The 110950-nt window shown below is 39.3% G+C and overlaps 1 protein-coding gene and 1 long non-coding RNA gene across 3 annotated transcripts; both read right to left on the reverse strand.

Annotated features, from left to right (window-relative positions):
- Positions 1 to 400: 400 nt before the first annotated feature.
- On the reverse strand, positions 401 to 63564 carry LOC144057510 (uncharacterized). 2 transcript variants are annotated; one of them, XR_013295275.1, is made up of 4 exons: positions 63550 to 63564; positions 63224 to 63423; positions 60363 to 60552; positions 401 to 865 (listed from the first exon to the last, which is right to left on the reverse strand). It is a non-coding gene; the product is annotated as an uncharacterized LOC144057510 (long non-coding RNA). The 2 variants fall into 2 exon arrangements; XR_013295274.1 differs by lacking the exon at positions 63550 to 63564 and having other exon boundaries at positions 63224 to 63439.
- Positions 63565 to 74436: 10872 nt separating this feature from the next.
- On the reverse strand, positions 74437 to 103587 carry plcl2 (phospholipase C like 2). The gene is made up of 6 exons (XM_077576535.1): positions 102698 to 103587; positions 89383 to 91866; positions 88359 to 88562; positions 83682 to 83757; positions 76142 to 76251; positions 74437 to 74713 (listed from the first exon to the last, which is right to left on the reverse strand). Exons 1-6 carry the CDS (start codon positions 102917 to 102919, stop codon positions 74501 to 74503), a joined length of 3309 nt encoding a protein of 1102 aa, XP_077432661.1. The 5' UTR covers positions 102920 to 103587; the 3' UTR covers positions 74437 to 74500.
- Positions 103588 to 110950: the final 7363 nt, after the last annotated feature.

A 110950-nucleotide genomic window follows, 5' to 3' on the forward strand; every position in this document is an offset into this window, starting at 1 on the left:
TTGGACGTTTTTTCTCGGAATATTACCCCACCCCACCCCTGAAAAAAAATATATGCGTGGCCCTAATACGCCGTTTTACCTTTACTCTAAGTGTAACAACATAATTTTTAGACAGCTGCTAAAGCTTTTTATTTGATTTTTTTTTGACGATAGAACAATCACAATAGGTACCTCGTTAACAACCCTATCATGAGGCTATTCAAGGCTGAATTTACAGACGAAATTCTGAAAAATTTAATTAAATAAAAGACTAAATGTGAGAGGTACATTTTTAAACAGATTAAAATGTAGTATTCATTGCTGAAAATTTAAAATAGTCATACAACAAATCGGTATACTATTTTCGCATAGAATTTTAGGATACACCGGCACACCTCAAAATTATTTAAATTACCACAAATTATCAATGTTAATCATTTAATTAATCTCTAGACAAATAATTCCTGCCTTGAAGTGACATGACCACTGATCATGTGATCAAATACATAAATGACATTCATCCATCTGATACAATTAAAACTATGGCACACTTCCTGTTAGCCTGCATATGGTCTTATCCACGCGTGTGTGTGAGGTCCATATTTGTGTGTGTGTGCGCATGTCCAGTGTGTTGGCAAGTACACACACAAACACACACTTGAGCAAAGCCAACCACGCTCTCTGATGGCTTGGGGCCCACTGCCGTCTCCCACGGGGGTCATCGAGCGGCGCCAGGATTCCTCCACGTGTGTGTGCATATGTGTGTGTTAAACAAAAGAGATGCTCTTGCCAGTCGTTGCGTCAAATGCAGCAACAGCAGCAGCCCAAATCCACCTGGAAGCAACGTCGGACAGGCAGTTGGTCGACGAGACGGACCCTTGGGGGCCTGTAAAGTGGATGAAGGGAGGGAAGTTTGAAAAGGGGACACACATCGTGGAAAAGTGGCTTTTTATGGCTTCTATACAAAAACTCACTATTTGAGAGCAACACAGCCCAAAAAAAATTACATGAGAATTAAAAAAAAATTTAATCGGTATAATGTGAACATTAGTTGGCAAGGAAATGTAAAATTGAGGCCACAAAAAAAAAAAAAATCATATAAAAAAAATATATATATTGAATTGTGGCCATTAAAGACCTGTATCATGCACACCAAATACTATTTTGTACATGAAATGCTAATTTGCAGCCAGTATATATATATAAAATAGGTAAAACATGCACACAAAATAATCATTTAAACACAAATTTGTATTTTTAACCTTGGTACATATTGAGTGTCAGCCAACTTTAATGAAGACACCTGCATGATGGTTTTAGAGCGCATAATTTGATTATGCCAACTTTAGGGAAGGAGCTGGAAGAGGTAGTGACCCGGGTGAGGAGGGTCTGGCGGAATGTTGCCTGCCTGTCTTGTTTTTTGCTAGTTATTCTAGTTATATCTAGACTTTACATATATATAGTCTAGTTATTTTGTCGACATTTGCTGGCAAAAGTTGTCAACACTGAGACGCCCTAATCGCGTCATGGTTGTCATGGCAACAAAAGTGATTCGCATGGAACAGGCAGCCCTCCCCAAAACAGAGTGATTTCAAGCAATGTTGCTATAAAGTGTATTTCTTCATCTTTTGTACATTTTGAATGTCAGAAAACGAAGACACCTGGGATTTAAACTGTAAAAAAAAAAAGAAAAAAAAGATAACATTCCCCAAAATAAACATTAGTAAACACTTGCACACAAGACGGCCGTTTAGATTCCTGTGAATACCTGATTCCCCCCCCCTCCCCTTTCCACCCTTTTTGTCCCCCCTCCCTCCCTCATCTCCCTTTAAAAATCAGCAAATCCATTTTGCTCAACAGCTGCACCTCTGTAGTGCGCAGATAACAAGGCGGGCCAGGCCCGACGCGGCAGCAGATAGGCTCAAATCTGGCCCCCTTTTTCGCTGAAATGCTAATGACGACGGGAAAGGAAACACTTGGCGGGCCAAAACAAAAAAAACAAAAAAAAGATGGACGGGAAAAAGAGAGACAGAGAGAGAGAGAGAGAGGGGGCTCTTGTAGATCTGTCACTTCCTCTGTTGACAGATATGTGCTTGTAAGTGCGCTCAACACTTGTTCCTGGTGTCTTATCTGGCGCCGCGCAGAATGCTGACCTACATTGCATCAAGCACAATGACGCCGCGCACAAACATGCTCTTCTTCTTCCTCTACCTCTTCTTCTTCTTCTCCTCTCTTGTTTGTCCCCACCCCCCACACCCCCACACACACTCCACAGCCGCCTCCCGCCATCACCTTAAAAAAACAGATGGATTGAGAAGGAAATGCCGGCAAATCCCGCCAACAGAAGGTATTCTTCCTCAAATAAAAGCTCCAGGCTTAAAAAAAAAAAAAAAAAACATTTCGGAGTCCCTTCCTGATGTTTTATTGCGGTGGCAGGCGGGTGAGTAAATATGGGGAATATGGCCTTAGCTAAGCGGGGGGAAAATGTAGCGGCAAATTGACATGATTGAAAAAAGTGGCCTTTTTCAGCTGAGATGAGGCTAGTGTGTACGGGATCCCAGGACAGAGGGAGGCTGGTAGCATTTTCACACTTTTTTTTTTTTGCTTTGGGGCGTAACAACAAATGATTTGAATTGAAGAATCCGTTTTGATTTAAAAGATGGAAGTGTACTGAATCAAATCGTTCCTCTTATATGGAGATATGCACCAAACCGTCTTTTACTGGAGAGTTATATCTACAGTGGCGAGAATGACAAGAACCTCATTGAATCGTACCCGCTCAAACTGAGCCATATCAGACTGAATCGAATCCCACTGAATTGAACCCAATCGCTCCACTTCAAACTCGAACCGTCCTTGAATCGTATCACACCCCGTGTATCGAGATACTGTACGTATTAAATAATATTTTATTGGTGAAACTGATAGATCATTATTTACGTCATTATTTATGAGTTAAGTGATCGTTTTTTTTTAATAATGTCCCAAATAAATTGGTTTTCACCCAAGTCCGAGTCACTTCATTATGAGTATGTCGATACCGAGTACATCCGATAAATCGTCAGTAACAAACAAAAAGTGCATCCAAATTGTCTCTTTTTTTTTTATTTTTTTTTTTTAAATAAACGTAATCATGATACTTTTTGTGTGATGCGGTGGAGATTCAAACAAAGTAAAGAAACAAAATATTTTTTATAGCATATCAGTGGTGCAAATTAACCATGAAAACAAATTACATTTAAATATTCTGATCTGAAATAAATATATCGGTAATTCCACTTAGTGCAGTCGCAAGATAAAGATCTTAAATGGTCAATGAATCAATTTCACACAACATTTTAGAAGAACTAGAGCACTTAACTACACGTCTCATTCATCACACATAAAATCCCTTCGCAGGGTGCTGCAAAATGATCGTTCCATGTCAAATTTGGATTTTAATTCATCTTGGTCAGATGGTACAACACTTAAGCTCAAATTTTAGGTCAATCGGACCAAGGGTTTAGGAGCTACGGGCCTCTGAATTTGGACATTTTGGGCAAAAAGGGGCGTGGCCACCTTCCTTTGAACACTTAGATCTCAGGACCTACTGGGTCATTTGGGTATTACTGAACTCAGTAAGGATTCCAAATCTGCAATCATTAAGAAGTTCGGTGCATATTCTAGACCTTTTGAACTGTAATTTGACCTTAAAATTGACCTTGTGGCTCATGTGACCGTGACAAAAATTTTCATGAAATATCTCCCACATACCCATATTAAAGTTTCTGATTTATTTTTGTTTTAATGGCAGTAAGTATCCAGATGATCTACAGTATCACTGATGTTGATTATGGTTAACTTCCACATTTCTTGAGCGATTCCAGTCGTTTACATTTTAAACTGTTCAGCTCATTTACAAAGTCAAATGTGTGTGCGTGAAAGTGCCTTTTTCTTAAAGGGACAGTGAGATATTTTTAGTTTCAGTTGATTATGGTTAACTTCCACATTTCTTGAGCGATTCCAGTCGTTTAAATTTTAAACTGTTCAGCTCATTTACATGAGTCAGCAGTCCCATTCAAAATTTCCGCGGGAATTTTTCTAGTTGATTATCTAATACTTTGACTGAAGTCAACAGTAGCCACAGGAGTAGTATGCAAAGGACAAGCATCATCCTGGGACCTCGGGGAGGGAGGACTGCATGTAAAATGTAATTAATTTGACCTGTAGAGTTTCTAGTTCATGCTGAGATTTTGAAAATATTCTTTGCCATGTTTTTTATGTATTTAATTCAGCCAGAATCCACCAAAGTAAACAAGTGCAAAGCGAACGTGACAATTTGCTATTTATAAGTTTATTGCTCACCAGATGAAAACAAGCAGGTTATTATCCGTAAGCGACCATTATTTCCCATCACATGACGCTCCAACCCGCGATAATTACAGGCTCGCTCCTCCACATGTTAATTGCAGGTCGACTTAATTGTGTTTTAATATATGGGAGAACATATAGCCGCTGCCGCTGAGATTGTTTTTGTTAGTCGGATGCTTCGCCATGGACGCCCTTTGGGACGCGACCCCACTTGGCGCTGACTGGCAGCTGTCTGTGTTTCCAGGCAACTTCGTCTACTAACTCTGCTCTTCTAATAACAGTGAAGAAGACACTTCTAGAAAACCAAATGGATGCTTTGATTATCTTTGTTTGTTTAAGATAACAATTAACCAAGACATACACGGAACCACTGACCTGAGATTTGTTAGAAGAAATTTCTCACATATCAGGGGAAAAAATGCAGTACCACAGTTATAGTAGTTTAGGATTTTTCATTATACTTTTATTTTGTTGTGACTTTTGTTTTTTAAATTTTGTTCCTTTATGGGACTCAAAATGGGGTTGAAGAGTTGATGCTGGTGTTCATTTCGTCAACTCATAATTTAACATGAATCCAACGGCTATAACGTTCCAACAATAATGTTAATCTGATCGCTAACTAATGCTGGCTAATTTACTAGCTTGTAGCATGCAGCCATAGCCACTTGTTGACATGCTGTAATTGTGTGTCAAGTTGTTTTTGATCAAAAAGGTGAGAACATTTGATGTGAAATAACTTTAGATCCGGAATGTTCAACATCTGCTGGCAAAAAAATATACAGGGGGACATGATTGTCCTGACTTAAAACTAAAGATTCAAATGTTGACCGTTTTTGTTGGCTAAAACTAGACAAATAAAATTATGTTTTCTTGGACTAAAATAAAGATTAAAATGCTCAAATTACAGTTGACTAGGGGTGTACCGTGCAAAACAATCGATTTTTGATGGAAATATTCAACAAAACATCTTACTTGAGGTTAGCTTTTAAACCAAGAGTGCCATCTACAGGAGTAAAAAAAAATATCACAGGTGCTTCATAAAGCTTCATTTGTCTGTCTGTCTGGTTAGCTGTTTAGCTAGCTAGCTAGCTGGCCCATTTAAACCAAGAGTGCCATCTAGAGGAGTCAAACAACATCACAAGTGTTTCATGAAGCTTCATTTGTCTATCACTACTGATTAGTATTTCCAAATTTTGAATAAAAAAAATTGACTTATAGATATCGTGATTAATTGGTATCTAATCAAATCGTGACCTATGAATCGTGATACGGATCGAATCGCCAGGTACGAGGCAATTCACACCCCTACAGTTGACTAAAAATGGACTAAATAAAAACGGGATGAGGTTGACAAACTATGATAAAAACTAACAAGCGTGATTGAAATTGGACTAAAACTGAGACTAAATTTAAAAATGGCCGATAAAATAACACTAGCTGGCGCGCCCATCTTTGTTGGGATATTGGAAGCAGTATGCAGCTTAAAAAGTTTGGAAAAGTATCACAAAGTGAAGGAACTGCGTGGTCGAGATGCTGAAGAGGTAAACTTGGTTTAAAAAGTTTGAGAAGATCTCAAAAGCTTGCACAGATGACTCACAGTGTCTATAACGAGGAATGGCTTCCCGCACAAAGAGCCTTAATGCGGCACGGGAGGGTCCGGAGAAAGCGGGCGAACGAGACGGCGTAAACAATTTGTCTGCGCCATCGGCTTGGCGCCGCCTCATTAATCGCTGATTGGCATCGACGAGGAGTTAAACGCAATGGCGGAGGAGCAAAAAAAACAAAAAAAAACACGTACTCCCTGGCACAGGTGCTCGCTTGACGAATAACTGCTTTAATTAGCCTTATTCAATCATTCTCCTTCTTTGCACCAGCAGCGCTCTGGTATGATATTATCCTCTTGTTGTCGCCAGCGATTCACAAACGCCCATCAGAGGTGTTTAGGAGGCGTTCTACCTGCTCGTTACTCTCCTGTCGTTTCACCTCGCAGGTTCGTCAAAGGGAAGAAAAGACGCCACTTGAATGGCTGCCGTCTTGGTCGACACACTCGAGGTGGAGGAGGTGGAGGAGGTGCGCCGCCGCCTTTCAAGGGGAACATCTGTGAGGTGATCGGAGGGGAACGTGGGCGTCTTTGCACCTGCTTTCAGGCTCCACAATGTCTTATTATTAAGGCCCGAGAAGGAAGACAGAGGAAGTCGGCAGATTTTCAAGTGCAGATTTTAGAGTCATGTTGGCCATTTGAAGGGGTTAGGGGCTCCCTAATTTGTTGGAATTTAGATGTTTCGGGGGTTGGCGAAAGATTCTGGTTGGTAAACCGGTGGGTAGTAGGTGATGTCTGGTCGGGGCTGGATTTCACTTTCCTTTCTTTGATCCTTCCTCGGGTCTCCTGACAACCTTACGACTCTAGCTGCATTCTGAAGTATTCGGTTTAGGTGAACGGTATGGGATTTTTTAGGTGAATTAATGCACGCACACATGCACACCCCCACCACATACTCACGCACATTAAAAAAAAAAGGAGAGAGAGCAATGATGATGACATGTCGAATCGGTAAGATTACCGAATAAACAATACTGAGCTCTCTCCGAAAAAAAAAATGAAGGGGTTAGGGTCCTCTAAAGACAAACTGGCGCTGAGAGATTTTGCCAGATTTCAACCAAGGACATCTTGAAATAAGACTTTGTTGGCTGCTTGACACAAGAGTAGACCCACAAGTTTTCATCATTGATTATTTACCATTTATTGTTATTATACACACACATTTGTCCATATTATTATCTGCTTCAATTTCAGACAAATTGTGATGGACTTAGGGGAAAGTTCATGATCTACTTGTTTGTTTTTCAGCCAACTCGACTTCCTTTGGGGGTTGGGGGGGGGGGGTGGTCCCTTTTCAGATTCGCTGTCATCTGATTTTGATTTTGAACTTGCATAATCACATCGTTGATTGGAATTATAATTTTTAAAAATGAAATTTAGTCATGTGGGGGGATATAATTTGTAGCCGGCAAGGATGGAACAGCTGCCCCAAAAAATGTGATTATGCCGACATAAGTATTGGGACACGGCTTTTAATGACTGACTCACTCATTTGGAAGTTGGATGAGGGACTTCATCCATCTGTCCATCCGTCCATGCCACTTATTCTCATCTGTCACATAACTCATGGCTCATATAGACAATTAACTAATCACATTCACAGTCTTATTCAGATAACTTTTTATTTGAAACATTTAACCATTTAATTTGATGTCCAAACATTTTCCACTGAGGGCCACATACAAAAAAATGGACAGGAGAGAGAAGCCGACTTCACCATTATGAAGCATGCTAAAAAAAACATTTCAGTACCCGAGCCACTCAGTCAATTTGTTGACAGACGAAACAGCAACCAGAAGTTCCACAAACCAAAACTTCAAAATCCCTTTTTTCAGGACAACTTAGGGACGGTTGAAAATTAGCTCTAGCTATAACCTCTATATACATCACATCAGCTGCAAGTTTGTAACTGTTTGACTGCATTGCCAACTGTCAAATAAAGATTTGAATTTGAAAGATAATTGCTGCAAAAAACTGATAACTATTTAGAGTATGCAATTGTGGAGATATACTGTTTTCCCACCATTTCAAGTTTTCTCGATTTTTTTCAGTGTGGCCAAAACACATAGTCCCTTTATTCACTTATCACTTTAGTGAGGTGTCCCAATACTTTTGCCCAAATACAGTATTTTTCAAAAGTAGATGCCTCTCTTGGCTTAAAGCGGAAATCAAGCTTGTCGTTTCCCCCCGGGGATCTCGCGGCACAGCAACGCGGCAGGATTTGAGTGGATTGACACAAAACAAACGAGGTGATTTCCTTTGGATGGGGGGAGAGGCGGGATATGGGGGTGCGCTCGCCGACAAGTGGGGCTCCCCCGGGAGCACAAATAGAGATGTGAGCACTCCAAAGTCAGAAGCAGGCAGTGTCACTGCTTTTATGTTAGCGAGAGACAAAAAGATTCTTCTTCTTCGTGTCATCTGTCATGACGATACAAAAATTCTGTCACGTTTAGTTTTTCTATTGGAAGAATGAAAGCGCCTTTACAAGCATCTAGAGTAGCAGACATCCTCATTTATGGGGGGAATTTAGCAAACTATGGAGGCCGCTAAAATTCCATTTCATATTCCATTAATCAGTGGTTAACTTTTTTTACCCCCAAAATTAACATCAGTTCTTAGCTTTATTTTAAGTCCATTAGCACGAGTCTGTAGCTTTAGTAGACAAATCAACTAATTGGTGGCGTCCTGCGAGGCCAAAAATAATCAGTAGTGTATTTGAGGTTAACAAAAAGAGAGACGTGCTATCAAATCAGGGATGCTTCACTTTGTGCTCCAGCCTGATAACACAACACACACATTTGCTCTATCAACACATCTGATGCTGTCTGGACTCCGGATCCACTCGGACCCCAGACCTTCGCCCCTGAACCTCCCAGGGGCTCCCTAACATGAGTCGGCGTCCATTTTGTAAGAACATGGTGGTCTCACCTCTTCACTTCAATTGTAGCGAACAACAACCGAAGCAGGCAGATCGTCATGTTGGCATTCGGTTATGTTTAAATATCATTTCGACTCTATTGTTTATGGCCCATTGTGCAAATGGAAAAAGAGAACCAAAGAAACAATTTGTTTTCCTGCTAAGCACATGATGAACTATGATGTGAGCAAAAGCAAAACAAAACATTTAAATTGTGGCAACAGTGTGATGCCTGACTGCTCCTGTTGATGGACAAAACCAACAAAAAATGTATTTGGAAACACAGCTGAGAAGCTTTTCCACTTCCACACAATCTTTAGTACCAACAGCATTTAAACTAGTGTTGTTCCGATACCGTTTTTTTTTGGGCCCCCCGATACTGATTCTGATACGCAGCTTTGCATCGGCCGATGCCGATACCAAGTTGTTTTTTTTTTTCTCAACATGAAAAAGCTGTCCTGCCTTTGGTTCAGAGCATTCAAGGGCCAATAGGATATCTTCAAACATGTCAGACATCAGCGAATGTCATGCATGGGTAAGACACAAAATGCTGCATCCAAAGTATTAGCATCAGAATGAATGGTATCGGAATGTTACTTGTTAGTACTCACCGATACCACTGTTTTAATGCAGTATCGAGGCCTCTGCCGATACCAGTATCGGTATCGGAACAACACTAATTGAAACTAAGGTTAGTTATTACATAGGGCATATCGCAACTCAACTTTATAAGAAAAAGTAATATAACTAAAATAAAATATAAAAGTAAGTAAAGTATAAAGTATATGTCGTTATTTACACTATATTTAGCAAAGTGTTTCATATCTACATGTAGCTTAATCAACTGACAAACTCTTTATTTTTTTCCTTTGAAAGAGGCTTCAGTAGCGTGATGGCTTGAATAAAAAAAAAGGAGGAAGAGGAAGAGGAAGAGGGTGGTATTGAGTCGATAAAATCCAAAAGCGCATCTGATTAGCTGCAGGAGATCATCTGTAGATCCTCAATGAGTCTTTGCCCTCCTGACATATTTGTTGCATTTGTTTACGTAATCAAGCTGATTCGGCATCTTTAACCTCAAATGGCCGCCTCCGACATATTACAGGCGGTGCAGTGTTCATGCATAGTAACAAAATTCTGGGTGCTTTCAAATTTGGGGTTTATAGATGGAGTTTTAAAGTTTTCAATTTAGGGTTTGTATTTCAAGCTTGAGTTATGATTTGAAATGAGGATTTCGAGCTCAAGTTATGATTTGAAATTAGGGTTTCCATTTTGAGTGAGCTTTTAAATTGAGGTTAACAGCTTGGGTTAGGCTTTCAAATTATGGTTTCAAAATTAGGTTAGGCTTTTAAAATGATGCTTTGAAACTTGAATTGGGCTTTCAAACCAGAGTTTGTTAGTTGTCACTGGGCTACTATCAGGCAGGCGACAAAGTGTAAAAAAAAAGAAAGAATTTTTTTTAAATAAACTAAAAAGCTTGTGTCCTCTTCCCCTGATGGCGCAGTGGTGAGACACGGCACATGCGTAGGTCTATTAGTTTAGTAATTGCTGGCCGATTAGCAGACGCGGCGCTTGGCAGGGCCCGGAGGCCCGCACGCTCCCTGGAAGGAGAAGCACCTCCTGGAGGATCCTGATACAATACAGCCGCCTGGCCACAATATATCCTGCCCGTCCTCCCCTCGTGGGTCGCCGCCTCCATCAATCCTCCGCCGCCTGTCTGGACGCCGACCAGCTGGCTTCATTACGGCCTCCTCCTCCTCCTCCTCGTCTTCCTCCTCTGCCTTCCGCCACATTTTCCCACTGCTTTATCTCTGGTGCTCGTCCAGACTTCGGACCTTCATGCAGGCTTTCTTGCCGCGTAGCTGCCGGCGAATGAAAGAAGCTAAGTGGCCATTGTGCTGATTTGTTCTCTTATGCTTCTTTTAAACAGGAAGTTAAAAAAAATCTTCACAATATGCTGTGTGCTCCCCCACTAGTTTAATAAACACAGTATTCTAATTAATATAAAATTTGTGGAATATAAATGCACCAGTTTTTAACCATCTCAGGGAGCGGCCATTTTGCCACTTGCTGTTGACTGAAAATGACATCACAGTGCCAGGTGAGCTCAGCTTGCGAACGTCACATGACCAAACCTCAAAAACAGGTGAGCTGTGACGGTCGTTTATTAAGCAGGGGTTAGGGGTTAAACAAAGGTGTTGTGGGTTTAAAATAGGATTTTGAATTTGGGTTTCAAACAATGGTTAAAGTTGAAATTAATGTTTCATGTTAGGATTTAAATTAGCTACACAACCTTGGGTTAGGTTGTTTTTTTTCAATCAGGGGTTCAGCCAGGTTAGAGTTTCAGATGATAAAATGTTGTTTTAAAACGAGGGCAGAATTTAAAAATAGGTTGGTTAGAGTTTCAAACAAGGTTTTCACTCTTGGGTTAAGGTTTCAAACAGATTTAGGTTTCAAATGAGGGTTTCAAATTATTGTTTCCAACAAGACTGAGGTTTTAAACCAGAGGGTCAAGCTTGGGAAGGAGCTTCAAATCTAGTTTTAAAACTAGAAGTTGAAACCCTAATTTCAAACGTTAAACATTAAACAATGATTGAAAGACCCAACCTTGGCATGATCACCTTATTTCAAACGCTAACCCTTGTTTGAAACCCTTACCTAGGCTTGAAACCCTAATTTGAAAGGCTTAACCTAATTCGAAACCCTAAAATTGTCTCAAACCCCTGCTTTGAAACTCTAACTCTAGGTTAAAAAACCGTAATCCAGGGTCAAAATCTTGCTTTGAAACATCAGCTGTAGTTTGAAATCCTAAACCAGGTTTGTTACCTGAATTTGAAATCCTAGCTCTAGATTGAATATTTAAATCTAACTTGAAATCCTAACCTTAGTTTGAATCTGTAACCTCAACCTAATGTTGAATTAACCCTGGGTTGAAACCCTAACCTTGGCTCAATCTTGACTTTGAAACTCTTAACTCTAGTTTGAAATCATAACTCTGGCTTGGATTAGCATTTGGCGATTTGCATCTTTCATTTCCATTCATTTTTGCATCCCTGCTGGCTCGCATACACCAAACACAAAGTTTTGAACTTGTACAAGCCTCTTGATCACAGAGTTAAATTCTGACGCTAATCAGCAGGCATCCTGATCCACTCACTTTGCCTAATCTGTGTAAATCCAGATTAAAGCTGCCATTATGACACCAGTCAAACAGTCTTTTCTTTCCGCCACTGTGTCTGTGTTTGACGGAGATCTGCAGTTGGACGACGGGCGAGTCACAGCTGACTTAGTCACCCTGCCTTTTCCCGTTTGTCATTATTTGCTTTGGAAGGATGACGGGAACTGGAGAGCAGACCGCAGATGGTCCTGTTGATTGTTTCTTGATAGGACGCCGCTGATAGGCAGATGGCACGGAAGGGTTGCAAGTGGAAGTCTTCTACCAAGTCCTTTCACAATCTTGATGAAGACTGATATGGAAACATTAATTTCAAAGCCTTGATATCCATCTCAAGGTCCTTGCATTAGCAGACCTTTGCTCTTCGCCCTCAATCGTAACTCAATTCATTTTCCTATGATGGGTCATATATGATAGCAAATAGCAATTGATGAATTCTTCTTTGAAAGACCCCTGGACCCTAAAATGGCCTACTTGTATTTTGAACCCTCAAACCCAACTTGCCAATGTGTGTATATATATATACATATTATTTTTTTTATCTCCCATAGTTTAAACCCCAAGACGGGCTTGAAACCCAAATTTACTCGAACCAAAGTTGATCAGCTATGAGCATCACTTTTTTGGTTGGGGTGCTTTCATTTACTGTGTGTGTGCGAGAATATGTTGACATCACGCTCCGGTGCGCACACATGCATAAATAATAAGTAAAACTTTGCTGCACCTCTAGTCCGGGTTTCTGGCCCCAGTGTGAGTCACCTTCAAGTTTACAGCTATGCTACAATTACTTCACATCTGTGTTGCACGGATTGCTGGTCGCAATTTCTGTTTATTCAGTTTTGTTCACTGTTGTTTTTAAAAACCCACTGCTTTCCTTGTGAACATGCTAGCATGCGCGTGTGTAGTGTGTCAGTGTGCATTACAGCATTATGTTGTTTTGTTTTTCTGCTTCTTTAGCTTCGACAACACAAAGACGGCGAAGGGGGGGGGGGGGGAAGACGTGCCCGAGACATAGATTTAATATCCTCGTCTGCAACAAGGCAGCGTCTTGATGCAATAATCTCAAATTAAATCATGAATAATGGAGGGAGGAAAGTCATGAAGAGGGATTAATAATTCAATAGATAAATAATTTACAAAATAATCAAATACATAAATAATGAAGGCGGCCATAAATAAAGAATCTGATTAAATCTTTCCAGGCAGGCAGCTTGGTACATGAAGCTACACGAGCAAAAATCTAAACAAATACAGTATATTCCTTTCAATATATATGTACATGTATTGAGTGAGAAATAGCTTTGTGCTGAAGTCGTATGTGTTATTTGGCAAGTGGAAATTAATGTTAGATGGATGACTGCATGCACACACATACATAAAAAATAATTTGCACATGTTGTCATGTGACACGTCATGCAGCTATGAAATGGCTCATTCAGGGTTACATCTACTCCATATATAATGTATGCCTAAATGTACAGTATGCACTGCACTGTATGCAGCCGCTTGATTATAAACGCATGCTAACAACAATACAATACATAAAAAAATCCAGTGAGTGTATGAAGACTTCTATATGGTTCACTATTGATTAACACTATTTACTGAATCATTGAGGTTTGCTGTAGTAGGGTACAACTTTACTGCATTAGTCCAACAAATACCTAGTCCTAATTTTTTATCCCTAGCTCTATGTAGTTTGAACCTTTGCTGCTTCATCCAACATTCCTAGTTCTATCCACTATCCTTAGTGTTACATTTCTTGTTCTTACCTACACTCTAAAAACAGTTGGGTTAAATGTAACCCAATTATGGATCAAAAATGGACCGATCCACTTTGTGGTTCAATTTGACCTAACTTTCTGGGTTGTTTTATACAAAAAACATTGGGTCATATTAACCCAAGTAGAGGATCTGACCCAACTTTATGGGTCATTATACACAATATGACTTAATTTTTATTTTACCCAAAGTTGGGTCAAAAATGATGCCAGTAGAAGATGTGACCCAACTTTCTAGGTTGTTTTATAAAAATTAACCCTTTTTTTTTTTACCCAAAGTTGGGTCAAATTGACCCAAGTAGAGGATTATGTGACCCAACTTTTTGGGTTGTTTTATACAAAAATGACCTTTTTGTGTGCAAAACAATCCAGAAAGTTGAGTCAAATTGACCCAAGTAAAGGATCCAAACCCAACTTTTTGAGTTTTTATAGAAAATTACCCAATTATGACTCAAAGGTGGGTCAAATTGACCCAAATTGACTGTCCAACCCAACTTTCTGGGTAGCTTTATACATTATGACCCAATTTTTGACCCAAAGTTCGGTCTAATAGACCCAAGTAGAGGATCTGTCCATTTTTGACCCATAATAGGGTTATTTTTGACCCAACTGTTTTTAGAGTTTATCATCCCATCTATGAATCAACATTTGCAGTTCTGACCTCCTATCTTTAGGCCTTCATTTCAAGTCCTAACCTTGTATCCCCTGTCTAACATTCCCAGTACAGTATCTCTTGTCCTCCATTCCTTGTCTGAACCTTCTAATATTTGTTTTTTTGGGATTGTTAGTCCAAACTTCTTATCCCTCGTCCTAAATTCCTAGTTCGGACTTTCTATGTTTTGTCCAACATTCCTAGTTCTAACCACTATTCTTGATCCTAAATTCCAAGTCCTAACCTCCCTGGTTATACACTTAAGTTATATACTTGTCTAGTTTTATGGTCCATACTTGAATCTTAAACCTCAATCTCCTGTCCAACGGTCCTTGTCCTTACTTTCTATTCTAACTTTGGTCTTACATTCTTAGGCATAACCTCCTATCTTTAGTCCTAACCTTCAATCGCTCGTCCTACTACATTTCTATTCCAAACCTTTTATCCTTTATCTTTTCTCTAGTAAAGCATTCCGAGCCCGACCCACTATACTTCATCTTAACCTATAACTTTATTTCCTTTAATCTCTGTCTACTTTCTTTGACTCCTCCATCTCCCAGGGTCCATTTGTCCTGAGTCAAGTATAATGAACTAAATGATTGGTGTTGTCCAGTCCTTGTGATGGGAACAGGAACTGGAGGTGAGATCCAGAATGCAATGCAACACCTTAAAGCTCGTCCCGGGAGCGGGAATGGCTTTGTGGGGACTAAACAGTCATTATCTTTGTCACAGCTGCCTTGGGAGTGTTATCTATCCACATACATCTTCCAATCTTCTCAATGTGAGATGACAGTTTAGTTCCCCTAACTTGCTGTTTGGACATTCTGAAGTGCTTAGGAGATGTCGGCCGATATGAATTTAAGTGTCAGTAAACCCACGCAGGGCTTTTTAAAAATGGTAACCATCCACCCTTGTTTGATAAAGATTTTGTACACAGTTTGCTATAACAAACATGGTATATGTGGAAAATCGGTCACACAGAGACCATATAAAAACTTTTTGTGGTAGTTTTACCCCTCTGACACACTTAAAATACATTTGAACATATTAAAACACACTTTCTTCAAGTATTTGTTATTTATTGCCCGTTCTCTCAAGTGCGCGCTGTCAAGAAATGTGAGATTATCATATAACATGACTAAATTCTGGTTTGCCTGAGAGAACGAAAAAAAACATCAAAATCTGTGATATATAGTGGAGGCGTGAACGATGAAGCGCAATATAGCGGGTAACACTGTATTTCCATTTGTATAAGCGGCAGGCAAATTGATTTCCTGCCCGAGTGGCACACCCGGCTGTTATTTACATGTTAAAGGCACTTTCTTTCAAGTGCACATTGTGCACGTAGCAAACAGACAAGAGCAACAGTGTGACAAGTTTGCCACGCTCGCCGCAAAAACATCAAAATGGTGTCACCACAGATTCGAAATAAAAGCAGCTGAAGAAAACAGCAGTAAGGGTATAATCAAGTAAGACGTCACTAAGCTGATTTCTGCTTTCAGTAGCGTGCGTGTTTACCTTGAGTTAGGACGGATATAATTGATGGTTAAGAAATGTGCAACTGTGTGAAATTGATTAAATTGTTGCTTCAAGCAGTTGAGGCAAAATGTATCACCTGAGTCTATAAAAAATCCATACAAAATGGTTAAACAGGATTTATTATTCTTTTCAAATAGCTGTTAGATTAGGCCACTTAATGATTAGATAGGTGACTTGAACTAGGCCGTTATGTCGCTGTGACCTGTCCTGGCTTGACATCTTTATATCTATCTGCACTCTAGCACACTTATCTAGTTAAAACTAGTTAAGACCATCAGGTCCCTATCGGTCCACACATAGTCACATGGGCCAGACTGAGCCGCCCCTGTGTGTGTGCCAAGACAGCATAAGAGTAGAAACCATTTGGACCAGATTAGGCCTTCTTCCACATCCAGTAGAAAAGACTCCACGGCTGTGTACTCGATCTTTCTGGCATCCAGTAAATAGTTCAACCGAGAATATGCAGTCTCCTGGTTGTTATTATTAGTATAGATTAGCATTAAATATAAAAGAACCGGTGAAGGTTCTCACCAGAACTTTACATAACAGTATGATGGTCCGGGATAAAAAAATAAAAATAAAAATCTCGAAATGGGAGACAGACTTGTCTATAGCACCGGAACCTGAGTTTTGGATTCAAGTTTGTGAAAACGCATTTAAAATGACAAAACACACAAATTTACAACTTATCCAATATAAAATTAGTCACAGAACATACATTACTCAATATATGATGAAGAAAATGGGACTCTCAGACTCCGACATTTGTCTCCAATGCTTACAAAACACTACAGACACTTATGTTCATGCTTTATGGTTATGTACTTCGGTTATGTATTTCTGGACTAAAGTCTTAGAAAAACTTTCCGCTATTTTGGACTGTAGGATACCTTTGTCTCCAAACTTGTGTTTGCTAGGTGACCTAACAACAACTGACTTACCACATAAACAATTTCAATCTACACTTGTAGCCCTTACTATCGCTAAAAAAACAATTCTTGTTAACTGGAAAAATAAACAAACTCTGAATATCGACCAATGGTCTAACCTCCTCATAAATCACATTTTAATGGAAAAAATATCTGCCTCAAATAAAAACCAAATATCAAAATTTATAGAAACATGGTCTACGTATATAGAATTTTTTAACCTAATTCTGGTTACTTAATTCTGTCTGTTAGCGAGAGCCCCCACATCGTGATAACTTACATTGATGTTTCTGCATTTGGCAATTTATTATTATATTATATTATTAGTATGGGATTTTTTTTAATGGGCTTTAGGTGAACTGATGAATACACACACGCTCGCACGCACGCACGCACGCACGCACGCACGCACATACACATATTCACCCACATACAAAAAAATATATATATATATATATATATATGTGTGTATATGTATATATATGTATATATATTTAAAAAAAAAACATTTATTAAAAAAAATTTAATTTGTTTTTTTTAAAAAAAAAAGGAGAGCAATGATGATGTCAAATCGAATGAACAATACTGAGCTCTCCTGAAGAAAAAAAAAAAAGGGGGGGGGGGGGTAAAAGGTTATGACTTGGTATCTCGTAAGAATAGGACTAGGACCAATGATAGAAATTGTATTTACAAAGTAAATTCTGTCAAGTAGATTTGACTCCATTTAGAGTGTGACCAAAAAGACTCAGTTGTAGAGTAATATTTACGCTTGGAAGAGAGTAAAATAAATAAAAGCCATTCAAGGGTTGAGGAACGAATTCACGACTAGAAAACGGGTCAGAACATGAATACAGGACTTGTGATAGAATGTTTAAACTGGGAAGTACAATAAGTATACAAAGTTAGAACTAGGAGTGTAGATCAAGCATAGGAGGATAGGAATGCTTGGAATGTCGGACTAGGAATAGGAATTTAGGTGGAGGAATGTTGTCAATGCAGTTTTATTCCTCTTTAAGTGACATACACATTGACAGAGAGGATGTGGTCTTTTTGTCAAGCTGTCAAAGTCATCAGTCGCTGGTTCCCGTGGAGACAAAAATGAATCATCATTAATTGATGCGCAGTAGCTATCAGTCTAAATATTTAGTCACCTCTCACAGACGACTTCTTCATTTTAAATGGCTTAAAAATACTTTATGTGTCCACTTGGGGCTGTTTTTAAATATTTGATCAGCATCATGAATAATGAATTAATGACTCATGCACAATGTGTTTTTCATTTATGTGTCCACAACCTGACTTTATGGGTCGACATGATGACATTTACTTAGGAGTTTCTTTGTCCACAAGACCTGAAACAAAAGTTTGTCAAATATTTATATTTATTTAAATTTAAGGTTTGAGCATGTTGTTTGTTATTTTTAGGCCAAATAATATAACATTTTCAGGGCTGGAACAATCAATGACTCACAAAATTTTACTGCTGTGTTCATTTGTGTGAAATTTACATTTGGCTCAGTAGCGCCCCCTGGAATGTTTCAAAAATTCCTGATTGCCTATCCAGAGCCCTTCCGCGTTATCCTTCCATCCTTACCTAACCTCCAATGCCTAGTCCTACATTCCTAGTCCCAACCATCAATCCCAAGTACTGTATTACTAGTCCTAACTCCTTTTACCAACTAGTACTGATCTTCTATCCTGAGTTCTACATTTATATCCCCACAAGAATTTATCTCTAGTTCCATATTTCTAGTACTCACTTTCTTGTCTTAGACTCCTGGTCCTAACTTCGATTTCTAATCCTACATTCATTGGCCTAACCCTCAACATTTGTAGTCCCAACATTTTATCCTAGTCTCAACCTTTAATATTTTTACTTCTACATTCCTAGTCTTACAGCTCTGGTCAAAACTTTCATGCCATGTTAAAACTTTGTAGCACTAGTCCTGAATTCCTTGTTGTAACCCACTCACTCTAACCCCTAGTCAGACCCTGTAACATTCTATTGATTTGATCTATATTCTAATTGATGTTCTATTCAATTTGATATAAGCAGGTAGCATTAATGGTGACAGAATATAATATGGAACTACACCAAACCACTGCCAAGGCCAAAGGTTAAGAAGAGCTGCAGTGTTGTCGGATAAAGAGATAAGTGCTAAAGAAAATTATGATATAAAAATATGCTGCTACATATTACGTGCGACTTTTTTTTTTTTTTTTAAACAAACATTTTAATAGTGTGAATTGGCATGGATGCCTACATGAGCACACACGGATGCATTAAGAAGACATTAGGACTGCCTTTTAAAGTCATTAAAAATGAAAAACAAGCCTACAAAAATAATTTGTAGAAAATGCTGGAAAGCAGCAGGAAATAACGTTTTCATCGATGATAAAGAAGGGCTGCTCAAACTTGACGTATTTCTGAAAACATGACGCCAAAACAGCACTAAATGAACATTTACTTAATTGCAAGTCTAATGGATTGTTATCCATCACGTTATGTGAAGACGATCCTAATTTTTTAAAATTATTTTCTTGATATGCAGTTGACGTTTTGGTGCACTACTGTGTATCTCTATTGTACTGTATTCATATTGTATTTCATGTACCTCTAATATACCGTATTTACTTCAATAGTCTTTACACCTATAATGCAGCATATTTATGCCATATTTACTTCCCATAAGCATTTAATGTCACATATTAAATATTCTGTGCCACATTCACATCATTTGTAATGTATGTTTCTCAGTGTACCTGATTTGCATCCTACAATGTTCTATACACATTTAGCGTACCATATTTACATCATATTTAATTTACATGCCTCTAAAATGTACCATATTTACTTTTTTAATATGTCCACCTCTAATGTAGCCTATTATATTTATACATCCAATGTACTATAGCTATATCATATTTAATGTAATAAAATAACAAATATAAAGTGAACATGCAGTTTGAACGCCTATAAAAAAAAATTGTGAACGCTTTTTACCCCGGCTTAAGTCCAGCAGTCGGACTTTGGCTTCAGTTGTCACTTCCAGGAGAAAGAACGGCGATGGCGGCAGCTGGCAGGTGCGGCAGTTTATCACAACGCCAGAAATAATCCAAAGTGACAACTGGCAGCGGCACAAATGATTTATTAGTCTTTTTACTCGGCTCCTAACCATCCTCGGGGCGGGAATCAATTATTCACCGACGACGTGTCTTCAAATTATTAATTCTGCCATGAGCGGGAGACGAGTCGAGCGGGCCTTGGACGAGGTTTACCGGGTGAGTTGTGCGACACTGGGTCACGCCGGCCATGCCGGAGTGCAACAAGATGTGAGGAACATTTTTTTGGTCCATTTATACCAATTAAGCTTGTCACAACATTAGGATTCAACGGAACAGCAGCTTTGTGGCGCCCACGTGAGTTTGACGGTCTAATACCAGCTCCCGTCAGAAAGGAAAAACAGCCCTTTTTACTCTTACTAGTTCTAGTTAAACTTTCTGAAAGATATATTTAATAGTATTCCTTAGCGCTTATGCTCACTTTTCGCTGTGAAGTAATGAGAACATTAACATTACTCTGCAGAAAGGAAAAGAAGACTCTCGCTCACAGATCTTCAAAATAAGAGGCCAAGTGTGTTTGCTTCCTACTGATTTGTCACTCCTGGTTAAAGTTTACAGGAAAACTGACACAAAACAAAACTGTGTATATTTAAACACCAAAATGCACCACCAAAACAATTCATTTAACATAAATTGGCTAGCTTACTGCTAACATTCCATAAGGTGAAACGCTAATGGAAATTAGTATAGATGTTAAGTACTAACCTTCAATCTCTTTCAGTGCTGCTGGGCATGTTGCGGCACAATCTTACGCTACACTTTTAATTTTGCTAAATTAGCTAACCCTAATAAGCGGCACTCGTTTCATCAATAACAATTGCTACATTTGTAGCCACAGCATTCTTAAGGAATAGATATGTACTATGTGAAAAATCGGATTTTTACACAAAAATATTACTCACAAGCTATGACATAATGTGATGATATTAACTTGCAATGATAACGTGAGATGTTACTCTACGATGTTCCACTACGATAACAGGCTACAATGTTAATTCCGCAAGCCCACGTTTCACTACTAGCATTTTCTCCATTTGTAGCAATTAGGCATGTCACAATATTAGGAACAGCACACTGACAGTGGAGATGAGTGAGATTGACGACATGAAAGGTGGCGCGCAGTAGACTCATTCTTCTTGCTTTGCCTGGGAAAGGCTTCAAGTTTTATGTATAATTAATTTGGTTGTGTTTTGGAAAGTTGTGTTTTATCTGCCATAATTCCAGCCCTCTCATCTTTATGAATACAAAGCATATATAATGCGCCGCCCGCCTGTTATTAATTATGGAAATAACACAACAAAAGCACATCCTAAATCCATTACGCTGGTAAGCAAGACTTGTCTCAATAAATCAGCATCTACAATCAAAATTGAAATCATTTTTTATGCATAATGTATGTGCTTGTTGCCTGCAACATCTGTTCATTATGCAGAGTAATGCATTCTTGTAGTTTTTTAAAAACTTGCGTCCTATAAAATAATCATAATGACTGCTTCATTACGGCTCGCGGGAAGACACCAGTACATTTTACAATACGCCGCCTGATTTACGCCTTCATTTAGTTCTTTTATGGTTCACGCCGTCGCAGGTTTGAAGGGAGAAACGTGTTTGTTCATTGTTTTTTTCCCTTTTTTAATACATGCAAAGTAAATGAAGCACACGTGTGAAATGGCTGTGAAAGCTATGCAGACCGCGCGTTCGCCACTCTGCCATTCATCATAGATAAGACAGATAAAGCAGGGATAGATAGATAGATAGATAGATAGATAGATAGATAGATAGATAGATAGATAGATAGATAGATAGATAGATAGATAGATAGATAGATAGATAGATAGATAGATAGATAGATAGATAGATAGATAGATAGATAGATAGCTGTACGAGTAGCTAGGTGGGTAGTTAGCTAGGTAGCTACTGTTGCTCAATAGCTAATGAAAGAGGAATAAAATTATTTGTCCTCTTTGCGTGTTCCAAAACTTGAAGACAGATTTAATGTAAGAAAAAACACCTTTGCAAAAATGAATTTAATCTAACAGAGATCTCTGGACATCGTGACAGTCTCCATTTCATCACTTAACAGGTGGAATTCAGAGCGCCGAATGTGTCTCTTCCGCGTGTAAAATGGCTTCTTATAGTTAAAACCGACCGCCTCTCTTTCATTTGTAGACAAAACATACTCTCTGGGTACTTTTCCATGAGCGATGGCGAAAACATAGTCAGGGGTGGGTGTGTGTTCGAGACAAATTCTGTTCAAGGACTAAATGTGTTTTCGCACAAAACGCTGAGAAGGAATTTTTTTAGACTAAATAATATGTCCCCTTTTAAGGTCAAATTATACCGAGATCAACACCACCTGCTATCCACGTCCACAAAACATTTCGACAAGGTTAATATAAAGAATTAAAATGTTAACAATGTATAACAATGGTTAATATATGAAATGAAGTATTAAAAATGTTAATAATATCTAACACTAAATAGGGTGGTTAGCTAGCTAGCTAGCTGGGTCAGTACCTATGCAGGTACTAGTACCGACAACAATTGCACTACTAATTTTGTGACAATTTAGACGTAGGAATAATCATATTTCATGGTTGTAACAATTGTACTTGGTTAATCAAAACAAAACATTTGTTAGTTAGAACAATTCTAAGTTTCCTTTGAAAAAAAGCAGCACAAAGCCCCATGGAGACCCCCAGGAAGTCGATATCGTGGCGAGAGTTGTCGTTTGCCTCTACATAAGTTTTTTTACGCTTCATTGGTCCTGCCGCGCAAGCAGGAAGTCAGGCCAATTAAGATGCCAGGGGCTGCGAGGTGGATACAGATATGATAATAACAACCAGGGAGAAGTCAAGGTTTTATATGTTGATATTTCCTGCATTGAGAGATGTGGTGAAATATTGACGAGGTGGCCTCCTTTCGTCTGCTGACCACAGCCTGTGTCCTCGGGTCAGGCCTCAATTATTGATCACCTCCTCCCAAGCGAAAAAGCTAAGAAATTCTTCTTTTCACCTTATTAAACACCGTCTCCTGATGCCTTTTGATTGCTCATTTAAGCCATCAAACGTCTAACACAGGGGTGCCCAATGTACGGCCCACAGGCTATAAAGCTCGTTATATTTTTAGCTTTAATAAACCAATTTGGGGGTTAATTGTTTGTATGTTTTAGAATCACAAAAAAAGTCTTTATTTTTAATGCTTGTAAGAAGAGTAAAAAGTTGGGCAAGCACAAATTGGCACAGTGTGATCCGGTCCAATGCTGGCAGCCAACCATGTGGCTGGAAAGGGATGATGGGTTTGCAGTAAGCAGCAGCTGAGCCGGGTGGGGAGGAAGAGCGGCAGGAGGAGGAGGAGGAAGAGGAGGAGGGGGGACGATCGGGGAGGGATGCGGGGCATGTTGTCGGGGCGGTCGGGGATCAGCGAGGAACAACAGCGCTGCTCCTGTGCGTCTGCTCCCTGACACTTCCCCTAATCTGATAACGAACGAGGACAGGTTGACTGGGTTGCTACCTGGCAGCCCACCTGCGCGACCACCGCCACCGGATCGGGGCGGATAAGGCCCCCGGCCTGGGTTTGGCAAGTGCTCGGCCCGCAGCCTCGTGAGGACGCTTAAAGGGTGATTAATCATTGTTTAGGCGGCAGGAAGGGGGGACGGGAGGGGAATCTGCGTCGCACACCTCTGAAGCAATTAATCCCCGTGATCTCCACCAGGTTTGTCTTGTAGATAAGTCGGCCTACCAAATTGTTCCCAATTCATCAAGCCAGCTCTAAAAACACACCATTTATTCCCCGTCATTTTTTTCAACCCCCCCCAAAAAAGCAACGACTTGTGTGGGTTATATTAGCTCCATTTAAGAAATGCACTCCAGAATATGACGGGAATCTGCTTAGTCTTATAAATTGACACCTCTCTACTAATAAAGTGCGTGGATAGAAGAACCTGAACCAAATATTTAAGATTAAAATGGATTTATTTATTAGGCAATTGATGAGATGAACACAGATGAGAATAACGAATATTTAGTAATATATACAAGGTGAAATCTTTTCATTTTTAAGAAAGTGCAACATTAATAGTTTTTCTTTTATCTTTGCTAAAAGTTAACTCGCTTCGCCTCTGATTAACTGCATTGACAGACTAAAATGGCACGTGTGTGACATGATTTGCCTTATTTTATCTTTGCTCAAAGTTGACTTGTCTTACCTACAATAAATTGCATTGGCAGAAGAACTTGATACTTATACAATCTAATACTATAAGTTTAGTTTTCAATTCAGGATTTTGCAACATAAAATGTGTGCTCTTCTATCTTATCTAAAAGTTGATTCCATTGAACGTAGTGACGCTGATACAACCTAATATTTAGAAAAGTGGATCAGCTAAAATAGCATTTTTAGGAAAGTGGTGCAAAATCAATAGTGGTTAATGAATGGTGATTTGTTTTCTTTCTTTCTTTTTTTGCAAGGTGAATTACTGGGACGGTAAGATCCCCTTGATCGCCACCAGGCTTGTGCTGTGGATAAATTGGTCTCCCAAATTGTTCCAAATTCATCAAGCACATTCTCTCACACTCCGCCCCGCATAAAACACACAATTTATTCCCCATCATTTACGGTGGAGTTTTTTTGTTTTGTTTTTTTTTATTAAAAAAAAAAAAAGGCAGCGATTTTGCCACATTGGAGCATGCGTTATATTAGCTCCCTATAAGATAAGTACCCCAGATTACGACGGGAATCTGCTTTTATTGCTCGCATCTGGCCCAGTCACAATTCATTTTCGCGTTTGCAGAGGCAAATTTTGAGCGATGGTGGCATAAATCACGCCGCTAATCAGAAACATAAGTGACAAGAAGCCGTCGCACCCCCAATCCACCAAACACCACCCCCCTGCGCAACAAAGGAGCAACATATGGCTGGGAAAAGAAAGCTTTTATTTGCAAGGTATATAACCTGAGCGTGAAAAGAGATATTACCCGCCCTCATTTGCATTTTTCCGTCATCGCGGCTCTGGCGTGCGGCACCGACGACTTCAATAATGGACAAGAAAAACATTTGTGCATCGTTATAGATTTGATTCTCAACCCGAGTGCAGTTAGGAAAACGAGGTGGATGGATGCTTTTTGTTGCAAGGTGAATTACGGCGCGAGGGTCTTTGCTTAAAGTTCACTCCGCACCTCTAATAAACTGTCTTGACAAATGAACAAGATGCTGATATTACCAAACACATAATCATTTATGACAGCTTAGATCTATTCTTTTTAGGAAATTTAAATAAAAGTTTTATATTTTGTCTTATTTGTTCTGTTTTTAGCTTTGCTAAAAGTTGACTCATCTTGCCTCAAATAAACTAAATTGATAGATGAAAATGACACATGTATAGCCTAATATTAAATAATATTCAAAAACGTTTTCTATTTAGGAAATTGTCTTCTTTTAGATTTGCGAAAGGTGGCCTCATTTCGCCTCCAAAAAAGTGCATTCACAGACATAAATGACATTTAAATAGCCCGATTTAGGAGAAAGGTTGTTTTTTTTGGTTGTTGCGACGAATGTGTCAATAACATAAAATCTTAATACTAAGATTAAAATCTTATTGCATATTTTAAATGGTTTCTTTTAAGAATGTGAAACAAAAGTTTGTCTTCTTTTTAGGAAACAAATATAAAATGATGACAAATGAGTACAATATGAATAAATTCACTAAAAGACAAATAAGACGCTGATTTAACCTGACTTAATAGTTAACAGTTTAAAGCTTTTCTTTTTAGGGAAGTGACACAAAAGTTTGTCTTCTTTTATGGAAATAAACTATGAAATGACATTGATAGTGAGTAAACTGCCTTGAAAGACAAATACAATACTGCTATAATCAAACACCCGATAACATTTTTAACAGCTGAAATATTTTCTTTTTAGGAAAGTCCAACATGGTATTAACGAGAAAGTGATCCCCAGACCCCCTTTTTTTGTTGCAAGATGAATTACGGGGGGGGCGGGGGGGGGTGAATATCTCTGCTCAAAGTTCACACCTCGCCTCTAATAAACTGCACTGGCAGGCGAACCTGACGCTGATGCGACAAGACGAATCCCGGTTATTACGAGTTCTCTGCGGAAAACTCCCGCCTCTCGCTTCCAAATCATATTTGGAGAGGAGGAGGAGGATGGAGGACGAGGTGGGCCGAGGGGGGCGCACATTCTTGCCAATAATAGTAAAATGGCTGCGGTTTTAATTGCGTCATTACATAGCCAATATCAGCCGCCTGCCTGCCAATATCAATATTGCCGTAACGCGGGCGGAATACAGATGACCCCGGGTGTATGTGGGGTGCACCCCCCACCCCCACCCCCTGCCACTGCCCAACCCCCCTGCACCCAGGGAAGTGAGGGTGGGGGCCGGTTGGCGGCTCGTCTTTCTAATGTCCCGCCCCTGAGTCCCACCCTTGTTTGGAGTTTCATAGCGGGATGGTGCCACACACAGCAATTGATGGGCCTTGAGGGAAACATCTGTGTCCATATGTGTGTGCGTCTACGTCCACGTGTGTCTGTGAAAGCGTAATGTATTCATAGTGTTGTGGTCACTCATCATACGGCATGAATGTCATATTCAGTTTGAGCTTTCAATATCGACTTCGTTTGAGCAAGCACTCCAAGTTTGATATCTGAACAGGAATTTAAGTGATTTTTTGTTTCTTTTTATGGACCACATCTGCAATCTGACATACGATATACCGGAATATGAAAAATATAGCAATCAGTTGTCCATTTAAACACCAAAGTCTTCAACCAAACCATGTAAATTTAGAAAATTAAAATTTTGTTAGCTAAATGCTAACATTTTACTCCCATTGATTTTTTTTTAATACCCATGGATTTTATGATAATTATAAACCTTTAAACAACTGCTACTTTAACACACAGAGCAACAGATACAAACAGAACACACAACAAAATATAATTCAACACTGTATATTTAAAGCAACATTTGCAACCATACCATAGTGATTATGGCATAGTCTAACAAAAAAAAAAAGCTAGCTTAATACTAACAGCCCGCCATGGAGACATTTCAAGACATTTTCATAGATGCAGCTATACAACCATACAACCACCTGAATTTTAGAGTCTTAAATCAACCTAACATAAATGTTTTTGAAATGTGGGAGAAAACCGGAGTACTCGGACAAAATCCACGCAGGAACCACCAACCTCAGAACTGTGAAGCGGATGTGCTAGCCACCCCTTCACCGTGTCGGTGTAGCATAGATGCTACAGTAGCTATAAACCTTCAAACAACTGCTAACCAGTGCAGCAACACATAAAAAACGGTAGCCTGGAAATCCAGACTCACTGGCGGCTTTGCCGGCCTGTTTTTGGAATTGATGACTATGGATGACCAAATTTATTTTTCAAGAAAGTGGGTGTGGCTTGCCAGGCTAAAAAAAAACTGAGCATACATCAAAAGAGAAATGTTCAATCAAACCATATCATTCCATCTATCTTAATGCTAACATACAGTAATATATTGTCAAACGTCGTAGCATAATGTTACGATATTTATAAACCTTTAAAAAACTGCTACTTACTTGCAGCGGCACATAGAAATCTTTTAATTTATTTAAGTGCCACATCAATGATTTGTCTTCTTTTTAGTAGACAGAGTAAAACAATGTCAGGCGGAGATGCGTTAAATGACGAGCTATGCTACTCTACTCTCCACAACAAAATTGAGTCTTTTCGTATTTTTTCACCGCTTGATAAAGGCAGAATTGCCTTTCGTAGTTCCCACAATGCACACGGCGTATGCATGTATCCACATGAATACATTCAGGACCGTAGGGATGATTTTGCCCTTTCAATATTTCACGCGTGCATCAAATGTCCCTTTGCATCAGATTGTTGTTTAACTGTTAATGTCACTAGAGTATATAAGGTCGGTGTGTGAGGGTGACTGTCGGAACAGGACAAGGAGGACAGATGATTTATTTACTGTCGACATGTCAGTCAGATCTGCTGTGGGCTTACCAGTTGAGTCTCAGGTTAGCAAGTTAGCAGGTTAGCATGAACCATATGAAACTGGCCTGTACGTAGCAAAACAACAACAATCTTGTTCTGAGGCAACAGTGATTTTGTTGTTGTCCCGTTCACATGTATGACAAATTAATATTGCTGTCATCTAAAGAAAATAATCAAAGACTACTGACGATTTAGACCAACTTCATACACGGTTGCTCTTTTGACTACTTTTATTGTGAAGTGGAGTCGTGATTGTTTTTCTGCACATGGTATTTGTTTTGCCACCGCCCCCCCCCCCCGCTCCAACTTACCTACCTACCCCCCTACCCCCTCCCTCGAATGATGAGACCCCTGATTGATGGACAGAGTCCAGGACATCTCTGCGATCGACAGCTGTTGATAGCTCTGAAATGGAGAGCAGCAGTCGGAGCGTAACAATGAGCTCATTGCGCTCTTGGCTTGGGCCGCCGGTACTGGGGAGGGCGGGTGGGGGGGCGCATTGGGGTACCTCGTATATTTCACGGGGGACCACAAATGAGTGCACATGGAAATTGGGCTGGGGAGGGAGAGCATAACTAGTAATACAACACTGATAATTACAATAAGCACAGCAAACAGGAAACAACTCAAACTTTTTTTGTTGACTTGAATGGCTCAACATTGTGGTCAAAGAGAAAATTATTTTTAGTATTATATGTATGCCAAGGCCGAAGGTTCTGGGTTTGCTTTTGTGTGCTTTGTATTTATTTTTTTATTTATTTTGGGAGGGGGGAGTTGTCGTGCACAGATTTCAATGACATTTGTGTTGTAGCTTCAGTTTGACCCAACAACAAATTGATTAATTTTTTATTCAGAACGTGCATTCTGGTGCCAAAATAGTTTTTTCCCCAGGCCTTGGGGGAGGTCTGCACTCAACTAAAGAGTGGCATTTCAATTTATTTTCCAATGATATAGAACAAGGCCGGTATACATCAAATTCAATGGCCTATTAAGGATGGGACAAAATATCAATATGACAGCATATCGAGTCATCAAAAGTCAGCCCGAAGCCTACAATACAACAGGGGAGAATGTTGTACCTCAAATGGCAAAAATTGACTCTCATTATTAGAGTCTAATAGTCATCCATTTGCATATAGTACAACAGGGTAGAGAAACGCAAATATTAAGACTCCCACAGTTGGAGTCTAACAGACTCTTGGGGATCCAATAGTCAGCCCCAAGTGTCCAGGGTAGATTGTTGTATCTTGGTGGACACAAATTGAATCCCATTCTTGGAACCCAAATGTAAATTACAAAAGAGTGGATTGTTGCACCTCTTGGGCCACAAACCGTCTCACTGTTGGGAGTCCACTAGTCAGCCCTGAGCGTACACAGGACATCAGGGTAGATTTTTGTACTTTGTTGGACACAAACTGAATCCACTTTTGGAGCCACAAGGGTACAGTACAACAGGTAGATTGTTGTGTATCTAGGGACAAAGACAGACACACTTGAGTCCAATAGTCAGCCCTAAACACACATCACGCCAGGGTAGATTGTTGTACCTCGAGGGATACAAATACAGCGAGTCCTCAAGTTACTAAGGAGTTCCGTTCCGGAGACGGAGTAAAAATCCAACATGGCTACTAGCCAAAGAGAGACAGTAGTGAATGACTTATGTGGTTGTTGAATGTCGTTGCGGGAACAATTTGAAGACTGACGTTGCTCACGAAGACGACGTCACACAAATAGACAAATTTGATTGGCCCGGCCAGTTTACGGCCGGTGCCGAATCGCTGTCTGTGGACGCCTGTCACCCACTTTCTTCAAAAAGAAAGTGGGTGTGGCTTGCCAGGCTAGGTATATTGTACCTTGATGGACAATCGAATCCCATTTTTGGTATTTATAACACAACAGGTAGATTGTTGTATCTCGACGGACACAAACAGGAGTCCCATAGTTAGTGTACAGGACATCAGGGTAGATTGTTGCACTTTTGAGGTCCACAAAAATATGTTTTTTTTTTTGTTTGTCTGCTTTTTAACAGGTGCACATGATCCAAGCTGTGTTGAAATGTACGAGGAGGCCAACCGTAGCTTTGTGTAGCGCATATGTTGATATGCGTCCTCTGAGGTTACCAAAACAACACATTTCAGTGTGAAATTAGCATTGTGGGAGGTCAGCAGTCCCTGAGCTTAATTAAGGTAATTTCAACATGGCGTGAATGTGTCTTTTTTTTATTCCTTTCCCTTCATTTTTAAAAGCGCTTATTTGGCAGGGGCTTATTTCTTATATTAAAAAAGACAACATTAGGCTGAAAATGATTTGGCAATGATTTTTGCGAGTTTGAGACCCCTATTGAGGGAAATCTCGGGGTTTCGCGCGGTGATGAAATGCTTAATAAGAAAATGCGCGGCGGCTGCCAGCGTCGCCATTGTGCGCGCTAACGGCTCGCTGGAGTGTGCGAGGACTTGTAAACTTTCCAAGCCTCGCAAAGTTCACCTCCCGAGTTTTTGCCTCATCGCGGCATCTGCGATTAGACGGGAAGGAGAACATCTTTAATTGCTTTAAAATCTGAATGCATGATAAGATGGGATTAATTTGATTCCCCCCCCCCCTCCTTCGTACAAGTAGCAGATGGTTTATGTCTTCGCAAAGGCTCCTGTTGTAAGATGAGATTCCCCCAGCACGCCTGTGATTGGTCACTGCTAATGAAGCATGCTGGGCTGATTATTGATTTAGAAAATGAGGACAACACGAGTATTGTGCTTGTGTGTGTGTGTGTAATAAATTAAAGACAAGCTTTGTTTAGGAGTTGACAGAAATCCGCTTTAAACGACATCAAATATTACATTTTCCGTTCAGGTGCTCTCCGGCCTGTCACACTCGTTTTATTGTTTATTTCCTAACAGCCACTTTTATATTTACCGCTAACAAGCAGATGGTCGACTTGACTTATTTGTGTTTCTCAATGACCGATCAGATGCATGATGGGAAAAGCAATGAGCTGCTTGTCAGGGAAAAAAAGCTCATTCACGCACGCATTCCCTTCATTGACTGCTGTTTTTTTGTCATTTTTTTGCGCTTATTATTGGCTGCCGCAGATGTTTTCCAGCCTTCTTGCCGACAAATTAACATCCTCACGCCGACAGGCTCGGGAAATTAACGACGTCAGAGTTGTTTACGGTAGAGGCTGAGCTGGTACCGTCAAAAGGTTCCTGACACTCGACTTTTTATGGCGTACGGTACGTGCAGGGTGCAGATATGATGCCAAATCAAACTGAATGTACTGTATGTTTTGGGGATAAGTTAACATCCTCATGCTAATAGGGTCAAGAAATTAACAACATCAGAGTTGTTTACGGCAGATGTATGTGTGGTACCCTCAAAATGTTCCTGACATTCAAACTTTGCGGTTTTGCGTAGTACGGTACATTGCAGGATGCAGTTACAAAACCAAATATTATCGAGGCTGATTTCCAGTGTAAAGTTGATGTCAAATTTCCTAAAATTTGACTTTCAATGTATTAGACTCTTGACTTTTACAGTTTCACGGTATACGGTACCGTGCAGGATGCAGTTAGAGTACCGGGTAAAACAGTACTGTTCAAAATTTGTAAAAAATCTACATAAAAATTACAGTTGGAAGTTGGAATTAACATCTTTGGCGAGGTTACTAAAACTCAACTTTTACAGTTTCACAGCACGGTCTGGTGCAGGATGCAGTCGCCGTGCAAGTAAAGTCAAACGCTTGGAAAAAGACCGACACGGTTGTTGTCTATGGTGAGGCTGGCTGGTAGAATCAAAGTTCCTGACACTCAACTTTTGGAGTTTCACAGGATACGGTACAATGCAGGATGCAGGTACAAAATCCGCGCCAAAACCACCAACCTCAGAACTGTTGCATTCTTTGGATATTTCTATCAGTGATTCTCTTGTGTACTAGACTGTCAGGGCCTCTACTGGAATCTTGAAAGAGCGCATAGGCGCAAATACGTGAGCAAATTTTCTTGCGACAACCCTCAAGACCCTCCGGGAGTGGCGGCGCCATCGACTTCATGGATTTTTTTTTTCCTTGCGTACTTAACAATTGATGCATTGCCACTTCCTGTTATTTACACTGGACTGATGGTGACGCAGGGCATCCGACGGGAGCTGGCGGCATGTGCGAAGTCTTTAATATTGTAACACAGACGCCACCTGCAGCCGGAGGCGGGAGAGCAGTCCCCCACGAATTACCCCCTCCCACCCGCATGACTGGGGACTTATAGAAGAATATATAATGAATAAAGTCCACCGTGCCATCCCACAGGACAGCCACGGTGTTCACTTGACCTGCTTTAGCTTTCACTGCGCACCGCAATACACGCATCATTACCTCCCCCAAGGCAGCCTCAGTGGAGGGGATGGCGCACCATCAAGCGCCCATCTTGCACCCTTCATATAAAGCGTATGTCGATATATATATATATATATATATATATATATATATATATATAATTTTAAAAAAAATCCTGCACCCCAAAAATACTCCATGTAAAAAACTAAAACTATTTTTTTTTAAATTGTGGGGAAAAAAATTGGGAAAAAAAAAGTGAACCATAGTTAGGCAGTCATTCCTAAGTGTACCACAAGAGGGAACCCAAGTACCCCCAGTGGTACCTGTAGCACACTTTGAGAATCAGTGCCTAATTAGAGATCATATTTATTGTTAAGCATAATCATGAAAGTAAAAACGACTCCACTACACTCAGTCCACGACACAACGAACAAACTTCACCTTTTGTCATTTTTGTGTCGCGTGCGATCAAAACGAGCGCGCCTGTCGCATTAATTGAAGATGACGGCGCGTTACAGGAGTTCAGCACATATTAGCGAGGCGGCGCGGACCCGAGGCGAGCGGCTCATCTAAATGCAGACGCTGCGTTAAATCCATTAAAAATAACAAGACGGGGGAATAGACAAACAAGATTGACGTGCAGATAAAGAGCGGTAGCAAGAATAATGAAAAATCCTTTTATCGACGACACATCGAGGAGCCTCTTTAGGTGACGCTCGCTTTAATCCTGTTGACGATTCTGCGCCACTATATTTGTCTCCCCAAAAATGCGCGCCTTGACAAATTGCTATAGAGCCGCAATCCTATTAAGGCTTGCTGTACTGTCATTAATGCAGCGCAAGAGCGTTGATGTATTTTTAGAGCTTTGTTGAGACGCCTTTGTGAAGTCAATCAGCCACAAAATGGCAGGAAAGTGAATCGTTTTGAGTCGTTTCAGACACTTGACAGCAGCGGCAACGATTGCTCATGTCTGAATTGGTGTGGATCGTTTGACACACGGGTGGCGAAACTTGTGCGCTCAAGTTTGAGTTTTTGACTGAAACCAACAATTGGCCTGGTCAGGCGTGGATTAGATAAATATTCTATAAGTGATTCCATTTAATTCAAGTAAACTAAGCAGTCATTTAAGACACTAAGTCTTGACATCCTGATTTGAAACCCTTATCTTAGTTTAATGCTACTTTGAAACCATAACCCTTCTTTAAAATATTAATCTAAGATTAACACCCTAATCCTAGTTTGAAACTCTAACCCTAGTCTGAATCTAATTTGTCTAATCTAATCTAATTTTCCTCAACCCTAGTTAGAATTCTTCATTTGAAACCTTTTTCCTAGTTTGAAACCGAAACACTAACCTTTATTTGAAACTTTATGCATATTTGAAAACTCTATATTGAAACCTCAAACCTAATTCGAAACCGTAGCCCAATTTTAAAACCCTGGTTTGAAACACTAACCCTTGTTTGACACCCAAATTTGAAACCCCAACCCCCTTTTGTAACCCTACTTTGAAACCCTAACCCTAGTTTGAAACTCCACTTCTAGTTTAAAATCTTATATGAAACCTTAGCCAACCCTAATTCAAAACCCTAATTTCAGTACTCGTACTAGTAATATTTGCTTTTAATCAAAAAAAACTTTAATAAAATTTAAAATAAATGAATAAAGTCAACAAAAATAAGATTATAAATTAATTGAAAACAATTAAGGTAATCAAAAGCAAATACAAAGAAAAATTATTTTAAAATAATCTTTTTTTATTTAAATTTTTTTTGAATTAATAAATAAATGGATTGTTCTCCCCTAAAAAAGTAAAGTACAAAAAAAAAGAAATAGTTACAATTTAATGTTCACATAAAATTTTAATAATTTGATAAATTAGAAAACAATAAAAACAAAACAAATACAATTAAACTCAGATTCTTAGGATATTTTTTTTTTAATAAAGTTACAGTAAAGACCAATTTAATCAAATATATTAATAAAAACTATATAGCTATACATGTAATTCAAGTCATTTTTTATGTACTGGTAGTGGCTTCAATATGCATGGGCCTCGTCCTCATTCCATCAGATAGCTCCCCTTTTATTTACACACACATACTTATTAGTTGTAATAGTGATTTAACAAAAGCAGAGACTTGTACAGAAGATTACAAGTGAGCTACAATTACTCCACACAATTGTGTACATCACCCCGTCCACGACAAACGCAACCACGGCGACTGATCTCAGTTCAGATTCATCCCCGAACGCTCCGCCCAGCCGCAGGATTAGCGCGTGGGTAATAAAAGCGTGAATCCGCCGTCTATTGTGGGCCACAATGCGGCGCGGCGCGGCGAGCGTGCCAGGATGCTGCGGCCCTTTGACTGACTGCGGCACTTATTAGTATTAACCATCAGCCAGCCAGCAGATTGGCGTGCGAGCGCTGCACTGCAAAAATGAGAAATGAAGCAATTAGAGCGCTTCACATACATTATTTAGCTCTCATTAGCTTCCCGTGACGCCACCGCTGCTAAAAACGCCTTGGCCGGGCACAGGCAATTAGTAAAAATTAGCGGCGGAGGATTTGGCCTGGGTTCAGGCCACATGGCGGTCGAGATACCAGAGCGGGTGTCACGCGTGTCATTTGCACGTTTGGCCGACGAATAAAATACAATAATACCTCCCATGTTCGTGCTTCACTATTCACTATTCACGCATTCATCTATTCATGGTTTTTTTTTCTGTAGATACTAATCCCAGCTATTTGCATTTTTTTTTTAAAACATCCTAAAATACCTGAAGCTGGCACCAAACCCCTGTGTAACAGGAAAAGAGTACATTGGAAGGATGTTAAAGCGAGCAAGAATTAACAAGTAAAACTAGTACTGAAACTAAAAAAAAAATGGTAGAAGATAAAGAATAATATGCCTGTGTCTAAATGTGTTGTTCTACTGTTTGCGTTCAAATAGAGATTCCTTCTAAAACCACAAATATCAATGCTAACGTTAGCATGTCAACAGTGCTTTGTTTGTGAGCATTAAGGTAACAGGCAAAGTACTGTATTTTGTCGTAGTTTTAAAAACACGCCGGGTCATGCTTATTTACATATTTCATTTGACAGTAAACTTGAACTGGGAGTAGTATTAAACAGCTTAAAGCCTATTTTTCATAATTTGTCTTGAGCATCACTGACTTTGTTTTTTTTTGTTTTTTTTGTTAACTGTTTCTGCAGTGTGTATCTATTGTCACATGCAAAACAAAACAAAGCATTTAGTGTCACTAAAAGAGAAAATAACACCGAAAAAGAAACCAAACAGGTGCTGCATGCGTTAAGCTAACGCTAACGTGCAGCGGAGTAGCGCCGGCTAATTATACAGCTGCGTATTACGGCATGCATGCTAATGAGCAGGTATGCCCGTTGATTTCCTCTTATAATGCTGGCGTGTGTCATTAATGATTCATTTTGGCATTTTTTTTCCCGCACCTGTGCTGCTGACGCAAGCGGCGAGCCGCGCTTGCTCGCGTGGATTGACAACCACTTATTTACATTTCACATGATACATATCTCGTCTTTTAGCAACAAAATAAGCATTTTAGTAGATTCACCTGCACCATCTAATGACGTTAAGTACAATAATTCCGCCTACAGTGTGTTACAATGTATTTGTAACACTAACCAAACATCAACCACAATGTTAGCCCTAACCACAACCATTATCGCAAATTCGCAATCCTAACCCTTAACCAGAGTTGGTAGTAATTAGAAACCAGCCAACCTTTTTTTTTTGGGCCAATGCCAATTCCGATATTTGGCAGAATAAAATTACGATATATGAGTAATTGGACGATTAATTAAAAAAAAAAAAAAAACACGTGGGTGGGATCATATTCCAAAGCACAGCCCCTCAGCGAAAAAGTAAATTTGGAACCATGCAATGTGGAATTTTGGAATCCATTTTTTTCCCGGACATGCTGATTCTGGTGCGGGCACATTTTAGGGTTTTTTTTCCTACGGGAATATCCTAGTCCTAACTTTACCCCTACCCGTTCTGACCTTAACCCTTCCCCAAACATGGTCACTTTTTTGACACATTTACGTATGCTTAGAAATACAACTTAACCGTAAAAGCTTTCATTATAACTGATAAATTACTGACTAGCAGACGATCGCGTCACTCATCCGACTTCCTGGCTTCGTTCGCCAGAGTTTGACAATGTCGCCCCCTGCGGCATTTCTGGCTGTCAAACAAGCGCAAACAACAAAAGTTTGTCCTTGAAATTCCACACCTGCGCCGGCTGGAGGCATGTTGTTTGTCCATCCTCCCTTTTCTCCTCCTACTCCATTTTCCTCTTCTTTTTCTTCTTCTTCTTCCAGCATTGTTTGTCCTCATATTTTGTGCCACACCAAAACTCTCAAATAGCTTCTTTTTTTTTTTTTTTTACGTGTCGCCTCCCCGGAGGTGCGAGCTCGGCGGCAGGTGTGGAAAAGATAAAGATAAAAAAAAAAAAAGAAGGTAACGAAAGCAAAACGGAGCAAGATCTCCCACTCATCCATGTGAATTTATGCTGGAGTGCTGCTTAGCTTCTTAGCGATGTAAATGCATGCCGATGACAATATGGCGCACAAACTTTTTCCACAGTTAATTGTTTGGCAAACGATGATAAAAACGTGATAAAGTGCTGTGAGCGCCATCCAGGATTGCTGCTTCAAACGTTCTACTTCCCTGTCAGGTGCAAAAAAAAAGAACATGATTGTACTTTTAGGGGTTTATAATGTCTAGTCCCTAAGGGGGTGCGCCCTCAAAAACTTTGAAATACACTACCTCTACTTTTTTAGGCTGAAAAAACAAGGCAAATATTTACATTAAATTCCCAATCAATTGTTTCTTATGATTTATACGTTATTTCATTTATACATTTATTTGTTTGATTTAATAATAATTTGTTTTTGATAGAGGTATGTCATGTTTTACTACAAATTAGTTATTTTGATGACTAGTTGTCATTATTTTACATGCTGGTAAAATAACTTTTATCCACATCCACTTTAACGTATTAGTGTTGTAACACTCAAGAGTCTCAAGACCACAATACGGGCCTCAATCTCGTCTCGGGCTGGCGGGAGCCACGATTTTCCGTAAAGACCAGTCAAGAACAGAACTGATCTGCTATTCTTCAATCTAGTCAGTTTGTTTTTCTTTTTTACAGATTTTTATGATCTTGGTCTTGTCACAGTCTCGGCTTGTCACGGTTTTGGTGTCCACTCCCAAAAGTCTTGGTCTTGGGTAGTGTGGTCATGAGCACAACACAATACTAATCTAAGTGTGTACTAGTGTTAATTTTGTCACCGAAAACTAAAAAAAAATTATAATTTCGTAAACTCACATTTTTCACTGGACTAAATCTAGACTAGACTAGACTAAAACCCTCATTAATACACAATAGCTGGTACTGAATCAGGATACATTTTCATGCACTAATGAAGACGAGACAAAAATGTATGTCTAAAATCTATGGACATTTTAGTTCATGAACAAAAACGAGATTATAATTATATTTTGTAAAATCTTGTCTGCTAATCTGTCACTGTGACACTGTCTTTTGACACACAGTGACAACCCCCCCATTCAAATCTGCAGCTAGCGAGTGCAACATGCAAAAACACAAGGGACAGACAGGTGGATTCACAGGGAACGGCAAAAAAAATTATAAAAAATTATGTTTATAATGTAACGGCTATAACGTTCCAACACAAATGTTAATCCGACCGCTAATTAAGGCTGGCTAATTTACTAGCTCATAGCACGGCGCCATAGTAGCCAGTTCTTGACATACTGTAATTGTGTGTCAAGTTGTTTTTCATCAAAAAGATGAGAGAACATTTTTATGTGTAATAGTTTTACATCTGAAATGTTCAACATAATCTACTGACAAAAAAATATACAGGGGTGAAATGATTGTCCTGACTAAAACGTTGACAGTTTTTGTTGACTAAACTAGATGAATAAAATTATGTTTTCTTGGACTATAATAAAGACCTAAAATTTGATTTATAGTCGACTAAAAAGGACTAAATAAAAACCGGATGAGGTTGACTATGTTAAAAACTAACAAGCGTGATTGAAACTGGACTAAAAGTGAGACTAAATTAAAAAATGGCTGATAATTGAGTACACCCCTCAAGTTTCTTCGATGTTTAATAATATCTTGTCCTGGGACAAGACTGAGGAAATGACACTTTGACACAATGAAAAGTAGTCAATCTGCACCTTAAATAACAGTGTAAATGTATTGTTCCCTCCAAATAACTCAAATACAGCCATTATTAGCTAAACCCCTGGCAACAAAAGTGAGTACACCCTTAAAGTGAAAATGCTGAAATTGAGCAATTTTTTTTCCTCCCCAGTGTCATGTGACTTGTTAGTGTTACAAGGTCTCAGGTGTGGATAGGTCGCAGATGTGTTGAATTTGGTATTATTTGATGCTGGGTGTAATGAAATTTAATCATGCTTAATCATATGCAGAATACAGTTTGCATTGTTTATTTTTTTTTGGAGCTCTCATTTTGGGGAAAGAGTGGTTTAATAACAAATATGAAGTTGGATAATTATGTCTGAAAACTATATATAAATTATATATATATATATATATATATATATATATATATATATATATATATATATATATATATATATATATATATATATATATCTCCATCCGTTTACATTCTTCAGCTTATCCAGAGTAGGGCCAGTAAAATTAAATTAAAAAAAAAGAAAGCAGAAAATACTACACCAGGCTCTCTGAAGTGGTCGCAGGCCCCAAAAACCTTAGGCCTTGGGCCAGCTCTGTTCATACTATATGGACCTCGGCTAGCACGCGTGCTCAAGCCTGATTCACATGGCGAGTACAGTACGCCCTCATTCTCGCGAGTGGCGTCTTCAAGTGGAGATCCCGCAAATAGAAACAAGGAGTGACGAAAACGCACACGGGGAGGGACGTCAACAATTAGCGGGCGTGAAGCCGACACCGGAATTAGCATGCGGGGCTGATAAATATGCATGTAAAGACGCTCCCCCAGGGGGGAGGAACATCTTTGATTGATAGCTGTGCAATTGAAGGATGTGTAAATGCGCTGGCTGGCTGGCATGCAGCACTTGTTAAAAGTTTGAGCAACTTTATAATCCCTCACGCCACATCTGCTCGCCGCCTGTGAAACGTCATTAAATTATTACCGGCAGCTGGCCGCCAAGCCAAGCTAACGCCGCTGCTTCTTATCCGAATGCTCCCAGATTTACGCCACATTGCTAGCAGAATAAATGATTATTTTATACATGCGTTAAATAAACGCCTTACCCTGCATAATTCATGAGGTTTATGCGCTTTATACATTATTATACTTTTTTTTTTTTTTACATATAAGGCTGGATTGTTGATTGTGGTTAGCAGGTAGCTTTGTAGTCCTGAGGTTCTCGGCTTGAATCTGAACTCTGGCCTACCTGAGTTGGCAGGTTCTCTCCGTGCTTGTGTGAGGTTTCCTCTGCTTTTATGTTCGGAAAGTTGGGCAGCACGCTTTCCTAGTGGTTAGCTCATCTGCCACAGAGTTCTAAACAGGGTTATAATAGTTTTGGATTGTTCATGATAGTTAGCTTTTATTTGGGTTTGACTTTTGTTTTTTAAATTCAGTTAGTTTTAATTACTTATTAAAGCAGGTTTGTTATTTTGTATTAGTTTTTAATTATTTAATCTGAAAAGTTTCATTTTTGTTTGCTTTTTATTTAGTTTTAGTATTAGTTTTAGATTTATTTATTTTTTTAATATATGGAGTCGAAGGAAAGTAAAACAAATGTCATTAATAATTGTGTTAAAAGGTAAACTACAATTCTCAAATAACTATTTGACATTTCTTCTTCTGTATGGATGTGCAGCAAAACAAAAATAATTACATTTAAAATGAACCCTGAATGATCATGTTGACGAAAATTAAAACGAAGGACATTTTTGCTATAATTTTAGTTTTATAAATGTAAAATGGAGTCTCAGTTGTCATGTTTTTAAATTATTTTTTTGTTTTTATTTTATTTTGTTAAAAATGCTTTGTTATTTTTGGTTTAGTGTTAAAAAAAAATCCGTTTCAATAACCTTCGTTCTGAGTTTCAGGGTTCAAATCTGGCCCCTGGCATTCTTGTATGACATTTTCTCCTGGTACTGGTACTATGCCTTCCTCCCACACTATAAAAACATGCATTTTAGCTTCCGTGATTACTCTGAACTGTCCATAGTCGTGAATATGAGTGTAAATAAAAAAAATTGTCTGTACATGATGTGCAATTAGCTGGTAACCAGTCCAGGGTGTGCACCATTTCACGTGCTAAAAGTAAACTGGGATAAAACAAGCGCTATTGAAAAGTGAAGGGATGGATGTACTGTATAATTGACATATTATAAAGTTTGCCCAACTGCCAATAATGTGACATGTTGACGGCAGGCAGGCTCACTGGGAAGACTTGCAGCGCCACCTAATGTCAACATGAGGAAAAAATATACACTACACTAGTGCACTGGCAATAAAGTGTTGTGTTGTTATGTGACAGGGCCGCATTCTCAGTGCTGCATCCTCCCGCGGGTCTCACTGCACACTGAGGGGGCGACCATATTAAACACCAAATAAAAAAGGAGTGTGTGAGTGAATGCCTGTGCGAGCGTGCATGCAGGCAGCATGCGTGTGTGTGTGGCAAACTCCCAGGGGGGATTCTTTTCATTTAGCCGCTGCCATCGCTTTATCTGCCTTCAATTTATTTGACACACTAATTTGATAGTCACACTTGAGTTTCACTATAATAAAATAATAATTCAAATTTATATTGTGCTTGCAATAATTATATTAAAAATCATAAATGCTTTTAATACTTTAACTTTAAAGAGTATTATGAGAGGCCTTTTTTAAAAATTAATTTAACAATTACTATTAATTATAATTGTATTAATAATAGTAATATAAGTTAACATAAGTTACATTTTTGCACATATACCAATAACATGAAAGCATAATTATAATCAACAGCGGATTAAAAAAAAAAAAAGACTTATTACCGGTACATACAATACTATACTACAAATACATTAATTAATAAAATACACATACTAAGAATAACTAGAGCTGCGCACACCTTTGAATGGGGCTTTGCACCCCTGTCCTGGAGTTCCCAAGGGCTCTAGAAGTTGTGGAGCTGTCTTGGTGGAACACCCTATGGACATCAGGTGCAGTGCCTCTGGATTGGCAGACCTCAGAGGTAGGCCCAATTTAAAAAAAAAAAAAAAAAAAAAGGGTGTGTTCCAACTGCAGGGGGATCACACTGATCTTTGGTACGGTCTTTTCGGGGGTAATGGCGAGAAGGGTTTGTTGGGAAGTTGAATCTCCAATTCAGGAGTAGCAGGTTTTGGTTCTGGCTGAGGAATAGTGGACTAACTCAGGGGTGGGCACATTCAGTCTTGAGGGCTGGAGTCCTGCAGGTTTTGGATGTTTTCCTTTTCCAACACAGCTGATATATGATCAGCTCATCAGCAAGCTCTGCATAAGCCTGATAATGATCCTGTTGATTGGAGAGTGCATGTCAGTTTATCCAACCAGTCTACCTCATGTGTTTTGTAAACATGTAGAAGCCATTCAACATGCCCCTCTGGGAGTTCTGTATGGAGTGCTTCGGAAGTATGGGGTACCAGACCCCCTCATACATGCTGTTCAGTTACCGTACGACCAGTGTCCGAGTTTGGTTCGCACTGCCAGAAGTAAGTCAGAGTCATTTCCAGTGAGCGTTGGACTCTTCCTTCCAATTCTGTTCATAAGCCTTATGGAGGGAATTTGCAACCGCAGCAGAGACATTAAGGGTGTAACATTAGGTGACCTCAGTATCACGTCTTTGCTTTTCACAAACGATGAGGCTTCTTCAAGCCGCGATCTTCAACTCTCACTGTAGCGGTTCGCAGCCGAGTGTGGAGCATTCCAAATATGAGCCCATGGCACTCCTGCAAGTACAGTTTAAGTATCTTCGGGTCTTGTTCACGAGTGAAGGGAGAATGGAGCGGGAATTCACCAGGCGTAACAGGTGTTGCGTCTACAATGATCCGGTCTTTGTATAGATCTGTCATGGTGAAGAAGGAGCTAAGCCGAAAGGCAAAGCTCTCAATTTACTGGTTGATCTACTGCACGTTCAAACCCTCACCTATGGTCAGAAGTTGCGGATCATGACTGAAAGAACAAGAACAAATGGCCAAAATGAGATTCCTCTGCAATGTTTGGGCTTCCCTTAGAGATAAGGTGGAACGCTCGGTCATCCGAGAGGGGCTCAAAGTGGAGCCGCTGTGCCCACGCAATGAGATGAGCCAGATGAGGTGGCTCAGGCATCTATTTAGGATGACTCCTGGACACCTCCCGGGTGAGGTGTTCCAGGCACATCGTAATGTGAGAAGGCCCTGGGGACGACCCAGGACATGCTGGAGAGATTATGTCTCCCAGCTGGCCTAGGATTCCCCCAGAAGACCTGGACGGAGTGACTGGGGAGATGGATGTTTGGGCTTTTTTACTGAACTTGTTGACCCCGCAACCCGACCTCGGTAAATCTCAAGAATACATTTACATGAATACTTCTAAACTTGAGCATAATCAATTTTTTAAATAGCAAAGTTTATTAACAATGCCATATACAGTAGATTGTATAAATGCTTTGAAGTTCATTTTGTCAAGGCACTTCTTACAGCGTTAAACACACATTCTGACATACACACACATGCGCGCACACACGAATGTATTTCTGTGTGCGTGTATCTTTGTCTTCCGGCCCTGCTGTTTTCTCCTGATAATTCCTAATGTCCGCATTCTTCTGTTGTGAAGTTGATCCTCCGTCTTTGTAGAAACACACACTGCCAGCCAGCGCCTCTGTTCCGCTGCCCGCGGATTGGCCAGGCAATTAGTGGGATTCAAACGCATGTGGGTATAGAGCTCGCAGACCACCCGTATCTCTTGCTATGGTCCTGTAAAGCTCCGGATATTCCTCCGCAGCAGCCCGTATTGCTTACTGTGGACTTGTATTGCTCAGATATAGCTTGCTCGCCGCCCATATCACTCACTACAAGCCTGTATCGCTCTGATATCATGCGGCGGCTGCTTTTATATATTAGCTTGTATCATTCGCTGACTGCCTGTATAACTCGCTATGGGCCTGTGTCACTCACATAGCGCTAACTATGGTGCTGTTTTGCTCACTATGGACCAGTATCACTAAATATTGGCTTGTACTGCTCACTGTGCTCTGTTATCACGCACTACACGCGACAATCAATCTTTATGCACTTATGCATTGGTATCTATCTTTCTGCACTAGGATCACTAACCGTGTGCCGGTCCCAGTCGATATTGGCTCGTATCGATTGCTATTGACTTGTATCTCTTGTTTGCTCTGTTTGCCTGTGTTGCTACTATTTGTGTTCAAATAGAAATTGTTTAAAGGTTTAAAAGTTCCGCAATATTGACGCTAGTTTTGTTAGCCTGGCTACGGCGTGTTGCATTGTGTGTTGGCATTAAGCTAGCAGATTTTCGTAAGGCAACGTAATGTGGTTTGGTTAAATAGTTTTTTTTTATTTTACATTAAATAGTGAGTTGAGGCATTGTTATATTTAAATGACTTTTAACTGTTGTTTTAATGAGCTGATGTCACAACAATTAAATAAAAGTATTTTGAGTAACTTTGAAAAAAATAAAAATAAAAATGGTCCAATGCATTTATTATGACACTTTTTTCATTTAAATTAAAGCATTTTTCATCATCCAGACGCTTGTGAGTACATTTGTCCCCTCTTTTTGTTTGCCTTCCAAACAAACAGATGTGACATGATAACCTATACACGGTGAATGTATTTTTTTTTAACTATTTTACGGTCATTTTTCAGTTTTTTCCTTGAACACGTGCCTAAAAAGAAGAAAAAGCGACGTGTCTGGAAATAATTAGCCAACGATGCGGTGTCTAGCAGCATATGGCGAGGTCACGCGGCAAAGGAGGGGCTTGTCAATCATCTATCTGCAGACGTATGGAAATCAACGACACAACTGGCGGCGACTCGTCAAGTCGCTGTCACACGGTTATACTTTTACAAAACAATTCAAACTTCAAGAGTTATTTCTAGAAACCCTGTACACTTGTTTTGCGCTGTTTCATCAGGCACGTTGTTGAACAGCTAAGGGGGGTCCTTGTGCCAGTGTTTACGGAAGTAGTTACAAGGGCGAGATAATCTCCTTCCTAAATCCACTATGGTTCATAGCACTGTACGTTTCTCTTTTCTGCCACTAGCACTGCTGTCTTTATTTGGGCCCATGTCAAAGAAAATTATCGTGGAAAAATCCAAATGCACTCACAAATGTACGGAGCACCTCCGGGAGTATTCACCCGCTCGGACTGGAAATGAGCAGCGCTTCGTCTCCACTACCGCACGTGAGCATTCGGCATCGCTCGGCTTCACTCGGCTACCCGATCAAGGTACGTTCGGCTTTGCTTGGGTGTTCAAACTCCGAGAATGAGGTCAAACTCCGAGGCATTTTATACTCAGATTTCGAAGTCCGATTTGTACGAGTTCCGAGACGTTCGAACTCCGAGGATTCCACTGTATTTAAGAAACAAATCTGATTTCATTTTACAGGGTCTTTAAAAGTGTATTTTAATTGGTTTAAGTGCCTTTTAATAAGTTTAAATGTATTTAAATTGTTCAAGGTTTTTTCCAACATCTTGGTCCATCCTAGAAGCGAACTGTCTTTTAGTCAAAGTTAGTCACAAGGGAATCGACACAAACTCCAATTCCCCCCCCCCCCCACACACTTTTTTCCCCTCTTTTTCCGGCGAGCGTGACAGCTGCATTTAAATATGAAATAGCTGCAAATTTGTTGCAGCGACAGCATCGTGGCTGCGAACAAAGGCTACGTTTGGAGGCAAAGAAAAAGCAAAACGCGTGTAAAGCAGCTCTTTGTCGCTGTTCGCCGCGCCGCCGCCTTTGTTTGCACACAATGGGATGAAATATTTGTAACCGGTAATTACCTGGCGGAGATCCGACGTGCCGGGATTCGCGGGCCAGCGTGGCGCGGCAGGTTGGAAGGTAGCGCCGCCGTGTGCATGTGTGTGCGTGTGAACGCGTGTGACTGGCAGAAGCTTTCCGCAACTGTCTCTTCACCGTCCAAGATGGAGTCACCGCTTCACGCCAAGTCCATCATGGGCGAACGCGAGCGCCGGATTTAGAAAGCCTCCCCTCCCGTCCTTACGCCTTCCAAATCCGGTCCGTCTGTTCTCCCGCCTTTCGTAAACTATTGTGGCGTGTCGCTGGTTATTTTTACCTTCTTGTGCTGTTTATCAGGCTTAAGTTTAAAGGGGCTTAGATGGAGGCCCAATTCAACTTGTCCTGTACAATCGCAATGAACACAAGCCAAAACAAAATTAAGCAGTTCTTTAATTGGGCAAAGAGGAAATAAATAATGTCATTTGGACAAAAAAAGTCAGTGGAATTTCCTTTGAGATTCTATTGAATAGCTCTTGTTTTAAAGAAGACTCTTACATACGGCAATGATGAAAAGTGTTAGGATTTAGAAATTAGGGTTAAAATTGGATTTGGGTAAGTTAGATAAGCGAAAGTGTTGGTAAGGAAATAAGAGTTTGAGGGTTAGGTGTATTGATGATTGATGTTGGGTTTAGGGTTCTGTACTTTAAAAGTTAGGATTAAGGAAGGATGAGAGAAAGTCTTTTACCAAAAGGGGTAGAGTAGGCACAGGCATTGGATTGTGTTCTTTTCAAGAGAATGTCCATTTTTCCATAAAGAAAGTTTAAATTGTTTGTAACGAGATATAGTTCACTGTTATGAAGTTAGGCAGTATGGTGCAGCAATAATTGTGGTTTTAGCTACATTACAGGAGTTTTGTTTTACTTAACTATTTATTTTAATTTAAGTAAAAAAAAATAGAAAATACATTTTATTTCAATTTGTGTTTTTGTTCTTACAAATAAAAAATACATTACAATCATTAGTATTATCTCTTATGGCCTGGCTGACCTCGATGAATGGACTTTGGACTAATTGAAATATTTCTTTGCGGCTCTTTAGGATTAGTACTTGTGTAACCCCTGGAATAGACCCTAAACCTAACCCGGGTATGCCCTTTGTCCTCCAACACATTGGACCATTTTAGAATGGCTGGAATGTGACGGGATTCTTGCTTTGATAGTGTGGAATATTTGGAGACATTTTTTTTTTCCTCGCAGGTGACACATGGAGCTTTATTCTGGCAAGAGGGTTTGCATCTTTTTGTTTGTATTCTTTTATAAAAAATAGTTTATTAATATTTTTAATTTCCTGCCTCTGTTTTTGAGGACAAAACAAAGACGGCAAAAAGAGACAACTCCCAAATTGTGTGGCCTGTCACGGTAACACAATCAAACCTCTCAAGGTCTGCTGACACTCACTTTTTGTGTCCAAACAACAAAGAAATATGTCACTTTTTTTCAGCTCATAATGAGACTTTTTAATTTTATTTTACTGTTAAATGACCTTCACTAGTCAAACGAAAGAGCTGTTTGTTTGTATTTTTTCTTTTTAATTCCCCATTTTTATTTTCTTTGACAATAAAAATTATTGTGGATTTACACCGGGCGATAAAGTAGCACGTCTCATAACATGCTCCAATAATCCACCTGCTCTAATTACAATCATAAAGTGTCGGAGTCAAGCCATAATTTTGCACTGATTCATGTCCGCAACAACAAAACTTTTTCTTTTTCTTTTTGTTGAACTTTTGTGCATCTGTTGTGACAACAAACCGAGTGTGTCATTAAAATGACAAATTGAAATCCTTTGTCAACAATAGTAATGAAGGGATCAAGGCAGGATGCTGTTATAAAAGGGACTTTTATCAGAATAAGAAGATCAATCAAGGGTTTTTGGGCCGTGAAACATATTATTTTTTTAATCACTCGTGCTAGACTAACTACAAATGTGTTTGAGAAAAAGTGCTTAAGACGACAGGAGTTTATGTTTAAGGCACATTTTGGGGTAGCTTCACCCAGAGTACGTATCGGGCATGAATGTGAATAAATGACAGAATGAAATAGACGGCGGAATTTTGCCTTTTCCCTCTTAAGCATAAGAGGAAATGTGGACAACATTTAGTTAGCTAGCTAGTCACCTAGCTATATGATAATTAAATATGGTTAAAACATTTTATCTGCTATGTTTAGTGTCTGAATGTGTCAAAATTGGATTTTCACCATTTACGTGATGCTAACAATAATAAAAAAAATGTTTTCCATTTAGGACACGATTAACATTTGAATTATCATAATGGTTCTACAATAACATCCAGGTAAAAAAAAAAAAAAAAAAAAGCAACAGATCATCTTGTGATATCAGAAACAACAACCAAATGATGAAAACAACAAGATGTAATTTTAGCATATCAGAAGCTAACGACGTACTGATAAAATCTCAGCGTTGTTGCCTTGAAGATCAAAGTTGATGGCATCATGTCGCGGATTATAATGTCACGCCAGGACCGGAACCCACCGATAACTCGATGTTATCTTCCGTCGAGATTATACAAAAATGTGCTTATTTTTTCTCTCTCTCTCTGCTGTATGGAAAGCACTTTGAGCCTTTATTTGATATCGTTGATACACATCTTAAGGTCTCGCACGCTCTTTGTCTTACGAGGATATATTAGTACAATGGACCTAAAATGGATATCAAGAATGTCGAATGAACACTTCGGCTGACCCTTTTTTGACATTTTCCCCGGTGTGACCGAGCGTCGGTGTGTTTCTGTAGAAATTATTAACATCTGCTGCACAGACATCAGGAAGAAGTCACGCGTGCTTTAATGGGCCCTTGTTTAGTCATTTATGGCTAAGCGTGTCATTACGCCGCGATTTACGAGCCTGCATCTCCTCCCAAGTTTCACCTCGCCACTATTTATTTTGGGGCTTTTTACAGCCACAGAGGCTGCCTAACGGTCCTCCCTCGCTATCCAATTAATGCTGATGATCCGGTGCATCACCACAACTTTTTATTATTGATGCCCTTTGCTGCCACTCTAAAAAAAAAAAAGAAAAAAAAGTGCATTGATACGTTTGGTTCACTTTCAGCATTCTGTTTGTTTTGAGAGGATCAAGTGTAAGTGGATATTTGTAAATGTGGCCAAGCCACGGTGGACCCCACTTCTCTTGCCAAATCAAGACTCCAACTCACTGCAACACACGCAAGTAAATGTAAAGGGTTGTTAGTCAGACAGGCTTGATTTGACTTTTCTTTTTTTTCGCGGTTTATAGAGCAGGATTGTTATTTTTTATTTTTTAGGAATGCCTCATTTTAGTAGAATTTTTATTAGTTTTAGATTTAGTTTATTTTTTTTTTTAACATATGGAGCATTTGGGTCTCGTATATATTATAGGTTGTTATTTATTTTTTAGGAATGCCTCATTTTAGTTGAATTTTTATTAGTTTTAGCTTAACATACTGTATGGAGTGTGTTAATGTCACGTATATATATATATATATATATATATATATATATATATATATATATATATATATATATATATTTATATGGTGGGGTTGGGGGGTAATATTCTGAGAAAAAACTCACAAATTCATGAGAAAAAAACTTGAATGTTTGCAACATTATAATGTGGCAAATTAGCGCGAAAAGAAACTCATAAATTTACGAGAAACCAACTCACCTTGCAAGAAATCCATCTACCTACATGAGTGGAAAATGCCTACGGTTGAAGAACTCGTTAAATTATACTTTTCGGTCGTGTTTTCAAGTAAGGAGGTAGTAATTGCTTTAGCAGAGACTTACCATATCATATTAAGCATTCACACTTTGAAGAAGCACGGCAAGACTCTTCACCAAATTTGACACTTTATAATGCCGCAAATATTGAAGTTTTTTCTTAGAATATTGCCCCCCCACCACCCTGAAAAAACTATTCATATGTGGCCCTAATAAGCTATTGAAATAGGCTCCCTCTCACTTGCGAAGTTGTCCATAGGTGTGAATGTGAGGGTGATTGCTTGTTTGTTTATACTTTATGCACCTTGTGATTGGCTGGCGACCAGTCCAGGGTGCACTCTAGCTGGAATGGGTACCAGCTCGCCCGCGACCCTAATTAGTACAAGCGCTATAGAAAATGGATGGATGGATTTTCTAACTCCTCTAAACAAGCACAGGTTTGTTTACTATTTTAAGCTCATTAATAAAACGTGCATGTTTTGCCCAGGAGCGACAACATCACTCCAAGTCCTCCACCGCTACTAAGAAGTAATAAAAACACGCCCACTCCTGTTTGAGTGCATCAAAGTCACATGGCCTGGTGTCGCTCACACGGTGCAGCAGTGGAGAGGCCCAACGTGCTCGCCCGCTCTAATTATTCAATCAACTAATGACACCGTTGGTCATGGTGAACGGCGACACGCTCTCGGCAGCAGATGGTGGATTTAGTGACGGATATACACACACACACACACACACATACACACAGCGTAGCATACACACACACACACACAACACAAAGCCTTTAATGTCTAAACCGCTGGCAACAAAAGTGAGCACACCCCTACGTGAAAATGTCCAAAAAGTGGAAATGTCAAAACTTGAACGCACTTTCATTCTCTAGGATTTGGAAATTTTACAAATGTATACTTCCACATATAAACATCAAATGTTACAATAATATTGTGTTGGACATTTTTAGGGTACGGGGGGGGGGGGGGGGAGACACCTGGCACCACAGTTCTTTTCTTTTACCTAAAACAACCTCGGTTGTTCTTTCCGTGAAAAAGCCAAATGATGCTCGCTGAAATGAGCTTTCAATTGACAACATAACTTCACCCAAAATATATAATAATAATTTTCATATCAGCCATTGTTGACTTTTTTCTGCTTTCTGATTGGCTAAAATACAGTCATATAGTCCAGTGGGTTAGAGCGCCACCTTTTTGGTTAGTGTGGCATTCATTCCTGTATATTTTGACTGTTGCCTGTCAGTATTCCATCAGCGTGTTGCGAGTTTCACATTCACATCCGATGTTATCCGTCGCCGAGTGTCATCCGTCAGCTCGTCGTCGTCATCGTCACGCTGCTTTTTATGGCGTCTGAAGCCTCTCGTTGGGCTGATTTATGCGCCTGGCGCAGATGTTGCTTACATCCCAGATTTTTTTTTTTTTTTTATTCAATTACCGAATCTATCTGGCTGTTTTAATTACGGCTATGAAAAGCCCCATATCCTCCTCGTCGGCTCCTCTGCCCGGATCAACGCCTTCTTGACATCACATCACAGACCGGCAATCTATGAGGCTGCCTGCACTCTGCTTTTTTAAAAATCTACTCATATTACATGCATGGAACTGGATGTTATTTAACTGTTTATTAATATATCTTTTTTTTTTTTTTTTTTTTTTTTTACATTTACTTAACTAAGTAACAGACCAGTTGAGACCAAGGTCTCGTATACAATGATGACCTGGCCAAATATAATAATATTAATAATAATAAAATATGAAATCAGTCAGGCTTCTACAAGGATACCTAAAGGCTCTATTTTTGTAGACAGCACATCTGGGCGTGCCAATGCAAAATAGGGAGTGTCGTTGGAGATGCGCCTGGCGAATTGACAATTTAGTGGCCTGCTTAGATTGTGTCTCCACTGCGGAGTACGGCCCATTTCGCGACATCACGAGTTTCGATCGACACGTAAACGCCGTGCGACGGTTTCTCCCGTGACGTCACCCAAGCACCGCGCGACGAAAATCACAACGAGGAAAGAGAAAAACTTTAGGTGGTTGCTGTTTTTCTCAGCTTTTTATCGTATGTACTTGGCGTGGATGGATGGTTTGAGTGAGAGGAGACGGCGTTTAGAGGAAGAATTTGAAAAAGCTGACTCGCAAGTCACGAGTTTTGATCGACACGAGGGTTGCGACGGTTTCTGTGACGTCACCCAAGCACAGCGCCGCAAAAATCAGGAAAGAGAAAAATTTGTGGCGGTTGCTGTTTTTTCTGTACTTGCCGTGGATGGATGGTTTGAGTGAGAGGAGACTTCGCCTAGATGAAGAATTTGAAAAGGCTAACAGTAGAGTGGAACGAAAATAGACAAAGGATTATTTTTTTTTAATTGTTTTGGTGGAAGAGACTTAAGCCGAGAATGCATCATCGTCGCGCATGAAGGTAAGATAATATTTTATACTAAATACTTTTTAGCCAATCAGCACCAAAGCTCGATCGGGAGTTTATCGGGCCGGCGGAGTACCTACCCTTGAGTAGGACCTTTGCTCGTCCCTGTAAATGTGGCAGTGGAGACGCGCACATACGGGGCTGGCCCCGTAAATTTACCCCGAAGTTCCTGCGGTGGAAACGCGGCTCATGAGTACCCGATACCTAATGGTACTCACCCATTCCTAGTTTCGAGTCATCCTAACATAAACATTTTTGACTACGGGATTTAAGTAAGTATGAGGCTAACCACTAGCCCACCATGTCGCCTCCCAATAACCACATTGCTTAATTGCTACCTCTGGGGTAGTGTGTCAATCAAATGTGTGCCGCTCTTGTGTTGTCTCTCATTGTGTTCCTACTCAAGGGCGCCTCACTTTCCGGCAACTTGCTCGGCAAACTTTTCTCTCCGGCATCCATCCTGCATTTCATCTCGAGTATTACTCTCAAGAAGAAGAAGGAGCGTTAAGTCGACGGGTAGCGATAACAAGATGCACATCCGCACTCATCTGAAGCTCCTCCGAGGACAGGCTTGGCGACGCTCTACCTCTTTTTTCCCCTCTCGCGCTCGCTCTCAGAGGTTTTTGTTGTTGTCTTTCTCTCTGGTGGATGAGCTCTGGAAGCTCATGCATTTTTATTGCCATCTGGAGAATACCAACAGGTCTTAACAAGAGAGCTCTCGCCGGGGAAACGCTTGACTCGCAGTCGACTCCTTTGACTGCATGTTCCCAAGTGTGTGCGTGTGCCTGCATGTGTGGGTGAGTGTACATTAGCGGTGGCAATCACGGAGCTACTTGCCATACCAGGTTATAACGATATTCGACTGATGTGATTGACATACAGCGTTACATGAGTGCCCCATTATGTATAGATCAGCTTCAGACACTCCACAGCTAGATACCAGCAGCGAAATTCACAACATCCGGCCAACCATCAGTTCAAGCTGGTTACTTCGCAGTAAAAGTACTGTTTCAGTTTGCTCATTTTATGTGTGAAAGCTGTCGACTAAAATACAGTAATGGTAACAAGATGTTGTAGTTGCATTACTAGACTAATAGTGAGAGAATATATACTTTTGTCAACCAAATACTTAAAACAAAGCTCATTTTCAAAGGCCGTCACCACTTGGATCATTAGCACACAGTATTGATGGTCTAATGACAAATTTGCTCGACATCTACTATTTTGCCACAGTAAAATATAAGTATGATTTTGTCATCAATCATCTGTTCATCAACATTCATTTTTGAAGGCTGCTGACAATTTGTAAATTAAAACAAAGTAACGACCCCCTGATGGTTAATTCATTCAAAAGCCTCCTATAGAGTGAAAATACATGTGTTTGTTAAATCAACGGGTCACTTATTCATTCATTTATTGGCAAGATTGTCACCATTTGTTCATTAATACAAAGTAACAAAAACATGATGATAAATTTGCTCCAAGACTTAATACTAAAACTTTTATTTGCCAAACATTTGCTCAAAACATAACTTTTCACGCTGTCAACATACCATAACCATAGTCTGATGAGGACTTTAACAGAGTCAGATCAGTGAAAAGACACTTTTATCATTTGTTGGTGTTACTTTGTTCATTAAGAGAAAGTAATGATAGTGTGGTGTCGAATTTGCGTCACTATAGTACTAGTAGGTCAAAAACGTATTTGTTAATCTGCTCTAAACATGACATTCATTTTCCTAAATTGTGTAGTCTACACAATGTTTGTTAACACAAAGTAACATTAGGGGAATTTACTAGATTCGCAATAGTGAAAAGACACTATAGTCATTTGCGTTAAAAAATTACGATTACTTTGGTTGTTGCCACTTGGTTCATTAACACAAAGTAATGAAAGTATTATGTCAAACTTGCTTCACTAGACAAGTAAAACTTTTATCAATTATCTGCTCAAAACAAACCAATGTTACCAACACTTAGTTCATTAACAGAAAATAACCATAGTGTGATATGGACATTAGTAGGTTCACAAAAGTGAAAATACATTTTTGTCACTCATTTGCTTAAAATATAACATACATTTTCCAAAGGATGCCACTTATTATTCATTAAAACGAGCCACAGGTCCGGTGCTACTTCCATCCCACTTGGGCCGAAGGATCCGTTCACTGAGGCGGTAAGCCGTGAGGAATACTAAGCAATCCAGTCCGGTCCCCCTTTACTAACCTCCCGCCTCCTTTATGATGCACGCCTCCCATCGGGGGGGTTGCAAGGTGAGCGGGAGCAGCGCTCGTCACGGCTGCGCGCCTTTGACAAACATTAGTCGCCGCTAATGACGGCATTGTGACGGCGTGCAAGTACCGGCGCCATATGGCAAATTGCCACAACAATATCCTGCCGGTTATTAATCAGGATTTTTTTTTTTTTCCTGTGCGCCGTGATAATTGGAATAATTAGAAGGGAAGCAGGCACAGGGATGAGGAAAAAAATCCATCTTTTCACATGCAGTGGGGGCAATGTGGCTGTGGTCCTCCTTGTTTGTGTCTTGTTTTTTAGACCTTGCACACCTTTAAAAAAAAAAAGTCAAATGCACCCGTTGTCATATAAGCATTTTACGGAAAATGGCTCAAAAGTCCCACAAAACTTTGGACTTTGGTAGGTCAAGATCAATCAAGATCATTAATCATCTGTTTAAATTTCAAGATTTATTTTTAAAATGTGTAACAAACTTGGTTTATTAACACAAAGTAAACGTATTTGATATTTGAATATTGGTTAAAACTACTTTGCAGTGAAAATATAATTTTATTGTCAATCATCTTTCAAAACGAAACATTTGTTTTCCAAGGTTGTTTACATTTGATATATTAATACAAAGTAACGGCAGTTTATTGTCGAATTTACTTGATCAAACTTGCTGAAGTGAAAATAATCATGGTAGCGCAAGTTGGGACATTTTTGGGGACAAATATGCCTCAAAAAATTGCACAGAAGTTTGGTCAATTATATATCATGACTAAATAAGGTTGAAACAATCATTTTCAAATGTTTCAAATCGTTTTAGACATTTGGTTCATTAACACAAAAGTAAAAATAGTTTCATGTCAAATTTAAATTACTAGACTCGCTGCAGTGAAAATATACTTTTAAACGCAACATTTCTTTTTAATGACTGTCAATTCATTTAAAAAAGTAATGATTTTGGGGGGGGGTTATGTCAAATTTACTAAATTACTAAGCAAACTTTTACTTTGTCAATTATCTGTTCAAAACAAGAATTCATTTTGTTTGTGTATTGTGACTTACGAATCTTCTTTTAGCCTCAAAATAATGCTTCATGAAAGTCTCCCATTTGTTGACAGCCATAGAATGAGAGTTAAAGTGAGTTTTAAGAAGTTTGTGTGTTTTAATAAGTTTATATGTGTTTAAAGTGTGTGAGGCGGTAAATCGATAAATCTATCGCGCGTGGCCCACGAATAGCAAAAATCTGCGTACAATTGATGCCCATTAAAATGTATTCGGAAAAAATATGTAATTATTTTATAATTTTTTTCTTCATATTTGTCTTCATAGGTACATGCTGCTGATGGAGTTTCGGGTAAAACATTTTACATCTACATATTTTTGAAGTTGACTTGATTTTTTCCCAGCTCTACTTCATGCACTACGTTTGGCACTAAAGAAGGTAACGCTTGTTTTCCATTTTGACAATGAAAACGTTATTAATTTGGTGCTAAATCACAAAGTGTAGTGCTAAATGTGTCACACAGACACATGTTTGTGATGTCTGCTGTATCGTGCACATTGATGAAGAGGAGGAAGGGGGCTGGAGCTGTCATTTCACGCAGTTTATGAAGGTAAAAATGACAAAAAAAACATCTGCTCTTGTGACCGTAAAGCCCCCCGAGCGTGGTCCTTAATTGTGAGCGTCTCCACCCGAGGAGGAGGAGGAGGAGGAGGAGGAAGGGGAGGAGGATGGAGAAAATGATCGGAAAATGAGGTCACGACTGAAATCAGAAAGCATAGGGAATGCGCAGATTTGAGTTTGGTGATTTTTGTGTGCATCTATGATCAAATGAGGCATAGACTGTCATTATATTCATAATAAACAGAACTTTATGTCATTGGTATTGCTACACTATTTTTAGTTTAATTTTACTTCCCCTAATGAAAACATTTCCTTGAATTGAGTGTACAGATTTTTGGTTAAATTAATGTTAGAAAAGGTTTTTAAATTTTTCATCTTGGTCTCCTTTCTTCGATACCACAAAAAAAAAAGGCATTTGAATAAGGGTGTGTAGACTTTTTATATCTGTTGCAAGTAAGCTTGACAGTTTAGCGCACCGAAAGCTACAATAAAGTCATTCACAATACGGAAACTTTTGTGATTGTGAATGACATAACTTACTTTAACCCAAATAATCCAATTGATTCAACTTTGTGGGGACTTGCTTGATTTTTTGCCACAGTAAATTGGGACTACTTACTTGATGTTTACACATAGTGAACGCGACTTACTTCCAGCGCTCGAACCCGCGGCCCACCACCCTCAACAGTAGAGTAATCTACTTGCATATTAACTATAAGGTGCAGGTACGAATAGTTTGCACTAATGACCATTTGATATTGACAACAACACGTCCTTTGAAAAAGTCGTCACTTTTAATTGTCTTCAAAATGTTGCAAAAACACACACACACACACACACACACACGCACACACACACACACACACACACACACACAACAGGGATAGTTCACTCCGTGCCTGTGATTTGCACGCAGCCCTCAGAGGACACACTAATGTATCCAAATGTATTTACAACAGATGTTGCATTTTATTTTTCACGATAACAAAAAGAGAGAAGAAAAAAAATTTTTTTTGTATTTTTTTTTTTACTTCATTAAGGCCGTTTGTCTTCTCACCTCCTTCTTGAGGTCGCAAGGCTGTACAATGAGAGAAGTGCGCCACCTAATGGCTGCAAGCGTCCGTGGTTTTAATGCGTGTGGACAGTGTGGGAGTTCAAATGTGACACTCACATTACACACTAAACAAGTCTGATGTGGGGAATACAGACCATATTTGTGATAAAAAAAAAAAAATCTATTTAATGAAATTCAAGTAGTTAATAATTTTTACTTTTTTGTATTTACAAGAAATCAAGCGAACAAAATATGCTCAGGATTTTTGAAATTTTAAATACAAATAACTAATGTATAATCTGATCCTTTTTTTCCATTAACATTACTAGCCTAATAATTATCTTCAATTAAATTAAATGACTATATCTATATCTGCATTATTATATAATATCAGTCTATTATGCGGCCAGCAATTTTATTTAAATCAAATTAGAAATAGTTGCATCAGTGTGTAACGGTCAGTATTTCTTTAATTTAAAATCAATTATAATTTGTTGTGTATGACATGGTCAGGGGTTTTTCCCCCCATGTAAATCACCTTAGATTTCATTGTGTATAATGTAATCACTGGTCGATTTTTTATTATTATTAATGTTTTGAATGAAATTAAATTAGTAATAGAAAACAGTCACTTGTATTTGGTCCATATTTTTTCAAATTTACTTTTGAACGTAAATTTCAAACTTAATTTACACTTGATTTATTATTATTATTATTATGTCAAATTTTGATGAGTTTTGAATTGGCTGGGCGATTCTGGTGGGACATCATCAGACTTTTTGTCTGGATGTCAAAGGGTGTACGCGAACATTAAAGACGGAGCCCTGCCCTCCCTCGATGGTGATCACTCTTCCTCCGCCTTCCTCTTTCTCCCATTGCTCTTCTCAAACGCCCTCCAGTGCTGGCGGTGGGGGAGGAAGAGGAAGAAGATGAGTGATTTTTCAATAAAAGTGACAATAGACGCTTCCTTCTCCTCCCTCTTCACGCCTTGATTGATCTGGGCTCTGGCGTGCCTTGATTGATTGGATGGCCTGCGGAACTTTTTCTTCTTCTTGCTCTTGGTGGCGTTTGTCAGCGACTTGTCATTGGTCGCATGCTTTATTGTTAAGCGCACTTCATTAGCGACACGCAGAGATTTATCTGTGCGACGTCTTGGAGTGAGGATATTGACGACTAAGTTTGCGAGATTAGACACGAAGATCATGATGATAATGATGATCATCATCATCATGAGGGTTACACAGTACTTCATGTCATCACCAAGGGAACTGTAAGACTCACAGGAATCCATTAAAAGGCCAAAAGTAAATGGGAGGTAAGTGGTTGGTAGCAACTGCCGGAATTAAAAGTAACCCAAATTGGATGACATCACTGAACCAGTGCTGGATCTAAAATGGACCAAGCCAATGCTGGGCTAGTTATTCCCAGCACATTGGGTTGGGTATTTAGGTAGACTCTTAAAACTGATGAGTTGAAAGTAACCCAACAAAGTTGGGTGAAAAGGAACCTAGTTAATGCTGCTTAATTTGTACCTAGCGCATTGGGTTTAGGATTTGACCCAGCACGTTGAGTCAAAAATTTTATCCAACATGGAGTAAGAACTCCCCATTTTTGCTTCAATCTATAGATCTACAAGGAATTGTAATGATCTACTCCAGTCTGACTCGCTAATGCTAATTAGCGAGCTACTCATGGCACTTTTATCACTCAAAAGAACGTCTCCACGCTGAATAAAAACTTTTATTGGAATAACTTGCTCGTGACTTTTTCCCTTCTACTCTCTAATGTGGCTACAACTTAACAGTGTAATAGACCCCGTGGAACCACACCGCCCCTCAGTGGCCAAACCGGATACAACATGAACAGCGCTCCAAATAAAGGCGCACACACAGGCAAAGGCAAGACGGTATAAAATAATTTTAATAAAATCGATTTTGGGACATTTAAAATCGATTCTGAATTGTACTAAATGAGAATCTATTTTTTTTGGCACACCCCTAGTAGGTATAGTAGTTAGACACTGATTAGGGCACTGTTTAAGGTTGAGATCAGACACTAGTTAGGTTGGGGTAAGGACCAAACGTTGGTGCTACGTATCTGGTTGTGTCATCTGTTATTTATCTGAGGCTGTCCCTTTTGTGGGGTCTGTGTGTGCAAAAGTCTACTATCATAAAGGCCTACACTCGCCTCCTAACTAGCCAAGTACTGTATCTAAGTGGCATTTAGCATCAGCACATATGGTGCTGGGGTTAAAAAAACAAGCAGGAATAAAGAGTCCAACCCCTACGGAGTCACTTTCATCTTCATTAGGTCTCAACTCTCACTTTGTGCTGGCCACCCCACTTGCTCAATGCAGACAAATGAGCGTCAAGTGATAGCCGCGCGTACGCCGATACCTCCACTTCGGGTGTCTCATCCATATTCACACTGGCAGAACAAGTGACATATGGTCGCTACTCACGCTACACACACTCTAAACGAGAGCTACCAATCCGGAATTGGATTTAACACTTCAATTCCCTACTGACCAACAGGGCCGACTCAATTACCGGAACACACACACACTCAGAACACACACTTACTGGTGTAATCCAATTAGACCACGATGAAGATGATGAGGATTCTGTGCGTGTGCGTGTGCGAGCGAGAGCGAGAGCGAGAGAGACATATATATTTACGATGATAATAATGCTCACTTTTGATTGACACTGTCACAAAAACACGTAGAGTGTATTTTTCAAGCAGGCCTATTTTTCTATTTAGGTAGGTCGGTGTTTGGGTGGGTCATTGTTAACAAGTAAATAGGTAGATAGTGATAGATATTATAACATTTTTAATACTTCATTTTATTTTATTTATTGTTACACATTATTAACATTTTAATTCTTTATATTAACCTTGTCGAAATGTTTTGTGTCCTGTGCAGAGCAGATGGTGTTGATTTCGGTATAATCTGACCTTAAACTGGGTCATACTATTTAGTCTAAAAAAGTTCCTTCTCAGCGCTTTGTACGAAAACACATTTGGTCCTTGAGAACAGAATCTGTTTTGAACACCCACACCTGACTCTGTTTTCGCCATCGCTCACGGAAAAGTACCAGAGAGTATGTTTTGTCTACAAATGAAAGAGAGGAGGTCTTTTTAACTATAAGAAACCGTTGTGCACGCGGAAGAGCTACATTTGACGCTCTGAATCCCACCTGTTTAAGTGATGATTAGAGGCAGTTAATTGTCCAGAGATTCTCTGTTTTTTATTAAATCATTTTTGCAAAGGTGTATTTTTCTTACATTAAATCTATCTTCATTTTTGGAACACGCAAAGAGGACATAATAATTCTAAATTCCTCTTCAATAGCAAGGTAAGAAAGTCAGTGGATTCTAGTAGGTAGACAGTATATACTACGTCATACCTACCTACTTAAGATGGATGAATAGCTAGATAGCTATCTAGATAGCTATACTGTATAGCTAGCTATGTAGGTAGATAGCTATGTAGCTAGATAGCTATTTAGCTATGTAGCTAGTTAGCTAGATAGATAGACTTGAGAAAAGAATTGCAATCGCAATATTGAGGGGAAAAAATGCAGTAACGTAGTAGGGAGATATCTAGGTGAGTAGATTGCTAGGCGAATAGGTAGAGGGTAAGTAGGCTAGTGACATATATGTGACATAACATTACTAGCTATTAGTTTAGATGGCTGAGCATGTCTATAAAAATCATGTTCCATCTACAGTATTTGTCTCTCCAAAATCAACACACACACTCAAGACCCACAGTGGACGACAAATAAACAAACAAAGTGCAAACAAAGACATCTTACCAGTCAGGGGAGTTATCCCGTGCTTGTTGCTGTAACACAGTATCCAAAATGCGGGCCCCACCGGGACCCTCCCGAGGGGACCATTAAGCTTGAGCTTCGGTAGCATCAGCCGCCGAGGGAAAGTAGGAAACTCTTGGGAGAAGCGGCGCAACGGAGGCACGACATGCTCGCAGCACCTGTCACCCCAACACTAATGAGACACACAATTAGCAATTAGTAACGCGTTCTGTCAGCGCTAATACCTACCTAGCGCACACATACACAAGCGGCCTTTTTCGCCAGGTGCCTCCATACTAGTAGGAAACCAGACACACAATACTAAAACATTATGCTACTTTGCTAAGAGTCACTCATTAGCTGGATAGCATGAGGGCGCTACATTGCTAAAATGACTCAGTTATATGAGTATTCTAATAAAAGTAGAGGCAAAGAAGGCTTAAGATCAATATTCATTCGTGTAGATTATATATAATTGTGGATGGCTGTATGTTCTGTTTGCTTGAAACAAGCACACTTGACCTCTTATTAGGACAACTATACGAGCAACTGTCTTCATTTAATGTTGTCAAAGTGACGTTTCACATCAAGACAGAAAGAACAGGTGCTAAGACTTTAAAAGTGGGTCTTAATACATTTATTTAAATGTGTTCTAAGCATGTTGGAAGGGTAAAACGTAGAATAAAAAGTATATTCAGTCTCAATACTTCAGATTTTTTTGTGATAAATGGTAAATGATGAATGGAGCTTCAACTGTATACAAATACTGCGAACAGGGTTGGAAAATCCTGGTCCAGAAAACTGTAGTAAATGTAATTGTTGCCTCCCTAAATGTTTATAATGTAAATATGTGAGTTTTTCAATACTGTAGCTGGGGATATGTACCACAAGGGAAAAAAATGCCAATATTACATCTCTACGATTGTACATCACTATTCATACTTGGTAGCAAAATACACAAAGCTAAATACGATAGCTGACTGGCAACAACATGCTACAGTGCAAACATGGGTTACGTAGATAGCAACAGAATGCTATCCCATTATAAGCTAAAGCCAAATTCCTGTTACATCCGTTTTTACTGTATGAAAAACCTCTTGCGACCATCTTGGCTCAGTCATCAGTTCATACATGGTACTGATTTGCAACGACAACAACAAAAATACATAAATATTAATAGAGCATAGCACAAGGGGAATAACTTGTTTTGGTTAATTATTAGCATTTCTGTTGTCACTGGCTACTAATTACAAGCTGGGAAGCGAGGGGCCTCCTCCAAGGCCAACAAGGATATTGGGCACGTCCCTACGGTGGCGCCAGCGGCCCAGCCCTGTCCCTCACCGCCGCTATTAGCTTGGCGTTAGCTCCAGGTGCCAGCCGCTATTAGCCTGGGTATTAGCATTGTACAAACTCAGCACTACCTGGATGACTGCTCTTTTGGGACTCTGAAGTGTTAATAATATTAATTACACCGTGTAAAGGACACGACCTTCAGGTGCTATGGTGAACATGAAAATGAAAATATAGCAATATCGATTGGAAGTAGTGAAAGTTCATACGTAAGTAAGTTGATATGGTAGCTAGGTAGGTCGGTCGTTCAGTTGGTCTCTAGGTTGGGTAATGAGTTGGTCGTTGTTAAGTAGGGAGATGGGTAGATATGTAGTTAGCAGGCCGGAAGATATTCTAAACGTCAACTCACCTTAGACTTTATTAGTTACACTATTTTAAGTTTTGTTTGAACTTATTGCTAGGCTGCTTAGCTTAGCTGGCAAGGCGCGCAAGATAGTAACCAAGCCTGCAGGCAGGAGGTACTTTTTATTTCGTTAACAAGTAAACAACATCATCAATTCAAGCATATTACTTGTACCTAGCCTTGCTAGTTTAGCTTGCTACACTTGTTTGCGCTAAGGTGAGAAATTCTGCTTCATATTAGTAGCATAAGGTTAGCATTATGATTAATTTTGGGAAAACGGAAGTAAATATTTCATCTATTGTGCGCAAACACACACATAAACACACAAAACTGCCTGTCATGGTCCCTGCGGTGGTGAGTTCAGGCGTCGTGGGAGTTCCTTATTTTCCAGCTCACACAGCAGAACGGCCCAGTGAGGGTACTGCATGAGCGAAATGATGCCCGATGCTTATTTGTGCACACAAATGCAAGCGGTGAGTTTTTAGGGCTGAGCGAGCAATGTGAATTTGACTTTTATTGGACTCTGTGGATTATTTCTAGTTGTTGTGTTTATTTCTATTGTGAAAGGTGGTGGTTTTCATGAACCACTGGAGCCATCGCATTAATTAGCACACTTAAATGCGCTCATGCATGACTGAGGTTACTGTGGACTTTTTTTTTTTTAACTTGATCTAAAACAAATAACTACACGACGACATGTTGTGTATTTAAACAAGCCATTTTGCCTTTTTAAAGTCCACTAACACTTGCAAACGCAAAACAGCATAGAGCCGCTATTATAGGACATGTATGTTTGTTTTTTCTTTTTTTACTCTGGATTATTTAGTTTATTTCAAGTACGCCTAGTTGAGGTCACGATAAATAAATGGCATGGAACAATCACATTAAAAAACTTTGTGTTTGACAATCTAGGTTCTTGAACTTATTCACTGCCATTGAAAGTAAAGTCAAAACTGGATTTACTGCCACTGATTGAATTCATCAAGTATGTTAAACACACTTTTAGAATAATACAAACATTTAAACACATAAAATATTGAAAGAGAGAGCAACAGTCTGAGTTTGTGTACGTTTGCAGTAAACATATCTCGTTTTTCCGAACTAACAAACGTATCTCACAATATACATCAATAATCATGCCCAAAAATGTACATTAAAAAAATTAACTTACAGTTGTTGCTTTCTGTAAGATTAAAAAGATGGATTACAGTGGATAACATTTGGCAAATTCCAAACGAAAACTCGGCTCTGTTGAAATACACCACTTCCGGGTTCATTCTTCTTCTTTCAAATTAACGCCGTCTCCAAGTAAATAAGCGGAATGCCATTTGGTGGTGGACAGTGGAATTACAATGCACCCAATATCTAGCACTGGAAAGTTAGACCAAAATTGAGTTCTTGGTTAAATAAATAAATAAATAAATATAAAATATAAAATATAAAATATAAAATATAAAATATAAAATATAAAATATAAAATATAAAATATAAAATAACCTGGAACACACGATTGAAGGGGTTTACTGTATACCAATCTCGACTACGTAGCTTACTGTTATTTATCCGTCATATTATCAAAACGTACTGGACTTTAGGTGTCAAATGAGCCCAAGCACGTTTAGACTAGAGTAGCATGAGTAAGTCCACCTTCATGAGGTGAACGCAGGTATGACTTTCATCCTTCCTCCCTCCCTCCATCAACGTGCTGTTTAGCGCATTGTTCATCAGGCTTGGCTCGCTCCATTAACACGGCAGCGTCGAGGTGACTTTAGCTGCTAATGAAAAACAGATGTGTCCGTTTAATAGTCTTAATAGTGTGTGTGTGTGTGTGTGTGTGTGTGTGTGTGTGTGTGTGTGTGTGTGTGTGTGTGTGTGTGTGTGTGTGTGTGTGTGTGTGTGTGCGTGTGTGCGTGCGTGTGTGCGTGTGTGTGTGTGTGCCTCATTAAATCAGGAGGCCTGATGGTGATGAGAGGCAGCTAATGAATGAAGACAGACGTGTTTGGCGGCTTGTTGGAGCTATCATCTCCAGGTTTAGTGAGCTAGTGAATGACGGGCTGGTCAACTGCCTCAAATTCAGACGCCTTGACGGGCAGCGGTGGCTCCCTAGTTTCCTTCATTTGGTAAAATGCTGATTCAGCAGTAAGGTGGGGGTCAAGTAAAATCGTATTCTCTGGCGCACACGGCACTCACCAAACTAGGCCACACCCGCTGAAAGTCACCGATGCTTAAGAATGTGAAGGGACAAAATACTAGCCACACATTATGTACTTTGTAGTTGTATTTTGTGTTGGGGGGGGAAAAAAATCGGATTACTCAATTAATCAATGGAATAATCAAGACTAATCTAAAAAAAAAATAATAATAATTAAAAGCTGCAGTTCTAAATGTAATACTGCAGTAAAAGATCCAACTTTTAAGCTCATCACTTTTGTTAGTTGTTTTTATTATTATTTTTTTTACATCTAATCTTCTTTTGTTTGTTTTTTTATTTTTAATAAAGTGCCATATGTTCATCATGCAGTGAATTGTGGGAAAACGGCAGGTGCTATCAGATCCCGGCTGAATAGAAACATGATTAGATTGAAAACTTATGAGCCGCCTTAGGGAGGGAGAGGAGAGGAGAGGAGAGGGAAGGGGTGGGAAGAGAGAGAGGGGGGGGGGCTGCCATAGGGATGTAGCGGGGAAATACAGGTAATCATTCCACGTGCACAACTTGCCATCTAGTTGTCAACATATGCAATTGCAACGCAAACGGAAACGAATACAAAGTCAATCCAATATAAGAAATTAGTCAGGAAATAGAATAGATATTATATTATATTATCATTAAAATGTAAATATTTTTATAAATATTTTGAATAATATAAATGTTATTACCGTTTAAAAATATACATAAATAAAAAAATGAATACATTTGTTGAATTATTAATCGTATTTACTCTATACTTTCAGGTTAGTAGTCAATAATACATTATTTTACATTTCATTAAGACATTTAACTAACTTAAATTTAATTATTCCACAAAAATATCCAAATAAATTCTTGATTATGTGCAATAAGCTTTATTAAGTCAGTTCATGAGGTACACAATCTCATATTTCCACAATTTAAAAAATATTAACATAATTTCTTACAAAAAAATGTTCCCCACATTTTATTTCAATCGTTCTCATTTCATTTATATCTTAATCTATTCAATCTTACCACCATTTTTTTTTTATCAAGTCTGTCAACTTTATTAGATCAATTCATTGGGCACAAATTCCCAGGCATTTTTACACCGTTTAAAAAAAAATACAACACAGTTACAATATATTTTTACATTTGCACACACATCTCAGTATGACTCAAACCCCCTCCTTCACAATTGGTGCTACATTTGCAGTAGTCCCGCTCGACCACCAGATGTCAGCAGTGCACCATTTAATAGTCCACCTTCCTGCGCTCAATCCCGGGCTGGGTTAAGAAACACTATATTGCACTTTTTCTTTTGAGGAGATTTGACTTGGAAAAATCGCTTAATATTTTCCACAGTTCTGTGTATTCTAATGAAAATATTTGAATGAATGAATGAATTTCTTAACTGACAGCCACATTGTTTGAAAGGTGCTATACAAAATGAAGTTATTTGGCCTGCCCTGTTGTGCAAACACTAGAATCAGATCACTTCCTACATACTTCCTAGTAGCTCAGAAAGGAAGCTTTCTTCTTTTCCTGTGCCCACTTAACTCATTCCCTGCCATTGATGGTTATAGACGTCAAATATTAATATATTTGAACTATTTCTATTATTGTTTTTTTGTTAAGAGTATGAAAACCTATATTTTTTTTTATTGTACATTTAGAACAGATAGAAAATTTGTGATTAATCGTGAGTTAACTCGTGAGTCATACAATTACTTCTTTTTATTATCGCCCTACGCTACTAATTTTTGAATAATCTTTTTTTTTTAAATTGTGTCAGGCAATTTAAAATTTTAATTGTTAATAATCGCATAACTTCGCTACTAATTTTTGAATAATCTTTTTTTTTTTATTGTGTCAGGCAATTTAAATTTTTAATTGTAAATAATCGCATAACTTCAGAAGTTAACTCACGATTAATAATAAATTTTATATCTGTAATCCTAGGTTTTCATACTCTTATTAACAAAAGTGGAAAAAATGTTAAACTAACAGAAATAGTTGAAATAATTTTTTGACGTCAATAGCCGTCAATGGCAGTGAATGAGTTAATTAGTCAAACCTTTTTCTCCTTTGCACGAGCGTGTCGGACAAGAAAACGTCCACATGAGCTGGCAGAAAGAGAAGTCGCCTTTAACATTTAGCGGGCAGGCTCCAAACTGAGAGAATAACGTGGTCAGCGGAAACAACAAGCAATTATTGTGCCTCCTCAAACACACTCGTATTTTTTTTTTTGTGTGGAAAACACTCATTGAAAGATGCAGAATACAATGTTGCTGATTCAGCTAACAAGATTTGAATCTGACCTCACTTCAATCCCTGCACAAGCATAAACCAATGCAATTTTTCAAATGGGGAAGTTGCTTAACACGAAATGTTACCGGTTTGATGTTATATTATTTGGAATGTGCCAGTACAAACAATCAGGTAAAGATAGAAGAGAGGTGATCAACTTACCCGATGAGTCTGACCCAGCGAGAACGACGACGACTTTGGCGGTAGATTTCCAGACCCAACTATGTAGACGTCGAAAATCACCAGGTTTAACCTCGATTTCAATTCCTTCTTTCTGAACTTTTGTTGCTATTCGGAGTTCAATAATCCAGCCAAGAAAACGAGTGCTGAACGATTTTGAACTAATAAACAAGTTTGATTTGTATCCCCCCCCTCAATATTGAGATTGTGATTTATTTAAGCAATTATTTTTTGCTCCTCTCTTGCCATGTATTTTTTAACTCATTCGCTGCCATTGACGGCTATAGACGTCATAAATTCATTTAAACTACTCCTATTAGTTTAACATTTTTTTCCACTTTGGTTAACAAAAGTATGAAAACCTCGAATTTTATTTTTATTTTTTTCACATTTAGAACAGGTATCAAATTTGGGATTAATCGTGAGTTAACTAGTAAAGTCATGCGATTAATTACGATAAAAAAAATGTAATCACCTGACACCCCTCATTTTTAATATTTTCTTCAAAAAAAAACAAAATAAATGCAAAAAATAATTGTCATTATTTTTTTCAAATGTTTTATCTTTATTTAAAAAAAAAAGATTATTAAAAATTAGGGGTGTTTACCATTTTTAATCATAATTAATCGCATGACTTCACTAGTTAACTCACAATTTATCACAAATTTTATATCTGTTCTAATACAATACAAAAAAATCTAGGTTTTCATGCTCTTGTTAACAAAAGTGGGAAAAATGTTAAACTAATAGAAATAGTACAAATGAATTTTTGACAGCTATAGCCGTCAAAGGCAGTGAATGAGTTAATAAACAAAACCAATAAAGGAAGTATTTCTTGAAGGAAATGACGACTCTCTCACGTAAGAGTCCAAATAAGAAGCACAGCATTTGCTTCTCGCTGTTTGTTAGCCCCGGTTGAAGTTTACTGTAAATCTGACCAGAGAAATTTATTGCATGTTCAAACACTTGAACGAACCATTTTGTCTCACCAACATCTGCTATCTCAACGCTAACATATGACATCACTGTATTTCTTGTCTATGATCTCATCTTTGATAATATTTCATAATCGATATGCGTCTGGACCTTGAAAACTAATAGCTCTCCCATCCTGCTCCAGACGCATTTTTGTCCTTTGATGGATTTGAGATGTGCTTTTAAGATATTGAGATATGAAGTGCTATAAAAACGCTAGGAAGAAAACAAGCAATGCTGTGCTTGTTTTATGTTTGTTTGGCTGGTGTCCAAATGGGATTTGAAATGCTGCCTTTTGAGGTGTATGTCTTTTGGAGTGTTTGACTTTTGGGGTGTTGGACTTTTGAGGTATTTGAATTTTGAGGCATTTGACTTGTTTGATGTTGGCGGTGTTTGACCTTTGAGGTGTGGACTTTTTGGATGCTTGAGCTTTGGGGCAATGGAATTTTGAGGTGTTTGACTTCTGGGGTGTTTGACCTTGGAGTTGTTTGGTTTTTGGGGCATCAGACTTTTGAGGCATTTGACTTTTGAGGTGATTGAATACTTGATTTTTTTAAATGCTTGATATTTGGAATGTTTGACTTCGAGGCATTTGACTTACGTTTGTTTGGCTTTTGAATTATTTGACTTGGTGTTGAAACTTTTGAGACACTTGACTTTTGAGGTGATATATATATTTTTTAGACTTTTGGAAGGTTTGACCTGGAAGCATTGAGTTGTTTGGCTTTTGAATTATTTCATTTTAAGGTGTTTTGACTTTTGAGGCATTTGAGTTTTGGAGTCTTTGAGTTTCGGGGCACTTTTAAGATATTGAGATATGAAGTGCTATAAAAACGCTAGGAAGAAAACAGGCAACACTGTTTGTTTTATGTTTGTTTTGGCTGGTGTCCAAATAGGATATTAAAGGCTGCCTTTTCAGGTTTATCTCTTTTGGAGTGTTTGACTTTTGGGGTGTTGGACTTTTGAGGTATTTGAGTTTTAAGGCGTTTGACTTGAGTTATTTGGTGTATTTGACTTGAGGAGTTGGACAAAGTTTTGATGTGTTTAACGTTTGAATTATTTTACTTTTCAAGTATTTGACTTTTGGGGTGTTTGATCTTGGAGGTGTTTGACTTTTGGGGCATTTGACTTTTGAGGTGTTTGAGTTTTGGGGTGAGGCAATATTGAGATGTCTGACGGGGTGACAAATTTTTTTAAATTTATGTTTGACTTTTGGAATTTTTCGACTTAGAGACGTTTGACTTAAGTTGTTTGGCTTTTGAAATATTTGACTTGGTGCTGAAAGTTGAAACTATTGAGACATTTTAATTTTGATGCGTTTGACTTTCGAAGTGATGTATTTTTTTTTAATGTTCAACTTTTGTAAAGTTTGACCTGGAAGTGTTTGAGTTCTTTGGCTTTTGAATTATTTCCCTTTAAGGTGTTTTGACTTTTGAGGCATTTGAGTTTTGATGTGTTTGAGTTTCAAGGCGCTGGAATACTGAGGTGTTTGACTTTTTGGGCGATGACATTTTGTGACGTTCGACTTTTGAAGCGTTTCACATTTGGGGTGCGTGACTAGAGGTGTTCTACTTTTGGAGCGTTTGACTTTTAGCGCATTTGACATTTGGAGTGTGTAACTTCTAAGGTGTTTGCGCTTTGAGGCGATGGAATTTTGAGAATTTGAAGCGTGTGACTTTTAGGGAGTTTGACTTTTGAGATATCTGAATTTTGTGGCGTTTGATATATGAATGTGTTTGACTTTTGGGGCACTTGACATGTATTTGACTTTTGGGGCTGTTTGTCTTTAATGATGATGCTATAGCTTTTTGTCCTCTTTTTTAACAACCTTTCATTGCCTGACTGCTGTAGATGTGAAATATCCATGTTATCTGTTAGGGCTGGCAGGGATTTCATTTTACGATGAATGATTTCCATTGGTCAGACATTTCAAGGACAATAGCGGCTGTTTTTCCTGCCTGGAGACCACCTCTGCGAGCGTCGTCATCCTTGGGATCATGACAGCGCTGGAGCCGCCGGCAGGGCTCTTAAGTGCTGCACAAGAGCGCTCGCTTTTACTCGCTCGCAACACGTTTAGAGATGAGCGGAGCATGAATGATTCCCGGAGAAAAGCCACGAATGGTGCGGCACTGTAACGAGCGAGTGCCACTGCCACTCACTTGACAAACAGCAGCAGGCCCGACGGAATGCCTCAGGGCAAGACCGATCTGGCAAAAGTACTAATGGTAAAACAAAAAAAAGACCCTGGTCAAAGTAGAAGTACTGATTCAACTCCTTGAATTTAAGTACAAAAGTGAATTATGTGAAATGAGTAGCTAATTTAAAACACCTGCTCCCCAGCCACACTAGTGGAGGCAAAATGGATATTTAGGCCCAAGTCACTTTTGTTGCCAGGGTTTTAGACATTAACTCATTCACTGCCATTGACGGCTATCGACGTCAAAAATTTATTTGAACTATTTCTATTAGTTTAACATATTTTTCCACTTTTGCTAACAAGAGTATGAAAACCGAGAAAAAAATATTGTGAATTTAGAACAGATATAAAATTTGTGATTAATCGTTAGTTAACAAGTGAAGTCATGTGATTAATTACAATTAAAAATATATATAAAAACTAAGGGGTGTTTAATTGTAATTAATCACATGATAATTTTACATCTGTTATAAATGTACAATAAAAAAAATTAAATGAAAAAAAATGTTTAACTAATAGAAATAGTTCACATGAATTTTTGACGTCTATAGTCGTCAATGGCAGTGAATGAGTTCATGATTGTGTGTTGAGTTATGTTGAGTGGAAGGTTATTCAACCTATATATGGACTGCTTTAGATTGTAGCAATTAGCCATTTCTTCACTTTTCCTTCATGAAAGATATAAAATATTTACTAATGTAAATACAAAATGATGTTGTATACAATAAACGTTTTAATAACTTGTCATAATGGAGGAGAAAATTCTCTGCAGTTTCCCCTTTTTATTTAGTTGCATAAGGCCAAATAAACAAAAAAAAACAAAACAACCTGAAATCAGAAGGAAAAAAAAAAAATCCAGACAGAGGCATTTTAAAAAGCTCCGTTTTAAATAAAATACTGACAGAGGGCCGTTATCATGACTTGCTGACATCACTTGCACAAGCTTCACGTTGGCCATAAAAACCAAACAAGAAAGATATTTTATTGCTCACACGTCATCAAAAACCTCTTAAGAAGCAGCACCAGAGAGCCGTGGCCTTGATGAAAAGGAGCAATAAAAGCCTAAAAGGATCACATTGATACAAAGAACTGATTAAAAAACAAAGTGGAACCGGTTATATTGTTCAAAATTGACACTTTTATAAGAAACGCGTTTTACCCTGTGAGAAGCACGTTGAAATTGCCTCAATGGCTGTTTATTATCCCACGAAATCTGCCTAGCAACAATGAATCAGGCAAATTGGAATTGACGGAAAATTTCAAGTTTGAGTTTGTTCTATGCATGTGGCAATTTTGTCATTGGCCAAAGGGTGGATCGACGGATTCTGCCTAGCAACAAGTAAACAGGCCAACGAAACTTGAATGGGATCGTTCAGTACAAAGCAGACAAACATGAAGGAGATGGTCACAATTGCTGAGTTAGCCCCAGTAATACTGTATTAGTGGTTCGTTGTAGAAGATAAAGAATGTGCGATGTGAGTACTATGACATTGGTTAGCTTGTATAAGGCGTTAGTTAGCATTAAGCTAAACGGCATTTGTATGTTAACTATGCATACATACATTGACACTTTGACACCACACAGCAGACATTGTGTTTTTATCGTTTTTATTTTTTGTCAGGGATGGAACGAACTGATGAACGGTTCAAATGTTTATTAATCTCCATCCCGTCGGCAATCAGAAATGCATCACAGCACTGAAAGACAGCCTTTTTTTTTTTTGTGGTGTTGTTATTAGATCTGCACAAGTAAACGTTTACAAACCAAACCGCGTTGCCAGCAGCCAGCTGCAACCTCCAAACCACCAAACGTTGTGTGTCGTTAGGCAGTTTTACTTTAGCTTAGCAGTCTCACCTTGTAGAAGCTAACATGAGGGAATGATCATCTTGGTCCACGTTAAAATCAGTTGTTAATTGAAATTTATTAACTTGGCAAACTGATCCAAGAACATTGCTGGAAACTACCAAAGTAAAAAGGCTCCGCATATTAACCTAATGCAGATAGGAAAAAATGTCCACTGGTGGTTCTGATCATGCACTTGCTGGTTGCTTTGAAGTCCTTCCTGTCACACATATTCTTATACATTTATATATATATATTTTTTTTTTTTAGAAAATAAATCATTTGGTTTTTTTTCCCAACTGGAGTAGTAATAAAAAGCAAAGGAAAAAAGTAACAGGTATCCGTATATACACATCAGGTTTGCTTGGCACGCAACAAGTTCAGGAATGTAAACAACATTTCTTCTCTTCACATTCACTATTGTGCTTTAAGGAACGTCTTGGAATATCCAAAAGGCTCGTCTGTGTACGCGTGTGTACGCGTGTGTGTGTGTGTGTGTGTGTGTGTTTGTGATAGTGTGTTTGCGTGTCCAGAACGCAGAAATGGAACTTCACCAGGCACCGATGCCCAAAAAAAAAAATATCTCAGCGAGTCTTGCGTGGGAAAACGGGAGAGTTTAGGCAAGTAGAATACTCCACTGTCATCCTGTGCGGTGCTACCTTGAAGTTACCCCAAAAGTCAAAGATTAAAGAAGCAACGGAATGGGAACAGTCAATTCACGCGAACCTTTCAATAAATCACATCAAACTTCAGGCAAAATCCCACAAGACTTCTGTTAAATCACGCCAGGCTATTATTGAAATTCTGTGAGGCTTCGGCTAAATCACGAAAAGATTTCTGCAAATCCACGCCAGACTAACACAAACCCTGTGAGATTTCTGCTAAAGTACCATGCGGCAAATCACACGAGACTCCCACCAAATCAGGTCAAACTCCTGCTAAAATCCCAGCAGTCTTCTGCTAAATTAACCAAGCCTTCTGTTAAAATTCGGCAAAGCTTCAGATAAATCACATGCAATTTTTTGCTGCAATCCCACAAGATTTCTGCCAAACCATGTGAGGCAAAAATCACGCGAGACTTTAACTAAATCCCTGCGAGATTTCTGGTCAATTACTATGAGGCAGATCACATGAGATTTCCACAAAATCTTGTAAAACTAAAATCCCAACAGTCTTCTGCTAAATGATGCGAGGCTTCAAACTAAAATCTCATGAGAATTCTGCCAATACCACACAAAGCTTCCAATAAACCTCATGAGACTTCCATTCATTTTCTTCTGCTTCTTGGGTTCGGTTATGAACTTCTCTCTCCCCAGCCACTTCCTCCAGTTCTTCTGAGGAAATCCCAAGACATTCCCAGGCCAGCCGGGAGACCCCGGGCCGCCTCCTAGTGGGACGTGGACTGGAACACCTCACTAGGGAGGCGTCCGGGGAGGCATTCTGATCAGATTCCCAAGCCCCCTCAGCGACTATTGGTGAGAGTAGGGAACATAGATTGCCTTTTGGCTCAGCTCCTTGACAATGACAGACCGAGACATTGTCCGCTGAAATTGTCCCGAGCCACTTCCTCCAGTTCTTCTGAGGAAATCCCAAGACATTCCCAGGCCAGCCGGGAGACCCCGGGCCTCCTCCTAGTGGGACGTGACTGGAACACCTCACTAGGGAGGCGTCCGGGGGGGCATCCTGATCAGATTCCCAAGCCCCCTCAGCGACTATTGGTGAGAGTAGGAACATAGATCGCCTTTTGGCTCAGCCCCTTGACAATGACAGACCGAGACATTGCCCGCTGAAATTGTCCCGAGCCACTTCCTCCAGTTCTTCTGAGGAAATCCCAAGACATTCTCAGGCCAGCCGGGAGACCCCGGGCCGCCTCCTAGTGGGGACGTGGACTGGAACACCTCACTAGGGAGGCGTCCGGGGAGGCATCCTGATCAGATTCCCGAGCCCCCTCAGCGACTATTGTTGAGAGAAGGAACATAGATCGCCTTTTGGCTCAGCTCCTTGACAATGACAGACCGAGACTTTGTCCGCTGAAATACTGCAAGACCTTTGCTAAATCACGCGGGACTTCAGCTAAAATCTCATGAGAATTCTACCAAAATCACACAAAGCTTCCAATAAACCTCATGAGACTTCCATTAATTTTCTTCTGCTTATTGAGTTTGGTTATGAACTTCTCTCTCCCCAGCCACTTCCTCCAGTTCTTCTGATTCAAATCTCATTCGAATTGTGTCAAAACTCAAACAAAGCTTTAAATCCCGCAAGACTAGCTACATTTACGAGAAGTTTCCATGAAATCCCGAGGGACTTCAGCCATTAAACGAAACAATGAATGTTGGACATTCATTTGTCTTTTTCTTTCATTTTGGGATAGTTATTGCCTTAATGCAGTGTTGTTTCATGTTCAGAGCTGTTATGCTTTCAATTTAGCAGGCTGGGTGTGACATTTCCTGTTTTTGTTGCCATTTCTGTTTTGAACTGATTTGGCTCGTCTGTGACTTTTGACTTCATCTGTTTGACAAGACTGAGTGCAAATGCACGAATGCTATGTTAGCTTGTCAAGCTAGCCGCAGACTGGTTACGTTTGAATGTTTTTCCTGAGGTTAGTGGTCAAACTTCAAGGTACCACCGTACAGACCTTATGTTTAAGGACTACAAGTTTTCTTATGGGATTTAAGCGCCCCCCCCCCCCCCCCCCCCCCAGCAGAAATACCTGAAGATCTCTACGCGGCGTCTGGCAGTTCAAAGTCTTCGGCGGAATGTGATATCGTCATCAATTGTCGTCTTCGTCGTCGTCGTCTGTGAGCTCCGCCTCTGCCGTGGCCTTCTCGGGGATGGCCTCCAGGCTGCGTCGGCTACTTTTGGAGTCGCACGAGCCGCCCGCCGGTCTTCCTTTGGTGAGGTCGCACGTCAGCGCCGCGTAATGGATCTGCTTCAGGTTCTCCTGCACTTCGCTGCGGGCGTGTTTCAGGAGGTCCGCCTGGCCCTGAGGGGAGAACATCAAAGGAGGGTTAGAGATTGATATCGAAAGATGGACGTTTGATGGATTTTAGTGATTCTTTTTTTTTTTTTGTCAGGGCACCACACTAAAAAATCCATTTAATGTGACCAGAATGATCATGATTGGTCGTATTATCACTACACTATATTGCTTTTTTTAGTTAAACACTTTTGGACTTCATCTCTAAGACTTGTTTGTTTTAAAACATCCATCTTGTGTCATCACGTGCAGCTACTACAGCACTTTGTTACGGTTGCTGTTGCTTTGTGGTCGTTTTGTTTTGTGGCGCAATCGAATAAAGTCAGTAAATAAAGTGCTCAATCAAAGTTTTTTTTTGTGATTTCTATTGCAGTATTTTCGACAATATTCTGGGAAATAACTACATTTTGGGTGCAAAAATCTACTTATTGAGACACACATTTATTTTTGGGGTAAATTAATTTGTTTTAGGAAAAGTTAAATTTATTGGGGGGGGTAATTGTAGGGCAGCGGTAGAAAATTTTTAAATTTATTTTAGAGTAGGGAAATACATTTTCTGATAAATAAACACATCGGGGGGGGGGAGGGGTGGGGGGGGGTCCAAAAATATTATTTCAGAGGTGATCTTTTTTTTAAGCAAAAAAATACATCCCAAAATTCTACTTTGGGAGAAAGAGATTTTGTGGGGATAAAAACAATTTTATTTATTTATTTATTTATTATTATCTCTTTGACTGCCAGACGTTTTCAGAAAAGGGATGCCGTGGGTGCCAGCCGATTTAAGCATTTTTGACTGATCTTTCAAGGTCCACAGAAAGTTATGTGTTTGGACTATGGAAACGCACATACTACCAAATGAAAGATTGGACTCTCATCTTTCATCAGAAAAAAAAGTTTGTTTCTACCTTATTCCGTTTTTTAGTAATCAACAATAGAAAATGGTTAGTTTCACCTCTGTTTTGAAAAAAAAACGTATTTCAACGTCTTTGGCACTCCTCCATAGGATTTTACTAAACGTTATTTAACGTTTTTGGCAGTCAAAGAGGCAGTTTCTTGAGGGGAAAAAAAATCTACTTTCTGGGAAATCAAATCAATTTGTAGCTTTTTTTTTTTCCTGTAGCTTCTGCAGTTTAAAGTCTATCCTGCCTTCAGTGGAAGTTCATGTAAGTTAACGCTTGGAGAAAAAAAAAAACTGCCAGAGAAAAACTGTTTCAAAGCCACTTTAAAGCGCAATCCCGGAGGAGACCAAAAAAGAGCAACACCTATTTTGAGAGATGTCATTTTCATTCGCTTTTTCAACAAGGGGAAGAAAAGCCAGATTTTATTTCAAGGCTTTATCGCCGAGCTCAACTGTCGTGTTTGCGCTCTGCATCGTGACACAGTTTAATTTTTTTATTTTTATTTTTTTTACTTTATTGTGCATGAAGTGGTCACCTTGAGGATGGTAATGTTCCACGTGAAGCTCTCCACAGCCTTGTGAAGCTTGCGGCCCTTCAGACCTTCCTTCACCGCCAGGTCGTGGAGGTTCTGGTGGAATTGCATGGCTGCCGGCAAGACGGGAGATGACAACAACAACAAATCCACATGAACATGAAGTTCTATTGTATTTGGATTTTTTTTTTTTTTTAGGGGCATTTTTCTTTCATTCAATTTGACCATCCAACATACCGATGCTTCGTTAGATGTATAACTTGATTTTCAAGCACTTTCAACTACGTTCTTGAAAAGGCAATATTTCAACGGGAGCTTTTCCAAGAATCGCCTTAGCGAGGCTTTCGCTGTACCGTATAAACGTAAAGCCGGTGGAATGTAATTTGATTTTCAACCACTTTAAATCACTTCATCGAAAAAGCAATATTTCAACCTATTCTTTTTCCAAGAACTGCCAACACCCGCGGGAACCTTTGAGTACGTGACGGAGTGCTAAATTGCACTCTGAACATTGGAGAGGCCCTCGTGCTCTTGTGTGTGTGTGTGGCGTGTTAATAGCTCAGACTGTTATTGCTTTTTTTTTATTCTTTTTTTTTTTTACAGCCTCCAGTTGGAACGCGAGATGGGGTAGGGTGAGGGGTCTTATGAGGCAGTAAAATAAAGAAACAAAACGTAACATTTGAAGTACACCAGTGGGTGCCCAAGTCCGGTCCTCGAGAGCCCCTATCCAGCCATGTCTCCCTGCTTCAACGCAGCTGAATCTAATGATCAGCACACATCAGCAAGCGTTTGCAAAAGCCTGATAACGACCTCGATACATGAATCAGGTGTGTCGGTGGTGGAGAGAGAAACATGGGAAACAGGCTGGATAGGGGGGCTCTTGAGGACCGGACTTGGGCAGCAAAGTGATGAAGACGAGGAGGAGGAGGAGGATGCAGGAGGAAGAGGAAGGAGGCATCGGCGGCGTCTGCATGTCCAAGGTTCCGGGCTGGCGGGAAAGAGGCGCTCGGCACGCAACCTACATACTAGCGCTTCCGCCGTCAACTGGAGTCAACACTCCTCATGGGTCCTGTTGGTGCCGTTGCCATGGAAACACGAGAAGAGGACCCCCCCCCCCCCCCCACACACACACACACACACACACGGTGGGGTAAACATCGGCGAGGGGTTCTTCTAATCACTTCTCCCGTCTGCCGATGCCCGAGTTTAACCCCCCCCCCGATCGACTTGATGTGATGTCACGTGACCCGCCGCTGCCTCGTTACCATATATTTCTATATCCCCTCATTTTTGCACTTTATGGCTGCAAGGTGCAGACACACACACACACACACACACACACAAATATGTGGGGGGTTGCCTAGCAACACTGGACGGAGTCTGGCAGGCGCGCGGCGGGAGGAGGGAAGATCCTTCTTTTCCCGAGGAGAGCAAACGGCCAGTTGGACGGAAACTCATTCCACCAGAGGACCCCCTAATTCAACTTTCTCACGGCGATAGCAGACAACACGAGCGAAAATTTGGGGTTCGAGCGAGGCCGCCGTTATCGCCGCACAGAATTGCTTTTATTAGGGGTTGTAGGCATTTCTTTTTTTCTTTTTTTTTTCAAATCCAGCCCCAAGAGACAGAATCACTCGGCAATATGAAATTTGGTTATGTATTTCTGGACTAAAGTCTTAGAAAAACTTTCCGCTATTTTGGACTGTAGGATACCTTTATCTCCAAACTTGTGTTTGCTAGGTGACCTAACAACAACTGACTTACCACATAAACAATTTCAATCTACACTTGTAGCCCTTACTATCGCTAAAAAAACAATTCTTGTTAACTGGAAAAATAAACAAACTCTGAATATCGACCAATGGTCTAACCTCCTCATAAATCACATTTTACTGGAAAAAATATCTGCCTCAAATAAAAACCAAATATCAAAATTTATAGAAACATGGTCTATTTATATGGAATTTTTTAACCTAATTCCGGTTACTTAATTCTGTCTGTTAGCGAGAGCCACCACATCGTGATAACTTACATTGATGTTTCTGCATTTGGCAATTTATTATTATATTATATTATTAGTATGGGATTTTTTTTAATGGGCTTTAGGTGTGTGTATATGTATATATATATATATGTATATATATTAAAAAAAAAAAAAAAAACATTTATTAAATTTTTTTTAATTGATTTGTTGGTTTTTTTTAAAAAAAAAAAGGAGAGCAATGATGATGTCAAATCGAATGAACAATACTGAGCTCTCCTGAAGAGAAAGAAAGAAGAAAAAAAAAAAAGAAAAAAAAAAAAGAAATTTGGTTGTAAGTCTCAAGAAGCCATGCCCGGGAAAAAAAAAACAAAAAAAAACAGGGAGACAGCTATTTTAGTTTGAAGCTGGTAATTTTCATGGGTGCTTGGAATTGTTTGAAAATTGAGTCCCCAATTGCCCAAAGCAATTAGAATTTTCATTTGGCACAAATCAATCTCCAGAAGCCATGCCGGAAAATTGCTCCAGGATGTCTGGCATTTTAGAGAAGCCATTTTAGTGTCATTTGCCTGGAACGGACGTCCTCTTCAACACTATTTTGAGGTCCTTCCTTGTGGCCGGTGATTTGTGGAGCGCAGGACAAACAGGACCAGAGACTCCTTTGCCTCCAGAAGAAGCAATAAAATTGCTCAATGTCACAACAAGTATGAGCTGGGCGTCCGCCTGTGTGTCTTTTGTTTTCATCTGTCAATTGTTTTGAATGGTGGGCTTTTTCTTATATTGTCTTGATTGTTTTAAAAAGTGTCCCAATCGTCTTATGAACTAAATGAGAAATGTCTCACCATTTTATGCGGCGTGAGCATCAGTTTTATCTGAAATAACTCATTTGATTGTTGAGTTTTGTGATTTTGGCTCACACTTGAAGAGAAGTACAGTGAGTTTTTTTTGTAGGGAGATTATTAGAAGCGGCTGTGATTTTCAGGATTTAGCTCTGTTTGCCTTTTGATAAACCAAACACCCCCAAAGGCCCCCTTTTGTCCCTCCCGTGTGTGTGCCTGCACGTAACAGCCTATGCAAGTCCCTTTATTAAATGACCAAGCTGAAGCTACCAGAAAGGATCGAAAACTGGCCGGCATCAAGTGGATGTTTGCTCAGAGCGAACTGGAAGCGGATTGTCCCGGGGCTCACATCCGCACACGTTAACGGCAATGGAACAAAAACCCACGTTTGAAACCCTAATGCTGGCTTGTCACTCTAATTTGAAACTTTAACCACTGCTTGAAAAAAAATCAGCCTATATGCTCGAAAGAAAATCTTCCCCCTAACTTGATACCTAAATGTAAAACCAACCTTTTCCTGAAACCCTGATTTTAAAACCCTATATGCCCCCCCCCCCCACTCCCAGAAAAAAAAATCTTAATTTTTTCCCCCCAGTCATTCAGGACGATTATTTTAAATGACACAATTAAGAAGTTGGTAGCTATTAAAAACATGTCTTGTACGCCGCCCATCAAGCCACTTGTGCAAAATTACAACTCCCAAAAGCATTTGGATGAAACAGAACAAAACAACAGCTTTCAAAATTTCCCAGAAGACAAAACTCTATTTCACGATTTAGCAAATGTTCAACAATTAAATTTTTAACTCATCCACTCCCAGCCATTTTCACTGAAGGAACCCCCTTTGCTCCCGGCTGTTTTACTGGATTTTGACCGATTTTGCAAGGCCCACAGAATATTGTGTTCTATTGCTATAAAAACATGAAACCTACCAAAAGAAAGATTAGAGTCTCTTCTTTCATCAGGAAAAAGAAAAGTATATTTCTATCTGTTCCCGTTTTGCAGCAATTAGCATTAGAATATAGCTAAGTTTCATCATTATTCACAAATCTGTTTAAAACATTGGGGAAAAGAGCCTTTTTGCAACATAGCCTTGGTTGATCTCTTATACTGTGCTGCTACCTGCTGGCCGTTTTTATAATAACCACCATTGCTTTAAGCGTTCTCTTCAGTTCAGAGGCTGCAACAAAGTCTTCTGTATGCTCTAGCATTAAAAAAAACAAACAAACGTATAAATACGTTTTTGGGACCATGGCAAGATTTAAAATAGAACGTTTTTATACATTTTGGGGAGCAAATGAGTTAAAATGACAATGTATTAAAATAATTCGATTTATTGTCCAGCCCTACCTGCTAGCATGCCAAAATTGTTCTTTGTGCATAAAATGTCATAAGAGTAGTGGAAGGCATTTATGAAAATAAATAAATCAATCAATTTTTTTTTTTTTTTTTACATAATCATACAGTAGAGTGCTGAATTGTCTTACTAGCAAGGGCACAAGAGTGTAGTAGCACATAGATGTTGAGCTGGATATCAAGGATTATCGGATAAATGTTTTCCAAAGTGACATCCCAGAGTGTTGTGTTTATTTCAAGGGCAATGCGTTTTGCATTGTCACGATGGATTATTCACAATTTAAACCGGCGCTGCTGCAGGAACCTCCTGTCGAAAAGGGGAACTGGCTTTGCCATGACCCACTTTCGACACAACACACGCACACACTACCGAGTGCAGTACTTCACTACCCGTTCGAATCGAATTGGATTTGACTTTACGCGGACAAATATTGTTTTGTTTTCTTTCTTAACTCATTCCCTGCCATAACAATTTCTATTAGTTTAACTTTTTTTAAAAAAAATTTTTTCCATTTTTGTTAACAAGGGTATGAAAACCTAGAATTTTTTTTATTGTACATTTAGAACAGATATAAAATGTGTGATTAATCGTGAGTCATACAATTAACTCTTTGACTGCCAAAAACGTTAAATAACGTTTAATAAAATCCTATGGAGGAGTGCCAAAGACGTTAAAATACGTTTTTTTGGGTGAAACTAACCATTTTCTATTGTTGATTACTGAAAAACGAAATAAGGTAGAGACAAACTTTTTCTTCTGATGAAATATGAGAGTCCAATCTTGCATTTGGTAGAATGTGTGTTTCCATAGTCCAAACACATAATTTTCTGTGGACCTTGAAAGATCAGTCAAAAATGCTTAAATCGGCTGGCACCCACGGCATCCCTTTTCTGAAAACGTCTGGCAGTCAAAGAGTTAATGACCTTTTTTTATCGCCCTACGTTCATTTTTGAATAATCTTTTCTTTTTTTTTATTGTGTCAGGCAATTTAAAATTTTAATTGTAAATAATCGCATAACTTCAGAAGTTAACTCACTATTAATAATAAATTTTATATCTGTAATCCTAGGTTTTCATACTCTTGTTAACAAAAGTGGAAAAAATGTTAAACTAACAGAAATAGTTCAAATTATTTTTGGACGTCAATAGCCGTCAATGGCAGTGAATGAGTTAATGACCGTGTTTGCATTCACACTTCAAGGAGGAATATTGTTTGCTCGTAAAAACACCGTGACGGCCAAAGAAGCACTTTTGTCAATGGGGGGGTTCGCACATTGTGTGTGCGTGCGTGCGTGCACGTGTTACAATAACAGTTACATCACATCCTGGGGCGCTCCACAAGATGTTAAGCAGCAGCGGAAGAGGAGATCCAAATAACAGCTTGTTGAGCTTTAAATATCCTCAATTATTTTTAGGAGATTGCCGGCCCGGAGAAATATGAGCCACAGACGGCAGGCTGGGATAAAATACTGCTGATTGTGACTTTGTGTCAATAAAGCAATGTCGACAAAGCTGTGGAAATTTATGTCTGAGGAGATGATTGGTAGAACAGCAGACCAGGTCAAAATCTTGAAGTCAAATTAAAAAGCAATGACTTCTGTTGGATTTGGAGTCAAATGTAAAAGGAAATACTGAAACTCATTTGCTCCCAAAAACCTATAAATAATTGTTTCAATACTTACATATTCCACTGTAGATGTTTTTTTTTTTGTTTTGTTTTTTTAATTATGCTAGAACATACAGAAGGCTTTGATACAGCTTCTGACCTGAAGAGGTCGCTTAAAGCAATGGTAATTATTACAAAAAAAAAATGGCCAGCAGGTGGCAGCAGAGTATAAGAGATCAACCAAAAAGTTATTTTTGCCAGTGTTTGTGAATAATGATGAAACTTAGCTATATTCTAATGCTAATTGCTGCAAAACAGAAACAGATACAAATATACATTTTTTTTTCCTGATGAAGGAAGAGACTCTAATCTTTCTTTTCCTAGTTTATTTATAGCAATAGAACACAATTCTGTGGGCCTGGCAAAATCCAGCTTCCGTGAAAATGGTTGGGGGTGAATGAGTTCAAAGCAGAGATAAACGTAAATTAGGAAAAGGATGACGAGATTGGTTTTGAATTGGGGTTTGACGCAAATGTGAGGGTAGAGAAGCCCGGGATAGGTTTTTAAGACAAGGTTATGTTTTTCAAATTAGGGTTAGGGTTTCAAGTCAAGGTTGGGATTTCAAGACATGGTTAGGGTTTCAAATGAGTGTTTTGGGTCGGCAGTCAGGCTTGGCTTTGTGTTTCATGCTCAGATTTCAAACATGAGTTCTGAGGCCCAAGTTAGGAATTTGAAACAAGGGTTAGGGTTTGCAACCATATGGTTTCAAGTTAACAATTTTCTGGCCGATCATCGATCTCCGATCTTTTAAAAAGTCTGACCTGCCAATCCCGATTTTTGCCGATCTCGATTTTTTTTTTCATAACAAGCAGCAAACACCTTCCGAGTTTCAATCTTTATTTTATTGGAAAATATTGTTTGTTTTAACTGCAAATTAAGTAGTTCTCTGAAATAAAAATGAAAAGCCGATTAATCATCTCAGCAGAAGACGACAGTGGCTGACTTTTTCAGACCTCTGAGGAGGGAGATGATATCGGTGGGAAAAAAATCGGTTTATATTTAAGGGATCGGCCGATTACCGATCCCCAAAACTAAGGAAATCGGTTTCAACACCCCCCGTGACCCTTGTGAGGAATAAGCGGTCACGAAAATGAGTGGATGGATGTTTCAACAGCCCCGACCCGATTCAAACTCTTATTATCGGCACAAATCCACTCGACACACCTCAGACAGAAGGATAACCTTATAGCGCAACCTTGTAAGACATAATTCGCCCAATTGTCTCATGCGTGTACCCAGCCTTACTCTGCCATTCACATTCAGTACAACAGCAGAGTTTGCGACAATAGAAGCAATAAAAAAAAAAGCCAACTTTCTCCCCGCTGAGCACATTGCGGTCAAGTCACTGCAGCACATTATCGTCGCGCAATCCCTAACGGCAGCGGAGTTAATGACAGAGAAACTTTTAAACAGCACAGCATCTGCTCACCGTGGTAAAAAAACGGAAACAAGTCACTGTAGCTAATGCTCCCCCTGTCTATTTATTAAAAAAAAATAATAATAAATATATATATTTTTTTTTTTACTTATTACATTTTTTTAATTTATTTTTTATTTTTTTAAAAAGGAGAGCAATGATGATGTCAAATCGAATGAACAATACTGAGCTCTAAAAAAAGAAGAAGAAAAAAAAAAAAAAAAAAAAAAAGAACATTGTAGCTAATGCTAATTGCGTTTATGCTAACGTAGCCTCTGCTTACCGGCTTTTTGGGTTTGGAGGATCCTCTCGTAGACGCCGTCAGCGTTCTCCAGGAGAGTTTTGCTAGTCTGGATCACCTGACACCAAAACACACACACACACACACACAACATTCACATTAGCCTAACAGCTACGTGGTCGCACTGTGGTTTTCCCGCGCACGGGAGGTCTCTCCGACAAAGACGGCAGCCACTATTACAGGAAGGCCTGCGTGGGCGAGGTCGCGTTCGCCCAAAAGCCCAAAATTAGAGGGAAAGCAGACAGGAGGACTTTTCTATTAAAAGCCTCGCGTCTGGAGGGCTCAAATGTAGACGCGACCGGCTTTGAAAAGAGAAAATGTGGCTCTTGAGGTAATTTTAGTAAGTCAAACATCGGGGGGTGAGTCATAGCAAGACGCTAAGTTTGGCTGTGATGCTGTTAAATGGAGAGAGCAGACTCGGGGACCTGCGGACATTTGCTCAGAAGAAGGCGACTCTTCAGTCTTTGGGAAACCACATCCGTGCACATTCCAGCTAAAGTGATTATTAACACAAAGTAACAGTCTGATGTCTAATTTACTTTACTAAAAAAAAAAAAAAACTTGCTGCGTTGGAAATTCTACAATTATCTACTTACTTTTGACATAAATCAGCTAAATCCACAAGGTTTCATTTCTAAAGTTGTCGGCACTTGGTTTATTAAAACAAAGTAAAAATGGTCCGATGTTAATTTGACTGGGGGACTTTGACTTTGGGGAAAAAAACTCATTTAACTTTTAATTCAATTACAGGTATCTGTTAAATAGAAAGTTAATTTTCCAAGGTGGTCAATTCTGCGCGTGGTTTAATTACACAAAGTAACAGTAGTTTCACATCATATTTACTTTACAAGAAAACAAACCTTTAGAATTAGTCAAATCATCTGTTCAATGCATTCCATCACCCATGTAGTTGACACTTGGTTTATTGTTAACACGGCTCAATAATAATCAATAACACAAAGTAATAATATCCTGTCAAATTTTCTTTACACTTGCTCCAGTAAAAATACTCGAACAAATACTTCAATCATATTCTTACAGCAATGTTCATTTTCAAAGTTTTGCCGAAATTTTACAAACACAAAGTTCAATTTAGATTAACAAACTCGTTGGAGTGAAAATAAACATTTGCTTAAAATGGTCATTTTACAAGGCTGTGTGCAGTTTATTAACACAAAGTTCACCAGTTTCTTTAAAGCATTTGAGCACAAAGCAGAGTGGCCCCCCCCCCTTTTTTTTTTTTTTTATGGTTATAATTTTGTCGCAGCACGGCAAAGCCCCGACGGTGCAATCACGGCGACGCCACAGCTGCAGTAAACGTGCTCATTGCTGCGGCACACGCTGTCATTACCTCCCCCAGGGTGAAATCAAATGGCCGTGTGATTTATTTTGAGAGCCTGCTTCACCCTCCCCGCCAGACGTAGTGCAGGGCTCTTTTTTCTTTAGTGGTCTGGGAAGCGTCTGCTTACCTCGCCACACTGAATCCTGAAAATGCTTTTTCTTTGGCTTTTAAAGATGAAGTGCAGTCGGGCTTTACCGGTCCCACCCAACCCAAGTCCCACCCACCCAAGTCCCACGCCTTTTCACCTATGGGATGTTCCAAACAGGTGTTTGATGAACATTTGTCAACTTTCGCTTTCTTTTTTTTTTTGCTACCTGTCCCAGCTTTTTTGGAAGGCGTTGCAGCCATAAAATTCTATGTTAATGATTATTTGCTTAAAAAAACATAGTTTTAAGTTCGGACATTAAATAACTTATAACAACGTCCCAACTTCACTGGGTTTGGATAAATGACATTTGTTATGTTCAGAACATCCAACAACCTTAACTCATTTGCTCCCAAAAACGTATAAATATGTTATATTTTTAAAATGTTTTAAGTGTCCCAAAGACGTCTTTATACGTTTTTATGGGGGGGGGGGGGGTATGCTAGAGCATACAGAAGGCTTTGATGCAGCCTCTCAACTACAGAGAATGGTTGAAGAAATGGTAGTTATTACAAAAACGCCCAGCAGGTGGAAGCAGAGCAAAAGAGATCAACCAGGGCCATGTTGAAAAAAACAAAAAAGCTCATTTACCCACAGTTCGATACAGATTTGTGAATAATGTTGAAAATGAGCTATATTCTAATGTTGATCTCTGTGAAAACGGAAACAGATAGATATATACTTTTTTTTCCTGATTAAAAAGGAGACTCTAATCTTTCTTTTGGTAGGTTCAATGTTTTTATAGCAATAGAACACAATATTCTGCGGGCCTTGCAAAATCAGTCAAAACAGCCGGGAGTGGATTGCTTCAGTGAAAATGGCTGGGCGTGAAGGAGTTAAAGGGGAAGTCAAAATATATATATATATATATTTTTTTTACAATAATATGTTCTATACAGCCCCAACAGGCTAAATAAGGTATTCTGGTTAATATTGCATTAGTGGAATACGAGTTAACCAGAAAAATCCAGCAGTTTTTATCAATATCACAAGGCGGCCATTTTGCCACTTGCTGTCGAGTGAAAATGACATCAATGTTGCTCAGGTCTCAGGTAACAACCAATCACAGCTCAGCTTCAGAAAACAGGTGAGCTCTGATTGGTCGTTACCTGAACCCTGAGCAACTGTGACGTCATCTTCAGTCGACAGCAAGTGGCAAAATGGCCGCCCCCTGAGATGGATAAAAACGACTGGATTTTGCTACATAACTCATATTCCACAAATGAAATATTAATCAGAATGTCTCGTTTAGACTAGTGAGGTCACATATAAGATATTATTGTCAAGAAATGTTTAACTTGCACAAAGAATCACTGATTCACACATATTGCAACCATCCTACTGTATGTAGACATAATGTACATATCTGAGTTCTAGACTCATTTGCATCCCCCCTTTGCACCTTTTGTCCTCACGGAGGTTTTCTTTTTATAGCAGAAACATGGGTCAGCCCCGGATTCCCCTCCCACCAATTAGGAACCAGAACGGTTAGTATGCACGGTGACTCACTCACCGCCACACAAAGCCCAGCGTTCCTAATGATCCCCACATTATTTACAGCGCTCCTCGTTTTCATTAGGTTGCTAGCACTTATTAGAGCCTTTCTTTTAGATTGGATTGATTGTGCTCCACAAATACCTGTCACACACACACACACACACACACACACTCTCCCGTCTCGACCCCCAATCCTCCTCCGGAAACTCAATTGTCCTCTTTCCATCACAAACAATTACCTCCACAAGGGTCACCTTAACAAGCACAAGCGGGCATTACATAACGGCGGGCCTGCATGCTGAATAAAAAGCAAAAAAACAGCCGCGGCGTGCCCGCGCTAGGCATTTGATTAGCTGCTAAATTATTCAAAGTGGCAACGACTACGACAACATCCGCTCGTCTAATGTGCCAAGAGGCTCTGGAAAGGGAATCAGCCATGCGTAACAAAATAAATAAATAAAAAGGGAGACGGGGAAAGCCTGATGTGTTGCGTAATGCACCGGTATTGATTTTATGACTTAACAGCAGCGGCGGTGCTATTAGCTCGCCATGGCTGCCGTCCCCATTAAGAGCGGCAAAGTCAAGCTATTGATCCGAACGGAGCGGACGCTGATTATTTTTCCGCGGCGGTGGATGGCTACACATGCGGGATGTATAAACAACTGCATCCATCCATCCATTTTCGACAGCACTTCCGGGGTCACGGGGGGGGGAACTGGAGTCTATCTCGGATGATGTTTGGCTAGCTTAGCAACATTCACACCTTTGGGTCCTCATTAGGTGAGCCTATGGATAATTTAGGGTTAGCTGGAGTCTATGCAACTTGACTTTGGGCAAGAAGAACATGCTGGGCTGGTTGTCGGTCAATTGCAGGGCACTTAAAATATGGACAAACAACAATTCGCATTCACAATTACGCATAATGAAGTCATTCACGGCCATATAAGTTTACATTTAGCAACTGGAATCCAGCTATTTACTTATAAAGTGTAATTGTCAGTCATGTTTTTCAACAGGTTAAATTAGGAATTTTCTAAATATTTTACTATTGTACGGTCAGGTCAACAGTTTTAACATATACAACAAAAAGTTTTTTTTTTTTTTTTTTTACTGCAATCTCCACCTTCAGCACCTCAAAATTCCGCTGACGACATTTTAACGGCCTGTTAAATTCTTAAAAGGAACCCCGACTATCATGACAAGTTTGCTCTATATTATTTATTTGGTTGTTACTAACATAACTATGAGATTCATTTTTGAAAAATCCTTTCCAGTTTAATACATTTTGTAGAAATTTTATTTGGAGCTACGCCGCCATTATTACAACGAATTCAGTCCGTGGCGTTCCTAATGGGACGATCAAAACTCGTGAATGCGTCTGGTGAATGAAGAGAGCACAATGTGGGGTGGGGGTGGGGGCGGGGGGTTGGCTCTCCCGATGGCTTATCGTTTCTTTAGGAACGCTACGAGGCTTACCTTGCTTTCTTTATAGACGTTTCACATTGCTCGGGCAGGGAGCCGTCCAAATATTTTCTACAAAATGTATTAAACTGGAAATGATTTTCCAAAAATGAATCTCAAAGTTATGCTAGTAACAACCAAATATAGTAATATAGAGCAAACAGTTGGGGTTCCTTTTAATCTCCTACCTTGAATACTTTTTCCCGCTACTCACCAAGTCGTAGGTGGTGACCACCTTTTTGAGGACCTCTGGCAGCAAACCCTGCGGCTCCATGACAGGGTAGTGGTCGGCAAGGTTGAAGAGTAGAAGCGGGCCGCTGTCCTGCGCACTAAGTCGAGGGGAGAGTGCCAGGATGCACTGCTTGAGGTTGGCCACAGCCGAAAGGCCGCACAGTTCTTTAAAGGACACGATGGCATTCTGCGGAGGGGGGGGGGCGACAAATCAGGAAACGATTACTTCACTGTCTGGCCTCTAGGCCGAGCAGACAGTCTGGAAGAAGTTGCAATTAAGCACTAAAATGACCGTGATCACGTAACCACTCCAGACCTACAGTTCAAGCTGGATCAGGATGGGCGTAATTACGCATTCAGTGATGTTTAACCCTGTAGAACCCACGGGGTCAAATTTGGCCCCTATAAATTCTGCTACTCAAATAACAAAGACCTTTTTTTTTTTTTTTTTTTTACAAATTTCACTTCAAAACTCCAGAGTGCCACTTCTGACCCCTGCATGGGGCCATCTAGTGGATGAATATTGCACTTACATGAGCCAGAGTGGTGGTAACAAGATGGCTGTTTTGTTGAGCTGGAAATCAATCCAAACAAAACCATCTTCTCAGCAAACCATCAGATGGTAAAATTGTGTTTTTTTTTTTTGTTAATCTATTTCATATCATGTTGCAGAATGCCTAGGAGTATGTTTTATATATATATATTTTGATAAATTAGCAACTCTGAGCTAGTTAAAAAAAAAGGGGTAAAATTGAAAAAAATATACATTTTGGTGTTCAGTGAACTTATAGCAGTCATTTAATGTATAATTCATAATTTTCCAAAGAAGAAAAGGGTTCTTGGGTTCTCCAGGGTTAAAGATCCGGTCAATCGTGCGGAATTAACGGCTTCATCTCCCCCACCCTAGCCTGCGTGGTCATCATCGAAACGGATTGGTCGGTTTATCAAAAAGAACCGATTTTGAGGAACTACAGGAACAAAACGGAAGTGACAAACTGGTGTCTGACCTGCATGCTTTCTCTGAGGTCCGTGGCCTCCCTCAGCGGCAGCGTGGCCGTCTTGAAGACGTCGTCCACGGCCTTGATGAGCAGCACCCTCATGCTGGCGTACTCCCGGCTCCTCTTGCCCTTGCGCACCGACAGGCCCCTCTTGTGTGGCTTGCCGCCGCCCCTCCGGTTGGTGATGGCCACGTGGACGAAGAGCAGAGTGTGCGGCAGGACCTCGCCGGTAAGCGACTGCAGCGGGACGTGGCGAAAACCCGGTTGCAGGCACTCGAAGGGGATGGTGTACTGTCCGATGAACTCGTCGCCTATGTAGTCGTCATCCAGGACCACGAAGCGCACCATGGCCAGCTCGGGCAGGTTGATCTGGAACTCGAAGCTCTCGTCAAACAGCGGGTTGTCCCCGTTCTGATTGACCGTCTTAGTCCTTTGCTCGGCACAGTCGGCAGGAATGCCGTGGATTTCTACGTACACGTAAGGGTCTACCACGTCCCCTTTGGCGCCCGAGCCTTTGGGCTTGGGAAAGTTCTGTCCGCTGATGATCTTAATGTGCAACAATTGCGGAGAAACACCAGGCACTGAATCTTTTGTGTTGGCACTGAAGTACGACACCTGCTCACGCATGATCGCCGGCCGCAGAACGTAGCCACAGTTCCCATTCTGCCGGAACCAGCCGATGTTCAAATCCATCATCAGACCGGGAGTCTGGTAGTTCATAGCCACGATCTGGCAACCGCACTTCCAGAAGTCCTGCGGGTTCATGTTGCTGGAGTCGATCCGCATGGGACTGGGGTAAACCCGTGCCAGAAACTTCTTGTTGTAGTTAACAAATTCCCCGGGAAAGTCGTTTGCACAGCGGCCGGCAAAAACCTCGTTGAACGAGCAGAGCTCCCAATGCTTCTGGCCCTGGAAGGACGTCGGGAAGTCCTTGAACTCCACCGACTTGCACAACGTGACCAGATCGGAAAGCTCCTTTGACAGCTGGAACTTTTTGGGCACAACTGTCGGTTGTTCCGGTGAGTCGATGCTCATTCTCTGCGACATCTCGGCCCCTTCGTCCTCATCCGTCACCTCCCCCTCAGAGCCGGTGCAGTTGGTGCCGAGTTTCTTGCCCTTCAGCAGAATCTTTCCCTTCAGATCCGAGGGGGACGGCAGGTAGCAGTCGTCGGGTTTAGGGGGATCCAGACTGAGCTTATCTCCCAGGATCTTCTTGAGGTGCTGAAACATGACCTTCTGCTGCTTCAAAGAGCAGTGGTTCTCCAAACACAGGATCAACGGGAACTCTGAGGCCACAAAGGCGTATTTGTTGACCACGTCGATGACGCTGCGGAAGACAATCTGCGAGGTCATGGTGTGGCCGGTGTAAATCACGGGTTCGTGGTCGGGTCCGTCCCAGACATCGAGCTCCACGCTGCGACAGCCCATCTTGAGGGCTCGGATGTAACCCGTCACATCGGAAGGACCTCTGAACTGATCTTCTATAAGGTACGTGTTGTGAGAAGCGTTGATGTAGTAGTGGGACAATGGCTGGTTCATGTCCTGGCACACGGATTTGTGCTCGGGGTCAAATATGTGGCATTCCGACGACAGAAGGTAGTTAGTGAAGCCGTCCAGTGAGAGCCAGCCCCTGAGCCGACCCTCTTTGGACGGCTCGTACTTCTGGATGACCTCCACGCTGGTGTCCTCGCTGACTTGGGCCATGCCCTGCTCGGCTTCCAGGAATATCATCAAGTCCTTCGTGTCCAAAAACTCCTTGTTACTGGAGAACTGGACAAAGAGGAAATAGATTTCCGGTCTGGTGCAGAGGTCATGAAAAACCTCGATGAACTCGTCTCTTGTCACCAGAGAGCCGACTTTGTCCTTTACTTTGTGAAGCTCTTTGAACTTCAGCTCAACTTTCACATTTTTAAGCCCCGGGTTCAACTTTTTGACCAGCTGCACAGCAGCGCATATTGTTATCTGTTGACTGTTGTTTCCATCGACTTCGCCGAAAAGTTCCCCGAGCCAGGACGAGCGCATGCTATTCTGACTGCTCTCGATCATGTTCAGTGTATGTTTCCCGTAGGAGATCAGGTACCTCAGGCCGGTAATCCAGGTGTTGGCCACGTCGGCAGTGTTGGCCACCAAATCCAAAGACTCGTAGTTCTCCCCGAAGATAATGGAGAACGCGCAGTCCTCCGAGATCTGATCGTAGGTTCCGTTGGTTCTAAAAGTGTCGGTGTTCTTCCCCGTGCGAACCTCCTTGATGGACTTGACGTCGATTTTGGCCTTGTCGGACTCCTTCTTGGAGGGCTCCCACCGCAGGGACTGCATGTCGGCGTCCAGCAGAAAGTAGCGGTGGTAGACGCGCGAGTTGGAGCGCACCTTCTTCAGCTCGGAGCCGTCCACCATGGCGGTGATGCAGTCGCTGGCGCTGCTCATCTTCTTCTCGGTGGGCATGCTGCTGAAGGACACCGTCTTCTTACGCTCCTTCCGCTGTCTCGAGGAATCCTGTGGATTGAACACAATTATTTTCAAGCGGCATATTATGGAAAATTGACCTTTTAATGTCTTGTACAAAAATAGCTAGGTCTCTATTGGTGGGTGGTGTCTGGTCGGTGCTGGATTTCACTTTCCTTTCTTTGGTCCTTCCTCGGGTCTCCTGACCGCCTCACGACTCTGACTGGAGGTGTTGGGTTTAGGTGAACGGTATGGGATTTTTTAAAATAGGTTTTAGGTGAACTAATGAATACACACACACAAAAAAAAAAAGAGAGCAATGATTTTTTTTTATTTTTTATTTTTTGCAATGATGATGACATGTCAAATCGGTAAAATTACCGAATGAACAATACTGACCTCTCCAAAAAAAATAAATAATAAAAAATAAAATAAAATAAAATAAAAATAATAATAAAAAGCTAGGTCTCTATTCAATTATTAATCCGCTCAAATATTAAGTCATGAGCCTGCACAGATTAGTCGCAAATACTTGTTTACTCCGTAAAGTTGTCAATTCGGAGGGTGTGAGAGGGAAAAGTGTAAACGGGTGTCTCTGCGATGAAGCGCTGCCTTCGCAAGGGAAAATATAATCCGTGCTGTCTTTGTAGTCACTCGATTAATGCTACCCATATAGTTGCCGTGGGGTCACAAATTCTGTAACGGGTGCTATAATTCTTCTCCTCTGAGTAGTTTGTGGAAAAACCATGCCAGGCATTATATTCGGTCACCAATGAACCTTTTCAAATTGTGGAGAAAAAAATAAACATGACGTGTCCTTTAAAGGCATGAAATCACATCCAAAAGCGCCACCAGGCTGGTCCTCCCTTCCTGGACTGTGAACATATTTTGCACTTCTGACTTGAGCGGAGGACTACAAGTACCTGTCACTGTACATTACCAAGAAGTTCCCTTCTGGAGAGAAAAGTTGCCAGCACGAATCGACTCAAATGCTCCAGGCAGTGTTGACATTTTCAGTGAACCCAGTTTCTTATTCTCCTCTTTTTCTTTTTTTCCCCCCAACGTCGCTGCAGCAGCACCAGGTTCAACAAGAGGGCAAACTTTTCATGTTGTGGACTTTACAGAGTTCAGGGAAAGTCAAACTTGTTCGTCATGTGAAGAACTAAATGGTACCCGTTAAACTCAAGTGAACAAATGGCTTTGAAATGTTGCCATGTCAAGACTTCATTTTGATGCCGTCGGGTAAATGCTCATTTTCTGTTCATTTCCATTTGTGTGTTTAATGAAAAGGCTTAGAAGCGCTCGAGTCTTACGCAGTCACATTTTCTTTGATATAAACTTTGACATTAAGAGTTTATATTAAGCAAGAATGAAACACTCACTAATATGTAAAATTCTCTTATGTGTTCTCAAACGAAACAAAAATTGTAAAAAATAAATAAAGAAAGAAAGAATAAATTATAATAATAAATTAAAAATAAGGAAAAAAGCTAAAAATATTTCATGTGTTCTCAAATGAAACAAAAAATTGTAAAAATAAAGAAAGAAAGAATAAATTATAATAATAAATTAAAAATAAAGAAAAAAGAAAAGGGAAAAAAGCTCAAATTATTTTATGTGTTCTCAAACGAAACAAAAAATTGTAAAAAGAAAGAAAGAAAGAATAAATTATAATAATAAATTAAAAAGAAAAAAAAAGAAAAGGGGAAAAAAGCTCAAATTATTTTATGTGTTCTCAAACGAAAACAAAAAATTGTAAAAATAAATAAAGAAAGAAAGAATAAATTATAAGAATAAATTAAAACTAAAGAAAAAAGGGGAAAAAGCTCAAATTATTTTATGTGTTCTCAAACGAAAACAAAAAATTGTAAAAACAAAGAAAGAAAGAAAGAAAGAAAGATTAAATTATAACAATAAATTAAAAATAAAGAAAAGGGAAAAAAGCTCAAATTATTTTGTGTTCTCAAACGAAACAAAAAATTGTAAAAAGAAAAAGAAAGAAAGAAAGATTAAATTATAATAATAAATTAAAAATAAAGAAAAAAGGGGAAAAAGCTAAAATTATTTTATGTGTTCTCAAAACAAAACAAATCAAACAAAAAAATGTAAACAAAAAAGAACGGGAAAAAAAAGAAAAATGTGTCGGTATCTGTTTATTAGTAATAATTAGGGCATTGATTTGGGGAATAAAAAAAAAATCCACCTTTTTAGGGCTCCATTGACTGTAAATGATTAAACCATCTGGATTTTATTCTGAGAGAGAGAAAAAAGAAATTTAGACCTGCACATTTTACAAACATACTCTGTTAAACTGTCTCAGTCAAAACAGGTTTACGAAAATAGAATTTGACCTGGTTTTGGATCAGCAATAGCATTGTTCTAACATATGCATTCGAAATATCTGACCAATGTGATCCGACACTAACGGCTGCACTTTCCACTTTCATGTTAAATAATAAGACACATTCCGCTTGCTGAGTGCGCCGGTTCAACAGATCACGCATGAGCACACACAAAATCCTTATGAGGAGGAGAAAGAACGCGAGCGTGTTAACATGGAGTCAAAGCTGTGGTGTAATAATTGGCTTGTGTTTACCACCTGTAGATGAACCCCCACTTCCTTCAGTCAGAAGTGTTTTTTTTCCTTCTTTCCTGCCCCACTGATCTCCCCTTCCATTTTAAAGATGTAAATTTTCCACAGCCGGGGGCCATTTAAGCAATCCAGGAAACGGGGAGGGTGAGGCGAGCGACACTTGTGTAACTCTCGTTTACACTCCAGCTGACGCAAGAATAAGCAATGTGCACACACGCGGTGACACACATCAGCAACGGTCGAAAGCACACCGCCGACATGCCAGCGGTTCCAGCACCTGGAGCGAGCCCGCCGCGTGCGCAGGAAATGACAACGAGGCGCTCTCTCTCGGGTTGGAAATCTTGCGCTGAATAAACAAAACACCTGCGTCTTCTCGGGGACGGGACGTGACAGTCACATGAGAGCAGACAAGAGTCGGCTGTGTGGCGGGCTTATGAATGCTCAATGTGGGGGTCTTTCAACAAAAATCAGCATGGCCACTCATGAATGGACAAGGGGGACGCAACGTGATGAGGTGGGGAGCTACTAGGGATGTTTTGTTTCCCTGGATTAGACAAAAGAGGGGAATGAACGAAGTAAAAATGACTTCTAAATTAGACACACCATAGATAAAAGTGTTAACAACCTTGTCAAATAAAAATAGGAGTGGGAGTGGTTTTTTTTATTGATTATTCTATTGATTGATGGAATTATCTGAAAAAATTAATTTTAAAGTGTATTTTAAAAATGTTTATTTGGTGTAGTTTGTTGATATAATAAGCCACCAAACTACTCCTTGCCCCCTGCCATCGCCCGTCCGCTCTCTCTCAGTTACGTGCATGCATTGATGGCAACGACGAGGCGCTCTATAGCAGCTGCCCCAGACCACACGATGGCTGTCAAACGTAGACTTCTTCAAAAAAAAAAAAAAAAGTATATATATATATATATAATAAGCCACCAAACTACCCCTTGCCATCGCCCGTCCGCTCTCTCTCAGTTACGCGCATGCATTGATGGCAACGACGAGGCGCTCTAAAGCAGCTGCCCCAGACCACACGATGGCTGTCAAACGTAGACTTCTTCTTCTTCAAAAAAAAAAAATATAAAAAAATATAATAAGCCACCAAACTACCCCTTGCCCTCTGCCATTGCCCGTCCGCTCTCTCTCAGTTACGTACATGCATTGATGGCAACAACGAGGCGCTCTAAAGCAGCTGCCCCAGCCCACATGATGGCTGTCAAACGTAGACTTCTTCTTCAAAAAAAAAAAAAATATATATATATATAATAAGCCACCAAACTACCCCTTGCCATCGCCCGTCCGTTCTCTCTCAGTAAGGTGCATGCATTGATGGCAACGACGAGGCGCTCTAAAGCAGCCGCCCCAGCCCACACGATGGCTGTCAAACGTAGACTTCTTCAAAAAAATATATATATATAAAACTATAATAAGCCACCAAACTACCCCTTGCCCCCTGCCATCGCCTGTCCGCTCTCTCTCATTTACGTGCATGCATTGATGGCAACGACGAGGAGCTCTAAAGCAGCTGCCCCAGCCCCACACGATGGCTGTCAAACGTAGACTTCTTCAAAAAAAAATCTCGCTCCCGGCACTTCCACCTTTCTCACCACGACATGCGTACACACACACACGGCCAACAACGTGGCACTCTAAAGTGTTTATTTTTAGGGGTATATGTAGGCATGGCTAGCTTGCTAACATGTCACAATTCCACTGGATAACCGCTGATACAAACAAAGGCATTCTTTCTCATGAAGTAGGATGGGGCAAGTCATGCAAAGTGCGCCATGTAGCAGCCTTTTAGTCATGCACCCCCCCAAAAATAAACTTAAGAAAAACTGAAACACTTGAACAACATATACATTAGGGGTGTGCCCAAAAATCGATTCTCATAAGATTTGAGATTCTCATTTAGTACGATTCAGAATCGATTTTAAATGTCCCAAAACCGATTTTATTTAAATTATTTTATACTGTCTTGCCTTTGTCTGTGTGTGCCTTTATTGGGAGCGCTGTTCATGTTGTACCCGTGTTGGCCAGTTAGGGGCAGTGTGGTTCCATGCGGTCTAATACACTGTTAAGTTGTAGCCACATTAGAGAGTAGAAGGAAAAAGTCACGATCAAGTTATTCCAATAAAAGTTGTTTTGGTTTTTTTTTTGCAGTGTGGAGCCGTTCTTTTGAGTGATAAAAGGGCCGCGAGTAGCGCGCTGATTAGCATTAGCGAGTCTGACTGGAGTAGATCATTACAATTCCTTGCACATCTACTATAGATTGAATCAAAAATCATTGTCAATCAAATCATTTGGAATCAAAAAGCGTTCTTAATCGAATCGCAGACCCCAAAATCGGAATCGAACCGTGAGACATTCAAAGATTCCCACCCCTAATATCCATGTTTTGTGAAATGGATAAATGCATTTCAGCTCTTGTGAGTGGGAAAGAAAAATGCAAAGGCGGCCATCATCACGGTCAAACACCTGCTAATTTGCAAGTGTTTTTTTTAGCACCGACTGGCAGATGGGCCAGTTCTGTTTTTACGTCGCAAACAGTAAACACACCACAGGGCCAGCAAACACTTAATGCTGAGCAGCTAAACAGTCTTGTAATGTAGAAGTGCAGTTCAGAAACCACACCAGTGTTGTTGTCGAAGAGATACTACCGTACGCGGTTTGGATTGTGCTCACCACATCCTCTATCATCACCTAAAGGCCCAGTACACATATAAGGATTTTTCACCAAAAAAAAAAAGGAAGAAGATATTTGGCAAACCTCACACATAAAAACTTGTGCATATAACAGTTTGGGTCCGTTTGAGTGTGGGGTGCTTCGATAAGTTCAACACAGCTCCAATTCCAAGTATAAATGCCCGTTTTTGGATAAGGATAGACCGATTATCGGACGGACCGATATTCAGCATTTTGACGAATATCGGCCATTTTGAAGAATCATATGGCCGATAATAGATCCATTGTAAAAAAAAAAAAAAAAAAAAAAAAGTGTTAACTTTAGAGAACTAATTACATTTTCAGAGATGCTGCTGACCCTGGAAAAATCTCTGCACCTTCTGTTTTTGCATGAAATTAAAACTAAGACAAGTACAAATTTAATGCTTCAGATATTTTGAAATTTTGGAAGAATTTATTTACTGTAGAAAACAATTATTTAAGTTTTAGTTAACTTTTGAAAACATGCTACTGCCCCTGGGAGATCCCGCAACTTTTTGTTAGATTTTTAAAACAAAGATGTCTATTGATAAAAAAAAAAAAATGTTTTAACTGCAATATTTTACAAACCCTAAAAGTAATTCAATAAACATGTGCTTTAAAATTACCCAAAAAAATAAGAGATGGAGTTTGTATTTTTTCAAATTTTCATGTCAATATTTTCCCTTTTAGTGAAAATGAATATCGGCACCAAATTTCGATTATCGCCGTCCTTCACCACTAATAATCGGTATCGGCCCTGAAAATAACATATCGTCTATCTCTAGTTTTAGAAACTAATATAAGATGAAATTGTCCACTTGTGCAAAAAAATACAACGTTTAATCGGTTGTAATCTGATACGAGAAGAGTCTGGAACGAAACCTAATAATCATTGGTTAAGATGTGTTACTTAAAAGAGATAAATAAACTCAATTTTTATTGCAGAAACATACTTTCATATTGAAAATAGTAGAAATGGCTCACCAGACACAGAATCAAGCTCCTCCCATGGCCATCTCAGTCCCCGGGGGAGTGGTATGACCCCGCGGGAACATGCTTTTTTTTTTTGTTGTTGCCATACGACAATAAAGTGTAATTGCACATCGTGCTTTCATTGTCAGAGTGAGGGCAGGCGGTTTGAGCTTCGTTTTTTTTTTTGCACAGAGCAGGAGATATGAAGTGCAGTGAACAAATCCTGAAAAGACAGCGCGGCATGAAAAGAAAAGGTCACGATACGCGTGAATGCTGGAAATTGAACATTGTGCTCCGGTTCAACTCTGTCAACCGCACTTTTTGGGCGCCGAGCAGCTCAGTCAGCCATCTTGGTTACGATTATGCCGGCCTGCGTTCAAACTCATGTCAGCCGCCCACAACAATTGCTTCCGAGGGAATGACTTCAAAAACAAAAGCTAAGTAAGGCATTGATATACACCTGGTTAGCTTTCATTTGGAAGTTGGCCGACCGTTTTTGGTGTGTGTTTTTTTTTTAACTCTTTAACCGCCAAAAACGTTAAATGACGTTTACTAAAATCCAAATGAATGCCGCCAAAAACGTTAAATGACGTTTACTAAAATCCAAATGAATACCGCCAAAAACGTTAAATGACGTTTACTACGTTTTTTTTTTCCTCAATGGGCGGTGGAAGTTGCTGCCTACTCAATGGAGTTATGAAATCACAAACACCCACCCACTATGGCCAGCAGATGGCAGCATTGTATCTCTTTTTCAATGTTCTGTCGGTGTATGCAATTGCAGTGAAACATGGCGGATCTTAGGAAATAGAACGTTTTCAAGGATGATGTGAATGGCCAAAGCCTTTGTCACATTAAATAGAATTCACAGAGCGTCACTAAACAAAAAAATATTTGTGTCAAAGTCACTGTTGTGCAGCTAATTGATATTTTCACAAAAAGCTTCTTTTCGAATTTCGCTCGATGTCACTTAAATTACCTATTTTTAAATGTTGATTATTAAAACTCTTTGACTGCCAAAAACGTTAAATAACGTTTAGTAAAATCCTATGGAGGAGTGCCAAAGACGTTAAAAGACGTTTGTTTCAAAACAGAGGTGAAACTAACCATTTTCTATTGTTGATTACTCAAAAACGGAATAAGGTAGAAACAAACTTTTTTTTCTGATGAAAGATGAGAGTCCAATCTTTCATTTGGTAGTATGTGTGTTTCCATAGTCCAAACACATAATTTTCTGTGGACCTTGAAAGATCAGTCAAAATGCTTAAATCGGCTGGCACCCACGGCATCCCTTTTCTGAAAACGTCTGGCAGTCAAAGAGTTAAAGAACGGAATAAGGTAGAAACATACTTTTTTTTCTAATTAAAAAATGGAACTCGTTCTTTCATTTGCGTACAGAATATTCTGTTTGCCTTGAAACATGAGTCAAAATGCTCGAAATTTGTTGGCACTGTCTGGGTTGTTTTTTTTTGGATAACGTGCGGCAGTAAAAGGGTTAAAAGGTGCACTTTTTTTTTTCTTCCGAGGGGTACGTGAAGGAAAATAAAAAATATATATTGAGAAGCGCTGGGCTGAAGTGACACCTCCATTTGTTGATTTAATTAAGATTGGGATCAATAGGAAGATGATGTTGATTTTAAATAGCTGGAGGCTAAATTGGCTCATAACGAACCGCCTAGCAAACAATGTCAGATGAGGGCAATTCAGGCCCGACTGGTTTGCTGGAAAGTGAAGGAAAACCAGAAATATGTCCTACGGTGTTTGGTTTGGTGTGGCCCAGGTTAATTTCATATCATAGTAAATATTGTTGACACTGACACCTTTCAAGGAAGGCGGAAAGCGAACGGCGTGTGTATTTAAAATGGCAAAATGAAACTTGTTTTTATTATTACATCATGACAGTTGGGTCATAAATTAGAATGTGAAAACGGTTACATGTTCATTTGCTACAAAAGAAGGCAAGCTAAAAACCTAAAAACAGACTATTTGATATGATCCTGTCATTACGACAGTTGCTTTGCTTATTTACTGTCAGTCAAGCTCATTTTTTTTTTTTTTTTTGGAGTTCCCCTTAAAGTATTTATTATTGAAAAACACAATACATTGAATCAATTATCCAATTCCGAGTATAAATGCCTGTTTTTATATTTTCACAAAAAGCTTCTTTTCAATTTTCGCTCAATGCCACTTAAATGACCTATTTTTAAATAGTGATTATTAAAGAACGGAATAAGGTAAAAACATAAATTTTTTTCGAATAAAAAAAAATGGAACGCGTTCTTGCCAGCAGTCAAGCTAAATAAAACTGAGAAACACAACTTTGCCTTCTGCTAGCTTAGTGCTAAAACACAACGCAAAACGCGAGAGGTGGGCTAATGAATAACATCGATGGTCAAGGTGGGTTTTTTTTTTTGGGCTGAACCGATTAATGGCCTTTCTATTCATTTCAGTAGGGAATGATGATTTGAGATGCAAGTGTTTTGCGTGAAAGGAGTTCTTAACATCGCAATTAAGTATTTTAAGTAGCCTGACATTTGTTTCAGTCACACCAAAAAAATAAAAAATAATCTTCTATCATGCAAATTATGTCAGAAGAAAAAAATTATGATTAAAGTATTGACATATCACGAAAAGAAAGGCATTGATTTCTAGGGTGTTATTTCTTGGAGTGTTGTCTTATTGTCATCGCATTTGAGTGAGGCGCTAAGTGACTCATGCGATGTTTATCCGTCTGTGTTGAAAAAGCAAAAGAGCCACAAAAACACGCCTTGATTTGAAAACGGATTCACCGCGCATATCAATTATCTCCCGCGCTGATTCGCCGGCGCTCTCGATGGTGTCGTGTGATTACGGGACTCTTGTTTTTGTTTTGGTTTTCGGGCCACTGAGCATTGTGGATATGCAGGGTAGGAAAAAAGAAAGAAAGAAATCACCGCGTGGAGGATGCGATGCGTGGAAACTTCTGGACTGGAATGAGAGAAATCAGAGTCGAATTGTGGGGGCCGTATCAAAATCATCTTTAAAAACAATCAAAAGGGGGGAGAGAAAAAAAAAGGCAATGAAATGGCTCTATTATTCATTCAGAGTTTATAGCTCAGGGGAGTAAAATGCCAGCGAGATAAACGGCACTGCGCCGGTCGGGGGTGTTCTCAAGCAGCAAAAGATGATTTGGGTCTTGTGCGCAATATTGTATTCATGTCAATAGAATCCAAATTAATCTATAGTCTCTGACCTATAACAACCTAAACTCATTCACTGCCAGTGACGGCTATAGACGTCAATTTTTTTTTTTAAACTATTTCTAATAGTAAAAAAAAAAATAATCCACTTTTGTTAACAAGAGTATGAAAACCTAAAAAAAAAATCTACATTTAGAACAGATATAAAATTTGTGATTAATCGTGAGTTAACTAGTGAAGTCATGCGATTAATTACGAACAATTTTAACCTACGCCCATTAATTTAAATGATCTTTTCTTCTTTAAAAAAAAGTATATATATTTTTCTTAAATAATCTTTTCTTTTTAAAAAAGAAAATGTAAAAAATTAGGGGCGTCAGGCGCTATTTTTTTTTAATCATAATTAATCCCATGACCTCACGAGTTAACTCACGATTAATCACAAATTTTATATCTGTTCTAAATGTACAATAAAAAAAATCTAGGTTTTCATACTCTTGTTAACAAAAGTGGGGAAAAAATGTTAAACTAATAGAAATAGTTCAAATGAATTTTTGACGTCTACAGCCGTCAATGGCAGTGAATGAGTTAAGAACAGAATAGACAGAAGCAGCACACCAGAATAATAACACACAAATATTATGATCATGGAGTGCTAGCCCTAAACCAGGCCATTAATTCATCAGAAAAAAAAACAAGATCCGGGAATGTAAACTCTGTTAGCAATTGGACTTCTTTAACCAATCATATCTTATGTTCGTACGCACTAGCTGGCCCTCGATGACATCAGCATGTTTCTGTCTTGGGATTGGTTGGGCAGACAAAAACTTTATAGACAACTTTGACTAACAAATCACATCTGTGGCAATCTAGACTCATTAATTAATATTAAGAATCTCTGGTGAGTATGATGTATTTTTTTTTTCTGTTTTTGTGACATTAATTCACATTATATATTGATTGTGACCTGTTCCAGATGTAGCACTAGCACAGTTGTGTGCTGTTATATTTGAGATAGTACAACTATTATCAGGTTACTAAGTTGAGTACAAAAAAAAACGTTGAAAGCAAAGGTTTAAAAAAATAATAATAATAAAAAAGCATGGCCGGCCACTAGAGCCCCTTTCAAGGTGAGAGCAAAACTTAGCATTACTAGCTGGTGGAAACGTCTGTAGGCGGTTTCGACATGCGAACTTGCTCCCCTGATGCGAGCTGTCATCATCGTTGCTACTTCTTAGGCAAAATGACATGACTAACGTTTGCAAAATAGTCCAAAGGACACAGTGTGCTGGTGGAATGAGACCATTTGTGGTCATTTGTGATGGTGCCACGGGTTCGTGTTACGATGTCATCAGTCGAAATGCTGACAAAAAAAAAATGCGTTTTCTGGAGCTCAGGTGTTGGCTGACTTTCATATTTGCAACCCACCTTGATGATGCTGCTCCTGCGGGGCATGTCCGCCTTGTTGTCGGGCTCGACGTCGGCTTCCACGCCGCCGCTACTTCCACCTCCACCACCGCCACCTTCTTGGCCGACCATGTTGTCTTCACACATGCCACAGTCGCCGTTCGACACCGAACCTTCGCCGGGCAAGGTCTTCCCCACCGCGTGATCCAGCAGGCTGGCCCCATCTTCCTCGAACTCCGCCATGGGCGCGCGCACACTCACACGGGAAAAACCTCCTGGTTCGGATTTTAGTCCGATTTCCTGGTTGGGAGCATCTGCGCGGGGTGCTGCTGCTTCTCGATCATCCGGCGCCGGGCGCTCGGAGGTGCCGCTCGGCTAGCAGGGGAGGCGTGTGCGCGGGGGGACGGCGACGGAACCACTGGTGCTGTCGGTACACGACACCGTGACATCGGACCGAGCTGGTGGCGAGCTATTTAGCCCAAAAAAAAAAAAAAGCAAGACAGACGGCTGACAGCGTGTGGCCTTTAACGGCTAAAAAATCTCCGCCGGTTCGACTCACCGGGGGAGCAGCAGTTGGTCGGCGGCGTCGTAGCTCTCCATTTGTGGAGACTTCGGTAAAGTTAGCATGAGGTTGGCAGATTCGGTGTTGTCGGTCCGATAACTCCAAAATGAAACGTCATTGGAACATAAGCGATGCCTTATTCCGATCTCTGTGAGGTCGCCAACGTGCTACAATTTGAATTTCAGTAACACAATTTGTGGTCTGAGCAGTTCATGTGTCGTCATGCTTTTTTCAACAGGCTACACCGAGACGCGGGTTCAGGGACCGTCAACAAATAGAAGCTGCTAAAAAGGGGAGATTTTTTTTAGATTTTTGTAATAATTACACGAAGAGAGAAGAAGAAGATATCCACCTGGTTACATTACAACCCCCCTTTGTAGGGTATTTGGGGCAACTCGAAATTTTAGAAGTGAGTTTGTTTCAAATAATACTCAATAACTTAATGATAGATCTTTAGGTATATCTTTATGTCTCACGCCACACATAAATGGGGACTCCCTGAATATACTACAACTCTTATTTCATCATAATAACACTTCCTTTATTTTTTCAGAATTTTTTGGTTCACTGAAAAAATTGTTTCATTGATAGATGGATGGACTAAACTAAAAAAAAAAATGCTGTAATTTGTTACAGCTAAAAAAAAGAAGAAGTTTTTCTCGTTATATTCATGATTTGGTTGAAAGCATAATTTTCAATTTAATATAAATCAAATACATTTATTTTCCCCAAGCCAAATAAAAAAGTTACATCCAAGTAACTTTTTACTTTGGAATAAACTAATTAAAATCAATTTTATTACTTTCCAATCAAAACCAAATTTTCGATATGGGAGCAAATTGGAGTACCTGAAGAATAGAGGGACCCATAGAACATGGAAGCACCACACAGGAAGGCTGGAGGCTAGATTAGAACCCTGGACTGCTTAATTGTAAGGCAGGCATGCTTACCAATGGGCCACCAAGGCAGCTCAATGTGTGTTTAATTAAAGCAAAACCATATTTGCAATCAACAAAATGCCAGTAATGTTTCACTTAAATACCTCAAAAAGAATTTCCCTGAGTGAAAACCAGAAGTGTTTGTAAAAAAAAAAAAAAAATGGAGTTAAACCATCTGGTCCTGGAGATTTGTCTAGTTTGAGGTGCGAGGCAGCTGTCTAATTTTTCGATTGTAAAGTCTCCATCACATTTATCTCTCATGACACCATCAATTTGTGGGGTGAAATGAAACCTTTGATTTTACTCAGAAAGGCATTAGCACCTTCTTCAGAATAAGATGTATTATATAAATTCTGGTTTAAAAATAAAATAAAAACGTGTTTATTTCTATGGCTATTAGTGTTGGATCAGTGCATTCTCACCCATTTATCATTAGACATTTGATGGAGTTATATTCTTGCCGTTTCTTTTCTAATCTACAGAAATATGCAGATTTATTTTTCTCCTTCCTCGGCGCATTTGGTCCTTGAGTGAACATATGCTCCACGAGCTTTATGTTCATAAAAGTGATCCAATTGGGATTGTAAAGACACAAGTTTAATTTTATCATTTCCTGTGAGAGTTGTGCAGCTGCTAATCAAAAGTATTTCCTTCACTAGTTTTTCCTCCGTTGAGCCATTATGTTTCTTCTTATATTTATAAAAAAAAATGTATTGAGTTTTTGCAATTTTTTTATTTTAAGAACTCCCGTTTTTTAGTGTATAAGCATAAGGAGTTGTCCTGTAAAATATTTTGAATCATGTCTTCAATGTTTTTAGAATATTCATAATATTTAAAGCGGCTGTAATTAAATTTCCAATATCCTTTTTTCCTATCAGGCTCCAGTTGTTGCGAAATAATTAAGTCTGTACATCAATGATCAATCAGTAAGTAGGGCTGGGAATATTTCACTCCTTGTAGCTGCTGGATTATGCATTGTGATTGTTATTAACCAGAAATCCAGATTAGATTTTATAGTTGCATTAGGTTTGAACCAAGAAAATTGTTTTTTGTTTTTGTTTGGGTAATTGTCTCTCTAAGGGTCGTGGAGGAGTAAGTCGTTACAGAACTTAACCAAATTGCTGTTAGCTTTAGAAGAACCTTAATTTGTTGACGGTCCCTGCGCACTGTCTCCGCGTCATCTCTTCATAAGAAACAATGTCACATTGCTTTAACTCATCTCAAATTGTAGGTCATTGGCTATATTATTGTGGTTAGACAGAAACATTGTTTGCATTTTAATGATGCTTAGTTATTGCGTTATTGAGCCCATGACTTCGAATTTGCGAATCTCTTGCTAACTTTACCGGACTCATTTGTGGGGAGGAGTACTGCAGCCGTGAGTTCACAGCTGCTGCGGCTCCTGTTAGCTAGCTAGCTAGAGAGTTAGCTAATTTACTTGACAACTTTTATGCGCTTGAAAAGAAGCCCCTTCCAAAAACAAGCGAGCCCACCACCACCACCACCATCAGAGGAGGGGGGCTTTAATTGACTCGGTGTCCGAGAAATGAGCAAGCTGCCGTTGGACGCTCGAACCGCAGCTACAGCAATTCATCCGTTCGCGCGCACGCAAGTTGCGTCGCCTCGTGAACGCGCGCCGGGCAAAAACAGGATGTGCTGTCATTCAAACCTCATTGTTAATTGTTGCAATTGTTTTCTTTTTAAAATTTAAATCCACGCTTGTAACTTAAACTCTCGCCTCTCAAATCATCTTTGTCCATTGTCATGAATGGAAATGCCATTAAAAGAACAAACAATAATACAAGAAACGACAAAAGTTTTCTCTGCGTTGAGCATCTTTAAATAAGCAATATTTATTTATGAGAAGGCTGTAATTTGCATGCCGGGCCAGTAGGTGGTGATGCCACTTTGTATGTTGAACAGTCTACGTAGCCTATATTGTTTTTTGCATAAACGCTGCAAACAATGACATTTTCAACAACATCCTTCTCTGAGGTTAATTTTCAATTAAAAAAAAAATAGTTCCAAAGTGATCGCTTTCATCAGGAGTTCTGATGGGGGGGGGAAAGTGTTTTTCCTTTTTCTTTGGCTTTTTTTGTGTGGTGTCACAAAAACGTGAGGAGAAATGACACAACTCAAAAGTATAACTGGCATCCAAAACATTGTGTCAGGTCTCAAAAGAAGCAATGCTCAGCAATGTAGCGATGATGAAAATAACACGACAGCCCGGATATCAATGCATTTCTAATTGTCTCATCACAAGGCGACTGGCCCATTGGTTCACAACAAACCAAATAAACGTTGTACTGTACATGCATACTGTCGGTAGAGAAGAAGGACCTCAGGGGCTTATATAACACCGCCATCTGCCGGTCACTAAGTGTTATCGACATTAACGAGCTCAGATTTGAGCATAATGTATGTCAAATGCTATGGATTTACGGCAAAAATAATGTCTCCATAGAATATAATTGTCATCGTTTCCGAACAAAAAGTTATTTTTTAATTAATACCATTGGCTATTTATTGAATTCATGAATTACAAAATAGGAAATAGATTTTTTTTTTCTTCTTCTGGGTAATAGAAAATTCCTCCTTCCTAAAGACACTACCCTGGTCCTCCATTAAAAGTATTTTTTTTAAAATCCAAATTATAATTTAGTTAATAGCCTACTATTACAACTTTGATATAATGTAATTTCCGTATTTAATTAAAATTGTTTTAATATTTAATTAATCAATATTTTTAAACAGTAATGTACGTTGAGCTATGAACCCGAGTCCTCCGATGTCTTTTATTCATTTTAATCATTATTTCATTCATATCTATCATAATCATTATAATTTTGACTTTAATTTCCTTAAATTATTTTATTTTGGATGAATTTTCATCCATCCATCCATTATCTGAACCATTTTTCAATATTCAATAAATTAATCAAATAAAATAAAAATTATGTACAGTAAATCTAATTGAGGAGCTAAAAACTTTTGTACTTTTATTTAAAAAAATCTTAATTACTATTTTATCAATATTTATTTTGATCCTTATCATTTCAATTTCATATCCTTATATCCGAATTCAAATTATTTGTGATGTTTAATTCTGAATTATAAGGAATGAATACAATGTAAGAACTAAATATTTAATTAATGAATAATAATAATAATAATATGCCGTTCCAGGGTCTAACAGCAATCATGGGATTTTTTTTTTTTTAACCACACAGGCAATTGGTAATTATGATGAATAATTAAGAATATTTATTTTTTTTCTATTTTGTTTGCCATAATGTAAAATTGGATGCATTTGTGGTGGTCCTCACAAAATAAAATAATCCACAGGTGCCTGTAAAATGTTTTAGTGAAATTACCTCCAGGGTCAAGAATGACAATTTACACCCTATTTTTGTCTTGATAAAATTGGCCTGTTTTGAGGAGCGGACTCATCTCATGCCAGTAAGCCAGACCTCATCAGGCCATCATATGTTGCTAATACTACTGTAAATCTGGATTTTATTACCATGACGCTCAGGTGCAACAGTGCTGCCATTTAAACTCTGATTATTAAAAAGTGTGAAATGAAAACAAATTATGTAAGCCCCCACAAATATTAACTTGTTGGAAAACTTAAAACTGCTGTAAAAAAAAAAAAAAAAAAAACTACAAGTTGACTGACCATAATATTTATTTGTTTTTTCATGTAATATTTAATCTAGTGTTTTAAAAATTTTAATAAAAAACTGACATACGTGTCAAAAAATGTATTTTATTATTGTGTGCATGTTTTTAAAGAACAGGATGAGGTACAGACCATGTTCGAACCGCTCGCCTCAAGTCGTTATGGCGGGTGGCGACCTCCTGCCGTATGACCTTGTTGTTTGTGCAGGCGTCTACAAAAACGCATCGCAGACATGATTAAGAGTGATATTTACTCTCTATATCCACCTTGAGACATCTAATGGCTCACAGACGAGACAAAAGGAAATTGAAAAATTGATTGTGGCAAATCTCCGAATCCGGGCGGGATTAAGAAAAAGTTCAACAACACAACTGAAAATGGATGATAAAGGACAATTTACCTGACTGTGGTTTGAAGTCGTGGGAAAGTTAGATCAATTTCATTCAACTCTCTGATGGGTTGAATTCAATAAAAGTGTCAGGAAAATGTTGTTACCTTGAATTATCGTGCTCATAATAGTCATTTCTAAAACCATCTTCCCTCGTTGAAATGAATAGAAATACCATTCATCTAATACAAAAGCGCCCAAAAACATGTTTAGGATTAGGGAAGTATTTTGTCTCACGCGATACACTGGCTAATCGAAACCAGACAACAACATCAAATATGATGGAATGCTTTTGTCCAGCTAATGTATCATCTATTTATACAGAGAACAACTTGCCAGGTGAATGCAAATTTAAAAAACATAACAGCTAATAAAAGTTGCCAATGAAAGCCCTTTGGATGGATTAGTCCAGGGGTCAGCAACCTTTTAGGCCAAATAAATAACAACCAATCTGTCTGGAGCCGCAAAACATTTGAACATTGTGATGAACTAAACAGTGTGTTAGTCTAATGTATTGACTGCACCATACCAGAAAAATAGAAAGCATCCAATTCTGCCTTTTAACTTCCGTTTGTTTTTGTTCGTTTTTGTTTTTTCATTTGAGACTTTTCTGCCTTTCTGTCAAGTTATATAAAAATTCTAAATTATATACATATTACATATGGTAATTTTATGCCTCTCTTCTTTTTCTTCTTTTTTTGCTATCAATTTTATGACATTTTTGACAATTTTGTGGAGATTTTATGGCAATTTTGAGGATTTCTTCTTTTGTTTTGGGACATTTTATAACTACTTTTTTGATATTTTTTTCAGCTTTTTTTTTTTAAATTAAAATCAATGTTCTGACTTTTTTTGACAATTTTGTGGACATTTTATGATAATTTCTGGGATTTTTTTCTTTAGTTTTTTTGTACATTTTATAGTTACTTCTTGAACGTTTCTTTTCCGCCTTGCTTTTTTTGTTGTTGTAATTTTTAAATAAATTTTCTGACTTTTTCGTCAATTCCAAAGACATTTTATGTTAATTTTCTGATTTTCGACTTTTGTTTTTGTACACTTTATGGTTACCTTTTGAATGTTTTCTTTTCTGCCTTTTTAATTCAATTCTCAATTTCATGGACATTTTATGGTAAAATCCCGCTTTTCCTCTTCCTTTTTAGACAAAATGTGGGCACTTTTTGGACATATTTAGGCTTTTTTTTTCTTTCTTTATTTTCTTTTTTTTTTCTGACAACTTAAAAATTTGGACACTGACAAATTTGTAATATTTATTTAATCATTTTTATGTAATCATTAATTCATTTAAATAATATTTTATCTAAAAAAAATAGAAACAAATATGTAGAAAAAAAAATATTAATTTCCAAAATGTTTAAAAAAAAAAGTTTAGATCCACAGGGAGCCACAGGAGAGGGACTAAAGAGCCACATGTGGCTCCAGAGCCGCAGGTTGCAGACCCCTGGATTAGTCCTTACCGGGTGAAGAAGACGACGTGCCTGATCCTTGTATTAGATGCTGGAATTTTTTAATAAATCCACAGTATATAATAAAGTCTGATTGTAAAGTTGTGTGCCTTTAGTGTGCTACAACATGCTGGGCAGCTTTGAATACTACCGGAAGAGATAAAGTGTAATTCAAATTGAGAAGAAGAGGCAGAGAAGGTCCCAAACTCATCTCATTTCATCGATTGAAATATGGAGAGCAGACGTTCACATCTTTCTTTTGAACAAGCTGACAATGTAAAAAAGAAGCTTTGTGCTAGGGCAGTTTTTTTTTTAATCTCTTGTGGCACAATGCTAATGCTATACATAAACACACATGGATACGAACAAATGTTACAACGATACCCACGATACACATTTTCGACCTCTCTTCTGTGAGGACAACCATTACAGGAGCTTAGTTGGAACCCTTCTCTGCCTCGTCTTCTTGCTCCTAATTACACTGTACCTCTTACAGTAGACCTCAGAGCTGCCCAGCATGTTGACTTGCAATATAGCTGGGGGTCACTGTACTTAGTATCGGATCGATACCTAATATTGAAGTATGGCACACCACTAGAAGACAATGCAAAGTTCGGATGGGGTGATTTGAACGCCTTCCACGGTTGCTTTTAATCATAAAGGAAGGAGGGCACATGAGGAAAGAGCCAAGATATTTGAAGTAATAGCAGCCTTCAAGTAATCATCAACAGTCGCATGGAAACTGACAGTTTAATGCACCAAGCGAGCAAGCTGAAAATAATGTGTGGGCGGGAAAAAAAAAAGAAGGAAATTTCACTCATCTTCTTTTGTTTGGGGGGTGCGGGAGAGGGGGGGGGGGTTACAATATAATGCACACAGCCTGACATGCTCTATTCCAGGCAGAAATAGTATGCATGCACAAAGGATCTTATTTTATATCTTATCTGGAAGTGATGGTCCAAGTAGCTTAGAACTGTAATTCGATGTTCAATTTTTATTTTTAAGTGTTTTAACTCACTCACTGCCATTGACGGCTATAGACGTCAAAAATTCATTTGATGGATTGTACATTTAGAACAGATATAAACTTTGTGAGAGTTAACTAGTGAAGTCATGTGATTATTACAATTACAAATTTTAAGCGTCCGTTAAAAAAATAAAAAAATATATTATTAAAAAATTAGGGGCGTCAGAAGATAATTTTTTTAAAATTGTAATTAATCGCATGACTCACAATTAAT

The sequence above is a fragment of the Vanacampus margaritifer genome, chromosome 9, assembly GCF_051991255.1.
Source record: "Vanacampus margaritifer isolate UIUO_Vmar chromosome 9, RoL_Vmar_1.0, whole genome shotgun sequence".
Lineage (NCBI taxonomy): Eukaryota > Metazoa > Chordata > Actinopteri > Syngnathiformes > Syngnathidae > Vanacampus > Vanacampus margaritifer.

What these genes read in the sequence shown, in the direction of transcription:
- plcl2 (XM_077576535.1), bottom strand. Translation starts at nt 102,919, where the DNA reads ATGGCGGAGTTCGAGGAAGATGGGGCCAGCCTGCTGGATCACGCGGTG. An exon ending in TGGTCACCACCTACGACTTG is followed by an intron (nt 83,758 to 88,358) that starts GTGAGTAGCGGG and finishes TTTTGGTGTCAG; the next exon opens with GTGATCCAGACTAGCAAAAC. An exon ending in CCTCCAAACCCAAAAAGCCG is followed by an intron (nt 76,252 to 83,681) that starts GTAAGCAGAGGC and finishes TCTTGCCGGCAG; the next exon opens with CCATGCAATTCCACCAGAAC.